The sequence below is a fragment of the Rhinichthys klamathensis genome, unplaced genomic scaffold, assembly GCF_029890125.1.
Source record: "Rhinichthys klamathensis goyatoka isolate OS25496 unplaced genomic scaffold, OSU_Roscu_1.1 h1tg000027l_1, whole genome shotgun sequence".
Classification (NCBI taxonomy): Eukaryota; Metazoa; Chordata; class Actinopteri; order Cypriniformes; family Leuciscidae; genus Rhinichthys; species Rhinichthys klamathensis.
The window spans coordinates 2,533,701-2,646,847 of NW_026606577.1; the positions used below are offsets into that span (position 1 = coordinate 2,533,701).

General features: G+C 39.1%; 3 protein-coding genes across 10 annotated transcripts; all 3 read left to right on the forward strand.

The window, feature by feature from the left end:
* The first annotated feature begins 29,326 nt into the window (after positions 1–29,326).
* On the forward strand, positions 29,327–55,402 carry nrip1b (nuclear receptor interacting protein 1b). 3 transcript variants are annotated; one of them, XM_056244568.1, is made up of 3 exons: positions 29,327–29,557; positions 44,027–44,108; positions 51,738–55,402. In XM_056244568.1, exon 3 carries the CDS (start codon positions 52,086–52,088, stop codon positions 55,290–55,292), a length of 3,207 nt encoding a protein of 1,068 aa, XP_056100543.1. In that variant the 5' UTR covers positions 29,327–29,557; positions 44,027–44,108; positions 51,738–52,085; the 3' UTR covers positions 55,293–55,402. The 3 variants fall into 3 exon arrangements, with proteins under 3 accessions (XP_056100543.1, XP_056100542.1, XP_056100544.1); XM_056244567.1 differs by lacking the exon at positions 44,027–44,108; XM_056244569.1 differs by lacking the exons at positions 29,327–29,557; positions 44,027–44,108 and adding an exon at positions 34,613–34,890.
* Positions 55,403–63,221: 7,819 nt separating this feature from the next.
* Positions 63,222–86,956, forward strand: usp25 (ubiquitin specific peptidase 25). 6 transcript variants are annotated; one of them, XM_056244557.1, is made up of 26 exons: positions 63,222–63,480; positions 65,571–65,648; positions 65,800–65,944; positions 66,737–66,860; positions 66,994–67,156; positions 68,728–68,814; positions 70,609–70,746; positions 71,835–71,908; positions 72,200–72,273; positions 73,335–73,486; positions 74,109–74,236; positions 74,717–74,812; positions 75,096–75,260; positions 75,347–75,585; positions 75,680–75,750; positions 75,843–76,071; positions 76,984–77,244; positions 77,308–77,447; positions 78,937–79,104; positions 79,647–79,742; positions 81,133–81,311; positions 82,984–83,062; positions 83,579–83,658; positions 83,957–84,080; positions 84,942–85,137; positions 86,236–86,956. In XM_056244557.1, exons 1-26 carry the CDS (start codon positions 63,439–63,441, stop codon positions 86,412–86,414), a joined length of 3,507 nt encoding a protein of 1,168 aa, XP_056100532.1. In that variant the 5' UTR covers positions 63,222–63,438; the 3' UTR covers positions 86,415–86,956. The 6 variants fall into 6 exon arrangements, with proteins under 6 accessions (XP_056100532.1, XP_056100522.1, XP_056100538.1 ...); XM_056244547.1 differs by having other exon boundaries at positions 63,223–63,480; positions 71,832–71,908; XM_056244563.1 differs by having other exon boundaries at positions 63,223–63,480; positions 71,832–71,908; positions 76,984–77,229.
* A 12,113-nt stretch (positions 86,957–99,069) lies between these two features.
* On the forward strand, positions 99,070–106,553 carry LOC130079036 (uncharacterized). Its single transcript, XM_056244575.1, has 4 exons — positions 99,070–103,381; positions 103,868–103,927; positions 106,033–106,120; positions 106,520–106,553. The coding sequence occupies exons 1-4, from the start codon at positions 99,070–99,072 to the stop codon at positions 106,551–106,553; spliced, it is 4,494 nt and encodes a 1,497-aa protein (XP_056100550.1).
* Positions 106,554–113,147: the final 6,594 nt, after the last annotated feature.

The following is a 113,147-nucleotide window of genomic DNA, read 5'->3' on the forward strand; positions in this document are numbered from 1 at the left end:
TTTTATAGAACAGCAAAATAGCATGAGGGAAAGTTTGCGCCGGAACACGCCTCCTCTTTGCGCTGAACCGCCCCGGGGAGCGCAAGTGTATTTCTTAGTTAACCGACGTGCGTCTGTGGAGGGAAAAACCCGCTTTGCGCGGGTGCAAAATAGGAATGATACATGCGTCAGTACTGTACAAAGTCATTTGCGCCGAGTGCAAGATAGGGCCCTTTAACTTTAAGAGCTCTAAAAATACGTATACATTTTAATTTCCATATAGACCCATAGGAGTTCACATTTTTATGATTATAATATTTTTAATGATTTTAATAAACATTAATATCATCCTACCCCTTATACTATCATTAATTCAAATGTTTGTGATTGGTAATATTTTTTAATGTTTTCTATTTAATATATTTTAAAACGTAATTTTCCTGTAAAATCATTACTCCAGTCTTCAGTGTCACATGATCCTTTAGAAATCGTTCTAAAAAACGAAAAACACATTTCTTATTATTATCAATGTTGAAAACAGTTGTGCTGCTTAATATTTTTAGTGGAAACCATGATCTTTTTTCAGGATTCTTTGTAATATTATAAATGCCTTTACTCTCACTTTTGATACATTTAATGAATCCTTGCTGAATAAAAGTATCAATTTCTTTTTTAAAAAGTTGTTTACATTTCCTTCCTTCCTTGAATTCAAATTGAATTTCAACTGAATTGGATTTTAAAAGACATTTTCATTCTGGTGTCCCAAGACTAACAAGAATATTTGTTGAGGACCGTGTTTTACTTGACAAAGTCCCAGTCACTGAGGGACGACTGTGGGGAGTACATGCCGGAGGTTGTGGTGCATCAGGAGACGTCTTATCCTTCCAACACCTCATAAAATTCTAGTTTTTACCTATACTTCCTGAACCTCCACTGGTTTTTCCACTTCAGTTGGTGCAAGCAGACGAAGCGAGAAGGATTGTAAAAGCATGTTCCGGTCTTAGTTAAGATGTCAATGGTGTGTGTGCTTTCTCAAGGTCAACACACCCTAATAAGAATTCACCAGGGACCACTGTTATTATCAGCAAGCAACAAAATGGCTGAGGTAAAAAAAAGAAAAAGAAAGTAATTATTCCCAGGCATGCGATAGATAAAGGCTCTCATTTCTTCTATCAAGGAAAGGATAGTTTTAGAATGTGTTGATTTCCCAAAATGCCTCTTTTTTGTTACCTTCAAGAGTTAATTGTGCTCTACGCTGTTGGACATCTACCGCTAGTTAAAAATCATGACATACCCTTCAGACATAACAAGCTCCGGTATGAGTTTCTGGGCAACGTCCAAGTTAAATGCCCTCTGTGGAATCCTTGATAACTTGAAAATCAGCCGAACGGGCCTTGGACGTGCTGTAAAACTGCAGCCATCACTCTGTGTCTGATGTGGAGGTCAGTGCCAGCAAAGCCAAAAGGGCACATCAATTTTTACAGCCCTCCTGAGGATGGGCAGGTTTCGGTCTCTCTCTCTCTCTCTCACCTTTCCGTGTGGGGTGAGCGGATGTTCATTGTTTCTCAAGGCTGTTATTTGTATGATGTCTGATGAAGCATGAGAACAGGGCAGAAGGACTACTATCTGACCTGAACATGATGGCAATGGATGAATGGCAATGCAACTATTTACTTTATGGATGTCGTTATGTCTTTGGCCAGTAAATACACTATGTACATAAAGTGCAGAAGTCTGTTTCAATGTCAAACGTCACATTATATATATATATATATATATATATATATATATATATATATATATATATATATATATATATATATATATATATATGCTTGAAAATTGTATCACAACTGAAGTGTGGACACCTTGTGTACTGTTAGTGAAGCTCCATTTGATTATCAGACATTATCAGACGCTATCGGTTGGTGTCCTACTTTCCAGCGTAGGAGTTTTGCAAACTCAGCCAGTGCCAGCCAATCCTTCAGCTTTCTTTTTGGCAGCACAAGGACAAAACGATGGCTTAGACAGCTTCAGGGGACAGCAGAGCCGGAGAGAGATAAGAGAACAAAAACAAACAGAGCTGAGGAAGAGGAGGGGGGACGAGAGGACGACGATGAAGAAGAAGAAGGAGAGAAAGTTGTCAGGGATCAGGGTGACCCTGAGCCGCACAGAGTCATCTCCTGCCAAAATGTAGAGAAAGGAAACCAGGCCACCTTGTAATGTTTGCACACGACAGTCGGGCAGGATGTCAATTCTAGTGGCGAACACGGACGTGCTCATGTTCTGAAGGGATGTCTTTGAAAAGGCTGACACTCAATCTAAATTTGCTTTAAACAGAGAATAAATATGTATTCTACCTGAAATTGTTGCTTGTGTTAGGCTTTAGAGCTTCAGATGGTTGGTTCCCCGAAAAGATGTCATGTCCGCCCTTGGTCACCATTCACTTTAATTGTATAGAAAAGCAGCAACATTAAAGGGATAGTTCACCCAATAATGAAAATTCTGTCATTAATTACTCGTCGTCCTTATGTTGTTCCAAAGCCGTACGGCTTTTGTTTATCTGTGGAACACAAATCAAGATCTTTTTGATGAAATCTGAGAGCTTTCTGTCCCTCCATTGACGAAACTACCACTTTGACACTTTTTCCAATTTTCATGAAGAGACTCGATCGCTTTATATGATGAACAAATTGAGTTTAGGCTTTTAATCACATATAAACATTCATCAACTTACACATCAGTTGTGGTAAACTGAAGCTCAAACATGTTCACCTGACATGCAAGAACCAATGAGGTTCATGCTCACGTTTGAGCTGAAAAAATAGGTGAAATAACCCTTCAACAATGTAAAACTTTTTTGTGTGTTTGACGTGCTAAAAACATTCAGTGCATTTTTTTCCCCCTAAAATCTTATAATGTAGTAGTTTTGCTTGTCTGTAAGACTAGTCACCCTGATGTTCCTTTGTTTGAGTGTCCCTATAATCAGACCAGGTGATGTTTCTGCCAGCTGACTGGTTACAATCGCATCGTTTTCTTAAAAGCAGAGTCCGCTGCCCTCTTCTTGACAGCGTGGATGACCTCTCGCATGGGTCTTTTGTTGGTACAGTGCCTAGAGAATACATACATTTGCATTTTACAATTGTTTAACAAATAATCACCCGTGGCAGGCTATTATCCCCCACTGTGACCCCAACACACACGAACACACACACACAGCTGTGGTCTGGCACACAGGGGTTTGTTCTCACATATGCTGGAGAGAAACCAGAGACACGAGATACATCTGTGAAACTAATTGAAGCATTAATGAGATAGATAGATAGATAGATAGATAGATAGATAGATAGATAGATAGATAGATAGATAGATAGATAGATAGATAGATAGATAGATAGATAGATAGATAGATAGATAGATAGATAGATAGATAGATAGATAGATAGATAGATAGATAGATAGATAGATAGATAGATGCTGAGTCAAAGACAGAGTCTTTGCAATGGTTTATGTAAATGAATTGTTTGTCTCATTAAACTTGATTTTACTTGTCTGCTTTCAGGAGATAACTATCAGGTAAATTCAGAGGGCAGTTCAAATGAGACAAGACTTATTTTCCATAAATCATTAGAGAAAATGTAAATGTTTCATAGTGACTAATGTGAAACTAATGTGTGGTGGTTCTATGCAGGAAAACTTCATTGCTCAGCGGCCGGTCGCTATGAAAATCTTGTCGATAATTTGTTCTCAGAAGATTTTATTGAAATCTCTCCCTTTTGATTGCAGGCTTATGTATATTGGCAAATTTGAAAAGTTTGTGACATTGTTAAATGGATAGTTCACCAAAAAAGAAAATGATGTCATCATTTACTCATCCTCAAGTTGCTCCAAACCTGTATGAAATTCTTTCTTCTGCTGAACACAAAAGAAAATGTTTTTGAAGAATAGGGGTAAGAATATGGTAAAAATACTATAGGGCCTATCACCTGTTTGGTTACAGTCAGACATTCTTCTAAATATCTTCTTCTGTGTTCAGGAGAAGAAAGAAATTCATATAGGTTTGGAGCAACTTGAGGATGAGTAAATGATGACAGAATTTTCTTTTTTTGGGTGAACTACCCCTTTAATATGGGATAATGAAAATAATTTTGTTCTCAAAAGAAAAATCAGAAAAGTATGAGACTGAGACTCAATTTGGTCTGCATTAAATCTCATTGAGGTCTAGGAGAAACAATTGTGATGTAATTGAATTTGTTGATATTTGATAAATGAAATATTATCTGACCTAAAGAAATTGGTCTCTTGGTATATGCATGTTTTTATGCTATTCTTGATCAGTTTCAACAATTTTTATTTAACTCTGAAACAAAGAAAAATTTATTTTATTATTATTATTTTTGGATTTTTCAATTTGATATCTCAGTTTTTTTTATATAGACAGTGATCATAAATAGAGAACAAATGGAAAAGAAGAAGAATACTGCTTAACTCTAACGCTTGTAATCTCATGTGTCTCCTTTAGCGTTTCAGATGAGATTTTAAAAAGTCAAACTGTACAGATTTAATGACACAATTTCCACATTCACACATCCCTGTGCACATTCATTTGAAAACTCTGTACTTTTACTGTATGTCAACAAGTGTCTCATTTGCAACTATTTTTATTCTCTTAATAATATTAGCAGAAACATCAGACAAAGTTGACTCTTAAAGGGCAACCTCTGAACGATAAAATTGTCCTCCGGGTGGCCATAAAAGCATCAAGTTTGATCCCAAAGTGGAGATGAGGGGAGGTTTTGTGTATCCAGCATGGGCAGAGTTAATGTGAGTTGTTAATCTGAGTCTGGCTTTCATTAGTTGGACAGTTTTATTGCAGTTGTCTACTCAGCTTCCTGTGTAGTCCCTGCACAGCTGACATTGGGCGGTCCGAGACAGAGACAATCTGAATGCTTTGCATATGAGGGTGTTTGTGTGTGTGTGTGTGTGTGTGTGTGTGTGTGTGTGTGTGTGTGTGTGTGTGTGTGTGTGTGTGTGTGGATACTGCTGTGTGTGCTTGTGTGCTTTGTGTTTGCTGGGATTCCCTCAGGGCCACAACAGGCCACAGCTGTACAGAACATTGCCAGTGTTGCATGTTGAGACATTAGAAGTGTGTGTGTGTGTGTGTGTAAGTTCACTCTGTGTTAAGACAGCTGATGCATGAAATGGAACTCAGGTAAGCGCGGGGCCCGCGGCTGTCTCATGTCTTCCACCAAGTGATTTTACTCTGGCGCATTGATTTTGTTCCTCACAAGTTCACAGCCGGCAAAAAGAATCAGCTGACCGACAGAGTCCTGACGTTTAACAGGTTGAACCCTTAGAAAGAGAACATGCAGTGAGTGTTACATTACATAGACCAGCAGACACACAAACAAAGCAGACACAACACTTTTTGAATCAAATATAATTTAATTCATAATCCCTCCAAATATATATATATATATTTATATTTTATTATAGTGCATATATTTTTTATTATGATATAATGTAATATAATATAATAATAATATTCAATTAATTGTTTTTAATTATTAATAATTTATTTATTTTTTAATTAAGTTAACATTATATTATAGTAATTTGTTACTTATTATAATATAGGCCTGCTAATGTTCAATTATTTTATTTTTATAGGCTATTTGATAATTGTTGACAGTAAAAAAGAAGTGATTTGAGCAGATGGTTTGTTTGTAAATTATGTCATTTTAACTCATGTTGGTCAGCATGCAGTAGCCTACTTTTCATGTTTAATACATTTTTTCAATGGTTGTCAGGTCAGGTGTGCCGTGGGAAATGATCAAATTCCCCAAAATAAGTAAAACAAATGCTACAAATAAGAATTGTAGCCTAGGCCATATAATACGTTCTTTTACTGTCTATTTATGATATAATTGCGCTGTCGGGACATCTCTATATATATGTATCTCTATATTGTTTTATTAAAATTAATGCTATTGGTCATCCTTGCCGTATGTGGGTTTTTACAAATATTTAACCAATAAAAAGCATTTGAGGTTGTGACTAAACCATTGGCTCCTCTAACTGTCAGTCAAACCTCATAACTCAATCCCGCCTCCATTTAGAATGTACCGCGGCCGCGCGCTGTTCGAAGATCTCTGCTTGTTTGCAATGCAAGGGTAAATAAACTGATGTTTGCGTAAGTACAGCGTTTTCTTTACTCAAGAAACACTATTCCCATAAACGCTGCCGTTTTGGGTATTTGAAGAGCGAAGAATAGTCTTTGCTGTGTAGTTGAAGAAAATAAAGCTACTGTTTGTGCATAGCGGTTCATATTTTGTATAATGAGATTTTGATCGTGAGATTTCAACAAGAAGAAAACTGAGCTCCCATATATCTACAATAAACTTTATATCATGTAGCCTACTTTGATGAAAACGTAATGCGATGCACGTAATGTTACTGCCTCAGATGCGGCTGTTCCACTGACAGACAAAATATGCTAGTCAAAAACTACTCAATTTGAGCTTGATTTTCATAAAATTTTAATATTATAATGACACGTGCAAGTGTCTGACTAAAGCTATATAAAGCCACAATACCAACTTTGACGACTTTGTTTAATTAAATAGGAGGTTTCCTCCCGACAGCGACGATAGCCTATGCAAATCTGTTGTTTTATAATCACTAACAACGTCATGCTGACCTTATTGTGGTCCTACCTAACCTGACTTTAGCTCAAGTTTCACATTAAATGTGAGTAGCCTACTACTTTTAATATAATATTTAGCTTTTATATGCCATTTGAAGCAATGCATGTTTGTGCAATTTTGCTAGCCAATATTTTTATATAGCCTAGTGGTGTGCCTTGGCTTGGGATTTTTTTCTTATCAAAACTCTGTGTGGCAAAAAAAAAAAAAAAAAAAAAAAAAAAGGTTGGGAAACACTGGGTTAGGGTTCAAAGCTGTTGTATGGCATCAGAAAACTTGTTATATACCACAAATTTTGACTCTTTTTTTCTCTCTTTTGGAACTCAACAGCATCCTGGAATCTCCATTAAAATCCATTGTATTGGCACGAGCAGCATAAACATTCGTCAAAATATCTCCATTTGTTTATCTAAGAAGAAAGGACTGGTTTAGAACAATTTGAGGGTGAGTAAATGATGACCGCATATAAATTTTTGGGCAAACTATCCGTTTCCCATTTTCTTCCTCTACAAAATGTAAGAGTTACATCCGCTGGTAAAATGAGGACACACACACAAGCCCCATCCAGACCTCATAAGTGAGACCTGCAGCTTGTGTCAGCCAGCAGAGCATTCTGGGAACTCTGAATAATAAGTGTTTAGTCCTGATCAATGGGAGCCACCGTGCTGTTAGTGGCAAAATCAATACAGTTTTCTTTGCTATTACAATAGGCTGTCTTGTTGCAAATGAGCTCTGAAACCGAGTTGTCTGGAAGAGATGTCGAATCGGAGCAGCCTGCAGAAGTTCAGAGTAATAAAGAGGTCAATAGCTTCCATTACTGCTGCCGTCTGCACTGAGGGAACTTCTCAGGATGCAGCACGGTCATTACTTTCACTGTTCAGTGTGGAATAAAGGTTGAAAAAACAATAAGACCAGCAAACATTAAAGTCAACAAGAATTGCACTCTGCAACCATTACTACTGTAATTTAACATTAACTGCTGTTCAAAAGTTTAGGGTCGGTAAGATTTATTATAAGAAGTCTCTCTAAGGCTGCATTTATTTGATAAAAAATACAGTAATAAACCTGTGAAATTTGAAATATCAGTAATAACTGTTTTCTATTTTAAAATTTAGTTGATTCCTGTAATGACAATACTGAATTTTCAGCAACATTACTCCAGTCTTCAGAAATCATTCTAATATGCTGATTTTCACATTTACATATTTTTTTCAGGATTCTTTGATGAATAGGAAGTTCAAAAGAAAAGTGTTTATTTTAAATATAATTTCTTTTTTTAATTATAAAGGTATTTGCTGTCACCTTTGACCATTTTAATGCATTTTTGCTAAATAAAAGTATTCATTTATTTAGTTTTCATTCAAAAAATCTTACTGAGGCCTTCCAAGGGTAAAAAATTATATTCAGAATTAAATAGAATTATCCATCAGGTTTTGATTGGCTAATGAAAATATGTCTTTGTGAAATATAATTGGCCATGACATTATTAAATTATAATATTTTTTTTTCTTGCATCCACAACCTTCATTACATCAACAGAAAAGTTTCAGACTACATTTTGGTAAATAGTAAACAAAAACGCTTTCTCAGAATAATGTGTGCACTAATGAATCGTGTATTAAAACTATAAAGACATTTGATAGCCTTTTAAACCAATATGATATCCAGAGTGAAAAGTCTATAAAATGTGTATGATTGAAATGAGATTTTCTGTTCACATCTTCCCTCTAAATCAAATGAAACATCAGTGTGTCGTGAGCTCATGAATCAAACTGCAGTCAGAGAGTTCAGCTCACTGTGAGAGCCCGTTCTCCAGCGGAGTGACCTTTACCACACGCTCCTCAGTGAGACTGGATCATTTTCCCTTCAAGAGATCCATCAGGATTCTATCTGAGTTTATGAGGCTGAGATGAGAACAGATGTGTCTGAGAAGTAGACAATACTAAGCAACACTAAAAAGTGCATTTCTCTTTTTCTGTCTGAGTGGGTGTGATGAAATATAGCTTTTTGCTGCAGACATTAGCTCATGTATGTTGTAGGGTTCGGATAACATATGTGGTGCAGATAAAATTAATGGTAGCACAGGTTGTACGTTTCAAAACATGTCACAATAATGTCAAATCCTGGTCAGTTCAAAGTCCATTCAGATCTTTTTCAACCCTTTTGTTTCAGTCTCTGAGGACGGTGCAGGGTTAATGGCACAAATGGTTCAATGCATGTGTGTGTGATCCCATCATCTCATTGCCTGATAAATATGACCTTGCTGTGACCTTTGAATGCAGCCCTAACCCCCAGAATGCAGAGGACAGACATGATTTTTCATATTCAGGCACTGTAATGTTCTCCCATTATATTAGTGTTTAATATAATGCGGCCAATAGTAGAACTTTTTGGTTTTGAAATGTCTTAAAGGGATAGTTCACCAAAAAATACAAATTTGCATCCACATTCCCCTGTATGACTTTCTTTCTTCTGTAGAACACAAAAGGTGAATATATATATATATATATATATAGATATATACTCACCTAAAGGATTATTAGAAACACCATACTAATACTGTGTTTGACCCCCTTTTGCCTTTAGAACTGCCTTAATTCTACGTGGCATTGATTCAACAAGGTGCTGAAAGCATTCTTTAGAAATGTTGGCCCATATTGATAGGATAGCATCTTGCAGTTGATGGAGATTTGTGGGATGCACATCCAGGGCACGAAGCTCCCGTTCCACCACATCCCAAAGATGCTCTATTGGATTGAGATCTGGTGACTGTGGGGGCCATTTTAGTACAGTGAACTCATTGTCATGTTCAAGAAACCAATTTGAAATGATTCGAGCTTTGTGACATGGTGCATTATCCTGCTGGAAGTAGCCATCAGAGGATGGGTACATGGTGGCCATAAAGGGATGGACATGGTCAAAAACAATGCTCAGGTGGGCCGTGGCATTTAAACGATGCCCAATTGGCACTAAGGGGCCTAAAGTGTTCCAAGAAAACATCCCCCACACCATTACACCACCACCACCAGCCTGCACAGTGGTAATAAGGCATGATGGATCCATGTTCTCATTCTGTTTACGCCAAATTCTGAACTCTCAACAGAAATCGAGACTCATCAGACCAGGCAACTTTTTTCCAGTCTTCAACTGTCCAATTTTGGCGAGCTCTTTTTCCTATTTGTAGTGGAGATGAGTGGTACCCGGTGGGGTCTTCTGCTGTTGTAGCCCATCCGCCTCAAGGTTGTGCGTGTTGTGGCTTCACAAATGCTTTGCTGCATACCTCGGTTGTAACGAGTGGTTATTTCAGTCAAAGTTGCTCTTCTATCAGCTTGAATCAGTCGGCCCATTCTCCTCTGACCTCTAGCATTAACAAGGCATTTTCGCCCACAGGACTGCCGCATACTGGATGTTTTTCCCTTTTCACACCATTCTTTGTAAACCCTAGAAATGGTTGTGTGTGAAAATCCCAGTAACTGAGCAGATTGTGAAATACTCAGACTGGCCCGTCTGGCACCAACAACCATGCCACGCTCAGAATTGCTTAAATCACCTTTCTTTCCCATTCTGACATTCAGTTTAGAGTTCAGGAGATTGTCTTGACCAGGACCACACCCCTAAATGCATTGAAGCAACTGCCATGTGATTGGTTGATTAGATATTGCATTAATGAGAAATTGAACAGGTGTTCCTAATAATCCTTTAGGTGAGTGTACATATATATATATATATATATATATATATATATATATATTAGGGCTGTCAGTTAAACGCGTTATTAACGGCGTTAACGCAAACCCATTTTAACGCGATTAATTTTTTTATCGCGCGATTAACAGTCTTTTTGGCCTTGCAAACTTTGTTGTTTTTTTCACATGCTTTTGCAACCGGACGCGGCATGCGCTATGAAACCCATTCATTTCAATGGCTTGCGCCGCGCGAGGACGTTTTGTTGATTCGTCGACCAAAGCGCAAGAGCAGCGGCACGCACACCGCGGTCAAAATTCAAAATAGTTCAACTTTTTCCGCTGTGACGATTACCAGCGCGGCCAATAGAATAGGCCAATAGCGCGGCCAATAGGCATCCAAAAAGTTTTGAAAACTGGCGTAGCGCCGCGCATTCTGCGTCCTGTCTGAAAGCACCGGATCTAGCTAGACCAGAAACACACTTGTTGCGAGCCGGCCAAATAGTAGGTTAACGTTACGTTTTGAATGGATGACGAGCGCGAGATGCCGAAATGGATGCCAATAAGATTCTGAATGGAAAGTTTACTTTTAAAAAGTTGCCAAATGGTCCCATTGACAAGACCAAAGTGATCTGTGTGTTTTGTCGTTGTGAACTGAGCTATCATCATCGCAACACGTCCAGTCTGAAATACCACTTGATGGCCAAGCACACACACAGCTGATGCGAATTCTCTGCCCCCTCGTCAATATCAGGACCTCGGCAGTATTTCTTTCACCCTTTTATTGGTGGACAGTGTTACATTAGAATAGATAAAAATGTGCGATTAATTGTGATTAATCGCGAGTTAATTAACTGTGACATTAATGCGATTAATCGCGATTAAATATTTTAATCGTTTGACAGCACTAATATATATATATATATATATATATATATATATATATATATATATATATATATATTATTTTATTTTATGATATCCTGGTAATTATTTACAATAGGCTATTATGAAGCTGAATAAAAACTGGGGTGGTTCAGCACCAAAATGACAAGAAAGTCTTTTGAAGTCATATGATAACTTTAGGTCAATGGTTCTCAACCCTGTTGAGAACAGACTAAAATTTAAGTAGTTATTCACTAATAATTTCCTCCTCCAGGTGGCTTTTAACCATCGTGTAACTGAATCATTGAGTCTAATGCTGAATTCGGAACCTCGTATACCTTTACAGAACTCATACTGCTTTTACCATATTTTTCTATGGCATAAATAGTAAGTGTGTATCCTGTTCTGGATTCAGCATGAATCTGTAAGTTGAACTAGAGAACCAAATCAGTCTGATTTGTGAACAAATAATTCAGACCATATTAATGAAGTGGATGAACTGATTTGTTGAAAAGAGATACCTGAAGTACAATCAACTTGGATGTTTAAGTCATTTCAACTTAAATTACATCAAACTGAATCTTGTTTAACTTATAAAAAAAGTAGAAAATTGCTTAACTTATTTTGATGAGTTAAAGCAATGAAACGTATGTTGTTATAACTTATTGATCATATAATTTTTTACAGTGTATTCATTCATGAATCAGACGTCTGTTTATAGGATTTAAAGCGGAAGTGGCGACAGCCGTTTTGTGAAGTTCATCTGATGGATTATCAAAAAATGTATAGGGCAGGGACTTGGTTCGGTCCATCGGATGTTAATTAGATTTTGAGATGGTGGTGTTGTACTCAGAATATAGTAAAAGAATATATTCAAAATTTTATAATTTACAATAAAATCAATTTAGCTATAGATTGTGTGAATTTTCATTTTATGCCGGCATTAATTCTCCTTTTCTCATAGCATTTGGACCACTTTTATGGTCATTTGGACCACTTTTATGTTGCGTTTTTGTCATTTTGGAGGTTGACAACCACCTTTTGTGTTCCCCAGAAGAGGGAAAGTCGTACGGGTTTGACATGTGACATGAGGTTGAGTAAATGATGCCAAAATTTTCCTTTTTGGCTGAACTATTCCCATGACACCTCAATCTTACAGAGCTCATATCCAGATCACAAAACCCACCGCACTATCTCTCTCTCTCTTCCTCATGCATCTATTATTCATCCAGGCTTTCTCTCAACGCAGCACCTCATACTGCCAAAACACTCGTGCTAATAAGGCTCATAGCTTTCCTCGATGATTATGTGTGACAGCTTGGTCAGGAATTAGCCTCACTTTCACCCCTCTGAGAGGCACAGAGTGCCTGTGGCGCCCCGCGGTCAGTCTTCTGACACTCGCAAATGGAGTCAGGCCCGAGAACTGCCTGGATCCTGCACAGCCAGCCTCCTGTGCCCGAGGTCTGGCCCGTTATGTTTGTTCAGCAGACATTTTAACCTTCATCTCAGAACAATAAAACAAGAATAGAGCGAATGTGTGTGTGTGAAAGCGAGAGACGGTGGGGGTATTTGACACATCTCCTTAAGCCACTGTGTGCTTTATTATTTTTGGCAGGCCTTATTGGTCGTGCTAATCAAGTGAACGATTCGCCACCCTCATTCCCGGCAACTGACAAATGCATTACGAACCAAAGGGAACGTGCGACCTTGAACGTGTCACCTGCAAACCAGCTGGCGCTCTCTCCGCCAGCAGGGAATGACCTTTCGGAGGTCAATAAACTAAATAATTCACAAAGGTTATTCACTTTGCGCTGAATGCACAACAAATCTGTAACTCCTTTGCAACTGGAGTTGGTTCATAACGCGGATCCAGTTTCGATCACGTTCATGACACAGGACATATGCTCGATTTCTCTGCCCTCTCAGACTACAAACATGAAGACTTCATGAATTATTCAAACATGGCTTTGATGTGAAACATTTAGTGGCATTTGATAACACAGGGCATTTATGATGTGTACACTAACTTCACAATTTTGGCCGAGATGATATGAGGCTTGGCACTAATGTCTGTGCCAACAAATTATGATCAGTGAAGTTATCAGTATACAGAGCCTTTCCAGATCACTAACGATGCCCGTCTGCATGAGGTAAGAGTGTAAGTCATGCTTTAAAGGCCCCCTGAAATCAAAGTTTTTTTTGGCTTTTAGTATGAATATGTTAGCCTTAAAGGGGTCATATAATGCCATTTTTGTACAAGTTAATATGAATGTTTAGGGTCTAAATGAAAACTTTGTAATATACTTTTATTAAAAATTCTCATTATTTTAAGAAAACACTAATTTTACCTGGCCAAAAACAGCTCTGTTTTCAGCACACCGTTTCAGTGCATATGCCTTTAAATGATAATGAGGTTCGCTCACTCCGCCCCTCTTTACTGCGGGCGTTTTGATACAACGCACGTGGAGTGTTGCCTTGACAACAGTTGAGGGTATATTTTGGAGAGAGAATGGCAGCGGGAGTCTCTGAGGACACATCTGTGCAATCGTATCAGTTTGAACCGGAGTCGGACCCGGAACAAGATGACGGCCCGAAGAAGGCTCAAACAGGACGTTTCTGAATGGTTGGTTAACGTAATGTCACTTTGATCTATTTTTGTATGCACTGGCAGGGTAACGGTAGAGAAGTGAGATACGAACGCTATGTGTTTACTGATGTATACGTTAGTTCATTGACAGATTGACGTTACAACTAATGGTCATGAAAAACTTTTTTTCGCGATTTGCAAAGATTAATATAACGTTAAAGGTTAATAAAATGTTACACTCACTTCTTCTGGAGGGAACATAAATAGTTGTGCCACCGATTCTTTTTTCAGGAGCAGCTTCTTAGCAAAACCAGCTTTATACTGATCCTCATTTATAAAGCAGTCTGGTGAGAAATGATTCGCGCAAATATGAAAGCATTGACGTTGCTCTTGGGGAATATTCCCTTTGAAAACAAAACTCAGCCACTGCGTCTTCAGCAGTTCGGATTTAGGAACATCAAAATGACTGCTGTGTTCGTTATTACACCCAAGAACAGAACACCACAATCGCGTAGACGCCATTCTGCTCCAGCGTATCAACAATGACGGACTATGATGACAGCTCGCTCAGGGCGGGTCTGTGTTGAAATGCTGCTGTCAATCAATAATCGTGGGAGGGGCTTCCGTTTTATTGACGTCACAAAAACGAACGGCTCAATTTGAGGCAGGGGAAAACATACAAGGAGATTAAAACAAAAACACTGGATAGATTTTTATCATTATATGATGGTTGTGTACAGGCACTGCCAACACACATTTCAGTACAATCAACTTGTAAAAGTGCATGTACCATTATATGACCCCTTTAAGGTTATGAATAAGCTGGTGTGTTCCAAAACAATGACAAAATTCACATTTAGGAGATAAACGCATTCAAAACTTAGCATTCAAAACTTCCGCTAAAATGGATCACGGATTTTTATGACATCACCGCGGACTTCAGCTTCTCATCACATCTTCTGACTGTCCAATCAAATGCTCTAATCTAAAGCATCCCACCCCCCTTATGCTATAAATACCACCTGGCCAAAGCGACCGTTGACACGTCACGGAGCAATATGAGATGGAGATTTGTGTTCGGTTGCTTAAACGCTCGAGTATTAAATACCCACCTCTACTATTAAATCCAACGTATCATCAGTGCTCTGATTCGCTTCCATGGTGCTGTCAAGTACGACTTGCAGTCTGTGAGTTAAACCAAACCCTATTGGCTATTTGAAAAGGAGGAGGAGCCATTCAATATGTCCCGCCTTAGCTTCTTCCTGTTTCAGTGGAAATTACGTCAACACATCATACAAAGCTGCGTGTACCAAGGCACTTCAGTGGACTTTTAAAGGTAACATTAAGAATGGAAACATCCACATTGGCAGCCAATGAGACGAAAATGTGCAAGCAATTCACACTAGGACAGAAAACACATTTGCTACTGTTAACTGCCAATAATTCACTTTTATTGCTAGCCAGTTGTTATATCTGGGTGGTAAATATCTTCTGTATCCATACATCACAATCTTTTTCATTTTTACAAAATCTGATTGGTTGATTGGAATGCTGTTCAAGGAACATGTTGCACTTGGTAAAATCAGGTTCTGCAGTCTGCACTTATGTGACGCTGCTTTGACTGTCGGTAAGAAGTCTGCTATAGAGCATGCTTCAGTGCAGGCTCTGCAAAAGTGCACATCGAGGGCGCATATCGACCGCAAAGGGGTTCTCGCGGGCACCCTTCTGAAACCTAAAATGACAAATGGGACACCCTACGGTCATTGTAAGGGTGCTTTCACACCTGAGCGTTTGTTTAGGAACTTGGTGCGTATTCTCCCTTGGTTCGGTTCGTTTAGGTATATGTGAACAAGGCAATTGCTCTCGGATCTGCACCAAAACAATTGCTCTGAGACCGCCTGAACGAGGTGGACTCGGCCCGATTGCAAACAAACTCTGGGGCGGTTTGCTTGAGGTTACGGACCCATCGGACCATTTGGTATTATACCAAATGGTATTATAATTCATAACAGGAAATGTGCTATATAGTAAATAGCAGTAGTATCTGATTCTGTGAGTGAGCACATTAGTTATCACAGTTGAAAACCAAAAGAGCACCTCTTCATCTTAAAATGTTGTGTAATTGCGCTTCTCCATGTGAGAATTTTGTCCCAATGAAGCCTTGATTCCTGCTCTAGCTGCATTATAACATTCGTATAGTGTTTGCGTGTGTCTTGACACTGTTAACCTCTAGACAGCGCTGGGAGATCCAGAGAGAGCGCGTTTGAATTTGCTGCAGTATTAATAATAATGTAGTATAGAATTTAACAGCGGGAATGACGGCTACATTCGTATAGTCTTTGCGTGTGTCTCGACAGTTACAAATAAAGTCACAATAAGCTCATGGAGTGAACTTGTCAATCATCTTGATGGATGACGCAGAGAAAACGCTGATCAATAAGAGGACAGTTGTACTTGTGACTTCCGTGAACATTTTGGTACACTTTGGAAGGTTGCCTTGTGAAAGCGAACCAAACCAAGAAGAAAATGCAACATTTGAACAAATTAAGGGCGTTTTCACACCTATAGATCGTTTGTTCTGTTCCGAAAAAGGTACTTAGACACTACTGCTATTTATATAGCACAAACGATCTATAGGTGTGAAAACACCCTAAGTCTACAAGACCATACGTGCATATGAACTGTGCCGTTTGGGACAGGGCTTATGAGCATAGCATGAGAGTATCCGCAGTTACAGTGTGTACAGTACGCACAACTATGCAGATGATGACATTTCTGTCATGTGCACTGTATGCATTATGCTGTGTTTGCATCAAAATGGCATATTTTAGTTTTTGTGCATGCACGTATATGCATACAGCGGACCGCATAATCTTGCAAAGCATACTTTATTTGATATTGTATGCAAACACAGGCGGTCGACACACGAAACTTTCATCTATGTCCAGGAATGTACTCTTTTAAACTGGAGTTGTGGTCTTCGTGGGTTTTAATGCATCCATGTTTGATGTAACTGTTTTATTGTGTAGTACTATGATTGAATCACCCTGGCCGACCCCAGCAGGTGGGGTTTGTCTGAAGATTAGATAAAACAGGCGCTGGCTTCCATATGGCACTGAGACTCACTAAAGATTAAATATGTTTACTTACCCTTGGACTAGGTAAGTCAAGGCAAATACATCCAAATGACCTGGCCAGTGTATGGTCGCCAACACAATGACTAATTCATGATACTATTCCTCACAGGTGTTTATTAGATGGACTCAAATGTCACCATGTAGTTCCTGTCGGCGTCAGGATGGCCTCATCGTTTCCGCTGGCCTTGTGCCACACTGAAATCATACACTGCATAACTGATGTCTCAAAGCTGCTGAAACATCAGTATTTTCCAGCAGATGCAGATGGTTTGTAGCTTTTACATGCATCAAACGTGGCACACACCTGGCAAAACGCTGTGGGATACTTCTCCTGGACGCAGGTCTGACTGCAGTAATGACACTGTGTTTCTGTGGATCTGATGTGAGGCTGTGTAAATTCACAAGTGTCATGAAACCTGAAAATTCGCTCACCTGAACGGTACTATCTTATATAGCGATGGAAAAATGTCCCATTAATTTAAATCCTAAATCCTAAATATTTATCTCATTTGTAGCTCTCTATAGTCCAGGGAGTACTTATGCTGCCTTCACATGCAATAAGAAATTGCGATTACAAGCTTGTCACATTAAAGTGCTTTGTTGTCAGAAAGAACAGGAATCATAGAGGAAACCAGGCTTATTTTTGCCTATTTATTGGGTAAATCTTATTAACGCCCAAATTATATTTAGCGCCCCATTCATTGACAACTAAATAAACATTTACCGCGCTATCTAGATCATCAGTTTGCTGGCGATTCTGGAATTTCAGTCAAGTACAGGCTATTTTCGCTGTAACATACAATACGTTTCAAATGGTTATATATGTAAATATGCACTACTTGAAGGACAAGACAAGGCGATGTAGTTGTGGAGAAAACTAATAAAGCAAACCAGTCACAGCCAAAATCATTCTCCCCTCCGCCATGTTTAAAGTTTATGGCCCGCCCAACTTGGGAACTTGGGTATCAAAATTATCCCTGAGCTTCCCAGTGGTAAATACGTCTTGAGAGGCATTCATGTCCAATTTTTAACTAGGAAACTCGTAGTTAATTCCGATAGCATTTGAAGGCAGCATTATACACAGAGAACTACAGTACACTTAGATACAGGACCAAGGAAGCTAGGGGATTAACAAGACTAAACTGAAAGGAAACATAGGCACAAAACCAAACATAATCCTGACAATAACCATATCTTTAAAGTTTTGATAATTGTTTTAATTCTATGTGAATAGGGAAGTCCACACTACAACTTTAACGTCACAGAAGAACAATTTCGTTGGAATCACTCTCAGAAAGATTTTTTCCAGCTGATGAACAATGAAAATATTGACAGCACTCATAATCCCGAGTTTAAAGAGCTTGCTTATTTAAAGCATCAGGCGTCATAACTGCATTCTCGCTTATAATAAAACATTATCGTCCATTGGTGTGGACACTATTATAGTTATTGTTCTTAGTGTGAACGGGCCTCAACATTACAACAAATAATAGCACCTAACCTGCACCCTAACCTTATATTTGGGATCCAGATAGATATACCATTACTATTTGTCCAGTCATGATTTTTCTGTATTCTGAACTGAATCCATGATGTCTGACATTTACTTGACACACTGTAAAAAAAAAAGTGATCAGTTGATTAGACTTAAAAAAAGTGAGGAAATCCGTTGCTTTAAATTATTAAGTAAATACATTTCATGTGTAATTGAACAAATTAAGTTATGTGGAATTGTCAAGTTCACATAACTTATTTTTTCAATTATGAATGAAGGTTATTTACTTAATAATTTTAAGGCAAAGGGTTTCCTCACTTTTTTTTAAAGTTAAGTCAACTGATCACTTTTTACAGATTGCATGATTTAGTTGACCAGTAAAATTCTGGTTCTGGGTCAGGGTTTGGGTGTCCTGTTAGGATGTCTGATTTATTATACAGAATCGGTGAACCTCAAACTGTTCTCTCTCATATGTAGATTTGGACAATCTGATTCATTCTAGTGAATCGGTTCTTTCAGACTGTTCATTTAAATGATTCACAATAGTATCACTGATTTATATCAGTGTGGAACATTGTAGGCATTCTCTTCCATAATGGAATATTTTATTTAAATTTGCTGTTTATTGCTATATTTTTGCCTCAAGTTATATGAATGAATTGTAATTTAAAAATTATATTTAGTGTAAATAAATATTTCAAGAGATAGTCTTACTCTACATTGGAAACTATGCATATATATTCCTAAATTGGATATGGGGAAGCATAATGAGGAAGCAAACAGTGTAGACATAAAATTGGATTTTTAAAATTAAGTAGAATTGAAATTCAAAGAAATTCATATACTGCAAGTATTTTTGTATAAAAAAAGACATCAAAAATGACAAATCATTAGCTTGACGAAGCCTTGTTTGACAAAACGCTATCATATGGCTAAAGAAGAATTAAAATATAGCACATAAGTAATACTGTCTTCTATTAGTTTTAGTGGTGCAGTTTTTTGTGCTTTTTTCTGCTTGACAGAAGCCAGGCCATTATGCATTCAAGCAGCATAAACATTCCTCAAAAATTCTCCCCGTGCTTCGTGGAAGAAAGAAAATCATGAAGGTTTGGAGCGACACGAGGGTGAGTAAATGATGACAGAATTTTCATTTCTAGATGAACTTCCTTTTAAAGGCCGAGGAGGAAGATAAATACAGTGAGACAGTGAGAGAGGAGCGCGTGCGTGAGGGGCGGGTGAGATTTTCACAGTGTGAAGGACAAAGTTAGTGACCCGTAGATTATTCAGAGGAGATTGTGTTTCAGGGCCATCTGAAGGTCAGACTGAATATTTTATCTCTCTGCTCCATAATTTGCTTTCAGCAGTTGGAAACTGTTTAATCACAGACGGCTGCATAGAGGTCATCCTTACATCAACATTTGATCTGTTAGCAGCATAAATTATAGGGGAGCTACAAACTTCCTTTTTTAATAGCAAAATATTTGTAGAGGGCCAGATGTTACTGACTGATTTGCAACTGTTTTGTAACCTGACGTATTTTATTTAAAAAAAACTCTGCACATGGACTTCACACTTGAGACTATATTTGTTTGCCAGACGCAGATAACAGTTGGGTAATGAGGGGTCAAAAAAGGTCACCGCTTTCACACTATGAAGGGTCACGGCTGCTATTGACTGGAGCGCAAGGTTGATGTGACTCATTTAAACTCCATTTGTATTTGTCCGGTCAGTGCATTCCACCTCATTTCATTTATTTAATCTATGATATCTATAATATTCATATTTTCATTATACTAATTTATAATGCTTAATCTATGCACATATGATGACATTTAAACACGGAAAGCAATATGTCATTGATAGCACAGTGTCTTGGAAATGTATTTGTGTAGCAGTGTAGTCAGCAGTCATTGATCTGCAGTGCCGTATGCTGAGATTTCCCCGGAGTGGATCAACCCGACTGGCTGTGAGCGTCTCAGAGGGACGAGAGATACGTCTGGGACTGCAGTGCTGTCCTAGTGCACTAGTATCACTGTATCTACACTGCAAGTAAGTGATGTGACGCATCAAAACTAGAATGCACCCATTAAAGGACTGTATCACATGGGCTCCACTCCCAGTTCTGGGTAGTAACTGATTACGTGTAATCTGGATTATATACGGTAATTAGATTTCAAAAACAAAGTACTTGTAATTAGATAATATTACGTTTTAAAATACAGACTACACAGAAATTATTTCACTTTTAAGGAGTGTTTTCTCAACATTGCAACATTGCGTATCGAATCAAATCCTGACGAACACATTCTGAACAAATACTTTTCCCGTGTTTCACAGACAAGGCTTAAATCTAGTCCCAGACTGTTTTAACTGAAACCAACTTGAACTGACATATCTTCAAATTTGCCAGTGCCATTGTTTTGGCTAAAGATGCACACCAGTAATGTTTGTTTCTAATGAACATTTAAAAAAGCTGCTTAATTGTCCTAATTAAACAAAGGCCTCACCAGGCCTAGGCATCATACACTTGCCGACTTTGTAAATGGAAAAAATTTGCATCGTTCTGAACACAACAAACTCACACAGAAACTGGAGATGCATGACATGAAATAAACATGGCTGTGCAGGAGATGATCACAGTAGTGGTGTGTTCCCGTTCGCCATCTCAGAGTCAGACAGCTGCCTTCTAAAAATCTGCATCCTTAGAAACGCTTTGAACAACTCAGAACGTCAGCGGAGAAAGGCATATAGTTCATCATAACATCGTAATATACATCATATACAATTCACTTGCTATATTGCTAAATGTACACAATTTTTCATATCAACAGAAAAATATACCAGGATAACCTGGCTTCTTCACAGCATAGTTAATGATATGATCAAGCCCGCACCCCTCATGACGGGATTGGTTACAAGGTAGTTTGTGACGCAAGAAACACCGTCGATTTCAAACCGCGTTTTTGAGACTGTCTTTTTGTCACTGCAGCAATGGTGTTGACTTATGAATTTGCACATGGTTCGTCTTAAAGCATATTAAAATCACCACATAGACATATAAACAACATTAAAAACTTGATTTTCACCACAGGGGGACTTTAATGAGAAGATATATTTGACAAAACAGTATATGGGCATTCAGACTAAATTGTCATTTATTTTTATTGATATATTTTATATATATGAAAAATAAAAATAAAACAAGCAATGCGATCCAACAATCTAATTTTGTTGGATCGCATTGCTTGTGTTCAACATAGACACGTGTGAGAGAGAATGACAATGTGGGTATGTGTGAAAAACAGAGAGAGAGAGAGAGTGAGACAGGCTTGTTGTGGACTGCAGACTCCCCCCTTGAACGGGGAGTTTTATCTCTACTACGTACGGCCTGTTAAAACAGCCTCAGACTGTTCCATGCTGCTCTGATAATGAGCAAACAGGGGCAATTGAATGTCAATGCCCCCGTGGGAACAGAGGAAATGTGCCCGGGGGGGCCATGGCCGCTCTCCCCCTCCTCCCCCTGAGCAACCGGAGAGAGAGAGAGAGAGAGAGAGAGAGAGAGAGAGAGAGAGAGAGAGAGAGAGAGAGAGAGAGAGAGAGAGAGAGAGAGAGAGAGAGAGAGAGAGAGAGAGAGAGAGAGAGAGAGAGAGAGAGAGAGAGAGAGAGGCAGTGTAACCTTGCGGAGTTGTCTTTTCGTCCTCTGATCGGCTCACTGGGTGAGGGGGGTCTCGCTGACAGCTGAGTTTCCCCCACAGGTGGGCCTCATGCAAACAATGCAGATTGGGCTGTTTTAAAGTCAAAGGCTGATTTTGACCTTCCAGAACTTCATTAGGACGTGACCTTTGGGTGTACTTATCGTTATAGACTGTTGATATTTCATCTCTCCCAATTTGATTGATAATATAGACATGATAAAGGAATGATTCGCATAAATGTAAATTCTGTCTCTTTTTATTCACCCGGCAGCGCCGCCGCTCCCACCACGCGCATCACGCGCTGTGCGTAGGGCACCAAGTGCTGAGGGGGCACCAAAAATAGCCTAATGAAAAACCAATCATCAAACTTTTTGTTATAATCAGATTCAGCGCGTTCTTCCTCTTCACTCCGCAGCGGCGCCGAGCAGAGACAGAGAGCACGTCAGAAACACAGGACAGGGTGTGTGTGTGTTCATGTGTGTGTTCTTCTGAGCCTCATTGGTCTGTCACTGCTCGTCAATGTCAGAATATTTGAGATGACCAATCAAATCAAAGTAGGCGGGCTTTATGTTCACAGACGCTGAGCGCGAATTTTAACAGTGCAACTCGACGCTTCAGTGTACAGTCAAGTGCGAGATAAGATGTAAGTAGCTAAACAACTTTATTTGACAGTTTTTTTTAGGTCATAAATGTTAAACGAATGACAAAAAATAATTAGGCAAACTAATATAGTTTTGTCTAATTTCGCCATTTTTAACTGAAAATAGGCCTATGTAACATGTAGCCTAGTGTAATAGTTTAGGCTACTGTCATTGTGAGGGGACAAGAAACATGAACAAAGCCGTTTTCATCATGTTAGGCACAGGATTTATAATGAATGTGTACATATTGAGAATAAAATACAAATTGTAACCTTTAGTAAATTAAAAAAGCCAACTTTAGGAGGGGAAGAGATGGGGCAAGATAAAAACAAAGAGAAAAAGAGTGTGATGCTGATGAGGAGAGAAAAATAATCAGCTGCCCACTAACATGGTTTTAAAGCTGTTATCGAATATTTTTTTATTTATTTTTTTTTTGCCTTCACAACATCTTAAAATGCACATCTGTAGTTCAGAAAAATCCAAAATTTCCCCCGAACACCCCTAACTAACCTGCCTCAAATTCGGGATCCCAGTGATTATAAAACCATGCCATTGCATGGTAATGAAACTAGTTAATAGTAAGCATTAGACCCTAATCTAAAGTGTTACTTTTTAGCTTTTTAATTTTTTTATAAATCATACCCTCATTGGGGGCTTAGCCCCCCTAAATGAAAATGTTTTTTTTTAGGGGGGGCGGGGGGGCATCATAAAGGAATTATGCTTAGGGCACCAAAATGGCTAGCAGCGGCACTGATTCACCCTCATGTCATTCCAAAACCCAAATGCTGTTTGTGCAGTTTACGTTGTAGAACAAAAGCTCAAAGTATCGTCAATGTTTACCAAAAACCTTTACTCATAACCTGAAAAAAACTGTTATAAAAGCCCATAGGAACATTTCGAGGGAACCAGCAGTGAATTAGTCTTCCAGGTTTTGACATCATCTCTGCACCACTCTGTTTTTTTCTTTTTCCACCCTCTATTTTTACTTTTAGATTACCTTTACCATTATCTAACGCGCACTTAAAGTTAATCTTTACTAGTACTTTACCAAAACACTAAGAATTTTATAATACTGTTAAATATAATCTTTAGGAAATCTTAAATATTCATTTTTCATGTTGTTTTCATGTTCATGTTTAATTTAGACAAAATATATTATACAATATTTCATATTTATATATAATATTAGTATATAATACCTTATGCTGTAATAAAAATATATAATAGTTAATTAAATTATTAATATTCCGGGTAGATCGATATTGGATTTTGCCGATAAAGAATTTGGAAAATCTGGCTAATTAACGGATGAATTAAGCTAACCAACAAACAAACAAACAAACAAACAAAAAAAGATCTGGAACTATCAGTGTTGATTTTTGCCGGTAACTGGGAGTTCCATAAAGCAACTGCCAATATTTCAGTCGACCTCTAACCATTTTAACTATTTTTAATGTAACATTTTCAATATTTATCAGCATCATACAGAGCCCCTTTTACAAAACATTTGTGTTGTTTGCGAGCAAACGCAAAGTTTCTCGAGGGTACGTAAAAGTTTTGTGAGTGAACGCAAAGTTTCTCAGAGGAACGCAAAACATTTGCGAGAGACCGCAAAAGAATTGAGATATCATTTTTCCTCCCATCGCATATTTTTTTTCCCTTCACCATGTCCCTTTCAGGGGCTCTGTAGAATCGCCATTAACATGAAAAATTGAATATAAGTGCAGTTTTAATATTTGATGTATTCCAAGTGTTCTAAAGCCATAGGATAACTTTCAGAATTAATTTTAAATGATATTTGGTCAAGAGACACATAAGAACCAATGATGTTTGATCATGTAATTGACATTTTATTTGATGCAGTGATGCCACTCTATTAGATTTGAAAGCTACAGTGAAGGCCAGGTTCAGTCATAGCTCTATCAAATGGCTTCAGACTTTGGAAAATAGCACATAGTTGAATGAAATCTCTTGAGGGTGAGTAAATATTTAATTTTGGGGTAGAAAATTAGAAACCTCCACACAGAGTTCCTTCTGTTTCATCCTGCAGTGGAAGCTGAGGTCTGTAACACGCGTCCTAAACACAAACACAATGCCCTATCAACTACAACATCAGAAATCTGACACGGACGAGGATGACAAGAGGTTCAATAACTCGATCCTTTTAACGCTGGGTAATAAAATCTCACCCAACTGTGTCACTTGGAAAGCTGATACACTGGCTTTTATAATGTGTTTATTCTCAATCTGGAAAGATTCTGATCCACAACAAAGTCCTTCTCGTAGAAAAGAAGAAAATATCGGTGGCGTCTCCAGAGAATGGCGTGTTAAGTTAGAAACAAGGCCAGACGCAACATGACAGGAAAGATGTCAAAGCTTGTTTGTCACCTGATGAGAACCATGTCTCGGTGTCAGTAACAACTCAGACGCATACGACGCCTCCTCCGAGAAAAAGATCTTTAGGATCGCAGTAGGGAAAAGATCAGAGAGCGAAAGAATAACAACGGCGGAGAGTGCTGTGATGGCACATTCAAATCTCATGGCTGCCTGGAAATGTTTTTACAAGGGGCTCTGTCCTTTCCATCTGATAGTCAAATGAGGCAGAAGAAAAGCAAAGCAGCCCCTCCCAGACCACTCTCTCTCTCTCTCTCTCTTATATCCAGGGATTAACCAAAGACCACAAAGTAGGTCAAGAAGACACGCTCGGAAAGTGCGGGGAAGGATAGACCGTGAACCACCTCTCTGTGACAGGCCGGGACTTGTCCTTCTGCTAGATTTCGCAGCATTTACTCACACGTACGCACACCAGCGACAACCTAGATTTCAAATTTGAGCAAAGACACAGAAGTGACAGCCAAAGTGTTTGAGAGCCTGCGAATGTAGGTTAAATGCTGAAGATGTAAAGAGGGACATCCAGAGTAAATGCTCTCTTCCCCGTCAGTCACCGGGGAGCTTTTAAACTTATTTATTCATGAAACGACAAGCTCAAATCACTCATCAGTTTTGATTAACGCAGAGAACGTCTTTTTGGAAACCATTTTTATAGCATGAATGCACCAGAGACGCTGTTCAGAGACGTTCTTGTCTCTCGCCTTTTGTGTCTTTGAGCCTCAGGGAGCGAAAAAAGACGAGGAAAAAAGGATGACACCGTCCTCCCGCCTCTTTCTGACACATATCATGGAGATATCAAGAGGCTAACGGGTGCTCAGACGGACTTTGAACCCCTGCGAGTGTAACGCTCGCTTTAATACCTGCGATGATCAGTCGCTGAGCGCTCTGAAAGCTTCCTGTTCAAGATATAATCCTGTGAGGGCTATTTATAGATGTATATTTGGAGCCCTGCAAAAACAGAATATTAAATCTTATGCCTTCATGCCTGTCTGATTATTTATGAATACATCTTTATCTAGGTCATGACTTTGGATGCTGTGGTGATCACCTGTGTCGTTTACTCTCAGTTTAAAGGAATGCTTTTCATAAAGCCTCATTCAAGTTGTGGTTTTTTTTTGGTACATTTTTTTTTTCTATGCCAGATTGCATATACTTTTGCATTGATTAATTTGTTTATTTATTTTGCAATATTTTGCATATTCTATCCTGGTTTATGTTATGTTATGTTTTTATGGGGGGGGGGGGGGGGGGGGTGTATTATACACCCCCCCGGGGGGTGTATTATAATTATACACCCGGGGGGGGTGTATTATAATTATACACAGCACACACACATATATTATGTAAACACAAACTTTTATTTTGGATGTGATTAATCGCAATTAATCTTTGCACAGCCTTAATTTATTTTAAATACATTTTGGCATATAGTTTTTTTCACTATGGGTTAAAATGCTTTCCATCAGTTTTTGCATTTAATTTATAAAGGGTGTTAATAGGGATTGTAAGTGAAGAAATGCAAGGAAAGTTTAAAAGCGCGAGATTTAAGAGAAATCCAATGAAATAATTATATAAATAACTGTTTATTTTTGAGTAAATCAAGTGAGCAAATGGCAAGAATGACAGTGAAATATATACAAAGTTCTATCATGAAACTCTAGACGACGCAGGATAGGTCCTTAACTCAATCTGCTCAATCGCATCATTCCGCATTGGTTCCTGCTGTATCAGCAGCCAATCAGCTCATTGCTCAACCTTCACATAGCCTACTTGGTCAGCCTTTGCTGAAGCAGTTGCAGCATGCTTTCAGAAACCCTCCACCTTCCCCAGCTCCACCTGTATAGATCTGAAATGGGTAATTCATGTATGCTATATTGTACAGCAGCATGCATGTATTGCCAGTAGCAATAACCAACAGCAGCAGCGTAGCAGAACAAACATATCAACATTGTCATATCCATTATCATGCCAAGCACTCAAGAGAGTTGTCATTAAGAAATGCTCTGTCAGGTGTTATTCAAACAGTTGACAGCGCATTTAGTGCACATGAACATTCCAATTCATGGAGTTTTTTAGTCAGAATCTTATTTGAATAGGTGTATAATGAAAGCTCCCGAGAGAGAAACTTGACACTTGTTTATGTTGCACCTCTCAGCTTCTTGACTTTTTGCTGCCATTCTTCCGCCCAATTTGTTTATCTTAAACTATTTTGTACAATTCCGAGAGTAAATTTGTATCTGTTGACATTCAACATTCTGTTGCAAATACCTTCCAAATACTCTCCTAAGTGTGTTTACAGTGCCTGCCTTCTTACGTTTCTGAATACAAATCTAATTTGAGGTTCAAGAGGTCAGTGACGCCTGTCATGTTTTGCAGAAATTGTCAAACAAAATGTATTCATATGCATTTGAACAGTGAGGTCTTGCTGCCAGCATGCTTATTTTCCTTAACATTGTTGTCTCATCTCGTGTCACATCTTTTGCTCTCGCTGGTCTCTCTTCCTCTCTGGCCAGCAGATACACAGAGGTTAATGCATGGATGGGGCCAGAGGTTAAAGGTTAATGTCCTTTGACACAGCGGCCTCTTCCCCTTGAGACAGTCAGGCGTCTGAGTTCAAATGTCCTGGGCTCCCTGCTGGACCTGTGGAACCAGAATATAAACCTGTCCTGCATTTCAATGACAGCAGAGAAGAAAGAAATTGCATATAAAGCCATATTGTACAGTAAGACTGGATATACTTCATTCAGTCTGAGACACTTGTTTGTGGCAATCAGTTCAAAATACTATTTAGAAAGTTCTGCTAATGATAGATGAAGAAACCTTATCAGTTTTCGTTCATCTGATCTGATGATGTTAAACATCCAAAATATCATGTCAAACAGTAATATAATGCAAACACAAACAGTAATATATTAATACAATTTAAGAGAACTGCTTTCTATCTTAATATATTTTAAAATGTAGTTTATTCCTGTGATGACAAAGCTGAATTCTCAGCATCATTACTCCAGTCTTCAGTGTCACAGATCAGCATATTATATGATTTCTGAAGGATCATGTGACACTGAAGACTGGAGTAATGATGCTGAAAATTGAGCTTTGAATCACAGGAATAAATTACATTTTAAAATATATTTAAACAGAAAACAGTTGTTTTAAATTCTAATAATATTTCAAACTTGTATTGTTTTTATTGTATTTTTGATCATAAATGCAGCCTTGGTGAGCATAAGAGACTTCTTTCAAAAACATTAATTTTTGCATTCATGTATATAAATAAACCTAATAAAAAATACCTAATAAATATGTTTATACTGAATACATCAAAACCAGCCAGTATATGTTACCAAAATTTCAATAAATCTATAGAATACCTGATTCTTTAAAGATTGGTTATCAACAGGCTGAATTGCAGATGGTATATTGTCCATAAAGAATATGTTGCGTATGGAGGCCAATCTACAGAATGACAAAAAAAAAAAAAAAAAAAAAAAAACTTAAACACACGTGTGTCTCTGTTCTAAGGTCAAAGGTTAAAGTTCCATGAACCATGGTTCCGTGAAAAGCTTTGGAGCACAGGTCACCAACTCGAGATGGTGAAGGAATGAAGGGCGGATATTGTATCTCCATTCATGTGGCATTTGGGGTCAAAGTTCAAAGATGAAAGGTCCCCTAAGTTCAAAGGTCAACTTGGTGAGATAGCACAAAAATTGCTGATCCAGTGTATGCGAGATCCAGGAACTTGTTGAATAATACTCATTAAAAAAACAATGTAAACATGCTACAACAGAGCTTAAAAAAACGTTTTCATTGGTGGAAAATAAATATTCATATATATATATTATATGTAGACTAAATATCAAAAGTGTTGAGATTGTCTGTAGGCTACAATCACACTTTTGGTCCTGTGAATGGCTTTGGTGTTGCCTAATTGTTTATTCTGTCAAATAAGTCACAATGTAAATGTTTATCCATTTTGCTTATAAAATACAGTACGCTATATCAGAAACCATAAAGGCTCTCCTTTTCTGAGATTACTCCGGATTATTAAGGGTGAGAGGTGAGCTGACGCACGGTCTCCCTGTGCGCGCGCACGCACGTACACACAAAGCGCCTCCTGTAGCTTTAAGCTGCGCTCACTCAGTCAGTCAGACAGGGAGGGCAAGAGAGAGCAGGAGGAGGAGTAGGAGTGTGAACATTGCGGAGTTCTCGGGGATTCCGAGAATACACAGTTCAGACTCAGACCCGACAGTCGGTGCCGGAGCCCGATGAGTTTTTGGACTCTACTTCCATTTGGCGCGGTTCACGGCGCACGTCTGCGCGCAGGAAACGCTCGCTCACGCTCGGATAGCGGAATCAGGTACGTGTAGAGACGACTCGATGCCCGCCCAGCAGCTGTGAACAGTCGGCTGCATATGACTGAGATGTTTGCTGTATGTTTATTGTGATCTTAGGAGGTGCTGAAAGAAAAACCGACGCGTACGGAATGCGAAACGCCGTTCACACGGGACGCGTTCTTACCTTTATAAACAGGACGTTGTGGTCTCGAGACACCCTTTTTAAAAGTTGAACAGTTTTTAACTTGACTCGGCGTCTTAAAGACGTAACAACGAGACCAAAGACGCAAGAACGTGTGCTGTGTGAGTCGCAATGGTCGCTTCTGTCATTTAGTTTCCATTTTGTTTCTCTGTTACTGTCAGTGCGATGTTACCGTTTCATTTATGTGCTGGTTATTATTATTCATTGAAATATGGGGATACGAATAGATTATTTCTATTTTTCTTTTTCCCAAGCCAAATCTATTTTATAAGATTATAATGTAAGACTGTAATGCAGTGTAAGAAGTCTTAAATTTGGTTTACTGTAGTGATAATGACTTACTGATGTTCCATGTGTATATATATATTATACACACACTAGGTTAATCTGTTCAGAAGATATCACCTGCTAAGTGAGTTTGTCAGTAATATATATATATGTGTGTGTGTGTGTGTGTGTGTGTGTGTGTGTGTTCTTATGTAGACGACAGGCATAGATTTTGGACTTTGCATTGTTTATAGTTTTCATAAGGTTTCCTGTGGCTTCAGTCAATAAAAACGGGGCTAAAGAGGTCAAGGGTTAAAGTTTGAAGGTCATCAAAGATCATAGTTTGGGTTCAGTGTTGGTTCAGGTGGGTTTCTTTGCTGAAAGAAAAGACCAAAGTTACAGAAAAGCTCACATGTGTCAGTTTCTGCGAACAGCATAGATGTGCATGCGTTTTAAATAGATCATAGTGGAATGAGGAACAACAATTTCTCAAATAGGATTAGTTTATTAAAATCTTTCACTCTCATCTCCATGAGAAAATGTGCATCTTTACGATAATATATGATATACACCCATGTCTCTTCATCAGACGTTTGGAGACATCACAAGAGATGGGAGAGAATCAGGCTGACAGTATTATGTGACTTCTTTAAGATTGATGCTGACTTGTAATGATGTTATCGTTGCTAGAGAAATGATAATGAACGCACGGCGACCTAATTTCTCAGAGGGTATGTCAATAAAATGAACTGAGAGCGGTTAAAACGGTGCTGGGTCATCGTCACCTTAAAATACTATCCTCCTAAACTTCAACCTCAACATTCGGATGACTAGTGTCCGCTACCTAAGTGTGTGCTCTGAAAAATGCCACATTCTAATAATCACTCTTTTGTTAAACGTAAAAGCACATGGTTTTGCTCGTGCAAAACATAAACTTGCTGGCGTAACATGTCGTAAATCCATAGAAGCCACGGGCGCTTTACACTCATTAACAGGTCAGCTGACAGCTCAGGGACACAGTTGCATGTTTGTTCCTTGTGTAATGAATCTTGTTGTATACAGGGTATATCAGTGATAATAGGTGGCCTGGAGATCAACAAGGACTTGTGCTGTTCATACGAGAGGTTTTGTACACCAAAAGAAAGGATGAAGACGTTGTCTGGCTGTGTAATGCCTGCTACAGACTGTGCGATTTCAGCAAGCCTATAAGATCTTTACAAATCACACTGTACGACAAGGATCTAATAAACTTGGGTACGACATGCATGTAGACTACGATGATGACACCTATTGAATCGTAGGCTACGACGCAAGTTAGTATAGAAGAATAGAACATCATCAGTGTGCGCTAGTGGCAAACAAATAGAGCAAGATGAATCACAATTTGGCAATTTTATGTGCGCTGAAAAAAAGAGGAGGAAGCGAAGGAGGAGAATATGGACGTGGTCATGGCTAGGGAAAAGAGGCCAACTTGGCATTCTAATTTTGCAAATGGAGCTTGAGGAAAGTAGTTTTAAGTTTTTGCGCGGTGTCACGTTGATCAATATGCCATTTCATGTTGCACTTTTATTGGCTAGTCAGTAAACGTAGGTCATGGCAGCAAACACACTGTGAGATGATCATGCTAAACTTCTGACACTGTCAGAAAATTATCGCAGGCTATCTTTGGTCGCAAGACCAACCTCTCACTGTACGACGTAGGACCACCGTTCAGGAGCCACGCCACGATTAGTCATCTTTTGTCTGGGACAGCCCAAAATCGAACAATGTTTACTGAGCAGAGTTAAAACACTGCGATCGTATGAAATACTGGGCACAGATTCTTCTCCCCTCAGCCTTGGGACAGAGGCAGGGCTTTCATTTATAGCGATGGATTGATTTTTGCTGATTGATTTACTGCAAACGATTTATAGTTTGCTGAATTTGCGGTGGAGGTTTGCTGGGAGATGTAACTCCGATAAATCGAGCATCACCACACATTAGAACAATAGCAGTGACCTTAACACACCTACCGATCGACCAATCAATGCAAGTTTGAATACTATTCAAATTATACACTTCACCGCCCCTTGCCTGTTCGTATGTATATCGTATACATACTCATATATATTTTGGCCAATAAATTAAGTTAGCACTGCACTCTTAATAGATTTTACTATTCTTAGGTCCACTAAAATGATTCAGAAAATGATCAAATTTGCAGATACTCTCTAGATCTGGCTATAACTAAATGTTAATTTTGCCTTGTTTCTATTTAGTATTTAGCCATGAGTGTTCTGCAAAGAATGGTGGATGGAAAGCATGTAGGCCAGTTTGTTAATGTGATTTGGCTTCCAAACGGACAAATGCTGATCATGAGAAACATGATCTCAACAACTTGTATAACACACAAGTTAATTTAATATAATTACCCGGCTGACCTCTAGCTGCCAGCTGTATTTCTGTATTGCCCACTATGTCCTGAGGCAAGATGGACCTGGAGGTCAAGGAATCCTGGCAATTGTGTTCAGGAAGATTTTACTGCTCCTGGGGGACATTACTAATCGTGCCTTATTTTAAGCAGGTTATATGCTGTGCTAAGTGAAACAGCAGTCCTTTCCAGTGATTCTGGAGTTTTGCCGCTTAGTCGTTTGTCTCTTTGAGCTGAGAGATGAATACATGCAGATTTTGCAGTTCAAGGCCACAGCGTGCCAAACTGTCCTTCACACCATATTAGTGGTCTGTTCGTTCAGAAACCTTCAAAGCTCTGAGAAGGACATAAACCCTGCAGTAATGCTGAAGAGATGAACACTCGCAGAATGATCTGCAATCAGCGCATCAGTAAGACATTCACAGAGAAGGTGACAGGAATGATCCCAGCTTCATTATTTCTCTCATCTAAAAGCTTTCAGATCGCACTGGCCCAAGCAATTAACTAAAGAGGAGTTTTCAGAATCTATGAATGAAAGATGGATGGATGTGTGGGTTATGAAGACTGCAGCTTGAGGTTGAACCATTTTGATAAGCATTATGTGTGTGTATATGTGTGTGTATATATTAGCTCCTACTAGCCACTGAGGGAGGTTGAATTTATATAATATATATAAAGTTTTCAATTGTAGTCTTTTAAAAAGGCATCTGAAATAATAAACTACGTGCAATGCAGTGTTGTCAATATATATCGAGACTGATATATCTGAAACGCTCCCAGTACTAATCTTCCACAGAATAGATGCACAACACCAGCTGCTCTTTCTCTCTCTCTCTCTCTCATCTCTCCGACAGCGAGTTACACACAAACCCGCCTCCCCTCACTCGTTTCATTTGCTCCGGATGAATATTGTTGGTGTTATGGGGTTAAATTTATGCATGGGATTGTTTGTATTGCACATAATGTTTCTAATTTTATCAGATTTTGTGCTCACAGCCACCTCTCAGTACAAAATTGAGTTCTTTTTAGCTGCTGATTGCGCTTAAACGGTCAAATACACACAAAATAATGTCAAAATGCCGGTCTTGGTGAGTATTCACGTAAACACAGTCAGTTATGTTTTAAGTGAACGTAAACGGTTGAGAAAGAAAATGCATGTGAAACAGTATATTGGATCCGTGCGTCAGGTCTTAAAGTGACCGCAGCCTAATATACCTGCTGCCAAATTATGAGATATTTAAAATATCTATATGGCAGTTTTTTCACTGTGGCTGGTGAGTAAAAAAGTTCATGTCAAGCCCTGATTATAATGTATTTTTTAAATTTGTATGCAATTTTTTAAAAGTCTATATAATTAAAGTTAATTGGGTGCAGTGCAAGGTTCCTTTGGGCCCCATTGACTTAAATTGTATGGAGAAAAATGTGTAACACTAACATTCCATTTTTTGTGTGTTCTGCAGTGTGCAGAAGAAAGTATTTTAATTTGTGTGAACTATCTCTTTAAATCATGTGCTTGTGCTGGCTCCCCTCGACAAAATCGCAAGTAGTCACGGGTATAAGCGGCGACCACTTATGATGGAATCACGTGAGATGGATGTTACTACCAGGTTTAAACATGCCCTTTATCGCAGTTTTTTAAGCTAATAGCTTCCTGCTTCTGTGGATGTCATGGGGCCTTTGTCAGAGGGCTGATTCTGCTATGACTCATTTCATGGAGAGATGTCTGGGGTCAAGCTCAGTGGAGCAGACTTTACGCTGCCGTGTGTTTTTGAGCACAGAGCTCCACGCTAAAACCCCGGAAAGTAATAAAGTCCTGTCACTTTTGTAGCAGCCCACCCGTCACTGGCCTCAGACTGCTGAATCACTTAATACTTACTTAAGGGGTTAAAACGAGCTGAGCTGTTGCCAGGCAACAAGGGACACCTCAGCAGCCGCTAGATGTGGGGTGTAGCTATCCGCCCCTCACGCACAGCCAGCGGTGAAAACGTTGAAAGATTCACACCGCATGCCCCTGCTCTCAAAGCACTCTAATGCTTCATGCAGCGAGGCATGCTGGGATATATTATTATGGACTGCTGTTTGTATGCACTCCTGCCACATGAAGTAGACGCGAGGGGAAAGTGTTGGATTTTTGTGTTGAACTAAGACCTTCTCCATGTGAGATGCAATCCCTGTGTGTTCACATCACACACTCCGCATCCCAATCAGCCGCGAGGCGTTGATTAGTCAAGTTTGTTTGTGCGCATCTCTTTCGGTAGTTTTGAGAGATGTCCTTGGACAGACGTCCTTTTGTCCTAGCGGACCGCTCGGGGCTTATGGAGGCAGCGCCTGCTTTCCTGGCATTAACACAGCGCTTCGACCTTGACCTGACTGATATGACCCGAAAGCTTTTAAGTAACTCTCTAAAACAAGATTCAGTCATGTGACACCATGTTGAAGGGCTTATGTGTCACACTCACACTTGACTACAGGTTTGGGTGAGTGTTTCATTCATATTGTGAATTCACAGCTTCACCGCTGTGCATGATGAATATTGATTCGGTGATTGATTTTGCATAACACAAAAATGAATAATTATGGTGGAGTCTTTGCCTAGTTTCAATCTGGTCTGGTGGAAACAAAAATTAGACATAATTCAGTTGTTTTTGCCACATGCTTCTTCATAAGCTATGGTTGGGCAATATAAATGTTTAATGTATTTGCTGATGTTTATGTATTTTCTCTAATGGCTAAACACTGTGATAGAAAAAATCTATAACTTTATAACCAGAGGAATTATTTCAACAAAAATATAAGTATTACATTTATATAATATATATATATATATATATATATATATTTTTTTGTATCTAAAACTGTTATAATAAATTAGTATTAAGTATTTCAAAACAGTGAAACTTCTTTTTTTGGAGTACATTTATTGCAATGGGTTGAAAGATTCTCAGAAATGAATTGAACTATATCAGCATTTTTACATCTACTGTAGCTATAAGGTCCGGTACTCCCAGCGCACTGTGATCAGCAAAGTTTTCCTTTTTCACAAAGCCACTGTGGTTCGAGTTGGTATTTTTTTTACCAGGTTATAACAAAATCAGTTCTGCTCCAGTGACCTTGAGCTGAAGCCAGATTGGAGTATTTCAGTGAGCTAACGCTGTACATTTGTGGCCATGTAGAAACTGGTTCACCTGTGGCCGCTGACCTGTGCTAGATGTTTACATGTGCTGTCGCTCTGCTTGTGTAAGTATGTTTACATGTCTGATTCGGTCACAGAGCCCAGACGGCTCAAATAGAGCAGATCTTTTTTTTAAGCCACCTGTCTCTCCATCCAGGGCTGCCCTCGCCGGTTATATTAAGGTAGGGCTTGCTCTAAATACACTTAAACGGGTTTAAAAAGGTCAATGATCTGTTTGATTCAGCGCCTTGTTGTTGCCCTTCAAATTTGTTTATGTGAATGTGTTAGATTTTCTTTAGGCTCATGTGTTTCTTAAACACTTTATGATGGGTGTAAGCTTTCCAGAGTGATTCGTATGGGTAAATAGTGATTGACTGAGATGATGCAAGCCAATATTTAAAGTTTATTTTTCTTTTTTTTTTGGCAAATGTAAGCTGATCAGAAAAGGCAGACAATTGTTAAGCAATTTTGCCCATATTTTGGTGACATGATTACGTTTTTTTGCCGAGATGTGTGCCGGGTGTTTGCGTTTGAAACTGACAAAATAATTTATGTCAGAGACAGACATATGAGAGCTTGAGTTGTTGTTGGCATTGAGTGCTTGATCTATATCTCTTCATATGCATGTGTTTGTGTTGTTTGAAAATATGTTCTCACCTTACAGTTATTATACACACGACTTTCACAACACTGTCAGCACAACACATCCAAATCGCATTTGTTATATATATATTCAGAGTGCACTTACTCCTTGCATCAGTGACGTCCAAGGGTCAAACCTAATTGTTGGCCTTAGTTAAAAATACCTTGCTACCGAACTGGGACCCACCTTGTAACTTTTGAGATGAGGCTGTCTTGTTTTCACTGATGAGGTCATTTTGTAAGGTTCTTGAGGAATTGTTTACACATGACGTGTGTGATTCAGGCGGCCACAGTGTTCGTTCTTGCCGTCTGATAAGACCCTTGTGCGTCACTGATGCGAGGAGCATGTGCACTCTGAATACTGAGGTTAATGAAGGTACTGTAGAATCTCTCGCTCTCTCTACTCTGTTTATGTTTTCTCTTCTTTTGAGCTGAGCTGATCAAACTCTGCAGCAGTCTTCATACACTCTCTTTTAGAGGGGAAAAAAAAGAAAGAAAAGTGGGCCATGGTGACCTATTTTCCTCACAGTTCAGGGAGGCCGAGGGTTGCGGTTCTGCAGTCAGTCAGATGGGGTGCAGGGGCTGTTGCCAGACGCAGACACACAGAAGTGGGTCAACGGCAGGGACCGTGTCTTGTAAACGGCTTGTCGAACAGTAGAGAAAGCTGCAAATGAAGCACATATTATTATGTGCCCGAAACTGGAGGTCTGCGGTCTCTCAGGACCTTCACACCCATTGCCTCCACTGGGACAAAAGCTGAGAAAATACAATATCGTCTCAGTTACAGTTTAGAAGGAATGGCTATGCTCACACAACAGCTAAATACAGTTGTCACTCTTGTTCTGAGTGGTTATTCATAGATAGATGGATGGATGGATAGGTAACACTTTACAATAAGGTTCATTAGTTAACATTAGTTAGTTGATGAACATTAGTTAATGAACTAACCACAAGCAATACATTTGTTACTGTATTTGTTAATCTTTGTTAATGTTAGTTAATAAAAATATAGCCGTTCATTGTTTGTTCATGTTAGTTCACAGTGCATTAACTAATGTTAACAAGATTTCAATAAAGTATTAGTAAATGTTGAAATTAACAAAGATTAACAAATGCTGTATAAGTGTAGTTCACTATTAGTTCATGCTAACTAATGTAGTTAATGCTAACTATTTGTATATTTACTTGATTATATTTATACAAAAATGTATCTGAGACAAATTTGAGATATTGAACTGATTCTCTCATTGTTTCTTTAACATCTCAAATGTTGAAACATGGCAATTGTAACAACCTCAATATCCGTCCCGAACAGAGTGATGATACATTACCCCAGAAATGCTGAGAAAATTTCCTCTCCTTTCCTTCAATAGTTTGGAGTTTGAAACTATGTATCAGTTTTACAAATTGACTGACTTCGTGATCACCATGATTTCCCAAAGCGTTTCCTTAAAGTCGCTGAATGTACGAGGTGAGCTCTCTGCTCGATTCAAGTTTTTTTTGTTTTGTTCCATAGCTCAGGGTAATTAAGATGACATCAGGATCTCCACACTGGTGAAAGCCAGGAGTCATGGGAGAATCACTGCATTATCATTACGCTCCTGGACACAGATCCCAGTGGGCGTGGCCTTTTATGACCGATTGTTGTTTTTGTAGAACGTAAAAGGTCAACGGATCCTTCAGCGTACTGAGAGAAAGCCACAGAGCAGGAGACTGGACTCTGGAACTCAAAAAGCGTCTCTTTTTGAATAATGACCCTTTATATTGCACTGTTCAATATTTGATTTAAGTGAGCTGTTCTGCATCGAACAGACACAGGGAGACTTTGACCTCACCGGGAGTTTCAGTATTTGAGATTTTGAGTTACACACACACACACACACACACCATGGCTCTTATCATGAGTACTGTGAGTAATGGAAAGCAGGTTGGCCAGCTCTGAAAGCGCAGGGCGGCATGATTGTAAAACATGGCAATTGCAACGACCTCAATATCAGTCCCAATCAAGCGTTGACACATTTCCCCAGAAACATCTCTGTAGTCCCACTTTCCTTTAACTTTGAGAAATATTCAACAAAATCCTGATTTTAAGTTCTTTGAGATTTATTTTAGATATCCGTTTTTATTTCTTGGCAGTTTGAACCTGTATGAGTTCTTCTTCTGTTGAACACAGAAGGATATATTTTGAAGAATGTTAGTAATCAAAAAGTCGACTGTATCTATTGACTTCCAAAGTATTTTTTTTCTACTATGGAAGTCAGTGGCTACCATCAACTATGTGGTTACCAACATTCTTCAAAATATATCCTTCTGTGTTCAACAGAAGAACTCATACAGGTTTAGAACAACATGAGGGTGAGTAAATGATGACAGGATTTTCATTTGTGGGTGAACTATCCAAGTCTTAACTTTTAACTATACATAATACATTCAAAGTTTACATGAATGACAGCTCAGAGTGTTGCCGGTAGCTACTGTACAGGATTTTGAATTGGCGGAATTGAAACTTTAAATCCTTTATGATGAACATCATTTCATCACATCAGTATCAAGTATATAGTGTCTAGTTGTTGAAGACTGTTCTTATTAGTGGCTCAATATATTGAATGAAAATTATTGAAGTCGAACCCAATTCAATTCGATTTCCATGCGTATTGTTTCCTGAACGCTATAAGAATGAATAATACATAATATGGAAACTATCCAGTATTAAATACTATTATTTGGCTTTGAAAAAATGCTACAGTTGAACTAATGGATAAAATGATATTTTAGATTAGTATGTATTTATTGATAAAGTTGTTTCCTAAGTGTTAAAATAAAAAATAGAAATTCTGAAATACAATTTGATTATTTTACCATTACTATGGAAATTGTCAAATGGACATTCTTTTTCCAGTAGTTTTTCTGTAGTCCCCCCCATACAAATGTGTAAATTGGGATATATATATTGTTTTTGAGAAAATGTTGTATTGTGTTGTTCAAAATGTTTGCTTACATCGTCCACCCCTATAGTGTCTTGTTCTTGCTCCGTTTCTCGTCATGTCTACAGCACTGCTGAGCCATGGTATAATCACTGTAACGTCTTTTATGACTTATTGCTTCCCTGCTCACCTCCCTAGTTTGAGTCTGTTACTAATAGCCACACGGACCTGATGCCTTGGCACGAATGACCTTTGGTCTAATTGAGTGTTGCATGAGGATCCTGGTGGGTGTTCCTCTGGTAATCTGATGAATTCCAGCGGAGGTGAGGAGAGCGGTAACGTCTTGGACTCCTGCGTGCTGCCAGAGGAGTCCATGGCAGATGGTTTCCAGCAGGATCACATATGACATGCGATAACGTTACAGTCAGGAAAGGTCAGTCAGCACGGCACTGCAGAGTCACCCGCAAAGGACACGATCCACACGTTCCCGGGCCGGACGGGATTCATGTATGTGCGTTGTGTTCCTGTTAGTTGCGAGGCAGGGTTAGTGTTTAAACATGACATTTCTCCCCTCTTCCTCTACCTTGGTGTCAATGTACAGAGGACAGTCCAAATATTTGTTTAAAGTGATGAACCTTGTGCAACCAAGGGCACTGCATTTGCATGATGATAAAAGGCGCTTTATGCTCTCCTGTAACACGTTCAGTGTGTCACTTTTTGTTTTTATGCCATTTCTTTGTTCAGACAGGCTCTAGGGATGCATATGGCACCAAAAACTGTTTTGTTTTTTATTGTAAAACATGTATGTTGACCCTGTTTAGCTATTTAAAAGAATACCATCAGATATTTTAGTATTATTTATATACTATTATAGTTTATTATAGCTTTTATGTTTATATTTTTTTATTTCAATTTAGTTTTTTTTATATATATATATATATATATTTCTGTTTAGCTTCAATTTCTTTTTACCTCAGCTTTAGTTTGAGTACTTCTTCAACTTATTTTATTTCAGTTAGTTGCCAAGGCAGCATGTCTAATTTTTATGTAGGTTTTCATCTAATATTATGTTATTTCTGCTTTTATTTGCACCTTTTCAACAAAAAAGAGCAAAAATCAGTGGATCACAATGGAAGTGAAATGTTCGATCCGTAAACATTCAAATACTATTTCAATAGTATATCCACAAAAAAACGTAAGCAATGTGCGTAAGCAACTACCCATGAAGTTCCCTTATATTACCAGTACTTTCTTGGGTAAGTACACCTACTGTAAAATAAAAGAGTACCCAAATTAATAAGTGCTCCTATAACATAATCATCACATTTCTGCTTTTTAATCCTATAAAAATTGGGCCTCATTCAAGTCTGTTGTAAGTGCTTCACTGTAAAACGTGTGGTTGTAATGAACCCAGAATATTCCTTTAAGAAGCCTTTTGGAGATGCCTCCATGCTAGGATAGAAACCTTTCTTACAAACACACTCTTGCAGAACTCTAGCAGATTAAAAACCAAAACCAGCTCGTCCAGCTATTCGCTGAGACCTTTTTTTTTCCTTTTTGCTGGATGGTGGATGTCGTCTCTAGAGTTTGTTCGGGGCTGTCGTGAACGTCAAGTAGTTCTGCCTCAAAAAAAACGTGTATTCCAAGTCGGCCTGGCTAGTGTCTCAGATGCCGTGGAGAGTCATCTAATCCCCTGAAACGGAGACAAACAATCTGTGGAAGAAGGTTAAAAATACACCAGTGAGACATTTTGAAATTCCGCCTCTGTCTGAGTTCAGTGCTAAGGTTAAAGATCCAGCATTCAGATTAGACTCCCCCACTGGGGAGGAGATAACAGGCACGCAGATTGAAAAGAGAGAGAGAGACGTTTGGGGTGGGGAGGGGGATTTGAGATGTCTATCTGGCAGTGTGAAGGTTTTTGTCTTGCAGATCCAGTTCAAGGACGCCTAGAGGCAAGGCAGCCCTGACTGTGCCATCTATGCATCTCAAGGTCACATGCGCTCACCCTGTGACTCTCAGCAACAACAGGAAGAGGAGGGCGGGGGAAATGGGGGCACTGTAAAATCCTTCATTTACCCCATGGTTAACCCCTCAATGCCTTCCTGTGACCACAAATATTGTGGCTGCGTTGAGGCGCCAGTCAAAGGCTGTCTTCGATTATCCTCAAACGCTTTGAAACAACTCTGCAGTGCCACATATTCCGGTGCAGCCAGGAAAGAGGGTGTGTGTGGTTTAAAAATCTGGATGAAATGGAGGGAGAGAGGTTTTAACCTAACTTAGCCATTCAAACGGTCATGCTAACCGCTTCCTCTCATGCTTTTAACTCATGCATCCGTTTTTATCTGTGGCGATTAACAGTTAAAGCTCTGTTAAGTCTGCAGTCTCACTGCCCTAGTGCCCTGCGGTCATACATGAGCTTAGTGTAAAATTCCCCTGTTTTATGTCACATGGCAGTTTGTTTGACTAGTTTTGTCTAAAAGAATCTTACTGGTGTTGAGAGAGCATTTAAAGGATTAGTTCATGACGTACTTTCTTCTGGGGAACACACATTTTTGTAGAATATCAAGGCTACTTTTTCAATATAATGGGAGTGAATGAAAACTGGAGTTGTCAAGCTCCAAAAAGCCCCCAAAGAATTATCATAAAAGTGGTTCATTTGACTCGTGCATTGTATTTCAAGTGTTCTGAAACCATTAAAATACCTTTGTGTAAGGACCACATACATTACCTTTGTGTAAGGACTCTTTCTTTCGCATGTTCATGCCAGTTCATAATACAGTAGTCAACATTTGAAGTGGATCAAAAAAGACAAGAACGTGTATTGTTCAAAATGCATGTATAACTTTGATGAAAGGTTTTGATCCACTTCAAATGTTGACTACTAGAAGTAGTATTTTCTGATTTGTGGATGGATCATTCTTTTGAGCAGGATCTTGTCAATGAATCATTTCATCCAGTTCACAGACTGTGTTTCCCAAAAGCTAGAGATCATAGAACCATCGCCACCAATGGTCTCTACGAACAACTTGGCTCACGATGCTTTTGAGAAACGCAGCCCTGGTCTGAATGATTCGTTAGCAATTTAGATTCCTTAGTGATTCTACCTGATGTTTGGCTTCAAAAAAGCAGCGGCCGTGTACTTGAGGTATCTGTGCTAAACTAATCTGTCCCTCAGGCGTCCGTTATCACCGTTTTGCGACTTTTCGATTAAATGGAGAAACCATGGAGACTTAATGATCAATAACCACTGTCATGATTCCGGATTCTGTCTGTCGTAAATCTTCTGCCGGCTGGCAACCAGCTCATTTCATTTCGCTGTTGCAGATTAGTTTCCGTCTTACTCAAAACAGAAGTGTTTTGAGATGATAAATTATACAATCACAACAAATTTGTCAACAATTTCCGCGCTCCTTGACACACTGCTGAGACCGAAACATTCGTCTAGTTTGCATTGCAGTGCATTGTCCTAAAAACACACACCCAAACAGACACTCACACACATAGTGCAGAAAGGTCTGAGGCAATGGCGGGGGAAGAGCATAAATCTTTAATATTAACGAGTCTTGCTGTGGCAGGAGACCCAGCAGCTTTGTCCCTCTCTCCTCTCGGCTCGCCTACGCTCCCTCGTCATTTAATTAACAGTAGGGAGATTATGGAGGCCCCAGGCCTGTGAAGATCTGATTTAAACATGGAAATGTTACATTACTGTCACTCTTTTGGCAGAAAAAGGCTGGAGAGGAAGTGAAAAGATTATTTCTCTGGCTCTCCAGTCCTCCACATTAGTGTATGGTATCTCAAACTACATCACAATATACTGTACAAGTCGTGATTTAATACATTACAGTGCTTTACATAATTGGATCACGATTGAAAGTGAAACTTCAGTTCCACGTTCTTTCCGGTATGGATTTGGCCATTTTAGAAATGCAAGTTTCAGAGGTTTCACTTATGTCGACTATCTGCTGCTTTTTTCAGGAAAATTAAAAGAATGCGCAAATAAGTAAATGGTAAATATAGACATATTAGAAGGATTAATTGAAAATCCAAAAATTAAACCCAGAAATAAACTAAACATTTGACAGTTTTATAAATAAAATAAAAATGTATGATACACTAAATAAACAAATAAATGGCATTTTATGAATTTTTTGGCCGATACCGATAACCGATGATTCTTTATATTTGAAAGCCTATAACCGATAAATCTATATCCAAATTTTTATATCATTTTTGAGTGCCTGATTACAAGAACAAAGTTATTCTCATCATTAAAAGCCATGCCCCAAACACACAATTATAATGTTCTCATTTTATTTTATGAAGCCTATATGACAGACTTTTGCTCTGCATGTTGCACTTTTTTCCTTTTTTGAAGTGATTCTATTCATATTTAAAGCAATTGAAAACCATAATGGCGAACAGTGCGAATCTGAAGTGTCTCAGCTGAAGGAAATCATTCATTATTTATTGGCTTTAATATATCAGTCAAATTTTCTTATCGGGCCGATACTGACAACATCAAACATATGAACATATATCGGCCGATACCGATATAGTGGCCGATATATCGTGCAGTTATTGTATCAACCCTATATTCACCATTTGGGTATTTTTAGGTACAGTAGATGTTGCTCCTGGTGTCTGGTGCGGGATGAGCAGGGCATGCCGGTAATCAGGTTCCAGTGCCCGCAGGCTAGAAACCTGGAAGCATCGAACATCATGTGTTGCCCAGGCTCTTTCCTTTTCCTGGAACCGAAGCGGTTAATGTTTCGCTGTAATTGGCACCCGCAGCTGCTCTCCAGTTGGACAGGGATGAGTTTGGAGCCTCTGCCTTGCGTGACAGCTGCCTAATTGGGCATTCTCCCCTTGTGGCAGGTGCCTCCTCCTCCAGCCGGGCTGCTGAAGAATGGCAGAGGATTACAGATGAGGACATGGTGACCCTCTCTACCTTCCATTGGTGTGTGTGTGTGTGGGGGGGACTAGTTCAATACTGTTGGGTTATCAGGAGGAAGTGAGGGTGGGGTTCTGCCAGGTGGCGGATGACAGAGTGTCACATGACAGTGTCAGTGTGTCAAGGGCACATACATCAGCCCTGCTACAGCAACCTGTTTTTTTTTTTCTTCTGTTCGTTGTTTTTGAGGTTTTCACTCTAGTTTTATAGCTCCTGACTGTCTTCACACGTCAGTTCAGAGAGGATGTCAGCTTCCTGTGTGTTCCTATGTAACTTCTCTTTCTATTCTCCAGCTGTATGAAACCAGGTGAGGTCGCGTCCTCTTGTTAGAGGCGATTAATGGCACCGTGTGTAAAAAGCTAATTATTCCTGCTGATGTAAAATGTGCTATTGGCTTTACTGTATCGCTGCCCTGTTGACTGCAGAGCAGAGGGGACTAACCGCACAGTAGCTAGCCTTGGCCTAACGGTTAGGACATGTGTTCTGTTCTCACACATTGAGCCCTGGGGCTCATGCGGCTGTGAGAGTGTATACATATTTTTTTTTTTTTTTTTAAATGTGTTTTATATATATATATGTGTGTGTGTGTGAAAGATAATTAAACTGTAATAAGCATCATAAAAAAAATATTTTTTAAATAGTCACCCGTTCAAAAGTTTGGAGATTTATTCTATTTAAAAAGATGTTTTTGAAAGTAGTCTCTTGTCAAGGCTGCATTTATTTTATACAGTAAATACTCATATTTTGAAATGTTATTTTAAATAACTCTTTTCCATTTTACTATATTTTTTTTAAGTAATTGATAACTGTGATTGCAAAGCTGAATTTTCAGCATCATTACTCCAGTCTTCAGTGTCACATGATCCTCCAGAAATCATTCTAATATGCTGATTGATGCTCAAGAAACATTTCTTATTATTATTATTATTATTATCAATATTGAAAACTTTTTTTAAATTTGTGTTGTCCATATGTGGACAACACACATTTTTTACATATTTTGTACATATTAGTAGAGAAAAGATCGATAATAACACTGCTTATAAATGTCCAATGACCCATATTAAAATCTGTCATTCAGTGCAGCAAGAAACACATTAAATCTGGGAGCTGGGCATTCAAGATTCAGCTCAATCCCTAAATTGTGATAAATTGGTTTTCTCCTCTGACATATCTTTCCCCTTGAGTGTTTATATGGGTGACTGCTCATGTGTTTCTTTCTGAATGTTTACCTTGGATGCATCTGTACCTGTGTGTGGCGGCGCAGGTGCGTGTTTGGTTTCTGTTTTGTATATTTCTGGCTGTAAGCGTGTCCACGTGCGTGTGTTTGTGTTCAAACGGGGCCGTGCAGCTGGGGTTGTACTCCAGGTTTGACTTTCACCTGATTTTCCCCCATAGCTATTTCGAAGTGTCGAGTGGAACGGCCGTGTAATCTTTACCCTGACGTGTACACAAGACACGGCCTTGAGAGTTTTCTCATTCCTCCCAGCCAGAGCAACCCAAGGAAAGAGTTGAAATGTGTGTTTGAGTGAACGTGTGAGAGTGTGATTGGGATTATTTGTGTGTGTGTGTGTGTGTGTGTGTGTGTGCGCGGAGAGAGAGATTCATTAGTATTCTGCTGAGGAGTCCTGCCGGTAGAGCAAATTGATTACCACACTTCACCTGTCTGAGCCTCCCGAGATCTGCAGCGAAGACGGCCATTCTGTCTGCACTCCCGTCGACTTCGTAACAGAGGGCCACTCTCATTAGCCGTCATTAAACAAAGCTTATAGTTGGGATACTGTTGTCTTAAGTAGTCCAAGCAAGTGTGAAGATTGCTGTTACAGTCCTGAGGGGTTTCTTGACATGAAGATTTCAAGCGGTTGTTAAAGGTGTTTTGTTGGGGAGGGGAATAGATTGTTTGTGTATTTGTGTGTGCTTTAAATTGACTCATCCGTTCAGGTGACCTTTTGGAGTAAGACTGCAGGAGTAAGGGAATTCATATCTGTGCTAAACACTTGTGAAGTGTGGAGAGGAGTAAACCAGAGGAGTTCTTCTGCGATTATATATTGCGATTTAAAAACAATTTCACCAGATTATTTGAAAAGAATGAATGATTCTAGAAAAATTGGGGTGATGGAGGAGTGAATCTGCATAGAATATTATAAAAACGAATTACAAGCCTAGATCAATATAATTGAAATAAGCAGTGCTTTATGTTTTTCAGGTAAATCTAACAGCATTCAGGTACAGAAATGGAATAATCAAATGTAAAATAACAGTCTGTGCACAGAAAACAGCGCGCGAGTCGTCTTGCTCATGATGCCTGACTCGACTTAAAAACACATGCAAATGATAAACTTTGACTCTATGATGGTTCAACTTTGCAAATAATCCGCGAAACACATGCGTTCTGAACCGGGTTGGCCCTTACGGATCAACTACGATGCCTATACTTGACATCGCACATCGCGAGATCGATGCTGAAACGATATATCGTGCTGCCCTATTATATAAAATAATTATTTTTGAAGACAGACTTTGAACTTTTAGGGTAATAAGAAGTTTAACAAGTCTTCAAATTTGACAGTTGTATAGGCTTTACATAAGAACATACTGTATGTATGGATCAACATGGAAGATCCCTTCATTTCCCCTGAATGCCATTACCTGTTAAATTTCTTTGAATTGCAATTCAGGAAATTCCACTTCCTATCACTGCAATTCAAATTCAACTTCAACTTCTTGTGGGAGTGACCAATTCAATTCAAACTTCGAACTTGTGTAGAACGATCTTTGCCTGAGACGTGGTGTAGTTGTAGGAGCAGTGAGGAAGGGGGTAAGATCTATTTGTAACTGCCTGTGTTGCTATTAAAGAGACAGCGGGTGAGTAGATATGGAGGAGTTGGCAAGTGGAGTCAAAGTGTTTCTGCGAGTAGCTGGAGCATGTGTGTGCGCACTCCAGCCCCAGTGATAAGAGCGCAGAGTGAATGAGATGCTGTAATCTTACTCGGGTCTCATTTCGTTGGCATGTTCCGCCAACTTTTGTGCCAGCTGAAATGATGCGCCAAGAGGAGGAACTCGGGTGCTTTGTGTTCTCATTGGTTAAGTGCACTTAATCGATTAAGAAAATGAAAAGAATCTCTGGTTTGAATTTAATTACTAGCCGCATGCTGAAGTTTATAAATATGAACATTTTGGAGTTACTTGTCATGCACAGAGCAGCAGAATTATAATGAACTAGGGGTGTAACGCGATATACAGTTAGTTTTATCCAAGACTCAGCTTACTGTATTTATAAGGTATAATTCACCCAAAAATATAAATTCTGTCATTACTCACCTCATGTTGTTTCAAAAGATTTTCATTCAACTTCCAAACACAAAGGAAGATATTTTATATTAAACCTGAGAGATGACCTTTTGTGATCTTTTAAATAAAAAAAGTGATTCAGCATAAATTATAGACTTTAATTTTATTTATTTGTTAATGTGCCATACAACATGCAATTTATTTTCCTGTATGTTTTATTATTTTATTTACCGGTAATTACATTGTCCCCCCTTTTTTACAGTCTGTAGGCAGTGTGTGTTTACTAATTGGTCATGTCTCTTTTGAATAAGTTCGCTGTCAAGGGCGTTTTTGGTTCGTTTCTTAGTAAGTTTGTTCTGATTGACTTGGTTTTAGACTCCGTTTGCAGAGCTCCATGGCATCTCAGCAGCTGTTTACTTGCTCTCTGCTTTACTCCAAAAGAGCAAAAGTTCACTGATGTGGACGCTACAGTCGTGTTTGTTTAGGTAGCACGTCGCTCCCCTTATTTAATTTTCTTGAGCCATATTGGATTTACAAAATCTGTCCTGCGTATCTGAGTGAGCGCCCCTAGCCTGGCTGAACACCAGCTGCCTACGATAACATGATGGAAAGTGGTTCACACGGCTCCCTTTCCTTTAAAATTTCTTTAACCTTGGCTTACCTTTAACGCCGGGGAAGCGTCTGCCAGTCTGGTGTCAGATATTAGCGATATGCGCAGCAAGGACCGGGTTGTCACTTTTTATTAACACTGAGCACTTTGCATGGACTCCAGCTGTTGCGTGGCTCAGGCGTACTTGACCTTGACTCACAGCACAGTTCCTGCGGCTCACCCTATTTTTAATCATGCATTTTAAATGGTGCAAATGGATTACGGTTCCTTATAATGGGGATCATTCATTAACCTTTTTTTGTTGGGGTACTTTGTGAGAAGGGTTGGATTCCAATTAATTTTATACCCCACATGTGAGCAGCACCGGATTGGCTTTAGATATCAAATCCCTGACATTTGCGTCAAGAAGTTAGGCGTTCACAGTTAAGGCCATATTTTGTCCAGCTCCTCAGGGGAAATTGCCTCTCAGCCACTGATGATGGTTTGACCTTCCTGCTCGTGGTGTCTGGGTGAGCAAAGAGAGACGCCCTGCCATGATAAAGCTTCCTGTCTGCTGCTGTTCCCTTCACCACTGGCTAGTGAAATCACTTAAAATGCTGTTGGGTGTGAATGTTTGACATTGTCAGAGATAATGGATAATCACTTGCGGACCTCTCCGGAAGGGAGAGAGATGGAAGGGAGAGGGAGAGGGAGAGAGAAAACATATTTTGTATTTCTTGTTCAGAAGGGTCATGTGCAGAAAAGACAAATGGAGTTAATGCTGTGAGATCGAATCTTAGGCCTGTGTTTTTTGTCTCTTGTATGCCTGCTTCCTCTCAGAATAGACTCTCAGAATATAAGATTGTGGAAACACTTCAATATGGGGAACACACATTAACTATAAACTACAACTTTTGCCTCAATAAACTCCTAATTTACTGCTAAACTATTAGTAAGGTCGTTTTTGTAGTGTTTAGGTATTGGGTAGGATTAAGGGATGTAGAACAAGGTCATGCAGAATAAGGCATTAATATGTGCTTTATAAGTACTGATAAAGAGCCAATATCCATAGGCGTCATTTACGGGGGGGACGGGTGGGACATGTCCCCACCACTTTTTGCCAGGGTCGATATTGTCCCCACCACTTTTGAAACATCTCGCGGCACGGATGTACCAATACAAATAAAACATTTCCAGTTAACTAGCAGCATTCGTTTCATTCATTTGTAAAATAAGAGGCGATCTAGCGCTGAAATGTGTTGTCTTGGCAAAAATTCTGCCACTGGACCATTACAGTACATACGCAACACAAGCGGATCTATGTATTTATTCACGTAAAAATTCACGATACTAACAACATATATTAGATCTCATTGTACGACCAATTAAACCCAAAGTTCCATCACATTTTTGGCTGGACATCACATCTTTGTATACATTTTTATTTATTTACATCAGTAAGCTACAGGACATCGTCTTTCAAAACATGACCTGCGCGAAAGAGAAAAAAGAATGAATGCGTCATTGTACCCAGCACTTTTGAAAATGCCCTTCCGAATGCGTCTGACGCCCATGCCAATATCCTAGTAATATGCATGCTAATAAGCAACCAGTTAATAGTGAGAATTGAACCCTAAAATAAAGTGTTACCAAGATTGTTACTAAAGTAAATAAGTATGTATATACATATTCATAGTCCTGCTGGTTAGGAATCATTCACCCAAAAACGAAAATTGTCAATTTCTTCTCACCCATGTCATTCCAAACCTGTATGACTTTTTATTTTTATTTTGCAAAACGTAAAAGATATTTTCCAAAATGCTTCTTTTTTTCCCATACAATGTAAGTCAGTGTGGTCTCATGTTGTTTTGGACCCCACTGACTTTCATTGTGTGGAATAAAACTCAAAGAAAGAAAGTCATACAGGTTTGGAGCGACATGAGGGCGAGTAAATGATGACAGAATTTTCATTGTTGCTGAACTATCCCTTTAGTTTTCCTTTTGTTTTTATGGCTAAGATCTAATCTAGCTTGATCCGATTGTAGACCAATATTGATTTGTCTTGAATGATGCGTTTACTTTTATTGTTCTTATGGTCCAGTTTTTCAGCTTGTCTGTGTATCTTCTTTCTTCATCTGTCCCAAGTTTGAACTTTTATTCCTCCATTGGCAGGAAATTAATTTTAATCTGGCCCATTAAGATTAGCGTGAGACATCAGATGGCCCAGTTTTAGCAGGTTGCCCTCTTTGTTGTTAAATTTAGGTCAGTGGCCCAGGCTGATAATGTAACTGAGACTGAATTAGTTAATGAATTAGTTTTCCTCTCTGCTGTCCTCGCAGTCGTAACTTGTTGCGTCCAACCTTTGCAACTTAATGCAGTTTGCATCACATTTAAATGCATGTGACCTTGTGCTGATTCTCGCAGGATTTTCCTGTCACGTCATCTTGAGGATCTTAAGTTACTACAGCACATTCAGGATATTCCAGGCGTGAGCATGCTGTTGAATTGCTGTAACAGCATCCCCAGCTCAAGGTCGAGCTAAACTCCTCAGCAAACCACTGAAACACGTTACCCCGTTGCTGAAGGGGCAGGACATGGAGGGTAAGATGTTCTCTGGCAGCTGAGCACTGCTTTAGGGGAGCTGGAATCCTGTATTAATTAACCTTTGTGATGGTGGCCCTGACAGTGGGAAGTCAGGAGTGTTTATGGAAGCAGTTCTGACAGGGTTCAGGCCCGTCGAGCGAGCAGCCAGCGGTGCTGTCATGTTATCTGATGCCGTAGCTCTGTGGAGGAACGGTCTGACAGGTGTGCCATGTGTGCCCCTCTACACCTGCCAGCTCTGCTGAGCCACTACTGGCCCGAGTATGAGGGGCTGCTGACAGACGTTTTTAAATGGGTATTATTCACTTCTTTGGTCCTGTTATGCCAGGTAAACTGTCATATCTGTGGAAGTGGAACATTTTTATGTAGATTATAGTCCTAAAACTTGTTTTTCAATAGTTTTAACAATTGTTTTTCAGTCATAATATAACTTGGTATTTGCTCATATCAGGCAGAGAGTGTGTTTATCAAAAAGAGCAGATCTGTGTTAATGTTTTACTTGAGGAAGCACTGATATTACAAGCTGATAATTATTTTCATATAATAACTGATGATGACCGATAAATAACAAGCATCAAAATTCTATACTGTTTTTGTCATAAGTGAATGTAGGCATCACAACATTTTGTGAGTGATATTTATAGTGTTCATTTTTTAAAGATTCTTAAGTCTCAGGATTCTTCCTGCAGGCAAGAAGTTTTCCTTCTTACTAACAAAGTTTAAGCAAATATCTTTCTTTTGGATGTAGTATGCATAAACACAGGTTCACTTAGATTTAATAAACCTTAAGATGTACATTTACTCTCCTTAATCTGTGGAGATACCGATAATTCTCAGAAATGCTCAGCCTCATGGGAAGTAATGGACATTTAAAGACTTTCTTTACGTAAGAACGAACATTGAGAGGTACTAAAGCTGGGTGTCAGAGCAGCTTGATTGACATTTGCTGGAGTCACTATAAAGAGTTTGTCAAAAAGAACCTTTGTGTTCTCTCTGAAGTTTTCTCTTTTTTTTTTTTTGCTTGAATTTAATTAGTTATTTTGTGATTAATTGGTCTTGACAGAGACTTCAAAGAAAGTTACAGTGGTTGTTTTGATGATGCTGGGATGTTGAAGCCTGTCACTCATGGTGTGTTCTCTCTTCTTGTGCTGTAGGTTCCCGTGTGGCCACATCTGAGATCAGAAGAGCAAACAGGAAACACTGAGCCTTTGGTTTCTCCCAGAATAACTTCCAAATATAGAGTGTTTGCTTCATCAGGACAGAGAAATCTCCTCTCAACATCATTTTAAAGCAGTGTGGATTTACTCATGCACAGCAATGGCAGCTGGGTTGTCGTACTTTACATTACAAATGCCCTCTAGTCCTATATGTAAAACTTTTTGAATGAAAAGAAACTAAATCCAAAGCGCTACTGGAGTTCTCTGCTCTCATCATTTATGGCACAGATCTGAGACATTTTCAGTAGTTGTAAAACACCACATCAGGGCATCCTGCTGTTGAACATGACTCATGGGGTGGAGTCTGGCCCTGAAACTCACCAGGATTCTGCTGCTTTAACATATCTGGAAGGTTTGCTAATGCATCCGGTCACCACTGGGCCTGCTGCCACTACCACACAGAGATCAGAACCTGTTCAAAACAACGTGGAGAATGCCAACAGGGTGACTAGGGTGTTTCAGCTCCCCAATCGTGGCTCCCCCTTGCCAGACAAGGGTAGACCACCTAGTGCTGCCTCACAGCACCTTAAAAAAGCCAGACTGCTTCGCTCAGGAGCGTGGAATGAAGATGACAGCCAGAAACGATCAGGCACTGTAGTGGAAGTGAATGGACAGAGGAGGGAGCACTACAAAGGAAGCCTGGATGGCTCTGCGCAGGGAGAGAGCACCTTGCTGGCTTCTCTGCTGCAGTCCTTCAGCTCTCGGCTACAGAGTGTCGCCTTGTCACAGCACATTTCTCAAAGCCACAAACCGCTCGACAGGGAGAGCAGTGAAAGTGCTCCTGTTGATAAGGAAACCTACCAGAGTTACGGCACAGCGTCAGGCCGCCTAAAAAGCCTCATGAGGAAAAGCAAGCACCAGAAACAAACAGTGCCTTACTGTTGTCAGAGTAACCAGAATCGAGGCTCTGATTCTCCTCATTCCTCTCAAAGCTCTGCCCAGCCCTCTAGCTCAGAATCATTGTCCTGCGCAGAGCGTCTCAAGGCTGTTGCCAATATAGTACGGACCAGGACCAGTCCGGCCCCTTCACCCAAGCCCAGTGTCGCTTGCAGTCAGCTGGCCTTGTTGCTGTCCAGCGAGGCTCATCTACAGCAGTACTCCAGAGAACAGGCCTTAAAAGCACAATTAATCAGTCGATCAGCCAGCGAGAGGTTAGCTGCCATGGCTACTCAAACGCAGGATAAGAGGCCTCCCAGCATGGGGCAACCAACAACCACCTCAGACATGCTAAGCTCCTTAAATGTTCAAAATGGAACACTCCCCCCACCAGTGATCGATTCTAGCAAAAGAAGCCCTCCCCTTTCCTCACCCACCATGAGACCCCCCAAAGAGAGACGGCCCTTCGACAGACAGGGTCGACCGCCACAGAACTGCAGCAGTCTATTGCTTCTACTTCTCAATAATCACAACTCCCAGCAGCAGCTCACCAGAAACGGACACCTGGAGGACGACTGCAGGATCCTCCCGAGCCAGGCCTCCTCCCTGCATTCTGACAGCGAGTACTCCAACCACGATAACAGCCTGACCAAAGACAGCAGTGATACTGAGAGTTTCTCCAGCTGTTCCCCCATCGACCTCTCCATGAAAAACAGAGGGCCTAGCCAAAAATCTGAGCCCTCCTCTTCATTAACCCCCTCTGTGGAGCCCGCAGAGTCTCTCATAAACAAATGGAAGCTGGAACCTTCCGTGCCAATGGTCCCTGAGGCCACAGATCTGGATACCAGCCCAGACATGAAATCCCATGATAAGGTCACTCTAATGCAGTTACTGCTGGACCGCAGAAATAACGAGAAGGTAAACAAAAGTCCAGATAATCCTGGTTTGCGGCCTGACTCAATAATCGGCAGCTTGACTACAGGCCCACTTAAACGAATTGGCACACCTGAGGACAGCAGAACACTGAGTCCTCTGCACCGGCAAACAGCTATCTTCAGCTCGGTCTCCCCTTCATACTCCTTCCCCTCGCCTCATGCCCAGTCCAGTCCATTAGATCTGTGTAAGTCTAAAGCTCACTCAAGTGAAAAGATGGTGGAGCCTCCTTTCAGTGCCAGCAAGCTACTACAGAATCTAGCCCAGAGTGGTATAAAGAACTTATCACCTTCTCCCCCTCCTTTACACTCACAAATGGTGATGAGCAGAAGGCAAAGCCCAGAACTTGAGCTTGACAAGCCTCAGGCCCTCTTGGATCGACTTGTCACTCCAAACAAGCGGAATAAAGCCTCTGCACTAGATAGAGGTTCCCCTCCTGCTCTCCCACCTCACAAATGTAACCAATCACCCTCGGCGTCAACACAGATTGAAAATCTTCTAGAGAAGCGCACTGTACTGCAGCTTCTGCTGGGAACAGCTTCCCAGAAAGAAAGAACCAGTGGGCACAGATTCTTTGAAGTAACCTCAGGGAGGCTGGAGAAGCCTCAGACAGGCACTGTCAACTGTGACAGCTCAAACAAGCCTTCTCTGGACTGTAAGATCAAAACAGAGCCAGTAGAGGAGAATTTTTCATCAGACAGCTCTAATGATGGGGTGTACCATCAGAGACGATCATCACAACAACACTCACCCATTGCTGAAGCACAGGACACAACAAAATCTGAGTTATGTCCTACAGAAACAGCTGCCAAATTTGGACTTCTCAGCCAGCTTTTGAAACAGCAGAATGCTACCTACCATTCAAACCCACACACTAGGCTCCTCAGGAACTCTGTAAAAGAGGAGCCAATGGATTTTCAGAGCCCCGTTCCTAAAAAAAGAAAACTGACAGAGTGCCTAAGTAATGAACTTTGTCATTCGTCTGGAGATACCACTCGTGATAATCTCATGTCTGGAACACCTGAAATTAATGGCAGAGGCCTAGTAATACCAAAAGAGGAAGATGTATTTGGAAGTCCCAAGAGCAAAACTTCTCTCTCCAGAGAAAGCCAAGGCTTCAATGTTCTCAAGCAGCTCCTCCTGTCAGAGAACTGTCTGAATGAGCTGTCCCAGCCCAGAGGGACAGCCCAGCCCCCAAGTCCTTTCATCCCTCAGGCAAACTGTGCAGCCAATGGGAACTTATCCCAGTCTGGTTCCCCTTACGAGTTGTCAAACTTGCCTTGGTACCCATATTCTCTCAGTGCGGGTCCCAAAACAGCACCCACACCTGTTGATACCACAGGGGGGTCGTTAGTTTGGGCTAAATCCTCTCCCAAAGCCAGTCCTAAACCAGTTAAAAAAGAACCTGAGGGGTCTCCTGGAGGAACTTTTAACAGGGAGGAGAGATCCAGTCCAGACTCACCCCCTTTAACCAGGTCTAACCCGATTCTTTACTACATGCTTCAGCGGGGAAACGGTCAGCTCAGACCTGAGATCCAGGATCAGGTGCAGCCGGCCCACTGTGTCATGAGCGCAAAAGTGGAGCCGTACAATGACTATGAGCACAGGATAAACTCTCCAGTCCACAGACAGACTCATAGCCAGAGAGAAGAGAGCCTAAACGGTTCTGTGGGAAAATGGTAGATGTGAACTACCAAAGACAGAGAGAATCTGAAGAACTGCATGTACGGTCATTTGTCTATAATATGTTTCTTCTTCTTTTTTCATCTTAAAACAGAAACTGAATAAATTTGGTCGTTCAGTTTAAAACATTTGGCTGTTTGCCACCGCTTGAAATGATTTCATTTTAGTACATTTGTTGTTGTTGTTTTTTATTGATGTCAGAATGAGATGGTCACATCATGATTCTCCATTTGCATACACATCTTTGAATGTTTTTTGTATGTATGCTAAGCTAAATTCTCTGTTCAGCACAATGTAATATGTCCACCACAAAAAGCTTTTTCTCCTTCCACAACTGAAATATTTATGAAGAACATCCAATTACGTGTATTATTGATGAATCCAGAAATGTTACTGCTAATTTCACACTATATTTATCTACGGCCAAATCAGGATCCTTTTCATTTTACTGAGACTTATAAAATTGTACAGTCTAAGCACAATATTGGATTTGTGGCATTGAAATGTCCAGTTATAAAGTATATTTTCTTACAGCAGAACGGCAGTGTAATCTATCAGGTATCTTTCTTGTAAAGCTAGCTGAGGTCAAGAAGGGTTTCACATGTGATCGAAAGGTGGAATGTTCCTCAATCGTAACTTAGTCAGATTTACCGTGCTTTATTTTTCATCTGGAATGAAACTATAGCTGTTATGTGGTGATAATGGCATGACGTTTTAAAAAACAAAATACCCGAGTGTCATATTTTTAGCCAATGAAATGTACCTTTTTACAATTTTGTATAATTTGTTGTTTTGTATCTTATCTAAATATCCTATATGTAGCATTCACACATTTACGGTGTTGACAGGAAGTTGAATATTGAAAGAGATTATACAGTGTGTCCACCAAAGCCATGAGGGTTAATTATGATATTTATGGACTATAAATGTTTCAGGATACTGTGTGAATCAGACACTCTACTGTGAGAAGGGATTGGAATTCAGTCTGATTCTTTTGTGTTTTATGTTCACTTTATTTGATTGAAATAATTTGTTGTTGTTTTTTTCAGATAGGCCCATCACTCGAGTCTTAAACATTAAACTACAAAAGAAAATCATAGATTTTATTCCACATTCTCTGTACGATTCAAATGTTTTGACAATGATTAGATACATTTATGTAAATATTGCTTTCAAGATTACTATTTTGTATTGTTCAAGACCTAAAAAAAAAAAAAGTTTTTAACGTCTTGCAGTGTACATACTGTATGAAAACTGTAATAATGTACATAGGGTACTGGAGGATGATACTTTTCTGCATGTCTATGTTGTGCTAACGATAATCTTTGTTCATCTACTGCTCTGTTCGAGGCTCTTTGCTGCCTGTAGCATGCACACGCATGGGGAGTCCCTGTGTTATGGGGAAATGTCAAGTCTTAAAATAGATGCTTTTATCATGGAGAGATGGGTACTTAAACCATAATCTGTCTGCAAATTGCAGTCCTAAACTGTTGAGCCTGTGCTCAAACCTGAGGAAAATGTGCGTAATTGTGTAAAAACAACATTGTTTAATTTAGAGTCTCATCAATGTTGTGGCTCTGCATTGTGAATAACTGAAACTTTAAAAAAAACTTCATATACTCCTATGTTGACTGGAGACTTTTAGTTTTCTTATGTTCTGTCTTTGGTGTTTATTTGCACTGATAGCATAATAAAATATTGAAATGCACAGAACTGAATGAAGGTTTGCCATCTTTTACCTGTATTTATGTATCCAAGGTTACAATGTATCGGAAATGTCTTTTACTATATAACCTTACATGAGGCCAGAGGTAAAAATTTTTACCCTTGATAGTTGTCGATTTTACACGTGAACGTGAGTAAACTACTCGAAAGCAAGCTTTTTATCATACTATTTTTTTTTCTTCAGCAGTTTAAACTACTTAGATGTACACAGAACATCTCCAACGAAGTGTGAGAAGGTTAACCAATACTTAACATTTGAACTACCAGCATTCATTATGACCATCATCTCTGTGTTTTTGACTCCAAATCAAAAATGAACAATATATATAAAAAGACTTTCCAAACTGGTATTTGCATGACTGCCAGTTCTCAACAATGGCAGGAAAGAGATGGTAAGGAGGATTTGGAAAACATTGTTTCATAATTACGGGAAAACAGGTAGTTGGCTTCAATTTTGAAAAGTGTCTTGTCCAACCATTGTGAGAGAAATGCATTGATCTCAAGTTTGCACTTCCTTTCGGCCACTTAAAACAAATGTCAGAATAAACATTTCAAGCCAAAATTGTTGCGTTGCATGCGTCAATGGATTACAGCATTTCCCCATTGTTGTAGCTCAAAAGTATTTGTAAGATTATAATTATATATAGTTTCAACAAAATATCAAGTCTAGTCACATTTGTTTGAAAGAAAAATGACGTTTATGCAAAAATATTTTTAGAAAATGAATGTTAGGTTTTTTAAATATGCAATATGAAAAAACAGAATCTATATAATTTATAAAATGATTGCAAAACTGACTCAGAAAAGCGAGGTTAGTTGTGAGACAATGTCTAGCATTTTTTCTTTCTTTGATACTTTTGTTTTTAATGCAGTGACATTCAAATATTTTTTAGTGTGATGAAAATGTCAAAATAATTTTGGGGGTTCTGCAAAGTGAATAAGAATTGTGATTTTACATTTTACTTCCAGGCTCTTTCTGATGGAGAGGCTTTTGTCTGCTGTCTTCCCACTTCTTTAATCCTCTAATGACGTTTTTTTTTTCTCTTCAACTTCATATAACCTTTCCTCCATGTGAACTTCTCCATCCAGAGATCTTATCATGCGTGAACTGCCAGTAACCCCCGATTTCCTTTTGGCTTCAAAACAGAAGAGAGGGCAAATGCACAAGTCACACGTCTGAACCGAGGTCAACGTTTAAAGCGCACAAACGGCCGTTTGTCTGTCTCACATCCTCTGATATCCTGGACTGGGCAGGGGGGTTGGAGGCGACCCAGCGAGCTCCTTAACATTTAACTACAGCCCACTACACAAAGGAAATGGTTTGGTCTTCCAGGAAGACGAAGTACTGGGGTCAGCAAGGTTCAGCAGGTTGAGATGGAGGTTTGGAGCCGCTGTGTGTATTTCCTACGATGAAGCACGGTTTCCCGCGTCAATGTTTAACCAGACTCCATCACAAGCCACAGCTGCTGGTTTAGAAAGCACTCATTCACAGGTGCTTAATTACAGTTTAGAGGTTATCTGATTGAATGATTCTCACAGACTGCTGTCAAAAGGAAATAAGTGTATACCATTTTATTCGTACGAATTTTACGAGGTGGCTAATTCGTACTAAATCATACGACCTCACTCGTTCAAATTCGTACGATTTTTGCTAATTCGTACATATTTTACGAGTTACCAAATTCGTATGAATTCGTACGAATGACCTACCCCTGACCCCGCCCCTAAACCTACCCATCACGTGGGTTTAGGCAAATTGTACGAATTCGTACGAGTGAGGTCGTATGAATTAGTACGAATTAACAATCACTCGTACGAATTCGTTCGAATTGGTCGTGAGATAGCGTTGGTCTGTCTGATCTATCTATCTATCTATCTATCTATCTATCTATCTATCTATCTATCTATCTATCTATCTATCTATCTATCTATCTATCTATCTATCTATCTATCTATCTATCTATCTATCTATCTATCTATCTATCTATCCTTCTCTCTCTCTCTCTCTCTCTCTCTCTCTCTCTCTCTCTCTCTCTCTCTCTCTCTCTCTCTCTCTCTCTCTCTCTCTCTCTCTCTCTCTCTCTCTCTCTCTCTCTCTCCCTCTCTCCAAGGCTTTTTAAACATTTAGTCTTAATATTAATTATGTAATTTACCAGTCCATATAGGCTATTGAATTATATTACTTTGCAAAAGCATTTTTGTGGTTACTTTTTGAACAAGAAGCTTTCTTTTAATGAAAGTTGCAAATGTTTTTTCTTCCTTATATTGTGACGTACAGTGAAACGGCTTCCCATACAAGAAAAAATGTAGGACAGGTTTGGATTTTGTCCATCTGGAATTGATTGGATCATTGATCGGTGGTTTGCCATTGGTGGATCTCATGTGAGTGACATCTTGCCCCGCCCTCACACCAGTAAACACGTCATCAGAGAAGAGATGAGGTGAGTTGCAAGAAGGAAGGGAAGTTATTTTGATGAAAGAATATGAGGGCACATGAATTAAAAAATTACGGATAAATCACTTTTAATAAATACTGTGACATTCCATAAAAAAGGGTCCATTTTAATTTCATAGTACCTGAAACTTGCTTAACTTTGAAGGAATTGTAAAAAGCACTTAATAAAATTGACTTGACTTATGAGCAATAAGACACTAGACTGCATTTCTCTGCACATCATGCCTAACAAACACCCATTAACTGTGGTAAAATCACTGTAACACATGTCTTCGTGTGACCTATTGCTTTAATCAGAGCTGTATGCTGTAGATATTCTTTGTTTCTTTTATTTTACCTACTCCTGTGTGAAGGTGAGCTTCTTGAAGTCTGTGCCAGTGCCTCAGGGGTTTTGACCTTTGTCTCTCTCTGACATCTTCAGCTCTCTCACTGTGGTTGATCTGCAGTTGCCCTGCAGCTGTGACCCCCTCCCGTTTCCCAGCAGCCCCCTCTTCAAAGGCCACCAGAAATGTGACAGCTGGCAGAAGAACTTCTCCTTTCATTAAGAGCGCTCACTGAGCCCTGTGGTTGATCACGGGCAACTGGTGGTGTGTTGACCTCGTGCCACAGAGCATAAAAGAGCTTAAAATTGATTCACACTTAACTTATGTTGGAGTTAACGTTTCATGGGTTAATGGCACGATAAATGGCCTGATATTTCAAGTTCATCGCTGGAACAGATGTGGTCCCATGACCTTTGATAATATAAGGGTTTTGTGCATCGATATGAGAAATCCTTGAATATGCAAGTTCAAAAAAAATAGTTTTAGTTCACGGTTTCACACATTGAAAATGAAACGTGTTCATGGAAGATTTTTCAATTAAGCTTAATAAATGGAGCAATTAATTAATTTTTGAGAGTGTTTAAATTAATATTTTTATATTCTGTATTATAAAGTCCTAATGTCATTCTCATTTAAATTGGGAAATACATTTTTAGAATTTCAAACAATATTATTGTATTTCATGTTTTGTCCCAAGATTTTTGGACCTTACTCTGTATAATATTAATATTAATTAATTAATAATATATATATATATATATATATATATATATATATATATATATATATATATATATATATATTATATATATATATAAATATATAGATTTATTATTTTATTCAAATTATAATAAAACAAAAAAAAAACAGAATACATAAATTATATATATATATATATATATACATATATATATATATATATATATATATATATATATTAATAATATATATATAAAATGTTCATCTTTTTGTGGTTGCATATGTTTGAGAAATCTTTTTTTCTTCATTTAAATCTGGAAATAAAATGTTAGAATTTTGAAAAATATTATGTTTTTATATAGTGATCTCATGATTTTGGACCTCACTATATGTATAAATTACATTTTTCTCTTTTTGCAGATGTTTTTTTTTTTTTTTTTTTTTTTTTTATATGGAAATAATGAAAAAAAAAAATATATATATATTTATTCTTTTATTCAAATTATAATAAAACAAAAAAAAAACTGAATAAATAAATTATATATATATATATATATATAAATAATATATATATAAAATTTTCATCTTTTTGTGGTTGCATTTGTTTGAGAAAACTTTTTTTCTTCATTTAAATCTGGAAATAAAATGTTAGAATTTTGAAAAATATTATTATGTTTTTTATATAGTGATCTCATGATTTTGGACCTCACTATATTACATTTTTCTCTTTTTGCAGATGTTTCTTTTATTTTATTTTTTCATTTAAATATGGAAATAATATACTATATAATAATCTATATTATATAATATACTATATAATAATGTATAATAAAAATAATATATTTAAAAATTCGGGGGGGGGGGGGGGGGGGGGGGGGGGGGGAGTGGGGCCCAAAATCCTGAGATATATAATACATAGTGATAAATTATATAGGCCTACATATACACACATACATACATTTTATATAAGCTACTATATATACATTTTTTCTCTTTTTGTAATTGCAGATTTTTAAGGAAACTTTTGTGTTTCCATAAATATGTTCTACGCATGACCACCTCAAATCCAGCTTCATGGGTCATGGACTTTTAGCGCAAACATTTCCACAAATCACTTTTAAATGTGAAAGGGCACTTTTAATGTCAAGCAATCTCACTGAGGCCAGATTGAGATTAGAACTATTGGTTCTGAGGGCAAAGGTCAAAGAGTGACCGCCACAACTAACTCATTTGTACAGAATATTTCCAGAGCTTCAATTCCAAGTTGAGGAAATTCCCAGCCCAGACTGACCCGTGAAACCTTTGAATCATGCCTTGTAAATGTTAAGAGAGCTGGGTGGGGGTAGAGGTCAGATTTATTTTTGTTTGACTAAAATTAATTCTTTACTGTGGATTCCTTGCGACTCCGAGTAACATGCTAAGTGTACTATGAGTGTTATTTTTACAGAATACAGCTGTAACATGAACTCACATCACATGTGGTTGCCATGGTGGAGCCAACTGCATTATTATGATCACATCACATTTAGTGAGCTCTGACCTGTAAATGTAAAGTAGAGCTACCGTATGTAATCAGAGAGAGTGCTGCTTAATTACAGTACAGGAAACGGTTTTGATATTCTTCAGATTATTACTGTAGATACAGGCGTGCAGTGAAACACATATCATGCACTATTTGAACATGAGAGACCAAACTCCATATTTACAAAGAGTTCCAGGAAAAGATCTGGAACAGGGCTACAAAACAACTCATTCAATGTCATGGTGTTAGTAAAATGACACCTGGAGTAAAACCTAGTGACGCAGAGACTGCTGGTTAGGTCGTGCTCTCATTTCGGTGACTTATTCAGTGATTCGAAAGGTGAAAAAGGTAAGTTCACAGCAAAAATGCACTAAAAATGAGTAGAATAGAAACATCCCAACCTCTGATCGGTGACTTTTTGTGTGCTTTACTCTTCTGCCTGTGCCTGGGTCAGAGTTTAACTGCATTGAAAGCATGTGCAATAGCGCCACCTGCTGGCAGGACACATAATTATCTATCTATCTATCCATCTATCTATCTATCTATCTATCTATCTATCTATCTATCTATCTATCTATCTATCTATCTATCTATCTATCTATCTATCTATCTATCTATCTATCTATCTATCTATCTATCTATCTATCTATCTATCTATCTATCTATCTATCTATCTATCTACAACATGAGGATTTAATATTCATAAAAAAGAAATAAGAATCAATCCTAAAATGCATAAGCCAGATTGAACACCATATTTCATTCATTTATTTTACACGCAGTCTGTGCAGGGTCATACGCTACACTTTCACTGAACAGAAACAGCAGTTTCTTCTGTGAGAGAACTTTTACTTTCGTTTCATGGATGTTACAGAACTCAAAGTCAGCTGACTTTGGCCTGTTATGTAGCAGGGAGTGGTTAACCAGTTATCGCGTTAAAAAGCAACACAATTAGGCTAATTATATATTCATATGTTAAAATTGTTTGCTGTTTCGTGAATTGTTTTGTGTTTCATAATCGGTTTAATGTTAACATTTTATATTTGTGTGTGTTTGCAATCTGTGTGTATTTTATCCGTAGGAAATAACAGTGGATTTTTTTAGTCACATCTTTATTAATTATTTATTGTTATTGCGTTGTTTATGTGTAGTGTTTTACATGTTTCAATTTCAATGTGTGCGTGTTTACTCAATCACTATGACGTATGGGCGGGCACGCGTGTGATCCAGAGATTCCAGACCCAGCTAATGGATGTCAGAGATGTCAGATGTGTCTGTTCTTGTTCGTCATGGCGCCGTTGCAGCGAGGATGAGTACGGGGTTTTTCTTTTTTAAACTCTCCCATAATCTACTCCTCTGACTCCTGTATGCTGCGTTTTTACCCTCGAACCTGAGTCCATTTCGTCTGGATCGGAACCGGCCATGACCGTGGAGCAGAATGTCCTGCAGCAGCACTCTCAGAAGGTAACCCGCGCGCACCGCCCGAACACACAGACCCGGTTCGGCTCGGTTCCGTTCGGTGTCATAAGGAGGTTTATGGTGGCGTTGAAAGTGCCAGTGGCTCAGTTTGATTGCTGCGGCCTAGTTATATAGCATCACATTAGCCGCGCCTCACGTTTTTGTGTTTGTTTTTATTTATTGGACCGTTTATGCTTACACACTTATGCATGTTAAATAAATTAAACAGTTTAAAGCAATAAACAACTGTAAATAAAACAACACAAGCCCATATAGCTAACAAAAGCTGCGAAATAGTCGCGTTTGTGCTAACAGCTAAACCTGCTAAACTTACCCCCATAAACGCAGTGAAATCTCAGCGAAAGTCTCTTAATTCTTACTAAATACCCCGCAAACTCTGTGTTTGAGTGTTCAGAAGGGTAATGATACCTATTGTTGAGTTAGTGTTTGATGTAGCTCGTGTGTTTATGTTCTGACACCCACACATCTGCTGTAAAATCTGTTTGTAAACATTAACATTTCATGTTCACTTGTGCCACATATTTGCTTTTTTTGTTCCTTTTTTTTAATCTGTTTTTAAACACGAAACTTGTTCTTGTTGGTTTGTGTTTATGTGGGATTCCATTTTAATCTGTTTGTAAACATACTTTTGTCTGTTCATAAACATTAGTTTTGTTTTGTGGGATTATTGCATTTGTAAACATTAGGGCTTTCTTGTTCTTTGATTTTAATCTGGTGGGTCTTTTGTTTATTTTTGGCATTTTAGCTTTGTTCATTTATTTAATCTGTCAAGTTTACACATTTTAATGGCAAATTTTGTAAAGAGACTCTTGATATCCGTTTTATTTTTGTGGCATTATTTTATCTCTTTAAATATTAGGCTTTTCTTGTTAGTTTGTGTTGTGTAATAGTGTTTTTGTAGATTGAAATTGAATCTTTTTTGAAATTTTCTACTGGTTGTTTAATATGATACATCTCAAGTGTATGTTGATGGGTTGTTTTGGCTTTTAATAGCAGTATAATGATCTATTTAGTTAAAAATAGGCTGATTAATCATCAGATTGTTATGTAGTAACTGAAGAAGCGATTTTGTGATCTTAATTACACAAGATGAGTTTTCAAACCTGAGTTGCAGCAGGTGGTGGGCAATATAAAACTGTGTATTTCGCATAAACTGAAAGTGAACGGGTTGTAATGTTCAGCAGTCCTTATTTGGCACAGAGCGTGTGTTGCTTTATCATGTTACTGTTGAGAAATGTGTGTTACTTAGCCCAGTGCATCCATACCACAATCAGGGAGGGGTGTGCCACCTTCAGAGTGTTGAGACGTGCCCGCTACGCACAGACCACGACGTCTCATGTCATATCTTGAACGGAAAGGCATGCAATGCATTAGAAAGTCAGTGAAGCATCCCTTAGTCACTGACTGTTCGATTATGTAATGATGTCAGTAACTCAAGACTTGTTATGAGGCTAGCAGAAGAACATTTGTATATGATTTGATAGAGCCCAAAACTAAAATGATCAGATTAGTCGAAACAGATCAGTCATACTGCGTTTCGGTCTTGGGAGGAGCGTTGCTGTTCCTCCCTCTTCGGCTTGGCACAGTCTATGTTTGACTCATGCTGTTCCTGATCATAGCCAGGACTGAGATAAAGGGCCAGTACTCTGTTTCCCACCCAGAGAAGTGAGATGTTGTTCTGTTTGCAGCGTGTCCTGATGCTCCACTGTGATGCTGGTGACAGCAACCCGTTTGATCCTGGTCTTGCAGAGCAATATTTTTAATGTTTGATCCATTTCCCAACTTATTCTGCCAAAATACGTCCACTTAGACAGAAAGAGGAAAAATGACCATCCGCAGTTAGCTTTTTTTAATATGACATTTTTATGTTTTTTTATGTTTAATATTTTCATGTTATGGCTGCAAAGCCAATCTCAGTGTAAAAACAGGGGAAATAAGCAGACACAAATTAAACACACAGTATCGGTCGATATGAAGCTGTATAGAGGGGATGTATAGTCACAAGCACAGGAAATATTCATTTTGATTTACTTAACATTTAAAAAAAAGTGTTTTCTCTTGCGTTTTCTTCACAGCACCAGCAGACATTACTGAACCAGCTGAGGGAAGTTACTGGAACTACAGATGTTCAGCTGTTACAGCAAGCACTGCAGGTGAGCTTTCCGTTTCATTAACTCTATATATGATAATATACAAAATATATATGATATACTTGCAGCTGATTTGATAGATGGACTTTTAATATTATTTTCTCAAAGACAAGTTAGTTTCTTAGTGCATGTAATGAAAGGTGTTTGTGTCCAGGCCAGTAACGGTGACCTAGCCGAGGCGGTTGCCTTTCTCACGGAAAAGAATGCCAAGGTCCCGCAGCAAGATGAAGCCACCTATTACCAGACGGCCCAAATCACCAATGATAGATACATCAGCGTGGGCAGCCAGGCTGATACAAGTACGTATATTTACATCTAAGAACAATGATTGGCCGGAATCCAGGGAAAGATTACGCTGCTCTGTGATGAAGTACAATGAAATGCCATGACGCAAAGGAACCAGCTGTAAATGCTTTGTTCCCGACAGCTTGGTGAACTGATTTATAAGCAGTTCTAAAATATATATAAAGACTATTTGTTTTATCTGTATTTTGGTACCTAAACTTGAAAAGAGAGACTTTAGGATTGATTCATTAACTTTTAAACTGCAGGAGGGAATTTGCTCTGCTGTGTCAACGTCTTTGCTACACGTCTTCCTGAAATTCCTCTTTAGAAAAGAGAGACTGAAATGAGACATCATGTAACTAACAGTGGGAGTTCTGGCAGCTCTCTTATAAGTGCATGCACATCATCTCAGAGAGCCAGACCTTTAAAGATCCAGCCTGCTGCTCCTCCCAGCTTGTTTTAAATGATTATGACACAAACCCCAGTCCTACTACTGAGAAAATGCTGACAGGGGGAATGTTAGTTTGGCATGCTTCCTCATATTTTTATTTGAGCTCTCACCATGCTTTTTTCCTATCACTATGACAGTGTGTTATAACCTTGTGAGCTGTCTAACTAATGAAATATCAAACAGGCTGATTAATCGGGCAATATTTAAGCATTTTGATATTCTTGGCATTGGCTGATTAACAAAAGTGTTCAATGTTACACAACATTATCACAAATAAAACAATTGACTCCAAGCACAACACGGCACCCATCGTTTGCTAGTAACCCACTTTCGGGTGTTCCTGTGATTGTTTCAGATGTAATTGATCTCACTGGAGATGATAAAGATGACCTGCAGCGGGCCATCGCTCTCAGTCTGGAGGAGTCGAACAGGGCCTTCAGAGAGACGGGCATCACCGATGAAGAGCAGGCTATCAGCAGGTGGGGATTTAACTGTACTTTTAACTGTAGGTTTCAGTATAAAATGAATCGCATAGCAAGTAGAGTTGTATCAGATATCTTTTATACCGTGTGCGACCAGACAGAAGTGATGTTTGGTGTCTTTGTGCTTCAGAGTCCTGGAGGCCAGCATCGCTGAGAACAAGGCCAGCCTGAAGCGCACACACACAGAAGTATGGAGCGATTCACCCAACCCGTACGACAGGAAGAGGCAGGATAACTGTCCCGTAGGGCTGAAGAACGTGGGGAACACGTGCTGGTTCAGTGCAGTCATACAGGTCAGTGTCAGCCGCTGTGATTGCTTTACAATTTGAAACACATTTGCTTATTTAATGAACTGAAAAACAAAAAATGACAGTTTAATTCATTTATTTTTTAATTGTCTTATTTGATTTTATAATTCCCCAGACAGTGTGATTGTTTGTCTCACATGCTGCAGATCTGATCTGAATGAAGCCGAGTTGGCCTTGCATTGCAGTTATTAAAAACAAAGAGATATTGCTGTATCAATGCATCAGTATAGTTATTATTTTTGAAGATGACAACATTCAATATATGCATCTAGGATCATGTTTAGAGAGTTTAGAGAGTAGATGAAATATGGCAAGAAAATATATAATAAATAAACATACACTAGTTTGGGCTCATTAAGATAAAAAAAAAAGTACATTGCAGTACATACAATTTTTTTTTTACTTTTTTCAGCAAGGATGCATTAAATTGATCAAACATAACAGTAAACACATTTATAATGTTATAAAAAATTATATTTCAAATAAATGCCGTTCTTTTAAACTTTCTATTAATCAAAGAATCCTGAAAAAAAATGTATTATGGTTTTAAGCAGTTTAATTTAAGCAGCACAACTGTTGTCAACATTAATAATAAATGATTCTTGAGCAGCAAATCAGCATATTAGAATGATTTCTGAAGGATCATGTGACTGAAGACTGGAGTAATGCTACTAAACATTCAGCTTTCACAGGAATAAATGACAATTTAAAATATATTAAAATAGAAAACTGTAATAATATTTTGCAATATTACTGGGGTTTTTTACTCTATTTTTCATAAAATAAATGCAGCCTTAGTTAGCACTAGATACATTAAAAAATCTTACCAACTTCAAACATTTAAAAGTGTGATTATATTGTTCACAGTAATGTCCAAGACTTGTATATCTGTTACCATCTCAAAAACGACAATTGTAACTTCTGGCTTTATGTATATTATTGCTTTTATAAAACAGCGAGAACTGCAATATTATAAAATATACCTGGTTTTACACTTTTATTCTTTTATTATTTGTTATATATAATTTATTTATTACATTTTATATTGTTTATTAGCCTAACTGTAAGCTATTTATATTACCAAGCAACCTAGCATATTAATATAGCACTCATTTATGTGCGTATATCGGCTTTGAATGTGACTTCAGGTCCTACTGAGGCCTGATTGTTTGTGTCTGTTGGCGATGTCAGAACATGAACCAAGCTGAGTAATGATCGCTGAGTACTGTCACATGCTGTTTACCTCCTGTGTGTAACCTGACGCCTGAAGAAGCCCCCCCTCATGTAAGAACCGTGGCCGCTCTGGCGCTCAGAGCTCTGTGCGTTTATAGATCTGGACGAGGAGATTCTAAATGTGTGAATCTGTCACCAAAAACAGGACATCAGTCATTCACACTATGATACTGTAGCGACACTTCAACTAAGCGCGAGAAACATGCCAAATGCGTTTGCGTTTTGTCTAACGTATCATCACAAGGTTGTGTTGACATTCAGTGCTGGTACACACTGTTTTCAAACACTGATATTCATCTTTTTTATCTATCTATATTTTCCAGTCTCTTTTTAACCTGCTGGAGTTCCAGAGGCTGGTGTTGCATTATTCCCCCCCTGCACGGATGCAGGACTTGCCCCGCAATCAGAAGGTGAGATTGCCGCCCGATACCCATGTCCACCATGGTTAACAACAACTCGCATGCCATAAGAGCTTCCATTTCTCACCGAGACACACTTCCAGCAACTGTGACCTTGCTTGACCTGGTTTGAAAGCACAGTTGCATGCTGTGACATTATCGTGCTGTTACGAGCAGTGATTTTCACCCATCTGACTGGCCTGTGACCAGAGGAGGTGAAGCAGAGGAAGTGCTTTATCAAGGTCCCTGTGTTCTTGCTGTTAAACTGTCACATCAGCTCCTCCAGACTGTTTTTTTAAGTGGAAGAAGTAGTGGACAGTGTCTTTGTGATTTCTGTCTTCGTGTCCTTCTCTGGGGACCCTGAGCCTGCGAACGGGGTCAGCAGACATGGCCGCTAATCTGAGCTTAACCTCATCCACTGATAGAAGACCACAGAGCCCTGGATTCATTCTTTTCTCTCTCCTTATTGCTCATACTTTTCGTCTGCTGGGTCAGTGGAGAAGCTCTTTCTAGACTTTAATCTGTTATCATTTAATACTGAAGAAAAAAATCCAGATGATGTGATCTGGTGAAGGTTTCTGACCCCTGTGGGGCATTGAGATGTTTGTAAGGCAAAGATCTCCTTAACTGATTGCAGACAGACCCAACTAATCAAACTCTCATCATTCAAATTCTCTCAACAATTAGCCATCATACCTTATTTCCAGGGCCTAAAACTAACTTTTTGCCACATCTGCCAATGAAATGTACTGGCAATAAATATTTTTTACCGGCTACAAAACAGTAACGACACAAATTTTAGATACCAGTGAACATTCACAATCCTCTATTCCAATTTCATTATCACAGCTAAAACTACTAGCCTAACTAATATCAATTTAAAACATTATTAAAGACAAGTAAACCGTTTTACAAACAATAATCAAAAAACAAATAATCAAATTACCAGTAAAAACACAAATTAGTACAGTTTTTCAGGTAGGTCTAACAGTCGGTTTCAGGTACAAAAATGTAATAAAGTAAGCAAATGTAAAAGAAAACACTGCATAGTCTTCACTGTATAAATTAAACACCCTTATTAATGAATCCTTATTAAAGTTACAAAGCTTATTCAGTCAAAAGTCAAAACAAACAGTAATATTAGGCTGCTGTCACTTTAAGAGTGAATGCACTGATCTAATGTACTGATACAAATGCATTTAATTTCTCAACTGTTTACGGTCAGTTACGACATAACCGACTGTTTACTAGAATTCTCTTTTTTTTTTATAAAATTTTGTGTGAATTTGTTTGCTCAAGCGCAAGAAGATGTGAAAGAGTTCTATTCAGTATTTACGCACTGTCTGAGACGCAGCTCTCTGGGCGCGCACTTCGGATGTGAAAACTTTCCATACAGCGCGCCAGTAATGAATTGAGCTCCCTTTCGTGACTTGCACTTGAACATTTAAATTCTCAAGCCTTAAACTTTTGTGACGATGCAGCACTGGCCCAACAACTGTCCCGAGTGTCGTTCGCGTTTGTTCACATTCATGCATTGCTAGATTTAATAAAAATGTTACTGGCCAACTGGCGTGTGACACCGTTTTATATACTTGCCAATCCGTGTTCATTTTAGGCCCTGCTTAAAGTTAACATTTTACATTTTTATGCGTTTGGCAGACATTTTATCAGTCATGTATTCATTGGAAATCAAAACCCATGACCTTGGCATTGCTAGTGCCATGCTCTGCTGTTTGAGTTGCGGGAACACTTTGTGTTTTTTCTCTGTGGGATTTAAGAATTTGGTCTCCATTTGTATTCCCACAGGAGCACAGGAACCTGCCGTTCATGCAGGAGCTGAGGCGCCTCTTCTCCTTGTTGGTGGGTTCCAAGCGGAAGTATGTGGACCCGTCCCGAGCCGTGGAGATCCTCAAGGACGCCTTCAAGTCCAGCGAGTCTCAGCAGGTAAGGCACTGAAAGACATAATAAAAAACTGGATTTTCCTTGCTCTTTTAAAATAAACAAGAGTGCTTCTGTGTAGACATACTCTAACATTCAGAATGTGAAGTTTGGGCTCAGTAAGAGTTTGTAATGCTTTTAAGAAGACTCTAATGCCCACCAAGACTGCATTTATTTGATCAAAAGTTCAGTAGAAACAGTTAAACTGTGAAATGTTATTACAATTTAAAGTAGCTGTATTCTATTTGAATATATTTGAAAATGTATTGTATTCCTGTGATGGAAAAGCTGAATTTTCCAGCATCATTACTCCAGTCATCAGTCACATGATCCTTCAGAAATCGTTCTAATATGCTGATGAAACATGATTATTATCAGTGTTGATAACTGTTGTGCTGCTTAATATTTTTGTGGAAACTGTGATGCATTTTTTTCAGGATTCTTTGATCAATAGAAAGTTCAAAAGAACAGCATTTATTTAAAATAGAAATATTTTGAAAAATAAGAATTAATTTATTTGAAAAAGAAATCTTACTGATCCCAAACTTTTGAATGGAAGTGTACAATAAAATGCAATCATTTAAACATTATCACAGTACTTCAAAACAATGAACATGTTAGCATATGGCTGCCCACATTTACATATTAATGCATATTCTGTATTCAGCAATTAGACTGGCGTCTCATTAATTATATCACTTGCAAAGAGGTTTGCTAGTCATAACAGAACTTATTAACATACAGTATATATAGTCTTAGAGATACAGTAGGTTCAGCAAATGGGTTAAAATCATGAAATTGCAACATTTATTGTACAAGAAAACTAGATCAACATATCATAAGTGAGCTTCAGGGAAAAAACTAAATGCTACAACAATAGGGACCTATTTATAGAGCTCTCAATATTTGTGCCATGGGTCAATCTGTTTTATACCCTCTCAGCATCATAGATAAGCCTGACCTTTTGATTAATATGGTGCATTTTTGGCACATGTGCACTAGAACAAAATGGTTGTTCTAGGACCAATTGAGACCAGTTAAAACAAGAATACATTTGTTCAGGATTTGAATTGGTTTGTTTGTTTGTACAGCAGGATGTGAGCGAGTTCACCCATAAACTCTTGGACTGGCTGGAGGACGCGTTTCAGATAAAGGCAGAGGAGGACAGGTGAGATTCTGTACATCCTACCAGAAGATCTGATGACCACAAGCTTCTCTTTGTATCTCTGTGTTTCTCTCTCATATCATTCAGAATGATGTATGACCACATGACAAATTCAGCTGGAACAGGCATTAATGATGATTAATGTGGTTCATTAACCTGTGTGACTTCAATTAGCACCGTTAAATACCTGCTGAATGCAGTCCTCGTGTGACTCCTACAGCCAAAGGACACTGACTCCTCTAGTCCCGAACATTTCCAGCCCCATGCGACTCAGTTTGCTCTTCTTCTACACAGGGAGGGAGAGAAGCCGAAGAACCCGATGGTTGAGCTTTTTTACGGACGTTTCCTGGCTGTGGGCGTCCTGGAGGGTGAGTATCCATCGGATGTATGAGTCCTCTCCCCTTGTTAATAAAAGTGACCTTGTGTTGTCAATGTGCTGTGGAGAACCCAAGATGTGACGGTCATTGATGTGTGAGTGGTGCTGGGCTTATTAAACATGACAGCACTGATCATAGCTGGTTACATGCAGACTGCTTATTAGGTGACCTTTTTACCTTCTTAAATTGTTTAGCTCATTTGAGTACCAAATTAATCAAAATATCATTGTAAAACCTCACAAAAATGTCTGGTTTCTTATTTAAAAATGTTTAGTTTTAGGATGAGTGTTTAGTATTTCTAATTAGATTAAGTCAATTAATAAGTACACTACCATTCAAAAGTTTGGGGTCAGTAAGATTTTTTTTTAAAGAAATTAATACTTGTAGTCTGCAAGGATGTGTTAAATTGATCAAAATTGACAGTAAAGACATTTATAATGTTACAAAAGATTTTTATTTCAAATAAATGCTGTTCATTTGAGCTTTCTATTCATCAAAGAATTCTAAAAAAAAGTATCTCAATTTTCACTACAAGAACTTGAACTGAACAAGTAAGATTTAACTGTTGTCAACATTGATAATAATAAATGTTTCTTTTGAGCACCAAATCAGCTTATTAGAATGATTTCTGAAGGATCATGTGACACTGAAGACTGGAGTAATGAGGCTGAAAATATAGAAATAGAAAACAGTTATTTTAAATTGTAATAATATTTCTAAATATATATTTTTTTAATCAAATAAATGCAGTCTTTGGAAGCATAAGAGTCTTTCAAAAAATTATAAAATCTTACATACCCCAAATTGATTAGTATTTGTATGTGCGAGTGAATGTAAGGCCATAAACATATTCTGCGCTGCACAAGTACATTAATGCGAATGATTAATGTAGCTATGCTGTCTCAATTTGTTATGCGTGTTTTTGCATTACATACTTTCGCTGTGATGCATCCATATGGTGCCCACTAAATAAACATGGATAAGATAAGAGATTATCATTATACGGAGCACATTACAGAGAGTCAATATTGTGAGCGTGTGTGTGTTCACAGGAAAGAAATTTGAGAACACTGAGATGTTTGGGCAGTACCCTCTCCAGGTGAATGGCTTCAAAGATCTACACGAGTGTTTAGAGGCAGCCATGATTGAAGGAGAGATCGAGTCTTTGCATTCTGCTGAGAACTCTGCCAAATCAGGACAAGAGGTTTGTAGATGTTTCACTCTGTTTTCTTTTTTTTTTTTTTATCCCAGTGCGCAACAATACACTCAAACACCTAAAACTGTCCTCATATTCCTTCTTTTGGCCATCCAATCACAATCTTTGAGGTGAAAGAAAAAAACATAACATGTGACCTCTGACCGAGATGTTACATAATGGCTTTTCAGTCATCAGTGCCGCCCTGGGCAGATCCCTTTGCAGCTGCTTCCTGCTAATTACTTCAGCTGAGTGCAAATAAAGAAGGAGATTCTCTGGTGTACATTATTCTGGGCTCCAACAGGCTGGGATGTTAATGAAAGCCCAGCACACTGTGTCTCTCTCAGAATGTGATCAGGCCACCGTGCTCATTCCAGCTGTCAGCATGGGGGGCGGAGCTGGGATGGGTCACATGGATGGGCCTCTCATGGAGCATGCTGGGGTTAAAAGACTACTACAGACAGATTTTTGAAGAAAAAAAAACTTAATATCAAATCAATCAAAATTCATTTAAAGACTTTAAAGCCATTTTTCTCCCTTGTTTCTCACTTGACCATTATTGGCAAACTAGAAGTTTGACTTTAGTTTTTGTATATGCAAAATTTTGCTGTTTTTTTTTTTCTTTTTCTAGCACTGGTTCACAGAACTCCCACCAGTTTTGACCTTTGAACTGTCGAGGTTTGAGTTTAATCAAGCCTTAGGCCGACCTGAAAAGATTCACAACAAGCTGGAGTTTCCCTCCATGCTGTACATGGACAGGTTAGTGCGATTTTCTTGTGTTTTCTTCTGATCCACTTGTAATGTTGACTACTGTACTTCAAACTGAAAACCTTCAAACTTCCAGCTTTTAAAACTACTTCAAACTTTCTGGTCAGGGTTTCTCAAGCAAACATCAGTTTGTTTTGACAAACCTTTTTATCTAGTTTCATAATATTCTTTTTAAGATCTTTTCGTTTAGTAGTAGCCTATTTTCTTTTTTTAAATGTATTTTGTAAAATGGGGGGAAATTTCTCATTGACCTGCACTGTTCCCTAGTCAAAGTCGAAACAATATCAATGACATCATTGTAATGTTTTTTTAATTTTTTGTTTTGTTTTGATAAAGTTTTTTTTTGATGCCACATCTCATAAAGAAGCATTTGCATAGTACTTATAATATAGTGTATGTATATTGAATAATACTACCAAAACGAAAATTACTTCCAGTTTTCAGGGAATTCAGTTATGCGATTGATTTCAGGTACATGGACAGGAACAGAGACATCACGCGGATAAAACGAGAGGAGATCAGAAGACTAAAAGAGCACCTGACCGTCCTCCAGCAGCGACTGGAGAGGTTTGTTAATTCTATTTAACCTCTGCTCAGATCTAGAGCTAACCTGCTGTTAACTTGCATAGCAGGAAAATCTTTTCCTTGAAAAAAGATTTCAACATGAAATATTCTGTTAATGGAAAGATTAAAGTCACGTGCTGAGGTTTGACTGTAATTTGCCTGAAGAATGAGTATGAGGAGACCGACTGACTTTCTTTTTTCGTATTTCTGCTGTCGGTCTATAGACAACCAACTTGATTTCTTACTTGAGATCCGTTTTTCCCCCCCAAAACATTCTCTATGACAGGTATCTGAGCTATGGCTCAGGGCCCAAGAGGTTTCCTCTGGCCGATGTTCTCCAGTACGCCATGGAGTTTGCCTCTAGCAAGCCTGTGTGCACGTCACCTGTGGAAGACATTGATACAACAGCACCACCTGGTGGCATGACTGCACAGCTGCCACCTCCAGCAAGGCAAGTTTTTTTTCCAACGATTCCAAGAGGGAAATATTATTTAGTATAGTTCTGAGATATTCAAGTGTTTTCTGCTTGGACTTCAGTGCAGGGGATCAACCGGATGCATCTGTCTCACCCGAGGGCTCCAGCTCTGGTCTGCAGGCTCAGCAGCAGCAGCAACAACAGCAGCAAAGGGTTTCGATCCATAAGCCATTCACTCAGTCTCGCGTGCCGCCGGATCTACCCATGCACCCCGCCCCACGAAACATCACAGATGAGGAGCTGCGGGTGCTGGAGGGCTGTCTGCACCGCTGGAGGAGCGAGGTGGAGAATGACACCAGAGGTACAAGCAAGCGTGCACGCAAACATGTGCTCATACTGATTTCCTGTTGCTTTGGGCTTTATAAATGTACATGTTTCTGCCTGATCTGTGTCAGATCTGCAGGCCAGTATATCCAGAATCCACAGAACCATCGAGCTTATGTATTCTGACAAGTCCATGATGCAGGTAAGAAGCTTTTTGAGATCTCCTATAGTTTTCTATCCGTCTCAGAAATGACCCCAGAATGAGTTAATTTTGTACTTGATGCTTTGTTTTAGGTGCCGTACCGGCTGCATGCCGTTTTGGTCCACGAGGGTCAGGCAAACGCGGGTCACTACTGGGCGTACATCTATGACCCACATCACCGACAGTGGATGAAATACAATGACATTTCAGTGACAAAGTCGTCCTGGGAGGAGCTGGTGCGAGACTCGTTCGGTGGATATCGCAATGCCAGCGCATACTGCCTCATGTATATTGATGATAAAAAACCCTTCCTTATTGAAGGTAACCTCATCTGCATGTGCTCATTTTTGATTCTCCTAGTGCAACACAGCTAATGAAGCAAATAGTAAAATCTAAAAGTGTTTATTTGACATTTAAAGATACAAATTAAGCAATCAATTTATTTATTAAAAAATAGAAAAAAAAAAAAATATATATATATATATACTTTTGAAAATGCCAAATAAATATGTATTTAAACCTGATTATTTAATTAATATTTAAATTAAAATAATAACAATAAAGGAATCAAATCATTCATTGGTGAATGTCCAATGCCATTATTTAAAAAAACATTTGACAGTTGAGTTTAGATGAGCTATTATCTTGCTTGCATTTTTTCTTTTCTTTTTTAAAGTCGAATTTAAACCACAAAATGTCTTATCAGTGTATTATTTCATTGTTACATCTCAAATTTTAAACATGAAATAGTTTATACTTGTCAATTTGGAAAGTGGTTCATTAATTAATTTATTTTTTTATCACATTTAACTACATTGAGCACCATTAGGGTGTGTCTATTTATTTGCCAGTTTGAGAAGTATTTACATTATCATTTAATTTTTTTTATTTACATTTTTATTTTCTATTTAATAAATTGATCCTTATTTTTAAGTGGCACTCCAAGTCCTCCATAATTTGTTTATTTAGCTGTATTTTGGGTACAAAATTTGTCCCCAGAAGTTTGCTTAATGTGACAACATCCCATTTAGGGTGTTTTCAAAGAAAAAAAAAAGATTTTTAAATAAATGTTTTTTTTTTTTTTTTTTTTTAGAAAAGAAAATGTGTACGGATCAGTTTTCAAATAGTCTGTTGTAATTGTAATTTACTTTGTTAATAAAACAGCAGGTAACATATGTTCTCATTTAAATAGATGTGTTTGAAAAGCTGACTGTCTGCTTATGTGTATCTCAGAGGAGTTTGATAAAGAGACGGGGCAGATGCTCAGCGGCTTGGACAAGCTCCCTCCTGATCTAAAGGAGTATGTTGAGGGGGATAACAAGCTCTTTGAGAGGGAGATGGAGGAGTGGGACGCTCTACAGGTCCGCAAACTCCAGCAGGAGAAACTGGCTCTGGCCGCTGCCGCTGCCGCAGCCGCCACCGCCGCCAGTGTGGCCGCCCAGCCCATGAGCACTGAACCCTGCCCTCCAGACAATACCGGTGAGCCGAGTCTGTGTACATACTGTCTGAGACAACCGTCTTTAACTTAAGGAAACTCATTCTCTGCTTCCTCAACAGCCCCTCAGCATGACCCAGAGTACATGGAGCAGCAGTCGCCCACCGGAGACTCCAAACACCTGCAGGAGGACACGCAGAGAGCCATCAGCAAAGCCGCAGCTGAGCATGATGAGAAGAGTCCAGAGGCCCTGCTCAACACAGTAAGACATACACAAACACACGATGAACCAGATCTGGGTCCTTCAGATGGTTTTGGAGACCAAACACGGAGACCAAAGGGTCTGTTTAGAAAGTGCTCTTTTCTAGTTGGATGTAGGGCAAACATTCATGTCTACACATGTGAAGTCATGGCAGTAGGTCTAAATTGTGTGGGTTTAGTTTTCAAGATGTGAAGTATGTGTTAGTTTTCATCTCATGCTATTTGTGCTTTTTTCACCTGTCTTATGAACATGTTGGACTTTGGGTATTTGGCTCTGATCACTCAAATATCCAAAAAATGTTGTGTTGCATTGCATTCACGCTTTGCTGAATGAATGTGATTCTTTCCATCTGAATGTGTAATTATTTTCTATGCTTCTATTTTCTATATCTAAGTTTAATATGCAGATACAACTAAGTGATTCATAAGATGTCTCATTTCGAAGACTTTGCCCTCCGAAGGTGCCACATATGTCAGCGCATGTCTCATTTCAGATAAATTGAGCATTAATAAAATTGATGAGGCGTAAATTACTGTAATTTCTTTCTTACTTTGGAATGTAATGGTTACTTTTCTGAATTGACACAGCCCAAATGACACATGCAGCTTACAAATGCGATCTCTGGAGGGCATTTGAAATGAGACACACAGCCATAGTTTGATTATTGCTTCTGTTGTTCTCCTCGGTGTTAAGTCTCTTTGGATAAAACTACTAAAAGATTAAATGATTTCCCTGAACAAGCAAAACTGTTTGGTGACACTAGTGGCTAAGTGTGCCGCACACGTCCTGAAAAGTGAAGCCAAATCATTTAATTCTCCCCCTGGTGGTTGGCTGCAGAATAGGTCATAAACCCCACCGTCTCCATGTATTCGAATGGGATTGAGCCAAACTAAAATATCCAATTACGCTTCAAATCATTTTTCCCCAAAGATGGTTTCTGTCATTTTGGGTATTTCTTATCACATATGTTTGGTTTTAGTTATTTAATACTATAAAAACGGAGTGTAACGTCATGATTGACAGCTGTGCTTGCGATTGAGTCTGCGGGAGTGGGTGTATATAGACGGGACCTTGATACCGCGGCTCCACCTCAGGATCACTATTGCGCAGACTCTGGCTCTGGCAATTAAGTGACTTAATTGGCAAGGGCTGGTTTTGGGATTTTTTGGCTTAATTTTTCTACAGTGAAAAGAAGGGGGACGTGTTGTCCATCTTTTTTTAGTCTATGGTAGTGGCGTAGAAACATCACACTTTAGCTTTAAAGTAACAAGTCTTATTCAGACCAGGGCAGTTTGTATCAATCATGTTCTCATTTATATATAGAGAAATAATATATAATATATTTTATATATATATATATATATATATATATATATATACAAGAAATACTGGATTAGTTTACTCACAAGTACATGCTTTTTCAGTTCTTCTGGCCCACATTCTTTTGCGGCGAGCTACTTTTTCCTCTCTCTGTCTCTCTTTGTCTCAGTCATCTCATCCCGACAGCGAGGTGACCTCTGACCCCTGCCCTCCCCCTGACCCTGAGCAGGACGACTCCGCCTCCTCTCTACCCGCGCCTCAGCGGGTGGTAGAGGTGGCCATTCCTAATGTAGGAACCTTTGTCATTCAATCGAAGGAGGGAGGTTATGATGATGAGGTAGAGTTCTTGGAGGCATTTGGTCATGAGACTGCTGCCCAAAAAATCCCAGCATCCCTTTCACAACCTGCTCTGGCTTGCCAAACCCATTTCAGATTAGTATTATTTGCAATTTACTCCCACAGGACTCCCAAACAACTAATGCTGCCCCCTTTAAAATGTTACAGAATAGAATATCCTTCCATTTTGCCAGATTTTTTTCTTTTCTTTGTGAAGCATGTAGCACAAGCTTCAGATCATTGTGCTGTTTATTTTTATTTAACATCTACACTGCTCACTATGTTGTTCATAACTGATTTAAAGAAGCAAAAGACACATTAACCTGCATGATGATCCTGTTTTGAATGTTTAATCATCCTAAAATGCTGTGGGCATGATATCGAATTAGCTTTTCTGTAGTACTAAGCTAATTCATTTACTTCAATGGGTTGACTTGAGTTCATTCGCTGGTGGCTGAGCTGTGTTGTGATTGGCATGCGGACTGCCCAATGAGAGTTTTGGAGGCGTGGCCGGTGTAGTAATAACCTTCCCTCCTTGGGCAGGCGATGATGACCCCAAACATGCAGGGTATCATAATGGCCATTGGCAAATCCAGGAGTGTTTATGACAAGTGTGGGCCTGAAGCAGCGTTCTTCAAGGTACATGACCTGTTGCATGCCACACCCCCTGTGCATCTCATTAGCTCTGACCACACCCCCTCTCCCTGAGCATCTCATTATTATCTCTGTGAGCTCTCTTTTTACATTGCAGGCTATGTAAAAACCCTCTGCATCCTGTTTTAATATGCAAATGAGGTTATTTATATTACTCATCCACTGAAGATAGAGAAGTTTGCTGATGAGGTGATGCTGACTGACACACAAGATTGGATACTTTGGTACTTTGGTATCGATACTGATGAAATGACACTAGTGCTGTCAATGTATAATTCCATGTCAATTATTCGTAATTAATTAATTTAATCCTGGTGATAAGCATACTGTTCTGTTTAAGTAGAAAACACAAAATAGCCATTTGTAAGATCATTTGTTTTTGTTGGGTTCGGCAATTAATTTGTAATCAATAATTATAATTAAAATATTGATGTAATAATGATTATTTATACTAAATCATTTTATATATTTACTAAATACTTATGTTTTTGCTTATATTATTTAAAGGGGCTATATGTAGAGTTGTTATTAGTGACACCCGGTGGCTGTTAAGTGAACTGCAGTAAACGTCACATCCTTTTGAATCTCCTGGCAAAAAGTCAGAAATCTTTCATATAAAAATCAGTCCACAGGTTTTCATAGACAACCTAGGGAGTCGGGGAAGGTCTCGTTTTATAAGTTTTATTACAAAAGTGATTGATATATGAAAATTCATACATAGCCCCTTTAATAATTCATATATTTGATATAAGATTTATTAATTATTTTATAATAAATGTAGCAACTTCCCTCACACTTAAATTAGTTAAATGCTAAATCTTATGTCATTGCATTATGCTTCATGTCACACTGTGCCATTCGGGTAAGCTACTGAAATTTCTAAATGATGCTCCTGAGGTACTGCAGTACTGTTTAAGCTGCCAGTATACTGTGCAGTACTGTCACCATCTGCTGTCAATTGCTGCTGTGTGTTGTGAAGAGTTTTGTCATCTTAGACAATCCATTATTGTGTACTTCACACAACATAGCAAAATAAAGTGAGTACCATTTAAAATCTGTGCATTTAAAGACGATTCCATTAAATCATTTAAGATCGTAAGTGGTTAGTGAGAGTTGTATTGTCAGATCTCTATAGGCCTCTGTTGTGTTGTGTCTTCGCTGATGTCCAGCTGTCTATTTTCACTCTGCACGCAGGCTGCTATTACTACAGTCACTATTTTTTTTATCTTCTTGTCTAGATGGAAAGTTTGAGTTATTTTCTTGCTCATTTTCATTTAGTTTTTGACACTTTCTTCTAAATAAACATGCAGATCTATCTCTTACTCTTTTTATTTCTTTCCTGCTTTCTCTCTCGGCTTCTTTCTCTCTGTAACAGGCAATGAAAGTAGAGTACACTCGTTTACTGAGGTTCGCTCAGGAGGACACACCCCCTGAGAGGGACTACCGGCTACAACACGTCATTGTTTACTTCATACACAACCAGGCACCCAAGAAGATCCTGGAGAGAACTCTGCTGATGCAGTTCGCGGACAGAAACCTTGGCTTTGATGAGAGGTACAAGTTAAATGAACCATTTTCATTTTCAATTTTTAAATATTTCAACACTTAACTCTTTCCCTGCCAGCGCCTGCATTTTGTATTATTTTCACACAGCTTTCATGGCCCCCAGAATATTTTGTTGTATGAATATCTGAACATGCAATATTTTAAAAGAAAGAACAGACCCTCTGCTTTTAAACAAACAAACAAACGAACATTTTAATCTTCTTTCTTCATGCGTTATATTTTTTATCAACACTTAAATGTGGGTAAATTTCATTTAAAAAAAAAAAAAGAAACATTTTGAACAAAAAGCTGAGAAAATCACATTTTTGTCAACATTTGAATGTGGGTAAGTTTCATTTAAAAAAAAAAAAAGAAACATTTTGAACAAAAAGCTGAGAAAATTACATTTTTGTCAAAGACTACGTCCAGATCGGATTCAGAAAGATGATCAAAACATAGATGATTTATATCTATGTTTTGATTTATATGCCGTTTAATGTTTGACGATCGTGTTATTTTACTTGTGGATAAAGTAGTGCTTCTATCGCTTGCTTCTGCATCTTCGTCTGTGTTTTGATCCGGAGAGTCTGTGCTGCTTCAGAAGATGCGTAACAGGACTCCCTACCGTATAACAGTGAAAGACGGAAAATTCTGTCAATAGAGGGGGGAATCATTGTGTCATAAATGACAGAAAATTCTGTCAATGGCAGGGAAAGATTTAATACACTTGTAAATGTATGAATGTCATTGGATTTGATAATAAAATATCAAACCCAGTTGTATTTATTTTACATGGTTCCCATCACGGAATGCCTGTAAACATCAGGTAATTTTAAAATAGGATTTCTAGGCCTGTAGAATTAATGGAAGTGAATAAAATCTAAAATAAAAATGATTTTTTTTTAAGTGAATGCACATTTTTCTAGTTATGCACAGCTCTAAAATATCTTTATAAAATGTGTTTAAAAATACAGCAATTATTTACAACTTTACAAAAGATGTGGAAAATAGACAAAAAGACATTGAACAGAATAAAAAAAAAGTACAGGGAAAAAGTCATTCGATTTTTTTGTGTGCAAAAATTTATATTTTTTTCCCCAAATGTTTTGCTGTCACTGTCACCCTTTGATTTCACTTTTGTACGGCGATTATATTCTACAGTTAGTTGAGCATCACATTGACAAATATGAAAGACGAGCGTTAGCCACACACAATGCCGTAGCTTGACAGAACCGCCTCACTGATAACAGATTGATTTTAGAAGACGGGAACCCTATTCCAAAGGCCAGTTCCATCTCAAGCCTCCCAGACTGACACAGAGAGTGATTATCAGCTTGTCACAGCAGTCGCTGCTGTTTCTGATCATTGTGTTGTCAAACAGCTTCCTGTCTGCGCCGCCCAAAGGCTTTTGTCTCGTTACACTGTCTCGTGTGTCTCCAGAGCAGACTGCACGCTCCGATGAGGAACGTGATCCATATTCATAAGCAAATTGATTTCTTTCTCCTCTATTTTGAGCGAGGTAATTAGATTGATGTGAGCCTGGCCCCAGATGCGACGCTATCTTTCCATTTTGTTTTGGGTAATAAAGTATGATTCATGGGCAGAGGACGCAGCTCGTTCCTGAGAGCATCTCATGAGTCACGCCTGAGCTCTAACGTGGCGGCCCTGTTCTTCCCTGCAGGTGTAAGAGCATCATGAAGGTGGCACGTGCTAAACTGGAACTCATTAAGCCTGACGAGGTGAACATGGAGGAGTACGAGGTGAGCGAAATGGTTCGGAATTTAATTGTGAATGCTAAGTCAGCTTCTGGCTTAAATTAAATGACGATTCTGCATCTTATTACAACCTCAGTTCAATGTACAAATGTTTTGTCGCAAATAACTCTTTTATAAGCCTTTTGTGTGACTGTTGAATTTCTTAAAAATTGCAATTTAGTGAATTCATCTTTAAAATTCCAGTTCAGCTTCCTGTGGGCTATAGCCAATTAAAAAAAAAATAGTGTATATATATATATATATATATATATATATATATATATATATATATATACACACACAAACACATGCACGGACACGTATATATATATATGATTGGATTTTCTAAAATGATTTGCGACAGATTAATATTGATTGATAAGATTGTCCAATTAATATCCCATTAATTGGACAAATAATGGGATATTGAGGAGAAGTAAAAAGTTTGCATGTTTTACTACTTTTCAACTGTACTTTTTCTTTTTAAAATAATGTTATTAATGCCCATTTTTTTGGACACAGATGTGGCATCAGGATTACAGGAATTTCCGTGAGACGACAGTGTTCCTGTTGATCGGCCTAGAATTATTCCTGAAGAAAAGGTGACGCTTTAGTCATTAATTTCTTTATTTTTCTCTTAATGTACATTGTCTATGTCTGAAAACAATTGAAACGAAGAAGAAAAGGGCCCAGAGCCCTTTTTTATAATATCTCCACTAGATGGCAGCATATTCTGTTTTATTAACTTTAGCTTGCCACAAAAACAGCAATTGCTTCAAGAAACATTTAGCATGTAACCGTTTAATTAATTATTTATTGCAAATGTATCATCTTATATATATTTCAGTTACAAATAAGTACTGTGAGGTATTAAGATTTTCTTTTCACTCTTTCCTGCAGTTACGTGGAAGCGTTGATGTACCTGATCTACGCCTATCAGTACAACAAAGAGCTCCTGGTGAAAGGCCCATACAGAGGCCATGATGAAGAACTGATAGCCCATTACCGCAGAGAGTGCCTGCTAGTGAGTGAATTAACCACCACCTCTTAACCGGATCAAACTGTGCACCTAACAGCTCCAAAAACTGCTTTCAGATCAGTCTAAAACACGATGATGCACACGCTTTCCTGTAAACATTGTTTCTAACGCCAGTGACTGGAACGAGTCTGGTTAGCTTTTCAGTTTAGAGTGCATTAAGGGCAATGGTTTGCATATGTGTGGTTTTGCAAACATTTTAAGTCCAAAATGCTGTTTTCATTTCCTGTCAAACTTTCGATTAGGGTAAAGTTTTTTAATACTTTTATGGGGTTTGGATTCACTTTAGGTTTAAAAGCTGAAAGTTGAGGCTTCTATTTGTTGCTGTTGTAAATCAGCTGTAATAAAAGTTTGCTTTGACTTCCATTCTCCCCGTCTAGTACGGCTGTACCCGGTGACCCCCCGCACGGCCATTGTGCTCGTAATATAATCATCAGTCCTGGAATAGGAAGCATACTGCGCTCAGTGTGTAAACACATTAGCGGGAAGCACGTCGCTGTCCTTGTTTTACCTTTTGCTAGTGCTGCATAGGCCTTGACTTCATCTCAAGCTGTACTGTTTACCTTTGCTCGCTTTAATTGGAAATACTGCTAACATTGACATAACTAATGTACTGCGATTTATTTTTATGTTTTTCTTCGTATTCTAGCTAGTTGCTAATTCCAGCAGAATGCCGAAAGGGGTAGCCACCGCTTCTGAAGTTTAAGAGCGTTTAATTGCAGTGGCAAAGAACATCCGCTTTTTACGTCAGCTTTTTCCAACGTCTCTGATGTTTTTGTCGAAGGGACAAAGGTTTGCGGACTGTGTATTGATTTTATTTTCTTGTGTTTTTTTTTGTGTGTCCTGCAGAAGTTGAATGAGCACGCAGCCGCCCTGTTCGAGACAGGCGAGGAGACCGAGGTGAACGCGGGTCTGAGCATCATGAACGAGCTGGTTGTGGCCTGTATTCCACTACTGCTGGTGGATGAGATGGAGGAGAAAGACATGGTGGCCGTGGAAGACATGAGGAACCGTTGGTGCTCATACTTGGGCCAGGAAATGGAGCGTAAGTCTTCAGGGTGGAATCGTTTGGAATCTCACGATCCTTGGGGTCACGATCGAATCGATTCTCGATTTTTAATCATATTTTGATTTAATTTAGTAAAACTATTTAGTAAAAAAATAAAAAATTTGTTCCACATCTTTAATTTTTGCATAATAGCGTTCAATCAGAGTCTGTTTTTTTCTAACCTTACATTTAATCAATAAATTCAATTAGAGTAATAATACTTTATAGTGCTGCTGACAAATCAAATGAAACTAGTCTTTGACATAGAAGCTGTAATATTGAACATTTGAACATATTAACACATAACATAACATATTTTGAATATTGAAATATGAGATAATTAAAAAATGTATTTACACAGACTGTTTAATGCAGTTCAGAGGTGGCATAAATACATTTACTGTAATTACAAATGCATAAATAATACTATAATATTTGTTTTAAAAAATAACATTTTGAATATAGATTTGAAATAAAAAAAAAAGGAGATATGATTTTAAAGTTTAAATATGTTAAATGAGTTTAAATATGATTCTAAAACCATCAGTAGGTGTTTGCAAAATCCTGTCTTAATGAGTCATTAAGAATGTGTCTTCATTGAAACATTCAAGTCGATTAATTCAAAGTGACCGATTCATTCAGAAACGGCGCAAGTGACTGTCTTTATAAATGGGTCATTGAATCATTCTCTCGTCCAAAAACACGGATCTATTCAGGAACAAAACCCAGTGTGTGGATCAGAGACGTGCAACGGTTCTGCTCTGGCTTTGTTTGGAATTATTTTCGGTGTCATTCTAACTGCATTCAAACAGGCTCCATCACACAGTGAACACATTCGCTCATACTATAAACTGTCTGGATGCTGTACTGCAGAGGACTTCTGCTTTTTTTGTTCTGACAACATTGTTATTAACTAACATTAACATAATCCATTTTTTTTTATTGAGAATTGACTTAAATCGGTAAAAGGTAGAAAAGTGACTTCATAATATGAATCGATTTGTTCCCCCTACCCCTGGTAAGCCCACTTTACAGATACTTCATGAGCTTTTAATGTGCCACACACACTCAAACTTGTGTCCTTTTCATCACCAGCTAATCTGCAGGAGAAGCTCACCGACTTCCTGCCCAAGCTGCTCGACTGCTCGACCGAGATCAAAAGCTTTCACGACGCGCCCAAACTCCCAGCATACTCCACGCTAGAGCTGTGCGAGCGTTACGGCCGGGTCATGACGTCGCTCACGCTGAGTCGGACCCCTGCAGACGGCAGATGAGCTGCGCAGACTTTATCTCCCCTTCACTAACACATGCCTTCCTTAAAGCAGGGCTTCCCCAAACCTACCCAATTTTCCTTTCTCTTTTGCTGCTAGAGATTTTAACTTTATCCTTATTGGTATTATTAATATTTTTTTGAGGATTCTGTTATATTTTAAAGCTAATGCAACAGTAAGAACGGTGTGAAACTAAGCAGAGACAAAGTATAGTTCACCTAAAAATAAGTTTGGGCATCATTTACTTGCTTTATGTGGTTCAAAACCTGTATGAAAAGGAGAGCAGAGCATTCAAGCTGCTGTAAGTGGATGGGGACCAGAGACAACCGTGGTCACCATTTATGTTAATTATATTGAAAAGAAAAAAGTCATACGAGTTCTGAGTGACATGCGGGTAAAGATTTTTATTTATTTTTGAGTGAACTATTTTTTCAAAGTGAAGAGTGGTATCATAGTGGTGCTTTAGACATTGGCGCATGCAGCTTTAGCTTTGTGAAACGAGGTTGAGGATTCATTTCAATATTTAGTTTTATTTCGTTTTATCCCCCCCCCCCCCCCCCCCCCCCCCCCCTCATTTAACATAAGAACAACCTGCCACACCGCCCTCAGTTTGTTACAGTGTTACTGCATTGTTTTGTTTTGATTTTCTAAGGACAGTAAGACAAAAAGCTGGAGGTTCTCAGACGGGTCTGTGCACCTGACAACTGGGACTTTAACTCAAGTTTTAAGTGCTGTGGTTGGCAGCCATGGGACATACTGTGGCTTGTTAATACATTGAGAGAATAAAGTTTTATTTATGGCTCTTTTAGGCCAAATACATATTTTTTTAAATGTTCCTAATCTTTATTGAACTTCGCATTGAATGAAACTGTGCTGTGCTACTTTGGGCATCTCAAAGAGAACAGAGTATGTTTTCCCCATGGACTCGGATAGATTTGTCTGCACCTGATTCCTTTTTAGACTCTTCCTGAGTTTGTTTTACCATAAGAAGTTTCTTAGATACAGAAAAAGCCAGGTATAGAGTAAAAAGGCACAAACACTATTGCTCTCCCAAAGAAAACTGATGAGAACACAGTCCTATACTGAATTGCACAGTACTATGCTATACTATACTACAGTCCATCGCTGTGCATTCATATTATAATAATGTGCAGATTGAACATGCTTTGTTGCATTTTTTTTCAAGATAGCTTTATAGGGGTTTTGATGCCAAGCATCAACTAGAATTAAAAGTTTAGCATTCAGACAGGTGGAAAAGTCCTGGATGGATGCACTCAGCATTACCATTGTACATACACCTTTATGTTTGTGTCAAAGAGTGTGATTTTCTTTTTTTGATCAGAGCAGCTTGTTTCATGCATATGACTTTAAAGGCTATTTAACAAAGCTGACACAAATAAATAAACCAAAACTCACTGTAAATGCATGATTCTCTCTGATTTAATGCACCGATCCACAAGTGAGCCTACGCATTTGTAAATACCCATTCTATTTGTGCTGTAAATGCTTGTTTTATGCCATTTTTTGTCTTTTCATAGCTATTATTCTTAATCTGGATGACATGGTACAATGCATTTGAACAAAATAGGTAAAATTCTGAGAAGCCATCTTTAAAATCTGAAAGCAAGAATAGACTTTCTAGGAACTGTTTTATTGTATTAGGGTGCTTTCACACTTGGTTCGATTGCCTGGTCCGAATTCGAGTTCGATTGCTCCCCCCTTTCTGCCAGAACTGTGCACTCAGTGACCCACTTTAGAAATAAGGTCACTGATGGAGAGATGCAGCAGAGCCGTCCTTTCTCACGAGACTAGCCAAACCTGCTTGCTAAACAGAAGGAACGAACTGACCAAAGGCACTAAATACGATTTCTTCTAATATGTGGATTGACAGCATACTCTATCACCCAAATCCAGCCTTAAAATCCTAATACTGCAAGAAGGTAAGACCAAATATGTGTTAAGATCAAGTTGCATTCATTTTTTATTAGTATTACCCTATTTGAAATTGGGCAATTATTCAGGGGAAAAACTAAACAATAATAAAAAGTAATAATACATAAATCCTGGTTTTGATAAACTCCGTCCGCGAGAATATTAAGCGCTCATATAATTTCATGATGAAGACTTTTTGTGTTGGAGACGTTGCGTTGCGCGCGTGACGTCAATTTGGCGCGAATCGGCGGTCGCGACAGTCTACATTTTTATATTTTACGATGTTTGTTGTTTTGTTGCAACAAAACTGTATTTAAATCCTTTCTAGGTAACTTTTAAGGCAAGTGAAGAACAGTCCTGCCCTGACATGCACACGAATACAAGTAGGTAATGACTGAGTGTGACGTCTATCGTTTGTTAACATCACATCCAACTAAACAACCTTGAAATGCGAAACATGAAATACTCAACTGAATCAAATCATTTAAAGTCCAGGCGTTCATAAATATGAATATATATCACAAATAAATGTTAAATGATCGTCATTCGTTGTTTATAGACATCAATTTGAAGTGTTTGCTGCTGTTATAGGATGCTAATGACACTTGAAGACTCATTAATCTGTCACTCAGGAGAAGCTGGTTTGTTTGAGGCCAAATGTTGGTTGTAGTTATTGCTTATTGATAAACTTATTGTATCATTTTTGGGGCAATAACTTACTGCTAACAGGGTTGATTGGATTCATTTGAAGAATGAGATTAGTCATCATATAATTAAAACCTAGACTTGAGACTGAATGTATGTTAATTAATTGTGAAGCATTATGTAATGTGTTTATTAATATCATTCATTAATCATTAGTGAAAGTGTTACCCTATTCTTTTTTCTTTTTACTGGACAGCAACCATACAAAATGTATAAATGTATGCTTATTTTTACTCTGTATAAATTTTTCAGTTTAGTTTAATTGCATTTTAGGAATAGATTAATCCAGGGCCTTAACCACCATCCTTATTCACCCAGTATCCATAATTGTAGTCGGCCAATATGGGTTCACTAGTTGATTCTTCAAGTATTACATTTGTTCACTCCTTATCCTGAATATGTGCATTCAACCTACGATTAGTCTTCAAAATGAATTTCCTGCAGAGCTGGTTTACTGAGACCATGTTAATCTGTGAAGGGATTTATCTGCTTATGTCTCATTATCTAACCACGTCCAGACAACCGGAACTGTTGCTTACCTTGTAATTGAGTTTTTGTCCCCTCGTCTTTCTTCTTCACTTCAATGAATCATTGCTTTCTGATGCCTTCGGGGGCTTTTTTTATTAGTTTGTCTTCAAAAGGTCAGGCGGTGTATCTGTTAAACATGACTTGTCCCAACTGTTGACTGTCACACTCCGCTGATAACAGCCTGCCCGTTTCCATGGTGATATTTCATTGTCTGACTGTCTAGACACCCGGTGACACCTGACACGTCGAGCCTGGGGGTCGCGGTTGGCCGTGCGAGTCAAAAATCGAAGACTCAGCTGCCCTCTGCGTCTGTTGTAGGTCCACAGAGACATTAGCAAATACATCGCAAAATGCAGGGGGCTGTTTAAATCACTGCTTCTTTTAATAATGTAAGGCCATTTGTCATCATTTTATTGACTGACGTGGTTATTCTTAATTTTACTTTGTTTTAATAATTTTACTTTTGTCATTTTTATTAGTGTTTTATGAAATTTCTGTATAGCTTTAATAAATTTTTAGTGCGGTTTTAGTCATTTTTGTTTTTCATCTTAAATCCAAGGCAACATTTAGAATTTTAAGTTTTTAATCTAATATGTATATTTTATTTCAGCTTAAAGGGTTAGTTCACCCAAATCTGTCATGAATCACTCACCCTCATGTCGTTCCAAACCCGTACGTTTTGATTGTAGGAGAAAACTAGTTAATTTTAAACAGTTTTGCGCTTCATCTTCGTTCATCTTCAGAACACAAATGAAGATCTTTTAGATGAAATCTGAGAGCTTTCTGTCCCTCCATTGACAGCTAAGCAACTACCACTTTGACGCTTCAAAAAGTTCATAAAGAGATCGTAAAACTAATCTACATGAATTGAGCAGTTTAGTCCAAAGTTTCAGAAGAGACTTAATCGCTTTATATGATGAACAGATTTAATAGGCTTTTATTCACATATAAACATTGATCAGCGAACATAAACAGAAGCTCAAACGAACCTCATTGGTTCTTGCTGAAGCTCAAACGTGCTGCGTAAAACAAGAATGAACCTCATTGGTTCTCGCACGTCAATCGAACATGCTTGAGCTTCCGTTTACCACAACTGATGTGTGAGTTGATGAATGTTTATATGTAAATAAAAGCCTAAATTCAATCTGTTCAACATGTAAAGCGATCGAGTCTCTTCAGAAAATTTGGACTAACTGCTTAATTCATATGTATTCGTTTTACGATCTATTTATGAACTTTTTGAAGCATCAAAGTGGTAGTTGCATAGCTGTCAATGGAGGGACAGAAAGCTCTCAGATTTCATCAAAAATATCTTCATTTGTGTTCTGAAGAAGAACGAAAGTCTTACAAGTTTGGTACGACATGAGGGTGAGTAATTAATGACAGAATTTTTAATTTTTGGGTGAACTATGCCTTAAATTTTAGTTTCTGAAAATTATTTCAATTAGATTTAGTTTTATTTAATTATAACTACACTGACCCTGTATATTATTTTTTTTCTATAGAACACAAAGGGAACATTTCTGTACAACAGTTAGTGTTTACATCTTTCACGTTCCAAAAAGGACAAAAAGTCTGTAGTCATGCAATAGCTTTGTGTGACAAACAGACTGACACCAAATTCATTATTCACTGAAAATCTTGCTCCCTGCTGCAGCTCTCAAATCAATGATGTTTGATGACCAACTTGCTCCAATTTGACATTTTCATTTGTTCATCATACAGAGCTATCATAAGACTTTGAATTAAAGGTGCACAAATATTTATAATATTTTTATAGTGATTGGTGATGTTTTTGGTCCTTTTTTGAGCTGTTGTATTGCAAGAGCTGCATAAAAATGTCTAAAAACAGCATATGGGTTTGGAGCAGAGGTGTAAAAACCATACTTGAGTAAAAGTACAGATACCTTACAGCAAAAATGACTCCATTACAAGTTACAAGTCACCAATTCCATTATGACTTGAGTAAAAGTCTTTGAATCTGATTTTAACAGTACTTATTCATAGAGAATGAAGGCTCACAGATGCACTAGTTCTCAACACCTGAGAGACATGCCAGTGTAAAACAAGAAATTTGTGAGGAGAACAATCACATTTATTTTCTAAAATAAAACTGAACACCTCAAAATTGCAATAAATCAAGGTAGACACAACAGCTTATACACTCAAATCTCAGTTAAGCTCAAAAGGGAATAAGTAAACCAATATCCTTCAAAAAGGTCTCTTCATTATAACTGATAAATAAATTCATGCTAAGTAAAAAACAAATAATTCATAGGCTACTTGCACTGGACGTGCTGGTTTCGGCTTCCTCGCCAGCTGCAGTCATGTCCTCATCTCATATTATAAACACCTGTGATTCACAACTAGCTGCTAATGCACTCACAGTCACGTTAAGTTTGTTGACAAGTTTGAGTGAGTAAAGGCAAAACACACAAAAATGGTAAAAATGGTAAAATGGACTGCATTTATATAGCGCTTTCACAGACCCAATGGCCACCAAAGCGCTTTACAATTTGCCTCACATTCACCCATTCACTCACTCATTCATACACCGACAGGCGACGGCAGCCATGCAAGGTGCCATCCAGCTCGTCGGGAGCAGCTGGGGTTAGGTGTCTTGCTCATGGACACCTCGACACTTGGTCAGGTGGAACCGAGGATTGAACCACCAACCTTCCGGTTTGTAGACAACCCACATGAACCACCGAGCCACTGCCGCCCCAGGAGATATATAGGTCCTTCTCAAAAAATTAGCATATTGTGATAAAGTTCATTATTTTCCATAATGTAATGATAAAAATTTAACTTTCATATATTTTAGATTCATTGCACACCAACTGAAATATTTCAGGTCTTTTATTGTTTTAATACTGATGATTTTGGCATACAGCTCATGAAAACCCAAAATTCCTGTCTCAAAAAATTAGCATATCATGAAAAGGGTCTCTAAACGAGCTATTAACCTAATCATCTGAATCAACTAATTAACTCTAAACACCTCCAAAAGATTCCTGAGGCTTTTAAAAACTCCCAGCCTGTTTCATTACTCAAAACCGCAATCATGGGTAAGACTGCCGACCTGACTGCTGTCCAGAAGGCCATCATTGACACCCTCAAGCAAGAGGGTAAGACAGAAAGAAATTTCTGAACAAATAGGCTGTTCCCAGAGTGCTGTATCAAGGCACCTCAGTGGGAAGTATGTGGGAAGGAAATGTTTGGCAAAAAACGCTGCACAACGAGAAGAGGTGACCGGACCCTGAGGAAGATTGTGAAGAAGGACCGATTCCAGACCTTGGGGGACCTGCGGAAGCAGTGGACTGAGTCTGGAGTAGAAACATCCAGAGCCACCGTGCACAGGCGTGTGCAGGAAATGGGCTACAGGTGCCGCATTCCCCAGGTCAAGCCACTTTTGAACCAGAAACAGCGGCAGAAGCGCCTGACCTGGGCTGCAGAGAAGCAGCACTGGACTGTTGCTCAGTTTTGCATGTCATTCGGAAATCAAGGTGCCAGAGTCTGGAGGAAGACTGGGGAGAAGGAAATGCCAAAATGCCTGAAGTCCAGTGTCAAGTACCCACAGTCAGTGATGGTCTGGGGTGCCATGTCAGCTGCTGGTGTTGGTGCACTGTGTTTTATCAAGGGCAGGGTCAATGCAGCTAGCTATCAGGAGATTTTGGAGCACTTCATGCTTCCATCTGCTGAAAAGCTTTATGGAGATGAAGATTTCATTTTTCAGCACGACCTGGCACCTGCTCACAGTGCCAAAACCACTGGTAAATGGTTTACTGACCATGGTATTACTGTGCTCAATTGGCCTGCCAACTCTCCTGACCTGAACCCCATAGAGAATCTGTGGGATATTGTGAAGAGAAAGTTGAGAGACGCAAGACCCAACACTCTGGATGAGCTTAAGGCCGCTATCGAAGCATCCTGGGCCTCCATAACACCTCAGCAGTGCCACAGGCTGATTGCATCCATGCCACGCCGCATTGAAGCAGTTATTTCTGCAAAAGGATTCCCGACCAAGTATTGACTATTGAGTAGGGGTGGGGGAAAAAATCGATTCTTAGATGCATCGCGATGCGGACGTGGACGATTCTGAATCGATTCACAATTGTCAAAAATCGATTTTCAAAAAAAAAAATTTTTTTTTAGATATATATTTATAATAACGTAATATTGACGGAACGCGAAAGACGGAACTCTGAAGCGCGGAAGTGCAGTGGCCGGACCGTCTGTGGCGTGCACATAACAGACGCGGACGCGATGGCTGAGCGCCAAATCCAAACACCCTCCTCGTTAAAAGCTGACGTGTGGAAATATTTTGGCTTCTGAAGTTGAAGGGGGAAAGGAGCTGGACAAGAGCCACACTAGTTGTAAGCTTTGTAGAGTAAAACTAAAATATTTCGGAAACAAGACACATGAAGCCAAATGACACGTTTCCAGCCAGAGGAGGAAAAACACTCGGCTGTAACGTTACCGGTCGTTGTTATATTATTAATTTACTACAAATATGCTGCTAGTTCAGACACACATGTATTTTCCTGTTGGTTCTTTGCAATGTTAATAAAATATATTGTACGTTAATTCTTTATGGGTCATTACTTTGTACTTTTAAAGCAAAGTATTTATAGTCACACACACACAAAAAAAAGATTCTGATAATCGATTTAGCATCGAATCGCAGCCCTCTGAATCGTAATCGAATCGAATCGTGAGGTGCCTAGAGATTCCCACCCCTACTATTGAGTGCATAACTGAACATAATTATTTGAAGGTTGACTTTTTTTTTTGTATTAAAAACACTTATTTTATTGGTCGGATGAAATATGCTAATTTTTTGAGACAGGAATTTTGGGTTTTCATGAGCTGTATGCCAAAATCATCAGTATTAAAACAAAAAAAGACCTGAAATATTTCAGTTGGTGTGCAATTAATCTCAAATATATGAAAGTTTAATTTTTATCATTACATTATGGAAAATAATGAACTTTATCACAATATGCTAATTTTTTGAGAAGGACCTGTATTATCTTCAATGCCCTGGCGATGGCGATATCACCTCTTTTGTAGCAGAAATAAACTGCTGCAGGAAAAGTTAGATGCCTAGTTCCCGTGACGAAACGACAATAGGATTTTTTTCTTCTGGCTTTTGGATGATTGCAGTAAAAAAGCTCTGTGATCAACAAAAGTGTATAGTACTTATAAAGTTTTGTTCATGAAGGTCATCTTCATTTTGAATGTTGAAGCCTAAATACAATTGTAAAAATAAAGCTAAATTTAGGCTATAAATTAAAGGGTCAAGAAACCCCCTGTTTCAGAAGCAGTTAGTTCTCACCATTCACTACATATCCTGTGACAGCTATAATTTAATGGACAAATAAAGAGCCATTCGCATTTGCTTTCTGCATCAAAAATATATATGAACATGCTGTTTTGAAAGTTATTTTGCTGCGGTATATATATATATATATATATATATGCCGTTTGATCGGTTAAAGTGCTGGAAAGAACGGTAACACTCAGTGTGGATGAATCGCGTTTGTGTCGAAAACTCAGCAACTATAAAGAGAACTTATGCGACGTAGAAACTCTTACAAGGCAAAAACAAACACTCGTTTTTGATCCATTAATGCATCTCTCACTTACTGTATGCAATCTCACTGTTTGAAGCGCCTGTCATAGGAAGTCAATGCGTGCTGTCATGAATAATTAAGAAAGGCATCTTCTCAAAGGATGAGGACATGGCAGTCTCATGAATTATGAGACATACGAGTCATTGCCAAACTCTAGTACGAGAAAACGTCACATCCTGTGACATTGACACGAAGACGAATTTAAACGAGGAAGTTGAATATAGTACAAAACTGTTTAAAATTAACTAGTTTTCTCCTACGATCAAAACTAACGGATGGTAACATTGACTTCTATGATGTTCAGCACACATAACGGAGAAAACTTGGTTTAGGGTTTCATGACTCTACACCACATTTGCACGACTGCTAAACTTAATCTTTTAATCTGTATTTAAAATCTACAAGTAGGGAAGTTTGAGTTAGAATACTTTGCAAGAATGTGAGTATAAACACAGCGAGGCTGTGAAAGTGGACTTGAGTTTTCCTGTTTGCGTGATGTTTATTGTCCCCGACAGCCTCTGCAGTCCCATTTAGCCACTTGTTAGTGGGATATTATTACTGATGTTTTTTATGTCATAGAATAAAACTTGAACATTACTTGAGCTTGTATTAAAGCTGAAGTCGGCAAGTCTGGCAGATTGAGTGGACTTAGGCAAAGTTTTGAATGTTTACAACTCTCATAGCCCTCCCCCACTATCAACGAATAGGCTACCCTCCCACCGTGACCGAGTTCATGCTCGTCAGTGCGTGTGCACCAGATTTTCAGTGAACGCGCCCGTCTCATCAGCATCCATCAACACCATGGATTATTTGGAGGTATGGTGTCCTGGCTAATCTACCAATAGATTGCAATTGCTAACGTCATTTATACTCTAAATGAGCTTACTTGATTTTCCGCCATCACTCTTCGTTACTGCGCAAACTTCCGCGAACTTCAGGCGTGTGCATGTGATTGTAACGTGCGTGAGGGGTGGCGTGTGCCCGATCTGTGATTGACAGTTAGATCTCACACCCCCCTGCGCTGATTGGACCCGATGATCCGGGAGCTGTGGATTTTTGCAAAACAAATAACACGGTCCAGGTGGAGTTAGAAGCTCGGGTTTTTTTCTAAAACCACATTATTTATGTTGTTCTGTCGGATTATAGTGTCGATTTCACTGAATATGAACAAAAAAAAATTGCCGATGGCAGCTTTAACCAAAGACTTTATTTCAAGCATTTAAAGTCAGCATGAAATGGAAGTTGTGATAGTTTTTTCTTCCCTATTGTGACGTATTGACATGTGCAATGGCTTCTTGAACTATAAAAAAATTTAGGACGGGACTTGATTTTGTCAATTGAATCGTTGCATCGTTGTAATTTGCTATCACTGCGATGTCATGTGAGCGACAGGTTGCCCCGCTCATACGCCAGTAAACACGTCATCAGAGAAGAGAAGAGATAAGGGCACATTAATTTAAAAAAATAATAATAATGATGTTCTCAGTAAAGTTTTTATAATAAATATTGCAATATTCCATAAATAATAATAATTGTTCATTTTGATTTCATGGGGACTTTAACCAAAAACCCATTCAAAAATCTCATTGATTTCAGGACAGTGGAACGGGAAGTTCAGCAATGCTATCTCCTTTCTGGGTTTTAGTACTAATTCCTGCAACAATATATTTAATAATTATTTTATTTTTTGTTTATCAAAAAAAAACAAAAAACTTTTTTCGGGAAACTATATGTATTATTTTAAAATTAAGCCTAAATGTTTTTACTTGGCTCTTGGTCTTCATCTTTAATTATTTTAATTTAATCAACTCATCTGGCTTCATCGGCATGCTGTTTTGCAGCAGAAGTGCCAGTTTCAAAAAGTACCCTGATTGCTCCATTGCTGCTAATCTGGTGTTTTGTCATTAAAAATTCTGTTTAGGTAGAATTCGGTTAAGATTTGCTTAATGGTCTCACTCTGAATCAGCATTAAAAAGAGAACCGAACAAATATGGCCGCTCTATTGTCTTTTTTTTTGCTGCGCTGAGTCCCGTGTGATCGGCCGATTGTCGTAGCACGCAGTGTTTGATTTACTCCAAATGCTCTTTTCTCTGGTACAGTCTGTTTCTTTTGTTATTATTTTATTTCAGACTGTCCAGAATGATCTTGTCTGACAAAATTCAGGACCAGGAGTGGATACAGATGTAACGGGTATATATTATCTAGAAATAATAATTATTTTTGGCGGACTTTTATTTTGGCGGGTGAACAGGTTTTCGGAGTTGAGTGTGTGCTGGTGAAGAGAAGAGCGCGGAGTATGAGAGGGGGGATCAGACAAAAGTGAGCGTTGTGTCGTGTTCGAGAAGCTCGTTCGAAAAAGGGACTTAAACAGAAGTTGATTGGGCTTTGGTCGGATAAAGGACGACATCATGTGATTTTTGTGAACCGTATCACTTGTTTCGTAGTTTTTGGGAATTTTGATCCGTGAACCGCATCGCATTGGACTGTTGGAGTGACGCAGTAATGTTCCGTGAAGGCTACGAGAACTGTGAGTGCATTAAAAGTACAAGTTTAGCTTGATTGACGACGATTTAAGAGATTTTTCACATTTTTGTTAAGTTTTGGACTTTCATTTTGTTTGAGAAGCACTCTTGAAACGGACGTTTCAACCGTATTGGTCACGCGCACATACATAAGTGTTCTGCACGTGTTGTCGCACGTGAGATGGGAATTGCGGTTCGCAGCTGGTGCTGAACATAGTTGTTTCCGGAGGAGATTTGAGTCTAAAACACTTGGTGTTACCCTGCCATCCAACGACATCTTAGGTGGATACATCTCTGTGAGGTATCTCAGTTTTGTTACCCTCCTGTGATACATTTCATCTCTGACTTATTTTTGATTCATTCATTTTTTTTTCGTGGGACATTTCATTGAGCTTGAGTGATATTGCTACGAAACCTCAAGAGAATTTCAACGCACGCTACGTCGAGACAACTCCCCTCAATTTTTCTATCTATTATTTTTTTTTGTATATATTTTTGATCCAAGGAACTGTGAGAATTCTGTTGAATCACAGGTGAACTAAGGTGAACTGAGTGAGCACAGTTCAGGGACATTTCACGTAAGTGCTCCTCCATATGTGAGATTGCATTGTGTATATTATTGTTTTTTTCAATGTGATTTATTGATCATTTGAATCTGTCCGTTTGAAACGAAGAACTCATCCTAAGTGGTGTTTATATAAGGTTTTTGTTTTGTATTTTATTTTTGAGTGAGGTTTATCTTGGTACAAGTGAAAAGATTAGAGCTTTTACATTTAAAGTGATTGAGAGTGAGTTTAAAAGAAAACACAAAGACCATACAATTAATATTTTTTTTTTTTTTACTTTTTTTTTTTTTTGTGGTCATTAACCCTGAATTGAACATTTGATTACAAGAAAGAAGAAAAGAGACAAAGAATAAATACTGTTTGATTTCATATTTACTTCTTTGTATTTTTGTTTTGTTTTAGAGCTGTCAAGGAGTAGGGGCATCTCAGCTACTTTATTAGACCAGAGGAGGGAGGGGTATATTAGACTGTCTAACCCATTTTACTTTTACTTCAGTGACATTACTTAGGCTGAAGCCTACTCTCGTCGGTCTGTACCCAATAAAGTAGAACATAACATACACCCATTTAGTGTGTAGTGAGATTAAAAGCACTGAAAGCGGGGACTAAGATCTTTTCGTTATTCAGTCTTCCGTGGCAGCACTAATATATTTTCCCCTACAAGACGGGTTAAATTCCCGTTACATAAGTGGCGTCACGAACAGGATCATACTTAGCCTAATTTTTGTTGTTGTAGTATTCTGTCCCAGGTCTGTGAGCAAGAAGAAAAATGGCGGAACTAGAAGAACTGAAGAAGGAGTTCGCGGAAATGCAGAAGAGGTTAACGGAGCAAGCTGGGGCATTGGATCATGCCAGAACAGAACAGCGAGAAGCCCTGGCACTGGCCAGAGCAGTAATGGAGCAGCAAGCATCCACTCGTGCACCCCCAGCAACGATCTATATCCCAAGAGATCATAAACTTACTGATTTCACTGGCACCACAAAACCTGGAGAAGGAAGTGTGGAGGAGTGGATTGTCTCCATGAAATCAGCCTTTCGAGTTATGAAGGTGCCAGAAGAAGATCAGGTGGAGCTGATAAAGCAGCACTTAAAGGGGGAAGCTAAAGATACTGTGAAGTTCATGATGGAAGAAGTGGATAACAGCGTGGAGTCCATCTTTCAGCTGCTCCAGGAAACCTATGGAGACAAGGTACCTATTGGCACAAGGTTGAAAGACTTTTATGATCGAAGACAAGCACCTGGTGAGACCATACGCGCCTATGCTTACGATTTACGAGAAAAGCTCCACAAGGTGAAACGCAGAGAGCCTAGGCGAGTTCCAGATGAAGAGAGTGTGTTGAAAGAGCAGTTAGTCCTTGGACTGAGGGATGATTTCCTAAGAAGAGAGATGAAACGGAGGGTCAAGGAAGAGCAACGCTTGACTTTTGCACAGTTGATGCAGGACGCCATCACATGGTCTGAGGAAGAGGAAGCACAAGCTGAAGGTAACCTGAAGACCCCTGTGCGTGCGAGAGTAGCAGTTCACACTACAGTTGCGACTGGTGACAATCCATCCTCACTGACATTAGAAAAGTTGCACGAGGCAATAGAGAAGATAGCTGCACGGCAGGAAGAATTGTACAGAATTGTCCATAGTCAAGGGAGAGTTGATCCACAGCCTGATGTTATGAGAAGACAACCTCTGAGAAACAGTGAAGGGCAATATATCTGTTACACATGTGGTCAACCAGGTCACACCAGTAGACGTTGTAGACAGTTTAAGGAGTTGGGTAACCGGGGCACGGCGTCATCACCAATGGCCGAAGTATCTGAGGTGTTAAGAGGAGCTTCGTCGGGTGACAATGCAAGCACCAGTGGGTTTTCCGTAATCCGGAGCCATACAGCTGATTGGAATGCAGATATAGCACCAGAAACACTAAGGGATAGTGCTTTTGGAGACTGTTTAACAGTGGATGTGAAAATAGCAGGGGTGCCCACCAAATGCTTGTTGGACACAGGTTCAGAGGTTACCACCATCTCAGAGTCTCACTTTAAACATCATTTCGGAGGACAAGAAATACATCTGTCTTCTGCTAACTGGGTGCGCCTCACTGCTGCAAACGGACTAGACATTCCTGTCCTTGGATGTCTACAGGCAGACATAGAGTGCATGGGAAAGCTGCTTCCAGGGAAGTGTGTTTTCGTGCTAACAGACTCGAACCCCGATGTGAAGGAGATGAAGGGACTGGCTGGAATTGTGGGGATGAATGTGCTTAGTGAATTGAAAAACCTTGTGCTGTCTGGAAAGGATTTGGATAAGGAAAGCAAAGTGAACCAACGTGCAGATGCTAATGTCAGAAGAGTGATAGCAAAGGTGAAAAAAGATGAAAGACTCTTGGGCTCAGAGGGCAGGATAGGATTTGTTAAAGTGTCTGGGAAGCAAGTTGTGATAATCCCACCCTTAAGTGAGAAGATTGTGGAAGGCCACTGCAGTATACCTCATCAAGTGAAGCATCAAGTGTTGGTGGAGTGCACAGGTTCTGTTACCCTTCCAAAAGGATTGTTAGTAGCCAATGTGCTTGCAAGCCCAGAAAAAGGGAAAGTTCCGGTGCGAGTGTTAAATCTCTGTCAAGAAACCATCAGGTTGATGCCGAGATCCAGGATTGCAGTTGTGTCCAAGCCTCAAAAAGTAGTCCCAAAGCAAATGGTGGAATTCGAAGAGGATGATGATGAGTTGCGGGTTAAACGACATGTACAGTGCAGCATTAAGAGTGAGATCCAGCCCGAACAACAGTCAATTCAAGTTCAGATGAATCAGGATGGACTGTCTGAGATGCAACGGGAGGAGCTAAATGCTCTGCTGACACGTTACAGTGATGTTTTCTCCAAGAGTGACACAGATTATGGATACACAACAACAGTGACGCATAGCATACCTACTGGAGATGCTCAGCCAATAAAACAACGCCATCGACGAGTTCCCCCTCACGTCTTTCAAGAGTTTAAGAGACATGTGCAAGATCTTGTCAGTCAAGGGGTACTGAACGAGAGTCGCAGTCCATGGGCCTCGCCTGCAGTCATTGTGATAAAAAAAGACGGAGGTGTTCGTTTCTGCTGTGACTACAGGAGACTCAACCAAGTCACATTCAAGGATGCCTACCCCCTTCCGCGTGTGGAGGAATCCTTGGATGCCTTGGGGAATGCACAGTTGTTCTCAACTCTAGATCTCACGGCAGGTTATTTTCAAGTGGCAGTAAAGGAATCAGATCGAGAGAAGACTGCTGTCACAACACCGTTCGGGCTGTTTGAGTGGACACGGATGCCGTTTGGTTTATGCAACGCTCCGGCCACCTTTCAGCGATTGATGAGTGCAGCATTAGGTGATCTGGCCTTTGATATTCTTTTGATCTATCTTGACGATATTATTGTGTTCTCTGTGGATTTCAAGAGCCATTGTGAGAAGTTAGAGCTTGTGCTCTCAAGGTTGCGTCAGCACGGACTGAAGCTGAAACCGAGTAAATGTTTCCTCCTGAGACCAGAGGTCCGGTTCTTGGGACACATCATTTCGTCAAAGGGAGTTCAGGTAGACATGGACAAGGTTCAGTGCTTGGACGCGTGGCCTTCACCGACGAACGTTAGGGAGGTTAGACAGCTGCTGGGATTTATGAGTTACTATCGTCGATTTGTTCCAAGATTCGCACAGCTGGCAAAGCCTCTACATGCCCTGGTGGGAAAAGGTAACAAAGGCAAGTCCGCAGAAGCGTTTGTCTGGAGTGATGAGTGTCAATCCGCATTCAGCAAGTTAAAGAGTTGTCTCATGTCACCTCCGATTCTGGCTTACCCCGATTTCCAGTGTCCGTTCATACTCACGACGGATGGGAGCCTCAATGGACTTGGAGCAATTCTCAGTCAAAAGCAGGGGGGCGTTGAACGTGTTATTGCTTACGCGAGCAGAGGTCTAAAGGGATCTGAAAGAAATGACAAGTATTACAGTGCCTTCAAGTTGGAGTTACTTGCCCTTAAGTGGGCAGTAACTGAGAAATTTAAGGAATACCTGATATTTGCAAAGTTCCAGGTTATTACTGACCACAACCCTCTTCGCTACCTGGAGACAGCCAACCTCGGAGCAGTGGAACAGCGTTGGTCTGCACAGTTAGCGGAGTTCAACTTTGAGGTGTGTTACAAGCCCGGCAGACAGAACATCAATGCTGACGTTCTTTCTAGGATTCCCTGGGGAATGGAACCTGAGGAGGAGGACGATGGAAAAGACTTCATTCGGTTGACATCAGACGAGGTACGGGCATGCCTGTGGCCAGGTAGAGAAGAAGCGGTTGACAAGTCTGTTGTCAGAGTTGCCAGGCAAGCAGCCATAAGGAAGGGTGTTGATGGTTATAGCTGGCCATCCATCAAAGAGCAACAGAGGAAGGATCCTTGTATAGCGCCTGTGTACAACGCTGTATTCGAGAATAGGAGGATAATGACACGTAGTTTCCGGGATATGGAAACCCAGCAAAAGAAGCTAGCTAGACAGTTGGAGCGTTTGAAATTAAGACATGAAGTGCTGTTCCGAGTGATTACGGACCCAAGAGACGGAGAGGAGATATGGCAGTTGGTAGTGCCTGAGTCTTTACGAGAGAAAGTGTATGGGGGAGTTCATGAACATGGAGGACATTTTGGTAGCAGGAGTACATTAGAGCAGATGCGACAGAGTTACTATTGGCCCACAATGGCCAATGATGTACAAACATGGGTAACCCAGTGTCGAAGATGTACCCTAGCTAAGGATGTATTCCCTAAGATTCGTGCTCCTATGACTTGCACCAACGTAACTGCACCTCTAGAAGTTCTTGCCATGGACTACACCATTCTTGAGAGATCAGCAGGGGGTTATGAAAATGTTCTAGTGCTGACAGACATGTTTACAAGGTTCACTGTGGGGGTTCCAACGAAAAATCAAACAGCACTTACCACCGCCAAAGCCCTCGTACGACACTGGTTTGTCTGCTATGGGTGTCCCGCCCGATTGCACTCGGATCAAGGCAGATGTTTCGAGGCAAACGTAATCAAGGAGCTTTGTAAATTGTATGGAATCAGCAAGAGTCGTACCAGTCCTTATCATCCGCAAGGGAATGCGCAGTGCGAAAGGTTCAATCGCACGATGCACGATATGCTGCGAACGTTACCTGCGGAAAAGAAGAAGGATTGGAAAACACACCTGCCTGAACTTGTGATGGCCTACAATAGCCACGTTCATTCATCGACCGGTTACTCCCCATTTTATTTAATGTTTGGACGGGACGCAAGACTGCCCATGGATGTCCTAGGAGGGTAATGTAGCTGGGAGTGAGAGAGGAGACACAGGTCAAGATGGGGAATCTGAAGGCTCTGACAGTTTGGTGGCTGACACTAGGGGGGTACCTAATCTTAGACGTTCGAAGAGGGAAACCCAGGGTAGAATGCCTGTGAAATACAGGAATGATTACATTCTAAAATAAGGATCCAGAAAGTTTTGTAACTTTTAAGGTCTTAGGAGAAAGAGTTATACATGTACATGTGATGTATTCCTAATATGTTTTTTTGTGTTTCAGAGATGAGTCTGCTGGAGATGTCGATGGAGTGGCAGGGTTTAGCAGGGGGGAATGTAACGGGTATATATTATCTAGAAATAATAATTATTTTTGGCGGACTTTTATTTTGGCGGGTGAACAGGTTTTCGGAGTTGAGTGTGTGCTGGTGAAGAGAAGAGCGCGGAGTATGAGAGGGGGGATCAGACAAAAGTGAGCGTTGTGTCGTGTTCGAGAAGCTCGTTCGAAAAAGGGACTTAAACAGAAGTTGATTGGGCTTTGGTCGGATAAAGGACGACATCATGTGATTTTTGTGAACCGTATCACTTGTTTCGTAGTTTTTGGGAATTTTGATCCGTGAACCGCATCGCATTGGACTGTTGGAGTGACGCAGTAATGTTCCGTGAAGGCTACGAGAACTGTGAGTGCATTAAAAGTACAAGTTTAGCTTGATTGACGACGATTTAAGAGATTTTTCACATTTTTGTTAAGTTTTGGACTTTCATTTTGTTTGAGAAGCACTCTTGAAACGGACGTTTCAACCGTATTGGTCACGCGCACATACATAAGTGTTCTGCACGTGTTGTCGCACGTGAGATGGGAATTGCGGTTCGCAGCTGGTGCTGAACATAGTTGTTTCCGGAGGAGATTTGAGTCTAAAACACTTGGTGTTACCCTGCCATCCAACGACATCTTAGGTGGATACATCTCTGTGAGGTATCTCAGTTTTGTTACCCTCCTGTGATACATTTCATCTCTGACTTATTTTTGATTCATTCATTTTTTTTTCGTGGGACATTTCATTGAGCTTGAGTGATATTGCTACGAAACCTCAAGAGAATTTCAACGCACGCTACGTCGAGACAACTCCCCTCAATTTTTCTATCTATTATTTTTTTTTGTATATATTTTTGATCCAAGGAACTGTGAGAATTCTGTTGAATCACAGGTGAACTAAGGTGAACTGAGTGAGCACAGTTCAGGGACATTTCACGTAAGTGCTCCTCCATATGTGAGATTGCATTGTGTATATTATTGTTTTTTTCAATGTGATTTATTGATCATTTGAATCTGTCCGTTTGAAACGAAGAACTCATCCTAAGTGGTGTTTATATAAGGTTTTTGTTTTGTATTTTATTTTTGAGTGAGGTTTATCTTGGTACAAGTGAAAAGATTAGAGCTTTTACATTTAAAGTGATTGAGAGTGAGTTTAAAAGAAAACACAAAGACCATACAATTAATATTTTTTTTTTTTTTACTTTTTTTTTTTTTTGTGGTCATTAACCCTGAATTGAACATTTGATTACAAGAAAGAAGAAAAGAGACAAAGAATAAATACTGTTTGATTTCATATTTACTTCTTTGTATTTTTGTTTTGTTTTAGAGCTGTCAAGGAGTAGGGGCATCTCAGCTACTTTATTAGACCAGAGGAGGGAGGGGTATATTAGACTGTCTAACCCATTTTACTTTTACTTCAGTGACATTACTTAGGCTGAAGCCTACTCTCGTCGGTCTGTACCCAATAAAGTAGAACATAACATACACCCATTTAGTGTGTAGTGAGATTAAAAGCACTGAAAGCGGGGACTAAGATCTTTTCGTTATTCAGTCTTCCGTGGCAGCACTAATATATTTTCCCCTACAAGACGGGTTAAATTCCCGTTACACAGAGCTTAACCCTCTGCTAAAATATCCACGGCCCCTTGAGGCAGCCAGAGGCTGTTCTCTGAGAACCCGACGGAAGAGGACATTCTGTGCAAAGCTATTCATTGAAGATATTTTTTGTTCAAGAGTTTTTTTCCCTTCCTGAACTGAATATCAATCAACGCTCGCCTCTTTAGTGTGCTAAGGCTTGAGAAAAGAATCACGCCGCCACCAGAGAAAAAAATAAGAGCGAGAGCGAGAAAAATGAGGTGATATTGCCAGCCATCGTGTTTAATGATGCTTTCTCCGAACTGCTAGCGTCTGGGTGTCAGAGACTGTGATTTTACCGCAAACACTACAGCACAGCGGGGTGCGCGGTTAAAGCGAGATGGGTTGGGACGGGGCAGTCAGGTTTAGAGAGTTAGGGGGGCTCGGGGTGGTTTTGGGACCCTCTCAAGGTGCCTCTTCCATGGAAACGCAGCTGGCTCAACAAGATTCCCATCAGTCGACAAATAAGATACAAGCTGGGCTCTGTCTCCGCACAGGCCACACTGTTACCAGGAGCCGACAGCCAATCGCGGCACCCCAGTGGCCTCGTTTCGACAAATGGGTCTTCTCTGCGACCAATCACAGGTGAGTAGCATTGTGACATCACACGTTAATGAATTAGATTCATCGTAAAGCTTTTCAAAGGCTGATTGGCTCTCCAAATGAGTGATTCTGCCTCAGGAATCAGAGCGGCATCGCTGATGGAAGGCCATCTCTCTTCACTATCTTTGTCCTGGTTACGGGATTGCACGGTTGGGGCCTTTTGATCGGTCCCCATGTTTCCCAGCTCAGGATTTGGTTTTATTGTGCATTAGTGCTGACCCTGACCAATCACTTTCAATCACCATAATTCTCTGATTACAGGAAATATGCCATGAGATGGATGAATAGCTCTTAGGTCATTTCAATCCTGGACGGGTTCCAGAGTTTCACTTACCTCTGACATGCCGTCAATCTCTCTTTTTGTCTCTCTCTCTTTTTCAGATGCATAGATGGCAATCGATTCTTCACCAAATGACACTAGAGACACTCTTTATATTGGCATCGGCCAAGATCTGTGCCCATTTGCCAGTTTAAGTGGTAGTTTCCCCTTGAGTCAATTTCAAGTCTTTCAGCCCCCTGACTGAATAATGTGCATTTTCCTGTTTTCGAAAAAAAAATATTGAGTACTATTTAGAATTAATTTTGTGTAAAATAAGTGTTCATTTCTGCAGCTTTTTGTATGTGTTTTATAAAGCACACTGCTCTCTATATGCATCTTTCATTGAAACTTGGATCAATCAACCACTACTGAACATCCTAGTTTATAGATATATCTTGACTTGGATCTTATAAAAATAATAAACCTAAACCATAAATCTCTTCTTGATCTCTATAAAAATAATCTGCTGTGACTTAATGTCAATGGAGGTATCATTGTATGGTAATTTCATGTAGAAACTGGTATGCTGAACACCTTGATCAACAAAGGACAAAGGGGGTTAATTTTTGTGGTATATTTTCCAACTTTTTAACATAAAATCAACTCAAAGATAGTTCTTTCTTCATACTAGGTTTTGGTAAGGCAAAATCTGATCTGGTAAGATAAGTCCAGATTTTCTTTTCTTGTGATTTCCTGCTCCTTTTTGCACTTGATAGAAAAACTTGTGTTGTTTTACGCTTGGCTGCAGGGATATGTTTTTAAATACTTGTCAAGTGCCTGCATGGTATGTCAGTGAGCAAAGCTGTATCTTTTAGTGAGAGCTACATCAGGGTTTCAGATCGCTGCTCTGCAGACTCCAGTGTGAATAACCCATATTTATATTATTCTGACAAATGCAGCAGAAAGTAGCTCTGGATCTTAATATTTTAAAAAGTGGTTTGAAATGAATGTATCTAGTCTGCAGTCTATTAGCCTGGATGCCAGCCCGAACCCCGCCCACAACATTTTTTGGTCGGGAAGTTCAGTCTGGACTCGATCCATTGAGGAGTAATTATGATTGGTTCAGAAATCGTTGGGCCAATCAAATTGCCCGGGCGGGCTTTATTCGATGATGGACAGATGATCTGCAGTTACGTAATCATCACGTTATCAAAGAGTGCTTGGGTTGAACTGATTTCCTTCAAAGATGACTGCAGCTGGAGAACAAAGGTGTATAGATTCCGCAATCGCGTCGGTTGTAAAAGAAATCGTCAGCGCATTAATTTTAAAAGACGAACAGAGAACTGCAATCAAGACATTTGTCGATCGGAAAGATGTGTTGGCCGTCCTTCTTACGGGACTCGGCAAAAGTTTAATTTATCAGCTGGCTCCGATGGTCACTAAGAAGATGGGACGCAATGAAAACCCTGTGGTCCTTTGGTCGCACTCATGGGGGACCAAGTAAAAGAAGCAACACTCATTATTTTACTACTTCTTCCAGCGTGCGTGCAGTTGAGTTCTGTTGACAACTATGCGTAGCTCAACATACGTCATTTACTGCGTTGCTCTGATTGGTTGTAGGTCTATCCAATTAAATGCAGAGTTGTTTTTTCCTGGTTCGGTTAAGACACACCTCATAATCAAAGCCCTATCTATGGAGCAGTATCAGACTCACATTCTGACTAGAATACGAGTATGACGAAGTCAGGCTAGCAGTCTATAGGAGTGGTGCTGGAACATATTAGAAGTTTATCTAAATTGGTCTTTAAATATAGTGTATTTAGGCCAATTTTATGTTATTTTTGGTCTTATCTGCAGATTTAAATACATATGGTTTTGTATATTAAGTAGTTTTGTATTTGTTTGCTGTGAAGTGTCATTTTATCTCACAATTAAAATTTGTAGATGCTTCATTCTGAAAAGTAATCTCATTTAATTATTCACATTTCAACTTGTTCAACTGTTTCGAAGTGTTAAAGTGTTGAGTTATTTAAATTATTAAGTGTTACAGTTCCCATTATTTAAAGTTCCCTTTATTTAAGTTACTCCACATGTTTAAAATAAGTTTTGTGCCATAAAATAAGTGCCAGTTTGAATTTAATTTAATTTCATTTATTTATAAAGCACAAATAAACACAATAGAAGTTGGCCACTGTGCTGTACAAATGAATGATTTGTCATATGTTATTTTCTGACTTCTGACGTTTCATTATTATTTTTTGCTGCAGACACTTGAAATGGTGACGTGAGTGAAAAGATCCACATCCTCGTTAAACATGATTTGAATTCTCCACATGCTCAGCTCGCCTCTCCTCAGGTGACTCAGCCAGCGCAGCAGCTGATATCTGGAGTTATTAAGAGCTTCTGGAGAAGGTGACTAAAACACTGAACACATTTCCTCATAGTTAACATGAAATGGTGGCCCCTCTTACTTCTGTAATGTGTTGTATTTTCAAGTGAAACAGAGAATGTTTGCACAGAACTTTTATCCATTGTAAAATTGATGGGATTGTGAAAAGCTATGGGGCTCTGTTTAGAACAGAATGCTAGCTGAATACTGCACACTATATACTACATGCTGCCTATGTTTTTTAAATAGTAAATGAAACATTAAACATTATTCCTCTATACATTATTCAAACAGTGATACAGTACAATGTAATCACGTGACCTCATCAATTTGAAGTAGAGTGTTCCTGTAGCTCAAACAGTAGAGTATGGTACTAGCAACATCAAGGTCATGGGTTTGATACCCAGAGAACGCATGAACTGTTGAAATGCATACCTTGAATGCAATGCGAGTCGGTTTGGATAAAAACGTCTGCCGAATGCAAATCTAAATTGCACGTTTATTTTCGGCATGTGGCAATTTATCATTTTGCAAATAAAAATGGTCATTTTGCATTTTTAATCCAATTTGGTGTACCTTTTGGCAGTCTGTTAATAAAATAATGCCAAGAATGAGTTTAAAATCACAGCTGATATTACTTGCAGTTCATCTGTCACATTGGAAATGAAAGTTGTTGTTGTCAAGTGCACAATGTTCCATGTTGTAAACTGCTCATTTTCACAAACGTGGTAAGTGATAGTGGGAGTAGTTAAAGCGGTGGAGGACAAAAATAAGTGGGCTTGATGATGTCAGTTGAAAAGAAAAGTCATTTCAGAGGTGGAGCAAGTTGATTTTGATAGTTTAAATGACCAATTTTCACAAAAAGGGTTAGGGTTTTTTCAAGAAGAGTAAAGCAAATTCATATATTCTCAAAGATTTTAGGAAGGTTAATATATATAATAATTAATAGTTTAAAAATCAAATGATTGTCTGTCTCTCTTCTCTGCTTTCAGCAGTGCTGCACTTACTCTAGACACACGTCTGTTTAGTGGTTATGTCTGCTTAAACACACACACACAGGCTCTCTTACACACACTTGCCGTGTCTGACCCCCAGGTCACGCTGAAGTGACTTTGTGCCCTGTTTGTAACTGGGCCTCTTTGAAAGTGGGCCTCGCATTCCTGCTCCCTCGGACGGGGGATGTCCTGCTTATTACCAGCGAGTAGGAAGTTTCTGCCGTTAGGGATTATGTGCCGTTTCCTCGCCCAGAATCTTTCCGCTTGTCCCCTCCCACTCTTGAGAAAGCAGCGAGTCCACAAACTAGAAAACGGTGCGAACTAAATACCTGCCTCTCTGACCACCAGCCTCAGCCTTTCAGCCCCGCTCATCTGCGCTTGTGCGATTGCTGGGAGGAGGCATCCGCGTTCCGTCCGCTTTTGTGTGGTTGTACAGAACTGCTGCGGTTGGGAGGAGGAGGAGGAGGAGGTGGAGGGGAACAGCTGCTCCCCACACAGAAGTCGGTTTCCTAGCCTGACAGGCAGCGAGAGGCAGGCAGTTTTCCCGGGGGCCCTCGGGTTGGTTCGCCAGTCTCCGGAGCTCCGGCTAGGAGGGAGATTTTTATGGTGGCGGCGAAACACGAAATGGACCAGAACTAGTAGGATTCTTTCCTTCACAAGGCCAGGCACTCGTGTTCAGCGTGAGTACTATGCTGGGGGGGTTTTTGTTGCTAAAGTTGCATGGACACAAAGGATCGTACAGTCCTTAATGTTCTTTTTTGTGCTGTTTTGTTTGGCTTCTCTTTGCCTCTCTGAACCGTCAAGAACTCAGTTTCCTGTGAGAAACAACTCAGGCAGTTTATCACTCGCATTGAGCTGCAGGTTTTCGTGAAAAGGGAGCTTTGTGCTTTTGAATTGCAGCTGGGCTAAAGGGTCACGGCCGGAGGCATTGGTGCTGTGTGTGCATGTACATACCAAATACGGACTACGATCTGATAAAGACCGTTTATGAATGTTTGTAAATCCTCTAGTATTGCTTATGGAAGTTATGGGACTCGACGGCATGCTTTGAACTTGGCAGAGAGTGAGAAACTTTGCGTAAACTGTTGAAAGGACTGTACGGAGAGCCGCTCGCACTGTTACATACTTATGGCTGCCGGGTTTTGAATCTGTAACAGTATTTAAGGACATCTCTGAACTTGTTCATTCATTTTTTTGCCAGAATATTTTTCAGAGAGTGCATTAATCTTAAAGAAATGTATATATATATATATATATATATAATATATATAAATCATATATAGAGGCCCTTTTGTTTACCTTTCTAAGCAGCGATTTCATTCACAGAAGCTAAATGAATGGACAATATTTAGCTGAAATGGGCAATTCAAGCTAAAAAAATGTACTTGCTTGGTAATTTATTCAGGAACTTTGGCAATAGATCAAATGTGCTTTGTTGTAATATACAATACATATTTGTACTAATGAATGTCTGCTTTATTATTTGAGGTATTTCTCAGTGTACAGTAATTTTAGTCAAAAAAATTTTTGTGTCAAAAAGTATCTTTTGTTTGGTTCTTTTCAATCTGAAACCTGCTGGTTACATTTATTCACATTATTTAGTTTTTTATACAACCTGTCTGTCTGATGCTATGGCACCTGTTCTTCCAAAGCCGGAGTCTCGTAAAATGTCTTTTTCTTTAAGAAAAGCCTCTGTTCACCTTTTTCTGTTGCCCACTTAGACGACCTTGTGTCACAGGAATGAGATGTTTGGACAGGCATTATCGTACGGCTTTCTCTTCTAGAGTGCTGTTTCAAAGCACGGCCAGAGGCATGGAAAAGAGGGAATGCACAAAAAGAAAAAAGCAGGAGGACAAAATGGCAAAGGAGTCGAGTAGTTTTAGCTTAGCTTGGGTTGTGTTGCTGCTTACCGTTTGCAGGCCATTTGTGTGTGTGTGTGTGTGTGTGTAAGGTGGGATACTGCAGTTTAGTTGTCAACTTAGCACAGAGAGAGAGCGAGGGGCCACCACTGAATCTAGTTCTCTATTTTAGGTATGTAGGTCACTATCCTCTGAAGTAACAGATCTGCACACCTTCTTAATGAGGCCTTCTGAAGTCTTTGTGGCAGATGGTTTATTTTTGGCTCTTTGCTGTTCTATATTAAAGTTTCTTCAGGGCACATCAAGTTGTCCTTTATATCTATATCTATAGTCGCATATAGGCTTACTATTGCACGATGACAGCTATTTGATATTGGTCGATCCGTTACAGTATATAGTGGCATTATTGCTTTTTGTTTTTTTTTCTGCTAAAAGATAGCTTTTGACTGAAAAAAGTGCATGACCTCTGTGGGCTTCTGAATGTTTGGAAACAGTCACTACTTTTGCAGTTTTATACTGTACCACTATGAACTTGAACTCTTCTTACTGTACTTTAAAGGATTGCGGTCCTTGTCTCATGAATGAACCAGTCTCCACAAGATTTGTTATGACTTTAATTTCATTCTTAAATTGGACTGTAGAAACAATGTCCATTTGTTTAGCTTTTGTTTTTTGTCTTTTGTCCACACGTTTTTTCTGGTCTACGCTGGAGAAGCATCAGCTTAGAGAGAACATTGATTCAGCCCTTAATGAGCAGTGCTGCTCTTAACTTAGTGATTTTGACAGGGAGGAAAGGAACACTGTTATTTTGTGTGTGTGTGTGTGTGTGTGTGTGTGTGTTCCAATCGCTCTGCTGCGGTTCTAACGGACTAAAAGGTGGATGCGTACTTGCTCTCGTTTGACAGGCAGAACGCTGAGTGCCGAATGTGTTTAACTGCCTCGCAGGCTGTAAATTTGTCACACTGTCATTTGCCGGGAGGAGAGTGAAAACCGCAGTTTGCCACAGAGCTTTATGAGCTGTGAGTTTCCAGGTGCTATGTGGTCAGACAGTTCTGGTGATCAGGATCCGGGCCTGAGACATGTTTTTCTAGGTATTAGGTTTCCTCAGAAGCTCTTGTTATAAAGATTCTAACTAGATGGGTCTGGATTGTGTAGTTGAAAAACTTTTTGGCAACTTATGGATAGAAAATCCGCTGTCTTCAGATTCACTTTCTGCTTATTCTTTTGTTTTTTTAAATAGTTCTTTAGTTCGTTTTTTTTTTTTAGTTTTCATCACATTTTTTCTATAATGGATTATCATATTACTTAAATGAGTAATCATTTTATTTTTAATTAAATAAAAGTAATTTAGGCAGACTTTCCAGTTACATTTTTTTTTTATCTATTCAAGCATGTATTTAATAGATAATATTCATTATTTATTTTTAACATTGTTACGTTTCAAATATTATGATGTGTAAATTAATATTATAAAGAGATACATTTTTATCCAGCATTTTTTGATTTA

Excerpts from the sequence above, each read along its gene's own strand:
- nrip1b (XM_056244568.1), top strand. The coding sequence starts at position 52,086 with ATGACTCATGGGGTGGAGTCTGGCCCTGAAACTCACCAGGATTCTGCT.
- usp25 (XM_056244547.1), top strand. The coding sequence starts at position 63,439 with ATGACCGTGGAGCAGAATGTCCTGCAGCAGCACTCTCAGAAG. Across the intron at positions 75,586-75,679 it reads GGTGGAGAATGACACCAGAG|ATCTGCAGGCCAGTATATCC; the intron begins GTACAAGCAAGC and ends GATCTGTGTCAG. Across the intron at positions 81,312-82,983 it reads AACCTTGGCTTTGATGAGAG|GTGTAAGAGCATCATGAAGG; the intron begins GTACAAGTTAAA and ends TCTTCCCTGCAG.
- LOC130079036 (XM_056244575.1), top strand. The coding sequence starts at position 99,070 with ATGGCGGAACTAGAAGAACTGAAGAAGGAGTTCGCGGAAATGCAGAAG. Across the intron at positions 103,382-103,867 it reads GTATGGAATCAGCAAGAGTC|AGATGAGTCTGCTGGAGATG; the intron begins GTACCAGTCCTT and ends TTTGTGTTTCAG. Across the intron at positions 106,121-106,519 it reads TTCTCTGCGACCAATCACAG|ATGCATAGATGGCAATCGAT; the intron begins GTGAGTAGCATT and ends TCTCTTTTTCAG.